General features: G+C 40.7%; 4 protein-coding genes across 7 annotated transcripts; 2 read left to right on the plus strand and 2 right to left on the minus strand.

Annotated features, from left to right (window-relative positions):
• Nucleotides 1-1,561: 1,561 nt before the first annotated feature.
• LOC124880805 (leucine-rich melanocyte differentiation-associated protein) lies at nucleotides 1,562-19,760 on the minus strand. Its single transcript, XM_047386161.1, has 5 exons — nucleotides 19,701-19,760; nucleotides 15,711-15,948; nucleotides 8,057-8,239; nucleotides 7,886-7,963; nucleotides 1,562-1,873 (listed from the first exon to the last, which is right to left on the minus strand). The coding sequence occupies exons 2-5, from the start codon at nucleotides 15,872-15,874 to the stop codon at nucleotides 1,684-1,686; spliced, it is 615 nt and encodes a 204-aa protein (XP_047242117.1). The 5' UTR covers nucleotides 15,875-15,948; nucleotides 19,701-19,760; the 3' UTR covers nucleotides 1,562-1,683.
• A 566-nt stretch (nucleotides 19,761-20,326) lies between these two features.
• Nucleotides 20,327-78,529, minus strand: frem1a (Fras1 related extracellular matrix 1a). Of its 3 annotated transcripts, XM_047386157.1 has the most exons (37): nucleotides 78,440-78,529; nucleotides 64,820-65,254; nucleotides 64,003-64,097; nucleotides 63,570-63,880; nucleotides 56,643-56,839; nucleotides 56,173-56,496; nucleotides 55,980-56,088; nucleotides 53,906-54,037; nucleotides 52,580-52,924; nucleotides 52,355-52,497; nucleotides 50,788-50,984; nucleotides 50,618-50,708; nucleotides 50,361-50,528; nucleotides 50,066-50,274; nucleotides 47,476-47,569; nucleotides 47,111-47,363; nucleotides 44,602-44,805; nucleotides 44,262-44,447; nucleotides 43,981-44,177; nucleotides 43,663-43,873; nucleotides 42,561-42,705; nucleotides 42,330-42,471; nucleotides 38,247-38,442; nucleotides 35,849-36,113; nucleotides 33,989-34,406; nucleotides 33,634-33,835; nucleotides 31,433-31,577; nucleotides 31,207-31,336; nucleotides 31,048-31,120; nucleotides 28,987-29,136; nucleotides 28,695-28,903; nucleotides 28,526-28,573; nucleotides 28,265-28,450; nucleotides 23,424-23,555; nucleotides 22,083-22,198; nucleotides 21,858-21,943; nucleotides 20,327-20,962 (listed from the first exon to the last, which is right to left on the minus strand). In XM_047386157.1, exons 2-37 carry the CDS (start codon nucleotides 65,060-65,062, stop codon nucleotides 20,760-20,762), a joined length of 6,555 nt encoding a protein of 2,184 aa, XP_047242113.1. In that variant the 5' UTR covers nucleotides 65,063-65,254; nucleotides 78,440-78,529; the 3' UTR covers nucleotides 20,327-20,759. The 3 variants fall into 3 exon arrangements, with proteins under 3 accessions (XP_047242113.1, XP_047242114.1, XP_047242115.1); XM_047386158.1 differs by lacking the exons at nucleotides 55,980-56,088; nucleotides 56,173-56,496; nucleotides 56,643-56,839; ... (2 more) ...; nucleotides 64,820-65,254; nucleotides 78,440-78,529 and having other exon boundaries at nucleotides 53,913-55,894; XM_047386159.1 differs by lacking the exons at nucleotides 20,327-20,962; nucleotides 21,858-21,943; nucleotides 22,083-22,198; ... (23 more) ...; nucleotides 50,788-50,984; nucleotides 52,355-52,497 and having other exon boundaries at nucleotides 52,775-52,924; nucleotides 53,913-54,037.
• Nucleotides 78,530-82,033: 3,504 nt separating this feature from the next.
• LOC124881280 lies at nucleotides 82,034-83,900 on the plus strand. Its single transcript, XM_047386820.1, has 2 exons — nucleotides 82,034-82,360; nucleotides 82,549-83,900. The coding sequence occupies exons 1-2, from the start codon at nucleotides 82,075-82,077 to the stop codon at nucleotides 82,962-82,964; spliced, it is 702 nt and encodes a 233-aa protein (XP_047242776.1). The 5' UTR covers nucleotides 82,034-82,074; the 3' UTR covers nucleotides 82,965-83,900.
• Nucleotides 83,901-88,715: 4,815 nt separating this feature from the next.
• tspan5a (tetraspanin 5a) lies at nucleotides 88,716-109,696 on the plus strand. 2 transcript variants are annotated; one of them, XM_047385916.1, is made up of 11 exons: nucleotides 88,716-89,107; nucleotides 94,620-94,670; nucleotides 95,151-95,297; nucleotides 95,399-95,569; nucleotides 96,666-96,791; nucleotides 96,891-96,938; nucleotides 97,110-97,226; nucleotides 97,317-97,378; nucleotides 102,896-102,986; nucleotides 105,527-105,564; nucleotides 105,649-109,696. In XM_047385916.1, the coding sequence occupies exons 1-9, from the start codon at nucleotides 89,027-89,029 to the stop codon at nucleotides 102,966-102,968; spliced, it is 876 nt and encodes a 291-aa protein (XP_047241872.1). In that variant the 5' UTR covers nucleotides 88,716-89,026; the 3' UTR covers nucleotides 102,969-102,986; nucleotides 105,527-105,564; nucleotides 105,649-109,696. The 2 variants fall into 2 exon arrangements, with proteins under 2 accessions (XP_047241872.1, XP_047241873.1); XM_047385917.1 differs by lacking the exon at nucleotides 102,896-102,986 and having other exon boundaries at nucleotides 88,717-89,107.
• Nucleotides 109,697-111,488: the final 1,792 nt, after the last annotated feature.

The raw sequence follows: 111,488 nt of genomic DNA on the forward strand, positions 1-111,488 counted from the left end.
GTTTTATTTGGCCCCCTTCTTGGCGGGGCCCTACCTTAATTTGTCACTATTCCTTTCACGGTGGAATAAAACCATCCCAATGCAGCGTCCTTACCGGCGACGCACTACCAACGACTTTTAAGTACTTTTCTTCTTTTATTTATATAGCGCTTACTCTATTCCCTCTCAGGAGAATAATCCTCAGTCGTTTTCTTTAATCCCCTTCACGGCGGAATTGTACCAAATTTGTCACTATTCCTTTCACGGTGGAATAAAACCATTCGAATGCAGCGTCCTTACCGGCGACGCACTACCAACGACTGTTAAGTACTTTTCCTATGAACTGTATTTTAAAACTGTCTCACCTCGGAGTTGACTTCTTGGTGACTCTTTGGACCCTGTGAGAGTCACCCCGCGCAGAGGAAGGCAATAACCCACTGGCCAGGTGTGAATTCACACACACCGGGACTTTCAGCCACTCCGGCTAAAGGAGGCTGTGCAGCGGTGCTTCGCTCGACGTCAGGCTTCCCCCACGGATCCCAGAGTCACTGTTAAAGCAAAGAGAAATAAGGTTATTGAATTAATCCGGCTCGAAGGACCAATAAATGTTAGGTATTATTTAGTCAACTCAGAGGTAAGAACGATACAGTCATAGTTACTTGCAGCAAGGGTAGCCCACTTTGCAGTGAAACTACAAAGTTTTGACACCCTATCTCTTTATTTATATACACAGTTCAACAGACAGTTCAGACAGGGTGTGTGTGTGTGAGACGGAAAGGAGGCTGGTTCACACAGAGATAACAATGATCTCACACACACAGGGAGGAAGGCATAGTGCAGGTGCCTTCCAACCCAAGGTTTTTACATGAGTGATAACAAGTTTTTGCACCCATCCAACAATGTCTTATACTCTCATGATTTTCCTGTTTATGTTCTCTAGGTGTTGTGGTACTATTTAATTCCTTTGTGTTTAGTTTCTGACTTATTCTTGTGTTTTGTTCTTTGTACATTTGGAAGTAGTTTTGTTATACATGTGTTAGCATTGTTCCTCTTTTAATAGTTTCTTTGTATCTGAGACGAGAGCTTCATTGGTGTTTATTAGTCTCCATCCCTCAGCTTCCCTGCATTAATTTTGCCACAGCTGCTCCACATCTCCTCTAGTTAGCTCATTTTGGTTTCTTTGTCATCTTCCACCACTGCCGCAGTGTTTAAGCTTCTGATTTCCATTCTTCACCGCTGGATTCTTCCGTTTGGCTTTTTTCACCAGGCCTGTTTTTCTGACCATGCTCCATGATCTGTTCTCCCTGTGTAAGACCAGCCTGTAAGTTTTTCTGTTTCAATATAAAATAACTATTTTGACAGTTCAGTCTCTACACTTTACCAAACCAAAAACATGACAATGTGTTATAAATAAGCAGGAAGGAGAGGGAAAAAAGATGGTAAAACCCTGTTAACCACAGATCTTCTACAGAAATCAGTAACAGTATCTTAGATATACTGTAGTAGTATCTTTGTGACCTCTGCTTGGCACTTGTTAACCAGTCAGTTAGTTAAAGACAAATAAGCAGAAATGATACACATCTGAACAAGAAAGGTTTCTTGTTTTAATATGAAGGTGCTGCATCATTTAATATATTTATAAATGTTGGCAGAATCAGTATAGACCAAAATTAATTGAATATCAATATTGTGAAAGGGACGATTTTATTGTCTTATAATGGTATCGGCCTTCCTCTGCATGTGTGTGTTTTTCCTGGACAACTCGTCCTTCTTCCTTCTGCTGAGATTGTCCTGATGCAGTGTGTAGGTTTTCCTGGCTTGGACTCTCTCCTTCTCCAGAACCTCTGTGTCATCCAGAATCTCAAGGTCTGGGATCTGACTGATCACATAATGTCTGCGGAAAAGGCCACATGAAAACAACAATTCAGTCAACCTGGACAAGACGTTCAGTTGCTAAGATGATGTCATCTTTAGTTGTAGTCCAAAACAGCCCAAAGGAAACTGACTTTCTGGTGTCACAAGGCAAATGTGTTTCTTTCAAATATTTCAGTTGTTTTCTAAATTATTAGATCTGTTTAACAGAGGAAAAAAATGTCTGGGTGTATCTGTTCACGCATCGCGTGTACTTATTGGATAGGAATACTGGAGAATAGAAAGAACGAGAGAATACTGGCTCTAAGACAGGAGGGATGGGGTATTTGAATATATTACATATTTTTAAAATATCAAAACTGGAGCATTTAAAATTGTTTGATAAGGAAGAATAAAAATGAACTGTAGACACAAACAGGTAGACTTCTGTCAGATTTAACAAGCCATTCTACAGTAACCTTGTGCTGTGGCTGTTTTGGGCCACAAGGGGGTGCATTATATATTATATATATATATAATATATATAATATATATACATATATATATATATATATATTATATATATATTATATATATATAATATATATATATATATATATATATATATTATATATATATATTATTATATATATATATATATATATATATTATATATATATTATATATATAATATAGAAATCTGATTATGTGTTTTTTCATACAGTGCAGGTAAATAGCTGGTTTCAACTAACTGTTAAAAATGTGTGTATGAAATAACATTTCTAACTAGCTGCTATATATTGTTGCTAACATAACAGTTACACCTACAATAGGAATAATAAAGGAACTATAATTCAGGAACAAACTTTAATATTTTGTCTAAACACATCTTTAAGGTGCAGTGTGTTGTAAACTCAGATAGCAAAGAACAAATTAATACATTGGCAGTGATTGCAATAATCCAAATTACTGTGATGTTCTTTGGGACTGACCAGTAACATTATAACAGTAACTATATATATATATATATATATATATATATATATATATATATATACAGGTCCTTCTCAAAATATTAGCATATTGTGATAAAGTTCATTATTTTCCATAATGTCATGATGAAAATTTAACATTCATATATTTTAGATTCATTGCACACTAACTGAAATATTTCAGGTCTTTTATTGTCTTAATACAGATGATTGTGGCATACAGCTCATGAAAACCCAAAATTCCTATCTCACAAAATTAGCATATTTCATCCGACCAATAAAAGAAAAGTGTTTTTAATACAAAAAACGTCAACCTTCAAATAATCATGTACAGTTATGCACTCAATACTTGGTCGGGAATCCTTTTGCAGAAATGACTGCTTCAATGCGGCGTGGCATGGAGGCAATCAGCCTGTGGCACTGCTGAGGTCTTATGGAGGCCCAGGATGCTTCGATAGCGGCCTTTAGCTCATCCAGAGTGTTGGGACTTGAGTCTCTCAACGTTCTCTTCACAATATCCCACAGATTCTCTATGGGGTTCAGGTCAGGAGAGTTGGCAGGCCAATTGAGCACAGTGATACCATGGTCAGTAAACCATTTACCAGTGGTTTTGGCACTGTGAGCAGGTGCCAGGTCGTGCTGAAAAACGAAATCTTCATCTCCATAAAGCTTTTCAGCAGATGGAAGCATGAAGTGCTCCAAAATCTCCTGATAGCTAGCTGCATTGACCCTGCCCTTGATAAAACACAGTGGACCAACACCAGCAGCTGACACGGCACCCCAGACCATCACTGACTGTGGGTACTTGACACTGGACTTCTGGCATTTTGGCATTTCCTTCTCCCCAGTCTTCCTCCAGACTCTGGCACCTTGATTTCCGAATGACATGCAGAATTAGCTTTCATCCAAAAAAAATACTTTGGACCACTGAGCAACAGTCCAGTGCTGCTTCTCTGTAGCCCAGGTCAGGCGCTTCTGCCGCTGTTTCTGGTTCAAAAGTGACTTGAACTGGGGAATGCGGCACCTGTAGCCCATTTCCTGCACACGCCTGTGCACGGTGGCTCTGGATGTTTCTAGTCCAGACTCAGTCCACTGCTTCTGCAGGTCCCCCAAGGTCTGGAATCGGCCCTTCTCCACAATGTTTCTCAGGGTTCGGTCACCTCTTCTCGTTGTGCAGCGTTTTCTGCCACACTTTTTCCTTCCCACAGACTTCCCACTGAGGTGCCTTGATACAACACTCTGGGAACAGCCTATTCGTTCAGAAATGTCTTTCTGTGTCTTACCCTCTTGCTTGAGGGTGTCAATAGTGGCCTTCTGGACAGCAGTCAGGTCGGCAGTCTTACCCATGATTGGGGTTTTGAGTGATGAACCAGGCTGGGAGTTTTAAAGGCCTCAGGAATCTTTTGCAGGTGTTTAGAGTTAACTCGTTGATTCAGATGATTAGGTTCATAGCTCGTTTAGAGACCCTTTTAATGATATGTTAATTTTGTGAGATAGGAATTTTGGGTTTTCATGAGCTGTATGCCAAAATTATCTGTATTAAGACAATAAAAGACCTGAAATATTTCAGTTAGTGTGCAATGAATCTAAAATATATGAATGTTCAATTTTTGAGAAGGACCTGTATATATATATATATATATATATATATATGTATAGTTACTGTTATAATGTTACTGGTCAGTCCCAAAGAACATCACAGTAATTTGGATTATTGCAATCACTGCCAATGTATTAATTTGTTCTTTGCTATCTGAGTTTACAACACACTGCACCTTAAAGATGTGTTTAGACAAAATATTAAAGTTTGTTCCTGAATTATAGTTCCTTTATTATTCCTATTGTAGGTGTAACTGTTATGTTAGCAACAATATATAGCAGCTAGTTAGAAATTTTATTTCATACACACATTTTTAACAGTTAGTTGAAACCAGCTATTTACGTGCACTGTATGAAAAAACACATAATCAGATTTCTTACTGTCTGACATTACACCAGACTAAATGTTTCCTGTAAGGTTACCAAAATGATGTCTATTTGCTAAATGCCAGTATAATAAGAGATTTTTAAATTACATTCTTCTAAGTCAGAAGTTTACATACACTAAGTTATTACTACTAGTACTAGTTATTGTTTGGGCACAGATATTGATGTCATGTTTTTGTAAACTTCAGGTTAATTCACAAAATTTGAATTCAGTGCAAGCACACTGTGTTATGCTTCTGGCACGTCTCCCTCTACCCTGTCTCCCTGGCTGCAATCAGCAGATTAGATCCAATTTCTAGATGCTTGAAGGTTCCATGTTCATCTGTTCAAACAATTATATGCAAGAATAAACAGCCTGGAGACGTCCAGCTATCATACTCTTCAGAAAGACGACGTGTTCTGTATCCTAGAGATGAACATGTTCTGGTATGAAATGTGTGAATCAACCCAAGAACAAAAGCTTATGAAGATGCTGCTGAAATGTGAGTGTCATTATCCACAGTGAAATGAGTCCAGTACCAGCATGAGGTGAAAGGTCCCTCGAAGAAGAAGATGCCAATAATCCAAACACAACATCAAAAGCCAGATTACAGTTTGCAGATGTACAAATACCTTGAATTTAGAGACATGTCCTGTGGTCTGATGAAAGTAAAATTGAAATGTTTGGTGATAATGGCCATTGTTACATTTGGTGGAAAAAGAAGGAAGCTTGAAGCCTGACAACACTGACCCTACTGTTATGTACGGGGTGGCAGCATGGGGGAGGGGTGTTTTAACGCAGGAGGGGCTTTAAAATATATATATGGTATCTTGAGAAAAGAACATTATGTGGAAACAGTGAAGCAACATCTGTAGAAATCTGTCAGGAAGTTGAACCTTGGACACAAACGGGTCTTCCAAATGGACAATGACTTTGATCAAACCACCAAATTAGTTTCAAATTACAGGTCCTTCTCAAAATATTAGCATATTGTGATAAAGTTCATTATTTTCCATAATGTAATGATGAAAATTTAACATTCATATATTTTAGATTCATTGTACACTAACTGAAATATTTCAGGTCTTTTATTGTCTTAATGCAGATGATTTTGGCATACAGCTCATGAAAACCCAAAATTCCTATCTCACAAAATTAGCATATTTCATCCGACCAATTAAAGAAAAGTGTTTTTAATACAAAAAACGTCAACCTTCAAATAATCATGTACAGTTATGCACTCAATACGTGGTTGGGAATCCTTTTGCAGAAATGACTGCTTCAATGTGGCGTGGCATGGAGGCAATCAGCCTGTGGCACTGCTGAGGTCTTATGGAGGCCCAGGATGCTTCGATAGCGGCCTTTAGCTCATCCAGAGTGTTGGGTCTTGAGTCTCTCAACATTCTCTTCACAATATCCCACAGATTCTCTATGGGGTTCAGGTCAGGAGAGTTGGCAGGCCAATTGAGCACAGTGATACCATGGTCAGTAAACCATTTACCAGTGGTTTTGGCACTGTGAGCAGGTGCCAGGTCGTGCTGAAAAATGAAATCTTCATCTCCATAAAGCTTTTCAGCAGATGGAAGCATGAAGTGCTCCAAAATCTCCTGATAGCTAGCTGCATTGACCCAGCCCTTGATAAAACACAGTGGACCAACACCAGCAGCTGACACGGCACCCCAGACCATCACTGACTGTGGGTACTTGACACTGGACTTCTGGCATTTTGGCATTTCCTTCTCCCCAGTCTTCCTCCAGACTCTGGCACCTTGATTTCCGAATGACATGCAGAATTTGCTTTCATTCGAAAAAAGTACTTTGGACCACTGAGCAACAGTCCAGTGCTGCTTCTCTGTAGCCCAGGTCTGGGGAATGCGGCACCTGTAGCCCATTTCCTGCACACGCCTGTGCACGGTGGCTCTGGATGTTTCTACTCCAGACTCAGTCCACTGCTTCCGCAGGTCCCCCAAGGTCTGGAATCGGCCCTTCTCCACAATCTTCCTTAGGGTCCGGTCACCTCTTCTCGTTGTGCAGCGTTTTCTGCAGCACTTTTTCCTTCACACAGACTTCCCACTGAGGTGTCTTGATACAGCACTCTGGGAACAGCCTATTCGTTCAGAAATTTCTTTCTGTGTCTTACCCTCTTGCTTGAGGGTGTCAATAGTGGCCTTCTGGACAGCAGTCAGGTCGGCAGTCTTACCCATGATTGGGGTTTTGAGTGATGAACCAGGCTGGGAGTTTTAAAGGCCTCAGGAATCTTTTGCAGGTGTTTAGAGTTAACTCGTTGATTCAGTGATTAGGTTCATAGCTCGTTTAGAGACCCTTTTAATGATATGCTAATTTTGTGAGATAGGAATTATGGGTTTTCATGAGCTGTATGCCAAAATCATCCGTAATAAGACAATAAAAGACCTGAAATATTTCAGTTAGTGTGCAATGAATCTAAAATATATGAATGTTAAATTTTCATCATTATATTATGGAAAATAATGAACTTTATCACAATATGCTAATATTTTGAGAAGGACCTGTAGTTGCTGAAGGACAGCAAAGCCAAAGGTCTGGATTGGCCACCACAAAGCCCTGATCTCAGTCTCATAGAAAATTTGTGAGAAGAGTTGAAAAAGTGTGTGGGAGCAGAGCCCTACAAACCCAAACCCAGTTCTACCAGTTTTATTAAAAGTAATGAGACAAAATTCCTGAAAACTATTGTGAGAAGCTTGTGGAAAGAAATCCAAAGTATGAGTTTGCTAGTTCCACAGTTTAAAGGGCTGTCTATTAAATAATATGGAAATGGAAGTAAACTAATACATTTTAAACAACTTGGAGAATGCTTAAAGCAATTCTCTCATTATTTTGGTATTTAGCAAATAATAATTTTGGTAATCCAAACTTACCTAGAAAAGGGAAAATATAGTCTGATTTAATGTAAGACAGTAAAAAAAAGGTTATGTGTCTTTTTATACAGGAAATCTAAACATCTGGTTTAATCTATAGATCTTTTAATGCAGATGTTTATTGAAAATAATATCTAAAGCAACATATTATTTATCAAGATACCTGTGTTTTGGAAGAGAAATGAAAGTCAAAAGCTCACCTGTAGTCTTTATATTGGGACAGACTTCCTCCATTGAAGTAGCTAGGTGCGGCCTCATTGTTCATCATACTCAGGATCCTACAGTTCGAAAGGAACAGAGACATGCATCAGATAGAGGACAGAAGGATGCACTACCATCAGCTGCCTGCAGAACTGGAAATAATAGCTGACTTGATATTGGGGAACTTTTGCCTGATCTCCTCCACAAACACTGGCAGGTTGTGAATCTTGTTCTTGTTGATGCAAACTGCGGTAATGCTCGGCATGTAGGGAAACTTGACATGAGATGTGTAGTTGTTGGAGTCCAGAATCAGAGTGCTGAGCTTCTCGAGCCGCCCCAACAGAGCCGGGTTCCAGTAAAAACAGAATCAAGGAGATCACACTAAAAACACGGATGGCCTGTTCACTGAATGTAGAACTGCTGGCAAAACTTTCCATCCATCCATCCATCCATCCATCCATCCATCCATCCATCCATCCATCCATCCATCCATCCATCCATCCATCCATCCATCCATCCATCTCAGGACACAAAGATCTAAGATCCGAGTGGAACCTGCTCCACTTAAAGCAAATACTGGTTTTCCCAGTGCAGCAATATTCAAACAGCTGTTTCCAAGGAGTCATACATGTAATCAAATAGCAGGTAATAAGACCACTGAGATGTTGTTCGATGTATCTACAAAGCGTCATCTGCATCTGATGATTTTTACTTACGGTTTTAAATAGAATATTGGTCACTTCACTAACTGCCTGACAAACACACAGTTCAGCTTGTGATGCCATCACTTCTTAGGCCTAGATGTGCCAGTTTCTGGAAATTCTAATCATTTACATATCAATTCACGATCTTATTTACCAGATGGTTTTGTTAACATATACCCACAAAAATAACATCACATTCTGCAATGAAAGCTTTTTGACCCACTTGGTTGCTTTAAAGCCTATCTTCTTTGAGGCAGAAGCTTCACTGTAAAAGCTGCATAAAAAACAATGTTTCTTACCAGTTAGGTGTTGTATCTGGTCTTTTAATTACATATGAGCTATCCAGGAATTTATACACAGGACACTTTGAAAGCAGACAATTTGTAAGATGTTAGAATTATTTTTCTTCAGGACATGTATAAAAGGTGTTTTATTTAGAGTTGTCAGAGGACTCGTCTGTTCCTGTCAAGCATCTCAGAGAGTATCTTACCAGTCTCATAAGCTGTGGATGTATCTTTCTTGGCCACATGGATTTCTCATTCAAGTTCATTGCAGCTTTAAAACATGGTAACTTGGTGAGCATAGTTATTCCGTTTTTTTTTTTACTATAAATGGATTTCCTGACAAATGGATCTTTAAGTATTGCCTCAACCCAGTAACCAGTAAAGCTGGGTTGCAGATATAGGTAACAGTATATAAGTTATTTATAGCTGCAGGGAGTAATTATTTCAGCTCGGGACATTAGACTACATTGAAAACTGGATGACTTAAAGAGGATTTTTTAAATCTTGTTTAACCAATGAACACTTTATGCCCTCACCAGCTACACAAGCTCTGATTAGGGGGCTGTTTCACCCAGCAGCTGAGGGGGCTGAACAAGAGGCAGCTGCAAGCTCCAGATCACCATGTATGGATGTTAAGTAAGACACCACTGGTATAGTGAAGGATTTACTCATAAAGTTAACACTGAATTTAAACAGATTAAGAAAACACACTATTAAAAATATGACTGCCATATAAAGCAGACCACATTAATTATCAAAGCTTTGCTGAGACATTTGCAATTTCCTGAGACAGTATGTCTGCAATGAACATCTTTGTACCAGTTCAACAAAATATAAAGGCTTGATTTCCCCCCAAACTTCAGTATTTATTTATATGAACAACAACTTATTTGTATGTGTTATATTTACTTATCTGATTCTTAGACTTTTGTTCTCTGTTTTCATACAACAGTGCTGCTTTTTTCTGAACCAGGAGTAGAATGAGGAGTGGATTCTCAGGTTTTCACAATACATTTTCAATTGGACTGGGATCAAGATTACTAGACATGTCACTGAACTCGTGTGTGTTACTGCAAAGAAAACAAACTCTTTTTGCCTTGTATCAAGATGGTTTCATTCTATCATAAGTTTATTATGATTTAGTGTATTTTTTCATTGATCTCCACCTGTGTGTTTCTGGTGAAATTAATGACAGTCATGATCCATACTTGTTTGTGTTTCTGTTAATTAAATTCACCTGATTGCCGTTTCATCTCATTTGTATTTGAATGCAAAACACCATGAACATCCTTTGGAAATCCTGGGTTGTATTCATCGATATCTTGACTATAACTGCAGCAAAGTTGGATTGAATAAGTTGAAGCATGTTTGTTCCACAAAGGTTTTAGTCGGGCAATGTGCCAGACGGAGCTGGGATTTCGGCACAATGTAGCCAAATGTGTCAAAATTGTGCTGCATGTGTTTTTTTCTTTCATAAATGGGAATCTGGTCAAATAAAAGTGTTGATTTCCACTGTAGGACTCATGAGACAGCCTTTGGTCATGACATTTACCCTGTATGTCATCAAAATGTACAATTGTGTACAGCATAAAATCAATATAATGAGAAGAAATCAAACTAAATTGTATCCTTTTATCTCCAACTGGAGGAATGTTATTGAAAAAAAAAAAGAATTAGCACTGATAAACTATATAAACAAGTGTGCAAGAACAATTAGCAATAAAAACTAAATGAACAAACTTGTTGACCACAGGAATTTCTTGCCAGTTGAAATTCGCATTCGAATTGGTAATATTGTTTATGTTCTGGATGGTGCTTACAGTAAAAACAGCTTGAACAGGGTCAGCGGTGACCATGATTTTATGATGTCAAGTCAAGGTCCTGGAGGATGCCTCTGGCTAAATGTAGGAGCTTGTGCCTCAATGTCAGGCTCACCTGGAGAGTGCCACTTGTCCTCATTGTCATCACCAGGTCTAGAGTTAGCCTGACTTGCCTGCCTTGAAAGTTGTTTACCTCTCTTTGTTGACTTGGATGAGCTGCTCCTTTTTGTTGGGACAGAAGCTACCTTGAGTTTCATGGGCATTGAGGCACTATGTAGGTGACGGGCAGGTGCCTCATACTCCTCATCTTCTTAGGAACACAATAGTAATACTGTAACGATACATCATGTTTATTTTGTAACCATAATAGTTTGCCTTGAAGAAGAAGATAAAGCCTCAACCCAAGTAGTGGAAGGCCGGGTTCTTTCACTGCCATGTAGTCCTGCCTCCTTCTGGCTGTAAAAAATGCAGGCCTTTTGTTCTAAAAGCGGGGGTTGTTTTATTACAAAGTTTTCTGATTACAAGATCATATATTTCCTACTGTACACAGAAAATAATAAAATGACACATAAAGGCAATAATGTATTGCTGTAACAGTAAATTGGTATTGGTAAAGTGTCAATGATATAACAGCTACAGGGGTTGGACAATGAAACTGAAACACCTGGTATTAGATCACAATAATTTATTAGTATGGTGTAGGGCCTCCTTTTGCGGCCAATACGGCGTCAATTCGTCTTGGGAATGACATATACAAGTCCTGCACAGTGGTCAGAGGGATTTTAACCCCTAACCCATTGTAGCTCTGTCTAGAAGGTGAACCTGCACCCCAGTTTCCGGTGTCTGCAGCCTCTAACAGGTTTCTTCAAGGATTGTCCTGTATTTAGCTCCATCCATCTTCCCATCAACTCTGACCAGCTGTCCCTGCTGAAGAAAAGCATTCCCACAACATAGTACTGCCACCATTATGTGTCACTGTGGGAATTGAATGTTAAAGATGATTTGCTTGCCTCCACTTCTATCATTTTACACGTAGGAAACTTAAACAAGACTTGGCTTTCTTCTTGGAGCCCTTCCTTAAAAGGCCAAATTTGTGGAGCACAAGAAAAGTAGTTGTCCTGTCAACAGATTCTCAAACCTGAGCTGTGAGCTGATTAATGATTTCTTTGCCCAGCCTGTCAGTTTAGGTGGTCGTCTATGTCTTGGTAGGTCTGCAGTTGGTCCATCCTCTTTCCATGTTCAAATGATGGACTGAACAGAACTCTATGAGACCTTCAAAGCAAAGTGATGTTTCAGAACCTAACCGTGCTTTAAACTTCTCTAAATCTTCCTCTCTGAACTGTCTGCTGTGTTCCTTGGTCTCCATGATGCTGTTTGTTCTCTAATGTTCTCTAACTGACCTCTGAGGCCAGAAACAGAACAGCAGCATTTTTACTAAGATTAATTTACACACAGATGGACTCTTTTTACTAATAAGGTGTCTTCTGAAGGTAATTGATTTCTTTAGATTTTATTTTTTTTATATTTATTTGAACTGCCACCTTAACGTGGTGGAGGTGTTTGAGTGCTCGATTGATCCTAGAGGCTATGTCGTATGGGGCTCAAATGTCCCTTGTAGGGTCTCCCATGGCAAACAGGCTCTGGGTGACAGGCCAGACAAAGACCGATTTAAGACGCCTTCATAAGGACCAAACAATCGAAGCACATGACATCGCATGGTACGGCAAAGCTGGAGTCCCACCCTGGAGCCAGGCCTGTGGTCGGGACTTGTCAGAGAGTGCCTGGTGGCCGGATTGCTCCTCGCGGGACCCGGCCGGGCCAAGCCCGAATGAGAGATGCGAGGCCATCCCCCAGTGGGCTCACCACTTGCAGGGGGAATCATGAGGGACCAGTGCAAAGACGATCGGACAGCGGATGAAGGTGGAGACCTTGACGGCCCGATCTCCGGATGCCTATGCTGGCTCTAGGGACATGGAATGTAACCTCACTGGAGGGGAAGGAACCTGAGCTTGTGCAGGAGGTCGAGAGAAACCGACTAGAAATAATCTGGCTCACCTCCACGCACAGCATGGGCTCTGGAGCCCAGCTCCTCGAGAGAGGTTGTACTCTTTTCTACTATGGAGTGGCCCGCGGGGAGAGGCGGCGAGCTAGGGTGGGTTTGCTTGTTGCTCCCCAGCTCAGCCATCTCGTGTTGGGGTTTACCCCAGTGGATGAGAGGGTTGCATAACTGCCCCTTCGGGTCAGGGACAGCTCTCTGACTGTTGTTTCAGCGGTAGTGCGGAGAACCGGCTGGTGGCGTCCCTGTCTGGGGTGCTACATAATGCCTTTCTCAGGGACTTCGTTATTCTGCTGGGGGACTTCAACGCCCACGTGGAAAATGACAGTGACACCTGGAAAGGCGTGATTGGGAGGAATGGCCTCCCCGATCCGAGTGGTGTTTCATTATTGGACTTCTGTACCAGTCACGGATTGTTCATAATGAACACCATGTTCAAACATAAGGGCGTTCATCTGTGCACTTGGCAACAGGACACCCTAGGCAGGAGGTCAATGATCGGCTTTGTTGTCATGTCTCCAGACCTTCGGCCGCATGTTTTGCGGCTCAGGTGAAGAGAGGGGCTGAGCTGTCCACTGATCACCACCTGGTGGTGAGTTGGATCCACTGAAAGAGGAGAAAGCGGGACAGACTTGGCGGGCCCAAGCGCATAGTGAGGGTCTGCTGGGAACGTCTGACGGAGCCCACGACCAGGGATGTATTCAACTCCCACCCCCGGGAGAGCTGTGACCAGATTCCGGGGGAGGTTGGAGACAGAGTCCGAGTGGACCATGTTCTCTGCGTCTATTGTCCATGCCGCTTGCCGTAGCTCTGTGTTGCCTGTCGTGGCAGCAATCCCCGAACCCGGTGGTGGACACCGGCAGTAAGGGATGCTCTCAAGCTGAAGAAGGAGTCCTTTCAGCTGTGGTTGGCTTGTGGGACTCCTGAGGTGGCTGAAATGGAGTGTGAGGCCAAGCGTGCCACAGCAAGCAAAAACTCTGGCCTGGGAGGAGTTCGGTGAGGCTATGGAGAAGGCCTACCGGTTGGCTTCGAAGCGTTTCTGGCAAACCATCCGGCGCCTCAGGAGGGAGAAGCAGTACTTCACCAACACTGTTTACAGTGGGGGTGGGTAGCTGCTGACCTTGAATGAGGACATTATTGGGCATTAGAAGGAGTACTTCGAGGATCTCCTCAATCCTACCATCACGCATTCCCTGGTGGAAGCAGATGCTGGGGACATGGGGTTGGACTCTTTCATCACCCAGGCTGAAGTCACTGAGGTCGTTAAAAAGCTCTGCGGTGGCAGGGCTTGGGGGGTGGATGAGATCCGGCCTGAGTACCTCAAGTCTCTGGATGTTGTGGGGCTGTCATGGTCAACACGCCTCTTCAACATTGCGTGGCGGTCGGGGTCAGAGCCTCTGGACTGGCAGACCGGGGTGGTGGTCCCCCTTCATAAGAAGGAGGGTGTGTTCCAAGTATAGGGAGATTACACTCCTCAGCCTACTTGAAAAGGCCTACGCCAGGGTATTGGAGAGGAGAGTCCGGCCGATAGTCAAACCTTGGCTTCTGGTGGAGCAGTGTGGTTTTCGTCCCGGACATGGAACACTAGACCAGCTCTACACCCTCTGCAGGGTACTTGAGGGTTCATGGGAATTTGCCCAACCGGTCCACATGTGTTTTGTGGACCCGGAAAAGGCATACGACTGTGTCCCACCTGGTGCCCTGTGGGAGGTGCTCCAAGAGTACGGAATCAGGGGCCCTTTATTAGGGGCCATCCGTTCTCTGTACAAGCGGAGCAGGAGTTTGGTCCATATTGCCTGCACTAAGTTGGACCTCTTCCCGGTGCATGTTGGACTCTGGCAGGGCTGCCTTTTGTCACCGGTCCTGTTCATAACTTTTATGGGCAGGATTTCTAGATGCAGCCAATAGCCAGAGGGGTCTGGTTTGGGGACCAGTGGATTTTGTCTCTTCTTTTTGCAGATGACATGGTCCTGCTGGCCCCCTCTAGCCAAGACCCACAGCATGCACTGGGGCAGCCGAGTGTGAAGTGGCTGGGATGAAGATCAGCTCCTCCAGGTCTGTAAAATCCGGAAAAGGGTGGCTTGTCCTCTTCAGGTTGGAGGGAAGTTCCTGCCTCAAGTGGAGGAGTTCAAATATCTTGGGGTCTTGTTCATGAGTGAGGGGAGAATGGGGACGCTGTGCCACACCGTTGTGGTGAAGAGAGAGGTGAGCCAAAATGTGAAGCTCTCAATTTACCGGTCGTTCGACGTTCCTACCCTCACCTACAGCCATGGATTTTGGGTCATGATCGAAAGAATGAGATCCCGGATACAAGCGGCTGAAATGAGCTTCCTCCGTAGGGTGGCCGGGGATTCCCTTAGAGATAGGGTGAAGAGCTTGGCCATCCTGGAGGAGCTCGGGGTAGAGTCGCTACTCCTCCACATCAAGAGGAGCCAGTTGAGGTGGCTCTTGAGGTATTCCAGGCAAGTCCCACCGGGAAGTGGTCCAGGGGACGGCACAGGACACACTGGAGGAACTATGCCTCTCGGCTGGCCTTGCAACGCCATGGGCTCCCCCGAGAGGAGAGAGGGACGTCTGGGTGTCTCTACTGAGTCTGCTGCTCCAACGACCCGGTCCCGGATGAAGCGGAAGACGACGAGTACGAGATTTTTATTTAGGGGTATTAGACAAAAGGGGACTGAAAATAAATGCACGGCACACTTTTCAGATTTGTATTTGTTAAAGAAAGCATCACATCCTGGCTTAGCTGGTGAGCAAGCTGTGTAGGGTACAGTATCAGATAAGCAATAAGAAAATGGTAGGTTATTTTCCTTTGACGGGGGCATTTCATCACTACTCAAATGCAAGGCAAGTTATAGAGTTTTGGGGTAATACTTTTTATTTAGCTCAAAGAACCAGAATTGCATGCCATATATACACCCCCTGGTGACTCGGTTTTCAGTCTGATAAAAAAAGGATACTCATCCAGGATATTGTAACTCAGGTCCAAGACCTCCAGCGTGTCTGTCTGCATTAGTATGGTGTCATATGGGATCTCTGTCAGGCCCTGATAAGCAAAGGAAAGCCAGTGGAAACCTGAGGCTTGATTGGCCAGCCTGTGCTCTGCTGAGGTCTGAAGATCCATGACAAAAAAACAACTCTAACTTCTGCTTCTTCTCCCCACTTGGAAGGATGAAGTATGATCACACCATGAGCAGCCTGAACAAGAAACAAAACTGGTAATTGTTCATATGCATCACTGAGCATCCTGAATGACATTCAAACCTACACTGTACTTTACTGATGTAGGTTTTAGTATTTTACCAACTCTAATATTGCAGACTATTTTTGTATGAAGACTGTGGAAAGTACTTTGGTAGAGTAACACACTATGAGACAGAAGGATATGATGCAAATCATAGTCAATGACTGAACTATATGTTTATCCATATATAAAACCAGAAGCCATGGTTGTCAATTCAGTCATGAAAAAAAACAAGATAAGCCATGATTTAACTGATTAACTTTAGGTCTAGACTTTCAGTGGGGCATTGCAACACCTTGTGTTTTTTAGTTGTCAGTCATTGGGTTGGAGATATGATGCTGTGTTTGAGATCACCGTCCTGTTGACCCAGTGAGGAACAAGTGTTAACTGCCAAACACATGGCCTCACAACTGACTGAAGAATACTTTGGTATACGTAGGAGTTCTTCATCAAGTCATTGACTTCAGATGCCCAAGTACTCTGGCTGCAAAACAAGCCTACATCATCAAACCTGCACCACCATACTTGACAGTTTAGTTTTCTCCAAACATGTCTCTGTGCACGATGGCCAAACACGTCTCTTTTCATTAATAATTAGACTATGAATGTGATAGAACCAATGAGGTTTTTGACAGATGTTTCCTAAAATTAATCAGTGCCGACTGTGTATTGTAGGGGACTTATTAATTCATATATTTAGGCCTGAGCAGCAAAAGCGCTGAGAAGGCCTCTTGTAATGACAAGATTTCTTAATATTATTCTTTTGACCCTTTAAGTGGCTTTTTGGAGGCATAAACATATGAAAACTCACCCAACCTTGCACAGAATTGTCCCCCTGAGTAAAATGTTCTGGATATCAATGGAATTCTAAAGGGGCGTGGCCAAATGGCTTTGCAGCTCCCACTAAACTGAGATAGGCCAACCGGTTTAACTTAGAGAACAAAAACGTCTCTTCAAGGTATGGTTTGAACTCCGAAGGAAGTTAGCCATTTTGGATTAAAGTCGCCATTTTTTCTCCTTCACACATGTGTATCTGAGCAAACTCCTCTTACAGCTTTTTACTTAAAGACTTCAAAATGACTGTATAGTCTTAATGCATTGGGGATCAAAAGTTATCAAAAGCTTTTTGCTGTATGAAAGTATGTGGCTTTGGCAAAGCCTCAAAATCTTACTTCTTGCTATAAAAGGTTTAATAACCTCCAGTACCCAATACATTCACCTTCTTATTTGCTGACATCAAGATTGCCCTACCCACTAAGAATATGAAGTCACATGTTCCTCTAATAGATGTCCTTCTTTTACATTATCACTCATGCAAGTTTCAAGCAGTCAAGGAGTCTGATAACACAGAACAAGGTGAAGTTGAATCCTACAGGGAACAGTGACTGTTAGCTGGACCGTGTTGGCATGGCAGACCTGCAAATTTTGATATCTTGCATACAGTTGGTTCTAAAACACACATGCATGATCCAACTTGCTCCAAACTGGATATGAATGATCTTTGTCAACCACCAAATAGCTCAGCTGGATTACATTGGAATTTGACTGAACTGTGCCCCCAGAATATTTCAAACGACAATATCTCCCTTATGATTATTGGATCCGCACCAAATTTTATCATCACTTTAGCCCTGCCCACTGAGAACTAGGTAAAAGGTTTCTGTGGTGAATGACCCTCCTTGACAGTCTGTACAAGTTTTAAACTTTGTCTCAGAACAGATAATAATTCTAGATTCAGGTGATCATTATTGATCCTTCATCAGCAAACAGGAAGTGACCACAGCTTCCTTTGGGAAGGTCGGATTTTGGCCAAAATTTGAGAACTCACCAGAGCAGAACTTAGCCTGAAGTTCAAGTTTAGGCTTGCTCACAATACTGCCTAGTGGTGACATGGGTAATGGAGCGCTGGGTTGCAGGCAGCGAGGCAGGCAGCACTATGCTGCGAGGGTGGCCCAACGCTGCTTGGAGCTTTAATGAAGAATAGTGATTAAATGTTGAATGGTATTCCCACATTGTCATGATAGTCAGTTGTGGAAGGACCCAAGTGCAGACATAAACAGAAATATGATTAAATTCATTCAATAAAATAACAACTTACAACAGATGTGTCTCACACAAAACAGGAAGCAAAGCCCTGGCAAAGAACCAGGCAAAGAGATGGGGAGCATGGCAGGATCATGGAAGAATTTGGCAGTGAACAAGGAAAAATAAGTAGCTTAAATACTGAGGTAGAGAAGCAAGATGACAAGGAAACCAGATGAGCAAATCAGAGAAAATGAGTTGCAGCTGAGGCAGAGTGAGAAGCAGAGAAACTGAGAGGAGATTTATTAACTCAGGGGAGGTAAACAGAAGCAAAGAATCGGAGAGGAAAATTGATATCTTACAGAAATAGTTCTAACAGAACAAGGAACACAAGAACAAACTAAGAAACTAATACAGAGGAATACATAAATAACAGAAAAATGAGAAAGACATATACATACAAGAAACCCAAAACTCAAAAATCTAAGGATCATAGCACACATGTTCTCAATTAATTTGATCAATTCAAATCTTGGAATCCTGGAATAGGGCAGGTGCAGGCCTTGGCTTCAGCCCATTTCTTTTTGGTAAATTATCAGTTTACAGAATATAATATCATATTGTTACTTACAGTAAGACAAATACGTTTGGCCACAACTGATATCTGCAACTTCCCAGATCAACATTTATCCAAAGATTAGTGGGAGTGTATGTTTATATATTTGAGCTTACATGGACAGTTTTGAACTGAATTTGAACTAACCTAAATTACCTGGATGTCAATTGTTTTGCTTTGTAATGTTTAGGATGACATTAGTTGTGAATTGAGGCTGTATAAATAAACTATGCAGAATTAATGTGAATTATAGTCTTCCTAGAGCAACTTCTTTACACAGTCCAAGAATAATTTGGTCAGCATTTGTCAACATGATGAAGGACCATGTAACAAAGTAAACATTATATGAAAGTTGTTTAAAGATATCATGAACATTTTGAAACTGTGGTCAAGAATTTCCCCAGATCTTAACTTCCACTGAGAACCTGTGGTCAGTTCTCAAAATGCAGGTGGAAACACAGAAGCCAACACACTGATAACTCTAAGCACAAAGAAGAGAAGAATGGATCACCATCAGTCAGACCTTGGCCCAGAAGCTCATGTACTACATGTCAGGGTTATGAAGTTATGAAGAAGGAGTATTGACTCTTCTCAAGAGCAAAAATAAAAAACACGTTTCAGCATTTAAGAAAATCATGGAAGAAATGTCAAGGCTGCAAAACACATGGATCACTTCTCAACATTTACATGAATGTAGCTTTAGGGGCATCCTGTATTATTCAAGATAAAAACAAGACATTCTATGGATTAAATGCAGATGTACTGGTGTTAATGTTAACGTTAGTAAAATATCAGTTTTTAACACAAAATGCCATTTAAAAAATATTTATCTGTCAGATTTTCTGTCTTATTTATGACACATGGCAGAATTAGCTGAAAAACACTTGTTCTTAAATAAATCGGCTCAAAAACAATAGTAGTTACCTAAATACTTAAAATCTTACCAAGAACATTTTTGAAATCAGTTGAATGAAAACATGAATATTCAGGATTCTCTGCTGCATTGGTCCAGCATACAACTGGATACATGTTCTTCAAGCATATTTGGTCAATTTCAGCTGAACTCACCGAACTGAGGAGGACATCCTGGATCTCTTCACTGCAAGCAAATGTCTGCAAACTATTCCCAGCTTATAAAAGGGCCTCTTTCATGCCCCGCTAGGAGATCACATGATGGAGATAATCACATTGCTGCTTAACCCTGTGGTTCAAACCCACTGGTCCTGATCTAAATAATGCAGCCTGGGATTCTTAGAAAAGGGAATCTACAATCAATTCAATGACATGAACACGTTTAAATGTAACAATTTCTCTTCAGTTTGAGAGGGATTTCTGCAAGTTATTGAAACAAGATTCTGGAGTTCTAAAGAAAATATTGATTGGATTTAGTTTTTGTTTTTAATTAGATTATGTTTGGGGAATTATAAACTGTAAATGCAAAATAAACTCATGAAACATGTTTCCTAAAATCACATTTAGAGTTTTTATCATCATCTTATTATCTCTAGTTTGATGACGTGATTTTATGTATCATAAAAAGTTGAATCAAAACTAAATTTTGTTGATGGGAAGCCATGGAATTGTTAATAATTTCTATAGTGTGGTGAAGAAGCCCGCATTACTCATCTTTTGACAAAATACACCTCTTCGGTCCAAATTCTGCTCATATGTACAGGCAAAATGACAATCTGTGATAATTTTACTTGGACACTTTAATGAAGAAAACAAAGAATTTGACCATTAATGTACAGTTTCTGAAACATGAATGAACTCAGATTAATTCATGAATATTTATACATTTATATTGTAAGCAAAATATAAATAAGGAGAATGTTTACAGAGAAACATGTTGTCTTCTGTACATTCGGTTCGTCAAAGTTCTGGACAGATGATCCAACTGTTTTTACTTCAACAGAAATTAACCAAAAGCCATTAAATACTTCTTTAGTAATACTTTCAGTGGTTAAATAGAGCGGAGTTTACTAAAATACCTTTGTTACTGTGTGGTATTTTCACAATAACTCGTAAATGTAGGTCATGAAAAAGATCCCAGTGGTCCTCAGTGTTGTATCTTGAGCATCAGTCCTTTGTTCTGCAACTCTGCAGTAAAATCTCTCTAAGTTGTTCTTAAAGTTTCACTGAGCACACAAAGCGATGACCTCTGCTACTCTTGCAGTCTCTGATATGCCACTTGGCTCTTCTCCATACCAGCACACACGTCCTGTTTCCCTTCATTTTGGAGTAAGGAGGTGTCTTTTTCCAGTTTGTGTAGCTGAAAGGCTCGCCGTCCACCCACTCCCACCGTCCTCGATCCTCCCTGTTGTTCAGACCTTAAATTATAAAAAAAATATATATTTTTTTATCACAACAGTTGGTCAAGGTGCTGTACAACATCATAAAGAAAAAGCATCCGTTTACCTAGGTTGAAAATGAAAATGATATTTTGACATTGTTTAAACGTCTCTAAGATTTGAGATCTGCAGTTGACTGATCTGTGACAAAATTCCAATGTAAAAAAACTATTGCAATAGTCCTGGCAGGATGAAATGAAAGCATTGATGAGCTTTTAAAGATTACTCTAAACTGATAAAAACTAGTTTTAAGGAAGCATCCATCTGTTTGTTAAAGTTTAAACAGTTGTCCAGAATCCCCCCAGGCTAATGACAGAGGGTCTCATATAATTGCTCAAAGTGCCAAAATCTTTGAAATCATAAGTTCCAAAATATTCTCTTCATATACTTTAGGATTTAGTGCCATCAACCCCTTGACATCTTCTAAACACAATATCCTTTATGGATCCTTTAAAGGAGAACTGGCACCAGACTGTAGTGGTATGTAAACATGTGTGTCATCCACATAACAACAAGGAACTGTGATTCCCATTACACATAACATGGCACATGGAGTTGATCTTTTTCCACTTTTGTTCCGCATTTTGTGTCAACAGAATCTCCTACATGAGCCTTGATCTCTACTGCTCCTCCAGAGTTACCATGGGTCTCTTGGCTTCTTCTCCAATCAGTGCTATTCTTAGGTGTACCGCCTTCTCTCGGTATGTTTGTAGCTGGATTTTGTTTATTGGTATTAGAGTAAAGGGAGCTAAATACCAATGCACGGCACACCTTTCAATTTTTTATTTGTAGAAAAATCGTGTAATGTATATTTTGAGGGTAAAATACTTTAATCTAAATTTTATCTCAACCATCTTTACCGCAGAGCACTGACCTATCCAGAAAGGTTTTCTTCCACTGAAGTCCCACAACCAGTCCATGTCAGCTTTAGATAGAACACTTGCAAGACTTCCCTTAAACCTGACATTGAAAACAAAATAAAAACAATATTAAACTTTTTAAAGTGTCCATGTTCATGGATCCCATCACACATTATCCAATGAAATCTGTTGATCCTGTGTGTAATCTGTGAGAACGGGATAACAATGTTTAATGATACCTTTCTCTGCAGGCCCTGTTGGCTGCATTCCATGTGAGCTTGTGCTCAGTACTGAGGATGTAACACCGTCCTCCTTGAAAAGTCCAGCCCTGAGGACACATCTGAGCACCCACTATCTGTAAAAATGTTGAGATATAAGCATCCATTGTTAAACTTTTAGTCTAACCAAGCCTGTTCATGATTATTTCTGCCTCCTCAGTTCCTTGATAACCGTAACTAAAATACAACTATGGACCAGTTCCCCCAAATAGGTCACAAGATAACAAAAAATCCTTGTTATTGAATGTCACCAATGATACAGAGTTATCTCAATAACATTTTTACTGAACAATACACAGTTCTTGTCAGGGATTTACATACACTAAATGATTGTCTTAATAGGTCATTTAATGATGCATTTGAACTGGTTTAATTAATTTTCCTTAAACAAGGAGCAGAGAAACCATATGCTTCTCATAGCAATCAAAAACCTCAGGCATAATTCTGTCTGGATATGTGACTGTTCTTCTTACCAGAAATGATAGAGCTCCTTTGAAATAGTAGATTTTCTGATACCTACCTGACTCTTTGGCATCATTTTCTAACCAATCAAATGCAGTTTTAAAGTTTGGAGTTAGTCCTCCTTCTTTAACATTCCACCCATATTTGACAGTTATTACAGTGTTCTGATGTCTACCATGAAACATTCTTCTCGTCATTGTGGCCTAGCAGCCAATGTTTGATCCCAAGACCACTGGTGTTCCAGCATCTTCCAGCTAGGATTATGTCTTGGTTGTTCCTTTGATTTTCCTAAACATCCTGATCAATTTCCTTTCATCTGAGATGGACAGTTTGATACCTTTGTGTATTGCAACTAAACAATGATCCCAGGCTAACAATGTGGAATGCTCCTGATCTCAACCTCACTGAAAATTTGCAGACCACATTTGAACACCGGGTCATTCAACCAGTTTAAAATAACTCTCCATTTTTCTGCCAAGACAGTGGACAAATATCCAGCCAGATAGGCCAGGACATCTGTGATAGTTTCAAAAGGCATCAGCTTTCTCAGCACCTTACTATAGCAACATTTATCCAAACAATAGTGGGGGTGTGTTTATATATATTTGAGCTTTTAAATCTGTGTTATTAAGTTGAAACAGCATTAATTTAAAACTTGCTCATCTAATTCTTATTTTTAAATTAATTTAAGTTATTCGTTGTTTGATCAATCTAAATTAGAAGAAGACTGGTTCAAATCTGTCATTAAAAGTCCAGAATTAAAGTGACATCCATGCTGATGATCAATGCATGCTGGGATTTTAGTGCAATTTAATCCAGAAAGAGTTGATAAGTTTATACCTGGTCAGTTGGTGCCCAGGGTTTCCAGGAGACACCATTGCAGTAAAGGAGCTGATTGGTGGACTGGTTGAAATGTAGGAGTCCCATCAGCTCTGGCACACATGCCCTGGGTACAGAGGTATCGGCTGTGGCCTATGGGTCACAAAGCAAATATGGTAATTACTTATACTTAAATTAGAAGCCAACAATTAGATAGAAACACAGAGCAGAGAGAAAAACAGATATATATATATATATATATATATATGATAGAGCAAGTTAATACTTGAAATTTTCAGCAGCTGAAGCAGCAAATGACCTTATATTGACGTGTCCAAAAACTGGAACAATTAGACTCTCCTACAGAGGTCTGATGTGTCTTCCCCTTCCCGGTTTTCTCTAAATCAAGCTGTAATCAATCTAACTTCTGAACATGACCACTGTCAGTGCAAAGTGAAAAAAATGAAAGACTATGAAAAAAGTCCTGGTAGGGTATTGCACTTTTAGTTGCAAGGGTTAACCCTAACTGCGACAATAAACCACATGCTGGTTCACCTTAACAAATCTTCACTAAATACATCTGTAATCAGCAGCACACAGCGTCTAAAGAGATTCAAGCAAATTCTATTAATTGTAACAACAGCTTATCATAAGTCACAGATATATGCCTATCTGGATTAGTACCTACTCAGCACGGCTTGGCTCGGTGCTACTCAGTTACTAGATCTTTCCATTAGGAACGGTTACTTAGTACCAGGTTCATTTTTAGCACCTACTTGGCTGCGGATCCAAGTGAGCGGAGTTGAGCTGAAAATGTGACGTCAGTCACTGATTGGCAAGGGGTGGCGTCACTGGTAGCATCGCTGGTTGCATCACTAGAGTGACTCTGCTTTGGTGTTCACTGGTACCCATGAACAGCCAGTAACAATGTTGTGCTTAAAACTCTGTGAGGCAGTTACTGGACTACTGGATCAAGGACCAGAACGGCAAGTGGTTCGAACCGAAAAAAATTGGAAGTGGTTCAACCAAATGAACGGCATCAACCAATGACCAATCCAACCATCTAAATGTAAAAAATATTTTTGAAAGACATATTCATGGTACTGGCAAAAATAACACCCCACCACTAGGAGGTCCGGGCAACTAGTGGCATTGGGCTCCATACCAGTTTCAAATCCTTGCACTAATTGTAAATGCAACCCGTTACTCTGGACCGAAACCAGTTTTGTGCTTGATAATTTTCTTCCTGTGCTACAACTGAAGGGAAGAATCACACTGCATGCCAGGTGGTGGCAGTAATGCCCCAGTTATTTGCCAACCCTCAAAAAAACTCACCACAAAAGAAGAAGCAGAAAAAGAAAAGAAAAAGTGGTAGTAGTAGGGGTGGTCAAAATGTCTGTAGTTTGAAAATATTTAAAGATTAACGCAGACAATATTAAAAAAGCAGACTGTCTGCTGTGCACAGCTAAGCTGTCGAGAGGAGAGGTGAACAATACCTCTTTCAACACAAGTAATTTGATAAAGCATTTGAATATGCAACATGAAGCAGAATTCAAAGAGTTTGCTGCCCGTAGCAGCACAACACAACCAGCCTTGCAGAAAGTACTCCAGAAACATGAAAAAATAGCTACTGATAAAACCAGGTGCAGTAGGGGTAACTGAAGCTCTTACCCAGTTCATTGCTCTTGATGACCTGCAGTTTTCAGTGGTATGCATACGTCATGTTGTGTTTTTTATCTGTTAATACAGTCAGAGGGACTCGGGGCCTTTAAGGAAGCCAATTTCCTCTTCTTTTTTTATTTGTTCCACTCGGAAGAGGTGAGTTTCATAATCCACTCCAATTCTTTTATTTCTATTGCTCAAATGTTTATTTTTCTTCTCTGTATTAATGATAAGTTTTCAAATACCTGTACTTGAGTCATTAATACGCCATTTTGACTCGTGATATGCTAATTGCTTTATTTTGTTACAACCCTAATTCCAATGAAGTCGGGATATGTATAAAAGGTAAAACAAAATGCAATGATTTGCAAAGTGTGTTTAACCTATATGGAATTGAATACACTACAAAGACAAGATATTTAGTGTTCAAACTGAAAAACTTTGTTTTTGCAAATATTCACTTGTTTTGAATTTGATGCTTGCAACACATTCCAAAAAAAGCTGGCAAATTTGAGGAATGCTCAAAAAACTCCTCTTTGGAACATTCCACAGGTAAACAGGTTAATTGGAGTGTCATGATTGGGTTTGAAAGGAGTGTCCCTTATAAGGCTCAGTCTTTCACAAGCAAGGATGGGGTGAGGTTCACCACTTGGTGAACAACTGCATGGGCAAATAGTCCAACAGTTTAAGAATAACGTTTCTTAATGTACAACTACAAGAAATTTAGGGGTTCCATCTTCTACAGTTTATAATATCAAAAGATTCAGAGAATCTGGAGAAATCTCTGCATGTAAGGAGCAAGGCTAAAAAATAACATTAAATGCCCGTGACCTTCGACCCCTTAGGAGGCACTGCATTAAAAACCAACATCATTCTACAACTGATATCACCATGTGGGCTCAGGAAGACTTGAGAAAACCATCATCAGTTAACACAGTTCATCTACAAATTAAAACTACCATGTAAAGCCAAAGGCAGATATCAACAACACCTAGAAACACCGCTGGCTTCCTTGGGCCAGAGCTCATCTGAGATGGACTGATGCAAAGTGGAAATGTGTTCTGTGGTCTGATGACTCCACATTTGTTTTTAGAAATCATGGAGGTCGTGTCCTCTGAGCCAAAGAGGAGGAGGACTATCTGGAATATTATCAGCACAAAGGTCAAAAGTCAGCCTCTGTGATGGTATGGCAGTTTGTTAGTGCCCATGGCATGGGTAACTGTACATCTGTGAAGATGCTGCCTTGGAGCAACAGTCTTTTTCTGGGACGTCTCTGCTTATTTCAGCAAGACAATACCAAAATACATTCTGCACGTGTTCCAACAGCGTGGCTTTGTAGTAAAAGAGTGCTGGTACTAGACTGGCCTGCCTACAGTCCCTACCTGTCTCCTATTGAAAATGTGTGGTGCATCAAAATATGACAACAGAGAACCCGGACTGTTGGCAACTGGTAGATGCCTGACATTGTACATCAAGCAAGACTAGGAAAGAATTCCACCTACAAAGCTCAAACAATTAGTGTCCACAGTTCCAAAACTCTTGAGTGTTGTTAAAAGGAAACATGATATAACACAGTGGTAAACATGCCCATGTTGTGATGTTTACCCTTTTTATTTGCCCCACTGGGAGGTGATTGGGCTGGAGACCTGTAGCACATGCTACGTGCTAATATGAATATTTTTCAGTTGTCAGGTTGAATGAATGGAGAGCGCCTCCTAATGCGTTCCTGATTTATCCTGGGTATCCTTAGTGTCTAACAACACCATTATGCAGAACTCCAACCGGTCACACGTGTAAAAGAAAACTTTTCTAAGTTCTGCTGCAGTTCATCACAGCACATTGAATAACAAACAATATTTGACTTACCAAATTGGTTTGTGTTAGGTGCCAGAGTTAGATTTAAGTTTAGGGCATGAGGGCACAAAATATGAACCAGTGAAGCACTATGAGTGGTAAGACCTGAGAATTTTGCAACCTAAGAATGACACCTGCAGCTGGATTCTTGTCCTAAGAGCACCCGGATTACATTTTCTGGTGTGTGTATATATGTAGTTAGGAGGAATTGGGAGGGCCCCCGAGTTCACTTGGGCACTTGGGGGCCATGCAACATGGGCCATGCAACATGGGTGGGTGTTGGCTCAGGTTTTGAACCAAACTTTGGCACTAAGATGCAGTTTTTCAAGGAATCTGATATCTGTTTTCTTTCATTGCATAGTGTCATTCTACTCCATTAGTGCTCAGCTGAAGGACAGCCTGCAGCTGAATGGTCACCTTGACCTATTGAACCATTTCCAGACACCTGCCTGTCTGTTCACTTTCTTGAAGTCTCTAAAGTGAGTATCTATACCTTTTATATACAAAGTTTACAAAGAGTATCCATATTTGGATTCTTAGTGAATTAAATGTTGGTGTGTTCATGACTCAAAGTATGACTGGGAAAATAAATAATAAGGGCTGAAATGTACAGTTATATTTATGAATTTAAATGTTCAAATATAAAAACCTTATGCCCCTTATTAAGCTCCATAGACAGACTGGTCAAATCTGGACTGATAAACTAATAATTGGTTCTTTCAAACACAAGTTGTGAAACATGTGAAAACAAACCAGCAAATACTACAAAAAAGGAGCATTTTAATTTTTTATTCTTATCTCATTCTTATTCTCTCTTGTGTGTATTTTATATATAAATAAGGAGCAGAAAGACGAACTTGGACAGGACAGCGTTCATGCAAGAACTGCTGCTGCTTAGAAGGATCACTCAGTTGTTGATCACTCAGCATGGTTGTTTGTCCTGTATGTCTCTGCGATGGATTGGCGACCTGTCCAGGGTCCACCCCGCCCGTAGACTGCTGGAGATAGGCACTAGCCCCCCTGTGACCCACTATGGAAATAGGTAGTATAGAAGATGAACGAGTACCTTTGAAGTTGTTTTGTGAACTATTTTAAGTTCAGTCATGAATCTATAATATTTTGCACTGTGAACCATTGTGGCTGTAGCACCTAAAACAAGACATTTCCAGACTGATGTGAACCACTGATTAGCAAAGGAATGACAAAACTAACAGTTAATAAGATGCAAAGCTGAGAGGGTCAAAAAGAATGAAAAGAAAAGCTCAGAGAGGCTTGGAACACATCAAAGAAAGATTTTATTCACTCACAGTCAAGCAGATCTACTAAACAGCACCATTTTTACTCACATGTCCTCGAGATCGTGCCTTCTTAAGTGGATTCATTTTCTCTCTTGGAGTGGTGGACTTTGCTTCAGTAATAAGTCCAGGTAGCTGGTGCTGTGGCCCCCTGCTAACCACCCTGATGTTTGCCTTCTGGCTCTTTCTAGATGAGGATGTGTCATTCTCTACTTGCATTTGCATGATTCCATGGTACTAAAATGGAAAAAAAACTATAACATTAGATGTGACTTTAACCTTCTGTGATATGAAGATGCTTCAGCTACTTACTGTGTAAATTATATCTGTCCCATTGTGGAACACAGATGAAGGGGCAATCTGAAAATTAAAACACAAACTTATTTTTACAGGAAGCTGATGAAGCAAAGTTACCTCAGATAGGAACAACAAATAGGGTCAAGGATAAGATGAACTCAAAAGGTGATGCTGAAAGGCTTACAGATTTGGGATTTTTCAAAACTCTGAGATTCTTCTTTGGGAGATGTTCTCCTGGGACATAGATGCTGTCTCCTCTGCCCCATATGACAGATTCTGTACCAAGGGGAAGTTTCTCCAAATGGATGGATCCATGCTGGGGATAACTGTCAGATCGAATCTCCTGTCCTCCTAGTAGAGGAGCTTGTTGATCCTGCTTTGGCCTGCACTGTCCTGAGTTAGTAAAGATTTAACAAATTAGTCAGATTTTTTTCCAAGAAAAAATGTTGGTTGTTAAAAGGCACAACATGTTTTACCTTTTCCTGAGTCTCTGATTATAAGTTCAGCCTTGCTGTTGCCACCTATCACTGTGGCTTCAGGAGAAACCAGCAGCACCTCAAACTGTTCATCTGCCTCCTCAATGTGGTCTTCAACTATCTCGGTTTGCCAACTTCGCTTTGCCACTCCTAGAGAGATAGAAAAGATCGAGTTGTTTAAGAACTCAAACCACCAGTGATTATCTAGAAGTTTAAAGCAGGGTTATGTTCTAGAACAATATCCCAAGCATTGAACATCTCACAGAGCTCTGTTTAATCCATCATCTGAACATAAAAGGGAAGGACCAACTGTAGACCTACCAAAACATGAAGGGGACATTCAACTACGCTGAAAGGCTGGGCAAGGACAACATTTATCAGAGAAGCAGCCAAGCGGCCCATGATAACTGTGGAGGAGCTGCAGAGATCCACAGCTCTGGTATATAAGGGCAGTTAACAGGACAACTATAAGTTTAAAGAATAAAGCTATTGTTGAAAGACACCAATATGCAGTTTCCACAAGTTATGTAGGAGACACAACAAATATGTGGAAGAAGGGCCTCTGCACAGAAATCAAAACTGAACTTTTTGTCCAACATGCAAACCAATATATGTATGAAGGAAAACTGTTTTTGGATATCTCTCTAAGTTCTCTATACCCAGGAAAAACATGGTGGTGGCAGCATCATGCTGTGGGGATCCTTTTCTTCCGCAGGGACAAGGAAGTTGGCCAGAGTCGATAGGAATATGAAGGGAGCTAAATCCAGGAGAGTCCTGGAAGAAAACCTGTTAGAGGCTGCAGAAGACTTGAGACTGAGATGGAGGACAACCACTCAAAACATACAGCCAGATCTACAATGGGATGGTTTAGACCAATGCATAATTATGTGTTAGACTGACCTAGTCAAAGTCCAGACCAAAAACCAACTAAGAGTCTGTGGCAAGACATGAACACTGATGTTCACTGATACTCTCCATCTGAGTTTGAGTTCTTTGAAAAAGAACAATGAGCAAAGTATTTTAGTCTGTAAATGATCAGAGCTGGGGAGACAAACCCTAAAATATAACAAAAGATGGTCCTAGAGTTTCAGATTGTAAAAACATTGGACAAAGACGTGTCTTTTTTTCTTCCACTTCACAATTATGTGATAGATTGAAATTTGTAGTTGGAACGTAACAAAATGTACAAAATTAGATGTAAAGATGTAAAGTGCTGTGAAACACACTTTTTTTCTGTTTTTACATTTTTGTCCAACTTCTTTGTGCCCCACACAGCTTTGTAACGTCCTCCTCTGCCATCATGCAGCGCATACAGTAAGAAGGGGTTTGGAAGCACTGTGCTGGGCCCACTGCTTTCTTTGTGCTTGAGGTCTGACTCTCTTCATCAATTACTGACAGCAAATGCAACGTAGCTGTGAAATCCTGCTTTACAATTTGTAAAGATTTTCTGACTAGTTTCTCTCCTGTCAGGATCAAAAAACAATGAACAGCATAGTAACAAAGTGCTTCACTTTATTGTAAACGTCTTATAGTTGACTAGGATTCTTCATGGCAGTTCAGCCAGGATGAGGCTGGAAATGTTAATGTGCTTTGGATCCTTGTCTTGTTTCATAATTTTGTTTGATCTAAACTTTAGCTGTTGGACACATTCTTGAACATTTATCTTCATAAAACGTCAGTTTACAGAGACGTTTGCAGCATATTTAATCAATAAAATGTGCCCAGGTCCTGAGGCTGCAAAACAAGCCATTCATTAGTCCCTCACCACCATGCCTGACAGTTGTTATGAGCTGTTTTGCAGAGATGTTTACTTGTGAAATTTACCAAATAGGTTATATAGAACATTATTTTGTCAAGTTACTGCTGCTTGCTTTTAGAGACTATTAAAACATTGTTAAAATTTCTAGTACGGTTTAGCATTCTGATGCTGTCATTACATTATTGTATGCACTATTCCTTTACCTGACACCACAACTGCATACTTTAATGCAAGCACAAACAAGGATTGATAAACACTTCATTTGTATTTTAAAAGTATAATGCGAGCTCCTGGGGAAATACCTGGGTCAAACTGAATCAGGGTGGAAGGGTTTGTACGGAAATCTTTTCCTGCAGTTGCAGTCCCCTCAATCACCTGCAAAAGAAAAGAAAGAACAAGACAAGAAAAAGTTACCACTGCTGCCATGCCCACACCTAGGAGCTGAGTTTTACGGTTTAGACCTTGACATTGACATATGATGACTCTGCTAAGTTTCCCATTCGAATGATGTCCAGTGAGATTTGTCCCCGCTCCTCACATGATGAGGACTGAGGCCGAGAAAACTCCACCCTGCTCCATCTAAATTCAAGTCTGCAAAGACAAGGTACACGCTTGAAGAACATCAAACAGCTAATTCGGTATATCAGCTAAAATAATAGATTAAAAGTGAAATGGAACATGTCTTACATGTGAGAGGACCCCATGTTGCCTAAAGGATCAGACACTTTGAACTCCAGGCTGTCTGAGAGAAACTCTCCATCTGGATTGATAATATAGGCAATGGTTCTTTTGTGAAGCTCAATCTGAGAGAAGCGCTGTGACACAAACCTGCCTGCAAAGAACAATGAAAAGCTTTTCATTTTGTTAAGCCACAATTCTACACAGACCACTAGTGACATGAATCACAAATTCATAGTTAATTATTAGGTATCATAACGATTCCTAACTTATTCTGAGGCATTACTATGTATTCTCAAATCAATCAGGGATTCGTGAAGCATTGCCTTGACCACTCAGGGCCATTGTGCCCTCTAAAACTGCCCAAATCTGAATTCAGTTCAATTCAATTCAATAGTGGCATTACCTGAATTTCTCAAGTGCATTTAATACAATTCAACCTGATGTGCTTTGTCAGAAACTCCAAAAGACTCAGGTGGAGGCCTCAACAATCCTGGATCAAAGACTACCTGACAAACAGACCACAGTTTGTGAGACTGAAGGGTTGTTAGTCTAACCAGGTAGTCAGCAGCACAGGAGCACCACAGGGGACTGTACTCTCAACATTCCTTTTCACTCTGTACACCTCAGACTTCCAGTACAAGACAGACTCCTGTCATCTGCAGAAATACTTAGATGATTCTGCAGTTGTGGGGTGGATCAGAGATGAACAAGAAGCTGAGTACAGGAAGGTGGTGGACCACTTTGTGGCATGGTGTGGAAACAATCATCTCATTTTGAACGGGACTAAAACAAAAGAGATGATTGTAGATTTTAAGAGAAACAGGAATAAGTCAAAAACTATTTCTATCATGGGAGAAGAAGTGGAGGTGGTGGAGGACTATAAATACCTCGGTGTTCACCTGGGCAACAGACTAGAGTGGAGATGCAACTGTGAAGCCATCTACAAGAAGGGACAGAGCAGACTGTACTTCTTGAGGAAGCTTAGGTCCTTTGGTGTTTGCAGCAAGATGCTGCATATCTTCTATAAGTCTGTTGTGGAGAGTGTGATCTCTTCTGCCATCATCTCCTGGGGAAGCAGCATCAGAGTCAGGGACTTAAAAATCTCAACAAGCTGATAAAGAAGCTGGCTCTGTTCTGGGGACTCCTCTGGAACCTCTGGAGATCATTGTGGAAAGACGGATTCTTCATAAAATGAAGAACATTATGGAGAACCCTGAGCATCCTCTTCATGAGACTGTCCTACAGCAACAGAGGGTCTTCAGTCAGAGGCTTCTTCAGATCTGCTGTAAGACGGAACACTACAGGAGATCCTTCCTGCCCACAGCCATCAGCATCTACAACGGCTCTTTGAGGAAACCTTCATAATATGAGCTACAACAACATTTAATTTCCCTTTGGGATTAATAAAGTATTTTTGAATTGAATTGAATTGAATAAAGCTTCAGGGCTGAAGATCAATTTGTCCCTTCAATTTGCCCCACATTTCATTAACCTGCTTTATGTACACTTGTACTTAAACTTCTGTGAATTAGTTTCGCTCTGAAGATCTCATATAACACCCAGTTTCCATTGATTGTGGTTCTGATCCCAGTTTGGACCAGCCGACTCCTGGTCAAACCAAGATAGCTCTGTGTGACGTGCTGTTGATAGATATTAATTAGTCACATGAACACTGTTGGAAGAACCGAATAGAAAAAAAGTCAGAGCTCTACAATTCCTGGATTCTGTCTGATTTTTAGTCACATGAACACATTTCCTAACAGCAGACTTTGAATAAATTGTAGAAAATTAATTTAAATAATCAGTTTTGCATAGCAGGTACTACTTTATGCATAGCTGGTTTGAAATGTCCCGAGACAGAACCACTATCTGGTACCCTAGGTCTGGGGAAGTGATGGCCTGGTGGTTAGAGAGCAGGGCATTTGCATCATGGAGAGGCCACAAGTACCCTGGTTGGAATCCCAGAGCCTGCCACTCTGGGCCCCTGAGCAAGACCCTTAGCCTCTGAATGGTCCCCGCACAATGGCAGCCCACTGCTCCCGAAGGGATGAGTTAAATGCAACGGATAATTTCTCCATTGTGAGATCAATAAAGTCTAAAGTATTTATTATGTAAGATAAAATCCAAACTGAAAATGTACAAAATGGCAGAAAAGTGCACTGACCAGTATTCACATACAGTGTAGGTGAAAACACAATTATCCTAACCTGTGGTAATGTTTTCAAGGTAGCCAAAATAAGGTGGACGGACAATGCAAAATATCAGCTCCTCATCGCTGCTATCAATATCCTGAGCCTTCAGCTCTCGAGAAGTCAGGAAAATCCCATATCTGCCATCAGGTAAAAGCTCTGCTTTCCGAAGTGGGAATAGCTTCACAACTTCTGGTGAAGACTTATCCAAAGGCTTGATCTGAAAATGGAACCAAAAGATGTTTTACCTACATTTAGTTTGATTATTTGAGTCCTTCGTTATGAAGCTTTTGGAGCTCCACATTGCTAACAGAGAGCAGAGAAACAATACTAAAAACACTTTAACTCACAAACCGGGTCCATTATCTCCCACCTGAATGGTGAAAAACACTGGCTCTGTTTGCAGCTCTCCATCTAGCAGAAAGCCTCGGTTGGAGGTGTCGGAGGCTGCGAAAGCAAATCGGTCAATCTGCGATGGTCCCCCGTCATGTCTGTATATAACCTCCAGTTCCTTTATGTGTTCCTGTGTGAAGTTTGAGCCCGCAGTTAGTGTGACACCAGCTAAAAGCAACTTCCCATACTGCGGAGGCTGTCGCAGAAAAAAAGTCAGGGCCCTGGGTGGAGTGTCAGGGTCAGATAAGAGGAGGCAGTCTGGACCAAGGATCATGGCAGAACCTTGTGGGACCTGGAGGCCTTTGTTGGACATCAGAGATGGCAGAACACGATCCACCATTTCCACTTGCAGTTCAAAGCTTCCATTTCGACTAGTCTTACCATTGCTTAAAACAAACCTGTTAAAACATGGGACAGATTTGTTGTTAGCTTACATGATCTGGCCAAACACTTAATTATCAATGCGGTCCAGTTGAAGTTTTATTTGACCAAAAATTAGCTGGTCCCGACCAAAGCAGATTCTTGGCATCTTCAAACAACCTCAAATGTAATGACCATTTAGTTCCAAATACTTTCTCACTCTGTGTCTGGGAAAAGCAATATTTAATTAAACTTAACTTACATGCATGACTCTTATAACCTGAACATTCAACCACTTCAATAATGCAATGTGGTTGAGAGCTGGCTAAAAAGCTCAGACTTCATCATGTGTTAATGTATGAGCCAATAAAGCTAAATTTCAGTACTTCAAATAATAACTGTATGCCAAGTGTCAGTAGTAGGGAAGTCATTATAAATCCAGCTCATGTGAGGAGATGACACACATAATGTAATAAGTTCACCACAGCAAGACAAAATTTTAGCAACATTTTGGGGGGAACTAAGATGCTTTTTAATACTTGTTTTTTAAAACAAAATTAAAGTTTGAAAAATCACAAACAGTGTTTGAAAAAATCTGTAACTGGTTTCCAAAATAGAGCCCGGAGTGTAAAAGAAACTACAATCGACCTATTCTGTAGTTATCCAGACATAATACTCACAGTACTGACAAACAGTTCCTATATTATCTGCCACTCTGGTAATGTTTCTTTTTTCTTTAGAGTTGTCTATTGTTCCCTCTTAGGTCTCTCCATATTAGTTAATTCCTCTCTGTTGACTTTTGTCTATTTTGGCTTTAGACTCTTAACTATTAACCTTTAGTTCTTGGTTACTAAGATCCTTCTTGCATCCTGGTAAGTCCTCACTGTGTTTTTTTTATGCTTTCTCGCCCCCTGCTCTCAGTTCCTTGTTTAGATTCTTCCTCAGCTGTTCTGGGTTCCGCTGATTAGTGTCACCTGGTTTCACTGTCCCTAATCACACAGTATTTAAGCTTCCTGATTCTTGCCGTTCTCTGCTGGATTCTTCCATTGTGTTTACGCTTGTTCAATGTCCTGTTTTCAAGTTGACAGAAACACGTAGGGGAATTACTCCTCGTGTTTGACCTCGACTGGGTTTGCAAGATTTCCCGTCTGACATCTGAATGTTCGTGAGTAAAATCTGTTTGTGTGTGGTGTGTTGTGCTTGTTGTGTGGTTGTACACAACACACTGTGGGACCAAACCTGTTGCATCTACCATTCTTAATCATCATATGTGGGGTCCTTCAGGTTTTGAAAACCAACCGCCAATTTTAAAATCTTGCCCTGTCAACCAGGCATTAAACTTGAGCATACAAAGTCACACACTGAGAGCAACTGAATAGAGCTTTACGAGACAAACTACAATTTGCTGAGAACGTTGTGCCCTTTTTATATTGAGGGATCTTATGGTATGTGAAAAAAGATTATAGGTATTCAGACTCACTGAAAATGTTCTATTGCTTTGCTGGCTCGATTGTCATGGACGTAAGCAACAAGGTTTGCTGCTATGTCCATTTGGCTGAAGGTGGAGATGATCACTCCTGGATGTTTGATGTACTCTATGTGTCCGTGGGCAGGTGGGTTGGTGATAACATATAGAAGCTCCTCTGGCTTGTCTGTGCCATCTGTGGCTAGCAGCACATCAGTGGTGAGAACAACACGATCACCTCTGCTGACATTCACTGGCTTCACAAAGATGGCTATGTTTCCTGAAATCAAAAGTGATAGGAATTATTAGTAATAATTAGATATCTGTATAAAAAAAGTATCAAAACTAACTTATGCTACATTGTGTTGGTCATATTCTTCCTACCTATTGTGGTTGCTATGGCATTTTACTACAACTGATGTGTCCTGGAGTATCTGACACCTAAATCTTTGCAGATGAGTTTTAAGTTTTAAGGGGTTGAAGCTAGAAACTGAAGAGTTTCAACATGTAGAAGTTCAAAACTGTGCCAGATTGGTTTTGCAAATCTGATGCCCCCATCAGGTCAAGGTGCTTATTTAATAGTTAAATTACTAATTATTTTTATTGATTAAGAAATGAAATATTAATTAATGTTACAGTATTAGTACTATTATTTTCATTAACATATTTGCCAGAAAATTAAAAATAAAAGAAATACATTCACTAAATTGTATATTTACTTAGCCTCTGTTTAGCATCTGTGGTGAGGAAAACAACCTCAACACCTGAGGGCAGCAAAGGGCAGGAAGCTTTGACTCCTGAAGGAGCAGCCCCCCTGGCAAACATACACCATTTACCCCCACAGGAGATGCCCGACAGAGGAGCATTATCATCCAGGTCAAAGAGGCACAGGGAGCTTTGCAAGGCACCAACCCCATCACATCAGCCACGTCCTACAGTGTAGGTCAAGCTCAGCGGGTAGGGTGACCGGACTGGGCACGACCTTGTATTGAGGAGGGGAAGCCTCCCCTGAGCCCTCAACCCACTGGGCAGGCAAAACTCCACCATGGTGTCCGGAACTCAGAAGGACCAAGGGAGGGAGGTCAGAGTGCAATCACGCCTGGTAAAATAGCCCCAGGGAAGTCAAGAGAAAAGAATCCCAACCAGAGCCCAGCCCAGCCCCTACAGCTCACAGCCAGCCCAACACATCCCTTGACCATAAGTCACCAGCCAGGAACCCACCATGCTGCGACATGGCCCATGCCCCCACAAACCACACCACACCAATTGGAATGGTAAAATAGAACCTTGCCATGTGTCCTGCACCCAGTTCCCACATCCTTGTTTTTGTTTTGTTTTTTCATTTCTGTCTGTGCTTATGTGAAAATGTTTTAATGAATGAAGTTGTGCATGTATAAAGTGCATTAAAATTGGATTGCAATTGAGGTGTTGGAGCCCCAACCTTGCCAATTGGATAGGGGCCAAGCTAAGCAGGGAGGCCCACCATCCCACACCCCAAGAACCTACAGCTGTTTAGTGTTGCCTGTGTTGGGAAGAAGGGTATCGTTGCCAAGTTGTTGGCCCTATCCTTCCCTACCCACACCACCACAGCCTGCACCTAGGAACTCCCTAGAGATACCAGCCACTGCCAGAGAAAAGGCTTCAGCTGGGTGACCTCCCCCAAGGTATGAGCAGTTGCAGAGAACTCAGACCAGCAGCACTAAGTGACTACCCAGCCAACACCCAGGACCCAGGGATCCCCCAGACCAACCAGGAGCCCAGGTCCAAACCCTACATATACTCTCTCCCATGCACCCACTCTAATGTGAGATCGACACTACAAAGTGTCTACACACTACTAAGGAATAGTTCACTGTTCTCAGAACAGTGAACTATTCCTTAGTAATAGTTCACTGTTCTGAGAAGTCTTTGGCATTGGTATTGGGTGGAGTTTGGTTGCACACCATTTGTTTTCTGAAAACCTCATTGGTTTGGCCATATTATTGTCATGTTGCTGGTGTAAACACTGCAGCTGCATCAAACTCTGCACAACTCTGCCTTTTTTATTTTTATCCTGCTTTGTGCTTTGAAAGGTTTTGAAGATTTTTTTGCTAAAGATCTGACACATGTGCCAGGATGGAGGTTTTACTTCTTCACAGAATTCTTCCAATCCATTCATCTATTGAACATTTGACAAAAGTCAGTGTGACTCAGTTCTGCACATCTCTTCTACTCGCCCTGTTGAACAGAGGGGCTGACTTTTTACCATCAAATATATTCTATGCATCATCATAATGTTATTTCCTTCTACAAGGATCGGTCTTCATAAACATCTGTAACTGTGTTACTCATGTATACTGGCAGCCAGAGCATTATCAATAGAAGAGAATTTTATCTCATGTCTAATGAAGAATTTAAGACTAAATTCCAGTACCTTTCTCCAGATCTTTGACAGAAATCTGGAAGTGCTGTGGTGGGGATTGATTCTTTCCATCCATCAGGTGGAAAACAAAGAAGTCCTGGGTTTTAGTAGCATGATGGCCAGTATGTACATAACGCAGAAAGTTCATGTCCACCATGTCCTGCGTACATCTCCTCCCAGCTGTAAGTGTCACCCACTTCAGGTCTTTCTGAAACACATATACATAGAATCATTAACAACCCAAGTAAACTGTTAATAGTAGTGCTTAGGACATGAACAGAATTTAGAAACTACAATGTACCAATTGTTGCTTAGAAAAACACTAAAACATTGAACCAGACAGTAAAGGTATATGTCATAAAATGTAATTTCTGGGGTAGGACCCAAGGGTACACAAGTATGTGGAAGCAACAAGGTGAATTGAAGGTTTATTTTAAAAAATAAGCAAACTTACACAAGGCAACACAAGGAGAACATGGCACAGAGCACAGGAAGAACAACAAGCAGGACATGGGAGCAAGAAGGAAACAGGCACATGGAAGGTCTCGGAGCACATTAAAGTCAAACTGAAGAATCCAGCGGTGAACAATGAGAACCAGAGAGTTTATATACTGAGGGAGGAGTGAAGAATGACATTGGATGCCAGTGAGTTAATCATGCGATAATATGGAGCAGCTGAGGCAGAAGGTAAGCAGGGAAGCTGAGGGAGGGAGGTTAATAAACATTAATGTAGCAGAACAGAGATATAAAGAAACTACAAACCACAGTGGAAAGATAAACTGATCTGAGAGAAATTAACTAGAATACACAGGGAACAGGACACAGAAATAAAGTAAGAAACTAAACATTAAGAAATTACACTCATAAGGCAACACATTTCAAGAGCGAGCAAGACCTTAAAAACATAAGAAAAGGATCAAAACTCAAATACAAAAGAAAACCAAAACCCAAACACTAGTGGACCGTCACAGTAACTCAAACAGGATCCATTTTAAACAAGTTTATTTACCAGGGTAGGAACACAGGAAGTCAGCGAGTCATTCAGACTTTTCCAGCTCATTGAACAAAGGCAGGCACCCCCAAAACACAAGACACAATAAATAATGCAGGCCAATGTTAGGTTCTGGACATTTAACAGTCACTGTAATGCTTGGATATCTGGGTAGATTAGGCAGCACAACTGAACAGCTTTAACCTTTTTTGTTGTGGTAATCCTGTACAGAGCTCTCACACCTTGTTGGTTTAAGATGCTACAACTTGGTGAGGCTGTGGTACTAATATGCACACCCTGTATTGCTTTTCATGTATGAAAATGCATAATAGGTTTATGCTTTCTCCAGTTGATGTTTGTGTATTTTTGAAAATAAAGTGGATGTATTGGATCCACTATAACTTCAAGCTAAGATGCCAATCACCTGCTGCTACCTCTCTATCCATGCATCGCCGCATCATCACATCTAAAGATCATCCACTTGCCATAAGAACACAAACCTGCTCAGGGCAGAAACCCAGCAACAAAGTACAGAGGACATGGAGGTAATGAGGAACACAGGTCTCCAATTAAGCTGCAGAAGCACTGGATGGAGACAATGTGGCCCAGATCAGGGAGCTCATGTTGAAAATATAAAATGCACATTATAAGATAATTTGTATCGGGGGCTGAATACAAATGCATGCCACACAAACTGAAGTTTGTGAATGTAGTGTGAAAAACTGGAGACAATTCTGTAAGAAACTAAGTATGCAAGGTTCTGGTGGTCCAAATAACCTGTAACATATACAGTTCCATGTATGCATAATTCCCCGTTTCCACTGGCCAGATTTAGGCCGACTCCACTCCACTCCTCTTTCCATTACTGTTTTTTCCATACCAGTACCTACTTTCTTGGTCCCTGCTCTTGAGCAGGTACTAACGAGGCTGAGTAGGGACTACTTGTAACGAGAACAGACTGCAGTTCACTGATTGGCCATGGGACCAGAAGAAATAAGAAGGTCTTTACTGAGGTAGTGCAGGGAAAAGTTATTAAAACTCAAGAGTGAATACTAGGGTGACTAGATATCAAAAAACCGAATGCGGGACAACAAGGATGCTTATGGGAAATCATGGGACACATTACCAACACTATGATGACATCATAAATTTTAATTCAACAAAGATCTCACATTACATTCATGAATCTCTGCTTTGTCTGTTAGTGTAAAACAATGAATTAGCACAGTTTAAGAAAAAAACTTTAAAGGCTTTTAAAGTTTAACCCTGGTAATCTCGGCTGCTGTTAGCTACCTTGTCTGTCTGGCAGTCAGCTCTGGGCTTTAGTAAAAATGAGTCCATAGGTCAGCAGGCTGCTTTCTCAGCTGTGTGTTTCTTGTGCAACTCACTTTTAGTGTCGCTTCACATCCTGGTCCCCTCCGTGTGAAACTGAAAAAATTACTTTGGCAAACTTCACAAAAACTCCTCAGAGGTCACCTTTAACTGGCCTCATCCTGTTAAAAGCCATTTCCCAGTCTTTGTTTTGGGTGCATTTTCTTTTCCATAACATACTTTCCATTATATTCTGTAAAGTCTACTGATGTCAGCTATACAAGAAAATCCTTTTCATTTGTTTTGTTTTGTTTTACTAGCATCGTGGCGCGCAGGTTGGTCATGACGTGGGACGCTGCTGCATATTTTGATTGACAGCTGATGCAGCTCTGTGATGATGACTGGAGCACTGATTCTTTACATTTCAGAAAAGCTCCAGTTGAATAGCTTTTTGACTTGTAATATGAATCAGTCAAATGTGGGACATTGTTTTTATTGGAGGGTCACCGGGACAGGAGTGAAAAATGCGGCACCGTCCCGCACAAATAGGGACATCTGGTCACCCTAGTGACTATGATAATATTAAGGACCATAATGGTGTGGAGCGGTTCGATTCTAAATATATTTTATGATTTACAAATCATAAAACATGCCTCAAGGCTGAAAGAAAAGGACAAACCAGGTTTCTGAATTACACACATGTAGCGAGCTGTATTTAATAACATCCTAAACCAGCTGATCACACATAAAATCAGCTGTTTAGATCCATATACATTTCCCCCAAAACACACAAAACAATTCCACCATGAAACAGAAATTTTGGTTCAGAAATTTTTTGATGGTCCTTAAGCGAACCAGCGTCTGCAGGAGGAGAGAGCAGACGGCGAGGAACTGCCTGTAATCAGACTGCCCGCATTGGGTCAAACAGGAGGAAGACCCTGCCGAATATCGAATATCCAACCTAAAACTAACTTCTCACGGTCAAAAGTTTGCAGTTTTGCACCTTAAACGTCTTGTCCTTGTTATTGGCTGAGCCAACACTTCCTCATAAAGCCCAAAATTGTAACTTCTACGGGCAAACTTTGGAGCTTGACCAGTCCAGACAGCAGCGTCTCTGCCACCCCCTCACATCAGAACCCCAGCTCCTCCGCAACCCAGAATGGAAGAAGTGGGTATGGAAAATGGATGGATGGATGGTGTCACACAATAACATTAATAGCAGAACAGCGCACTATGCTGACGACTGGAGGTGGGGCTTGTGGGGCGAAACCAAGTGGAGCAGAGCCATGCCGCTGAAGTAGAGCCAGTGAAAAGGGGGCATATGTGTGAATTTGAAAGTTTGGACATTTTCTTGAAAGTATCCAAAATCATAGTTTTTAGAAAATGCTCACAAATCCAGCATCAATTTAAATAAATAAATAATTGTTAAATGTCCTCAGAGAAATGTGAGAAGTTGTAAAAAATCCAGGTGTTTTGAAATCTGATTGGCATCATACTATGAAATTATTTAAGAAGTCTGGGGATATCTCAGTACAGGGAAAAGGCCAATGCTGGAGAGCACTTAGAATGGAAACCTTCAAGTAACCGTTTTCTGCAATGGGGAAGCCATATCAGCTCAGACCTAAAATGCCCTTGAGCTCTCTCAGTTGTGCAATGTGTAATTATGGGAACCTTCACTAATTTGGTTGAAATGTAGTTATTCTTCTAAAATGGTAGCACCTTCATATCTGAAGATCTGTACTACATGCTACCACACATTGGAAATCTTTGAAATGTTCGGTCACTGAACTAACCAGAAGCTGAAGTAATCCTTGGGTTGGAACACTCTCAAAAATGTACATGATCTCTGTAGAGGGGGTATCTTTGTCCTCTGCAAACAATGTAACGCTGGATATAACCCTGGCTTCTCCTGGTTCCACCTCCAGTCCATTGTTCCTGAAGACCACAGACGGACACTAGGGTCACTCAAAAATCACATGACAGCTGATTTTCGACAAAAACTCCTAACAAGATGTTTATCAAACCTGATGACATGAGGCTCCTCGTCGTTCACTGGCACCACTTCAACCATCACCTCTCTCTGGAGCTTGTGTCTGCCATCAGTCAACTGGATGATAAAACTGTCCTTCATCTTTTCACTGTCATCATGCAGATACACCAGATCCAAACCTGGCATAAGGTGAAAATTTAATGAATATCCGAAATTATGGGCAGACAATCTGGCTGAGCTAACGTCTAGTCGGAGCGGGCCCAATCCAATGGGGATATTTACCATCTCCAAACAACTCCAGTTTTAAAATTGCCACAGTGCTTCGTGGTAACTCTATAAACCTTTACACTGCTGTCACATTTGCTTTTGAACATTAATTGCATAGAAGTTTATGGTCATTTGCAATTAAATAGTCTTGTGGCATGGCGTAATGGTAGAGCTCATGACCCATATATTACGGTCTCAGTCCTCAATGCAGCCGTTCTGAGACTTGTGCTGCATGTCTTCCCCCATCTCCACACCCCATTTGGTGTGTGCTTACTTTGAAAAGCTAACAAAAATAAAGGCCCTAGTGCTGCAAAAGTGGTGGTCTCCTGTCTGTATCAACAACTTTCCATTTGAAACAGATACATGCTGCCAAATGGGCTAAATAGAACATGTTAGGCCTATTTAGTCAGAAACAGGTAAATGATGATTTTTAGCAGGTATTAGTTGAACAGACAGTTGAATGAAACTGTAACGTATGTCTTTTTTTCACATATAAAAATAGAAAATAGCTGATAAATTTCAGACTGTGCCTTTTTTTATAGAGAAGACCAGAGCTGCTTAAATGCTTTTTAGCAGGACAAACAATGATAATTGCTAATATAAAATGCTAAAACCTATTTAAAACATGCAACGCGACTTCGTCTCTGCTCCAGATATAATTAATTATTGACTGCTCACAGCAGAATAATATTATATTATATTATATTACAACAACTTGAGATGGTGATGGCCGTAAATCGGTGCATCTCTATTTATATCAGCAACAGATCAGAATTTTTCCAATGCTGTTGACTAAATACAAAAAATTCATCCTGTTTGGAACAGTAACAGTGTGTTTCATTTGTCTCACTGAGGTAAGTAAAATGTACCCTTTTTAATATCTGCCATTGTAAAGTCATCCACAGGAGACCATAGATTGGGTCCCTGTCTCTTGGTGATTGGGTTTCCGTTCCTGTGACGGACGATGCTGCCATGCTGAGGAGGTCTGACCACAGAGAAAAGCAGGGGATTCTTGGGCACATCCAGGTCCATCACATGGAACACAGATGAGTCCAAGTACTTCATTTCTCCCTCTTGTACCTTTAGGACACAAGGAACCAGCCAGTCAAATTTATTTTCCCATATTATGTGAACAAAGACTAAGGGATGATGTGTGGGGATGAGACAGAAAACTCAGTGAAACTTACTGTGATGTTGCGTGCTATAAATTCTGGCATTTCATCATTTGTTGGGTTAATTATGACGTAGAAAGGAATGTTAGCAGAGTTGTGCTTGCCATCTGAGACACAAAGCATGAACTGATCAGCTGTGGGTTCCATCCTTTGGTGTCTGGACTGCACATAGTTTATGTGACCCTCAGTGATGTCCTTGTATAGAAAAGAAGCTATGGAAAAGGAGGTAACACCAAACACATGAATCTACGTATTTCACCTGTATTCTAATAAACACTGTGCATCCTAATGCTTACCAATGCTTATGCCTGTGTTGCTTTTCTCAAAGCCAGGGCTGGGGAGGACATTTTCTATGTAGCCAAACTGGGGAGGAGAAAACAGACTGACCACAAGCTTGTCTAGGACTGTGTCCATGTCAGAGGCCTTCAAATGAGCACCAGCTATTACTGCAGTCCCACCTTCATCCACTGTAAAGATGTCACCTGGGAACACAAAACAAACTTAATGTCATATCTCCTCCAATTAAGAAACATGTAGCTTACAAATGTACTTTTTCCCACATTAGCTCAAATGCAAATCATACACAAGCCCCATAAAAAAGCCCTCAATCCCAGAAACATTTGGTCTTCAGCCCACCTGTTGCCAGTGAAGGTGGCTGACTGTCAACGGGATAAACTGTGATGTGGAGGTCGTAGACAGGCAGGCTGTCCCATAGCCGAGCAGTGCCTCTGCTCCTGGTTGGAATTCCCCCATTGCAGCATGAAGCTGATGTTTCAGTTTGTCCATCAGAAATGACAAACGTGATGGTGTCATGGCGAGGAGTTAGTCCAATCTCCAGTCCTGAAACAATCCAAGAAACCACTTTAAGACTAAACCTCTGATATGCCGTATAGCACTGTACAAAGTATGAATACCATTTCAACAATTCCACAATTTGCCACAGCAACCTCAAACCTCAATGCATTTCATTAGTGTTTTATGTGACAGAACGACACAAAGTACTGTAAGATTTTGTGGTGGATGGAAAATGATGCATGGTTTTATTTTTGTAACAAATAAATATCTGAAGAGTGTGCCCCACCTTTGTATTCAGTACACTTTACTCTGATACCCATAAATAAGATTCAGCTTAACCAAGTGCTGTCACGACCTGTAGGTGTTTGAGTTTTGAATTCCTTTTGTGGGTATTTTTACTATTTATTTACTGTTTACTTTGTTCTTTAGGTTTTGCTTTCTTTAGTTCTTTTCCTCATGCTTGTTATGTGTTTTCCTTATTGGCTTATTATTTGGTGGTCTTCTAAACCATCTACAGTAGAGTTAATTTCCTGTTAGATGTCTGTTACTCACCTGGATATCTCTGTATCCCTGCTCATCTACGTTTATTAGCCTCCCTCATTTAGTTGCTCTGCATTCTCCCTGCCACAGCTGCTCCACATTTCATCTGATTAGCTCTACTGATTCATTGCTCATTCCTCTACCCTGCCTTCGTATTTAAACTATCTGGTTTCATTATTCACTACTGGATTCTACTGTTTGCCTGCCTGTTCCATGCCCATCTCAACATCTTTGCTGTCTTTATCTGGTTTTTCCATGTAAGTTACCTGTTCAGTTATCCATGAACATTTCTACTCAACATGTGGCTCCCGAGCTCCTGTAAGCATTTTTGTTCCTGGAGGCACCACCATTTTATGACAACTGCCTTCAGAAGTCACCTAATTATTTAGTAGAATCCAGCTGTGTGTAATAAATCTAACGGCAGCTGTTTTGTTTCTGGCCTTAGAGGTTTGTTAGAGAAGTTAGAAAGTAAACAGCATCATGGAGACCAAGGAACACAGCAGAAAGTTCAGGAAGGAAGTCGTGGAGAAGTTTAAAGCAGGGTGAGGTTCTAAAACAATATCCCAAGCTTTCAACATCTCACAGAGTTCTGTTCAATCTTTCATCTGAACATGGAAAGAGGATGAACCAACTGCAGACCTACAAAGACATAGACATCCACCTGTGCTGATGGCCTGGGCAAGGAAAAGCATTCATCAGAGAAGTATTCAAGTGGCTGGAGAGATCCACAGCTCAGGTTTGAGAATCTGTCCTCAGGACAACCAGTAGTCAGATGGCTAATACTGATGAGTGGCAGTAAGAATGCTATTGTTGAAAATAAGCCATAGGAAGTCTTATTTGCCACAAGTCAAGGAGTGTAAGAGCTCAGATTAGAGGAGACAACAATCTAACGTTTTGGCCCAAATGCCAAAAGTGGATGGAGCTAAATCCAGCACAATCCTGGAAGATAACCTGTTAGAGACTGCAGAAGACTTGAGGCTAGGGTGGAGCTTCACCTTCCAGCAGGACAACCACCCTAAACATAGAGCCAGAGCTACAATAGAATGGTTTAGATCAAAGCATATTCATGTCAAAGTCCAAAAAAATAAGATTAGATTGGAATTGTTTAAAACAGGGCTCTCATACTCCAGTTCTCGGGGACTAGTGTCAAGTAACTCTAAGACGTTTCCAATTGGCTCCTCATCATGTGGTCAAGTTCTATAAAGTCCTACAAATGAAGCAGATATACATCTAAATGTTGTGGGACACCAGTCCTCAAGGAGTGAAGTTTAAGACCACTGGTTAGAATCCAAGCATTTGTCAGAATGACCCAGTCAAAGTTCAGACCTAACTCCAAATGAGAATCAGAGACATGACTTAAAAAGTGATGTTTACGAAAGCACTCCATCTAAACTGATTGAGTCTGAGCTGCATTTCAAAGAAGGATGTAAATGTTCAAATCTAGAAAAGAAATATGCAAAAAAACTTTCAGTTGTTACTGCAAAGTAGTGAACTGCACATTTCCTGTGTTTAGTTTGAAAGATGTTTCATTTATTTATTGGGCTGCACGGTGGCGCAGTTGGTAGCACTGTTGCCTTGCAGCAAGAAGGTTCTGGGTTTGATTCCTGGCTGGGGGTCTTTCTGCATGGAGATGGAGTTTGCATGTTCTCCCTGTGCATGCGTGGGTTCTCACCGGGTACTGATTGTGTTGAAGTGCTTCATAAATAACGTTGAAATAGATTGGAATAGATTTGTATTTATTACAAAATGAAACATTTTTGTTTAGATATGAAATAAATCCACTAAGCTTGGTGTGTTGTCAGGTGTTTACCCGTGTGTCTATAAGCGATGATGCCTGCAGTGACGTCTGCTTGAATGAAGCGATCTACAACAACACTATTTCTCAGAACCACCCCATGGTAAGGCTGCCGTGCAATCAGGAAAACGAGGCTTTTGTTGTCGCTGTCAGTATCAGTGGCATAGATGTACTCTGAAGTGATGACTATTTCTTCTCCTTCTGGACACCTCAGAACAGGTTTCAAACCAGTAACCATTACTGGGAGCTCATCATTGATGGGTGTTACCTATAAACAGCAATGAATGCACTTTATCAGATGATCATACCCTAATAATGATAACAGGTACGTTTGCATATTTATCACACATTTTTTGTTCTGGTGTGTCCACTGATGTTACCTTTACATGCAGAGTAAAACTGACTGAATTAGTGCCATCTGTAGCAATAAACTCAATGGTGTCTTCCGTAGTTTCTGAGCCGTCATGATTGTACCTGCAAGAGCAAATAACCAAAGCAATGGTTTAAACACATTAAGGCAAAGTTTTTCTTGGATCTTTTTGGCGAAACCATTGTGGTGAAAATCTAAATGTTTATTAAAAATAATAGAACCATCAACCCTTCCTTAACCTTACAGACTACACACTGTGAAAAAGTTTACGGATTTCTTCTGGTTTTAGTTTTTTGTCAAACTAAAACATTTAAGATCATTAAACAAATGTTAATATCAGACAGGGATAAACTGAGTAAATACCAAAAGCAGTTTTCAAAAGATAATTTTATTTATTAAAGGTAAAGTAATTCAAACCACCCTGTTCCTATCAGAATCAGCTTTATTGGCCCGGATTGTATGCAAAACAAGGAATTCGACTTTCGAGTTTTAAGCGCTCGCAGCATACAGACAGTTGATAACACTGTTGCCTTGCAGCAAGAAGGTCCTGGGTTCGACTCCTGGCCAGGGGTCTTTCTGCATGGAGTTTGCATGTTCTCCCCATGCATGCGTGGGTTCTCTCTGGGTACTCCGGCTTCCTCCCACAGTCCAAAGACATGACTGTTAGGTTATTTGGTTTCTCTAAATTGCCCTTAGGTGTGAATGAGTGTGTACATGGTTGTTTGTCCTGTATGTCTCTGTGTTGCCCTGCGATGGACTGGTGACCTGTCCAGGGTGTACCCTGCCTCTCGCCCATAGACTGCTGGAGATAGGCACCAGCTCCCTTGCGACCCACTATGGAAGAAGCGGTAGAAAATGACTGACTGACTGACTGATGACTATATACAGGGGTTGGACAATAAAACTGAAACACCTGGTTTTAGACCACAATAATTTATTAGTATGGTGTAGGGCCTCCTTTTGCAGCCAATACAGCGTCAATTCGTCTTGGGAATGACATATACAAGTCCTGCACAGTGGTCAGAGGGATTTTAAGCCATTCTTCTTGCAGGATAGTGGCCAGGTCACTACGTGATACTGGTGGAGGAAAACGTTTCATGACTCGCTCCTCCAAAACACCCCAAAGTGGCTCAATAATATTTAGATCTGGTGACTGTGCAGGCCATGGGAGATGTTCGACTTCACTTTCATTAATTAAATCATCTTTATTGGTCATTGCACATGTACATTACAATGAAATTTGTCCTCTGCATTTAACCCATCCCTTATAGGGAGCAGTGGGCTGCCATTGTGCGGCGCCTGGGGAGCATTCTGGGGCTAAGGGTCTTGCTCAGGGACCGAGAGTGGCAAGCTGTGGGATACGAACCAGGCCCCTTGTGTCCCTCCGGATTGCAAACCTCCTGTTCTAACCACTAGACTACCACTCCCCCCCCTTGATGTCCATCAAACCAATCTTTCACCAGTCTTGCTGTGTGTATTGGTGCATTGTCATCCTGATACACGGCACCGCCTTCAGGATACAATGTTTGAACCATTGGATGCACATGGTCCTCTAGAATGGTTCGGTAGTCCGTGGCAGTGACGCGCCCATCTAGCACAAGTATTGGGCCAAGGGAATGCCATGATATGGCAGCCCAAACCATCACTGATCCACCCCCATGCTTCACTCTGGGCATGCAACAGTCCGGGTGGTACGCTTCTTTGGGACTTCTCCACACCGTAACTCTCCAGGATGTGGGGAAAACAGTAAAGGTGGACTCATCAGAGAACAATACATGTTTCACATTGTCCACAGCCCACGATTTGCACTCCTTGCACCATTGAAACCGACGTTTGGCATTGGCATGAGTGACCAAAGGTTTGACTATAGCAGCCCGGCCGTGTATATTGACCCTGTGGAGCTCCTCATGGACGGTTCTGGTGGAAACAGAAGAGTTGAGGTGCACATTTAATTCTGCCGTGATTTGGGCAGCCGTGGTTTTATGTTTTTTGGATACAATCCAGGTTAGCACCCGAACATCCCTTTCAGACAGCTTCCTCTTGCGTCCACAGTTAATCCTGTTGGATGTGGTTCGTCCTTCTTGGTGGTATGCTGACATTACCCTGGATACCGTGGCTCTTGATACATCATAAAGACTTGCTGTCTTGGTCACAGATGCGCCAGCAAGACGTGCACCAACAATTTGTCCTCTTTTGAACTCTGGTATGTCACCCATAATGTCGTGTGCATTTCAATATTTTGAGCAAAACTGTGCTCTTACCCTGCTAATTGTACCTTCACACTCTGCTCTGACTGGTGCAATGTGCAATCGATGAATACTGGCTACCAGGCTGGTCCAATTTAGCCATGAAACCTCCCACACTAAAATGACAGGTGTTTCAGTTTCATTGTCCAACCCCTGTAGCTATGCTATGTTATGCAAAGAGACCTTTATTTTATATAACAAAGTCATGTATAATTATGGCGTACCCTGTATATGCAAAAATAACACAGCCTTAAAGAGTACTTTTCACAAAAATTGTTGCCAAGTTAGATTTTTCTGGTTTGCCTCCTACAAGTTTACATTAATTTAATATTGTAATAAAACAGAATGTCTGACCTAACTTTATGGTTTATCAGGTCCTGCAGTGTAAAGTTCTGGCCTGGTGTAAATGGATGGCCATCAAGGTGCAGAACACCATGTTGTGGTTCCCTTCGAAGCTCCACGTGCAAGGCTTCTAGTATAGAGTCAACATCTGACAGTTGCAACTGTTCTGGGTCCAGGAAGTGCTCCCCTCCCTCATCTACAGTCAGAGCGTTGGTGATGACCTGAAACAGAAGGTATTCACATCATTTCTTTAAATTCACATTTCTACCTAGTACTGAGACAGGGAAGAGACAGCTGTTGATTCCACCTGTGGTGGTTGATTGTCCACTGGCATTAGAGTGATATTAAAGCAGATCCCAGTTATTGTTTTGCCCAGATGGTTGGTCACAGATAGGATAAACTGGATATACTGAGGGTAAGGGCCAATATCCATAATTGGAGGCATGTAGGCTACTTTCATGAAGTTCACTGCATGCTAAAAATAGTATAAAAGAAAAAGAGAGTTTTTATAGTAAAGCAGATAACACATATACTGATGAAATTGCTAAGAAGAAAATTATTTACCTGTGTGAAGAGTCTGAGGACTGGTGCGTTGGAGTCTTTGGTAAATTTGGGTACACTGTCGACCAGGAATAACCTCCCTGCATCTGGACCACTGTTAATTACGAGAACAACTCATACTTCACATAAGGAGCTTTCTAAAAATATACTGGTGAATGTGAACATATACTAACCTGTAATGACCAGTGTAGAAAGGTGGAGTTGTAACTGTGTATGTGAGCTCACTGTCTGGAGACTCTTGGTCTACAAAGTGAAGCTGTTGCCGGGTTATATGGGCCACTTGTGTTTCTTTGATCACAAGACACCGAGTGGAACCAGAAACCTCCTTTGGTGGTTGGTCTGGAACTGCTTCAATGTGCACAACTATCACCTGAATAAGTCATCAGACTGTCAGCTAAAAACTATAAATTCATATTCACATTGCTTAAAATAGATACATTCTAAAGAAAGTTATATTTCACAACTGGCTAGGCTCTGATTGAGCCAAAACCCCGTCCAGTTTCTTTGTACTGATTCAATCATACACATCATGTTAGCAACACTATCATATGAATATTATCTTCAATACTTTAACATCTAGTGTATCTAAAGGGCTGTCCATTTCATTGTGTATGACTTGTCAGTGATAGGGCCATGGGACAACAGTTTTTGCTGGGAGCCCACACACCACGCTTACCTCAGCCACCTCCTCAAGCTCATCTAAAAGGACAGTGAGGCATTTCTTAAACAATAGGACCTCTTCAGTGAGTCCTGGGACTGCCCCAATGGCTCATTTTAGTGGGACAAGCTCCTAACTCATCTCTGTAAGGGTGTCAATTTCAACTGGTCCTTAGGATGATGATGAGAACCCATTCTAGCCTGGGGTCCTTCAGAATAGCCCTATCTCTATAAGGCTTAGTCCAAGCACCCTGTGGAGAAAGCTCATTTCAACCAGTTGCCTTTTCCACTCTCAGTCTTTTGGTCTTTGCACAACTGATGACTAGGCGAGGGTTGGAACCTAAATCAATTTAGATAAGAGCTTCACATTTAGACCAGCTCTGTCTTCCCCATGAGACGCTTCTCTCCCGATGCTGCTTATCACTCTTCTGGTCCATTTTACCCTAATGTTAAAAAACCCTTTGAAACTTTTTAAACTTGAACAGAAATATTTATGTGGGCCTCATAACACCTTTTCCTTTTCAACTACAATTTCATATTTTTGAGACACAAGGCAATATTTTCTTCCTTAGCCTTCTCCGTGGCAAAGATGTCACCCTTGTTGCCTTTCAGCAAGAAGGTCCTGGTTTAAAATATAGCCTGGACTCTTTCTGCATGGAGTTTGCATGTTTTACCTCCACATTCCAAAAACTCCAAAAACCCTTTTAGTTTAATCGATAACTGTAAACTGCCTTTAGTTCTGCGTGTGTGCTTGCACGGCTGTCTGGTGTCTGTGTTGCCCTCAAATGGACTGGCAACCTGTCCAGGGTGTACCCCACTTCCTATCTCCAGCAGTCCAGTGACTGTTAGAAATAGACCCTGAGCCACCTACAGATAAGCTGATATGGTATGGATTGATAGAATAGGGTAATCCTTTATTTTTCTTTCAATGTGGAAATTCTGTAAAAACTATATGTTTCCATGAACTGGAAAACGGAGAACCTACACAGTTATATGGAACTCATTCATCGCTTATCTAGAAACCTTTTTTTATTTAGATATCGTTCAGCACAAGTGCTTAAAAGACACCTTACTGTTACTCACTTGAGGTTCTGAAAAGTTAGGGGGATCATGGAAATCAGACAGCACGACTTCAAATGAGTCATCAAACACCTCGTTCCCAAGGTGTCGGTAGTACACAATGGACTGTGAAAGGTCCTTCTGGAGGAAGTGACTGACAGGGTAACCTGAATAAAAATCAAAACAAACATGACATTAACAATACTGGATATTATAAAAACAGAGAAGAAAATGGTCAGTTTTCCAGACCTGTCAGCCCTGGTCCTGGGATTTTCATAACCTCTCCTGCCTGTGGGAGGCGAGTAATATTAAAGAGGATATAGTCATCACTGGAGTCCATGTCTGAAGCCTTGAGGGTGGAACCTCTGAGCAGAGTCGTCTGACCTTCTAAGACCTCCACCAGCATGTTAGTTATGAGGAAAGGAGGGCTGTCATCTTTGGGGAGGATCTTAATGGGGAACTTATGTCGGGTCTGATGGTGGCCATCAGAAATGCGAAAAATAATGAAGTCCTTTGTGGAGTCACTGTCGTCATGGTGATAAAAGACAAGACCTGCTCTTAAGTCATTGACGGTGAACATTAAGCCTTTTCCACCTGGAGTTTATGTCAGACAAACAAATAAAATAGTGATTATGTTCTAACAGAGTACACAACTACATAGATTAATTAAAAGCTTTCATTTAATTTACATATCTCTAATCTAGTTAAGTAATTCAAAGTGAAATTTGTTTTTATTTCAGAAATAAACCTTGCTTTACAAATCTTGCTAAGAAAAACTTGGTTGTGGCCACCTTTCTGACCTTAATTGATTATAGAGATTTTATCCCGCTAAAGAGACTGAGATCCTTTGGACTGCAGTGGTGCTCCTCCAGAGCTTTTTTGACTTAGTAGTGGCATCAACCATTTTCTATGGAGCTGTCTACAATAATCTACAAAATGTTCTTAAAATCAAAACCACATCCATTAATGATTTTAGAAGTATCATAAAAATGCAGTGAAAGAGAAACAACCATTGTTTTTTTTCTTGTCACTCTGTTTGAATGTCAGTCAGTCATTTTCTACCGCTTATTCCATAGTGGGTCACGGGGGAGCTGGTGCCTATCTCCAGTAGTCTATGGGCGAGAGGCGGGGTTCACCCTGGACAGGCCGCCAGTCCATCGCAGGGCAACACACAAACAACCTTCAGGACCTTCTTGCTGCAAGGCAACAGTGCTACCAACTGCACCACCGTGCAGCCCACCGTGTTTGAATGTCTTTGCCATTTTGTTTTATTTGTTTATGTATTCTTTCAATGTTTTCTACAGTTCTGATTTGTATGGCTACTGTCTTGGCCTGGTTTCCCTTGTAAGAGAGATATCTGATTTAGGTGGGACTTCCTGGTTAAATAAAGGTAAAATACATATTAAAAAATTATTTAATAGAAAACTTTCAACAATCATTTAAGCAATTGAGCATTCTAAATCATTGCTGCGGTTTCCCAAAGTTCAAATGTGTCTTCAATATAATTTCAGTAACAGGTATTAAAATGTTAGCTGGTGAAATCTAATTTTGTCTGTGTCTTTGCTGTGTTAGTACCTCTTACAGTTAGCTGCCCGTGCAGGAGGCCATCCACAGTGATGACTCGAACAACATTCAGGTTGTCATTATCCACGATTTGGAATTGATCCCACGTTATTGGACGAGACTGACCTTCCAGTAGACTAAGACCTGCTCAGAAGAAAATGATTATTAAAATTAAACTGGTAACAGGGCTATGAGTCCTCGATGCAGCTGTCTGGGGTATGATTCCCGACCCTGGGAACTCTGTTCAATGTTTTCCCCCCTTATCTCTCTGTCTGTATTCTGTTAAATAAAGGCCACTAGTGACACAAATTTAAAAAAAATTTAAAACTTAAAATGGTAACAATTTATGTGTATATTGTACACTTTGCTTACAGGGGCTATTTTGTTTCTTTTTATTCTGAGTAGCACTTTGGTCCTCTGGGTGTTTAAAGTTTTCAATAAATAAAGCTGGTATGGTATGGTAAGTAATAGCTTATTGATATTTGGTATGAAATAGTAATGTTTGAATGGTGAGGTCTCCATTTTCAAACACTAGGTCACATTCCTTTAGGGGGGTTCTAATATATAGGTCATTTATTTAGTAGAATCCTTTGCTTTATTTTCCCACTTAGGCTACATTCACTCTGCAGGTCTTAATGATCAATTCAGATTTTTTGCTGAAATCCGATTTTAGTCATTGAAACTACTAATTAAATATGACAGCCATCAGACTTCAGTCTGAACAGTTCACAACCCTAAAGTGACCCGCATGCGCAGATGGAGAACATAGACGCCACACAGCACCACACTGCTTACGGAAGTAATAATAGATGTATGCGTTTCTGTGTTATAATTGGTGAGCAATGGGAGAGAACAATATTATGACAGCTTACAAGATAAAGGTAAGGAAAAAGAAAAAAAAAGAGAGCTCAACTATTAACAATGGCCTGTTGTGGAGCAGTGACTGCTACTTCTGTAAATTAGCCTGTGTGGATGTGTACAATGACGTAAAAGCCAGATGAAATGCTACATTCAGACTGCGAACGGTTTGAAAACTATTGGATATGTCTCAGATTTAGTGCCACAAATGAAAGTGACACAATTCAGATCTTTTTTTAGGTCAAAAGATGCAGGAAATGGGCCATTCTGACTGCCATGGAAAAATCGGGTATAGGCCACAAATTGGCAAAAAGAAGTTGCATTTGCATAGGCTACATTCACACTGAAATATGGCCCAAATCTGACGTTTTGCTCATATCCAGTTTTTTTATATTTTGAACCAGATATTTTTTAGCTTATCTTTTGAAAAAAATTAATTTAATTACAGGTAAACACCACAATCGTGTTTAAATTTTTTTTTTTTTTTTTACTAATTTTACAAAATGTATCAACAAAAATTTTATTTTACTGAGGAAAAAGTGAGGAAACGATCCCCCCTAATATCTAGTGTCATCTTTTTCCCTCTAACATGGCTCCACTGCCACCCTGTGATGGCTGTGCTTCAGCAGGGGTCCACTTACAGCTGCCTTGGTTTTTAGGGCACATGGCCCAGATTGGTGGGGTCTGGCTCTAGTTTTTTCGATGTGTTGCTGCCCCAGATGTCACTGGGTAGGGTTGTGGTCCGTGGCTCCATTCCATTACCCTCCTTCTTGTACAACAAATTTGCCCTGACTAGGTACAGGCAGCCAGACTCACTATACTGTCTAAGCTATTAAGATAGGACATGTAACAACACACACACAAACACACACACAGGATGTCGTAACGTATCCTATTTTATCACATGAGTCATGGAGCTCAGTGTGGGATTTCTTTGTTGAAGCTTTAAAAGCTTAAATCAAACCATCAGTCTTTTTATTTCGTTTTTCTCTGTACCTGCTACTTCCATATGTCATGACCTGGAGAATTTTCCAGCAGTCAATGCACAAGAGAGGGGAAACCTTTTGAACGGGCCACCAATCCTTCCCAGGGTAAGACAAATGACCCGTTACACATGCGCTTAAAACCATGTATAGTTTCTAGATTTAGCAGTGAGGCAATGCTGCTACATGTCAAATCAAAGCAATCAAAACTGAATTCTACCAGCAATCAGAACACGATACCATACCCATGTTCCAGGACACTCTTGGTGCATTTGTGTCTGCATTCCTTACAGATGTGTGCATAGTTATTGATGGGCTCTTCTCAAAGAAGAAATCATGAACCTCCACTTCAACCTGTTACGAAAAGATGTTTCTAGTGACACAACAAAACAGAATGTTTAATATAATACAAAGAATTACAATATTATTTTGTTCTACCTCATAATTCCTTCGTTGGGAATGTGAAGAATTCGGGGGTTGATAAGCTATAAGCATGTCATTCAGATCAAGCCATGTAAAGGAGGAGACTGGACGGGTGTGATCAGATAGATGGGTGATAAAGCCTTCCTCAGGGTGTTTAGTGATGTTAAAAACCAGAAGCTGTTTTGGAGTTTCCTCATCTTCAGCATCCAGTGTCGCAGTGGAGAGGGGAGTAAGAATGAACTGGTCTACTTCCAAGATAAACATGGACATGAAAGATGGTTTGGGAGGCTGGTTGGGCATTGCACCAGCTATCCGGACTGGAACCCATGCCTGCTCAGACTACAGAAACAGAAAATGTTACAAGTTAAAGAAAGGTTAACATAAAAAAGCTAATGATAATATTAATCAAGTTTAAAATGTTTACACAGAATATTAGAGTAACTTTAAATTATTTTGCACACTGTCAAACTAAGCTCCCAGATTACTTGATATATGCTGCCACTCCTGGTGTCCTTGAGGTCCAGTCGGATTGCAATATAGTCTACATCTGGAGAAGGTGGATCTATGTGTTGGTACTTGATTCCTATCAGGAGGAAGTCCTCACATGGAACTTTGGTGAATGTCACTAGCTTCAGACCCTTGAGGCAATCTTCAGATTTACACAGTGCCCTGGCTTTATTATCTGAGCATACAGAGAGAAAACAATGAGGCTAACTCAAAGGGAGATAAACTGTTTTAACTTTACTGAAATTCTTATTGTACATATTGATACTCAGAGTTCTCTACAGGTTTTTGCGCTGGAACTGCAAATTATTTAAAAAAAATGTTCTGTCATTTTATGTGATAGACTAACTCAAGGAAGTACATAGGGGAAGTACATTGCAGAATGGAAGGATAGAAGGAAAATGTTCTCACATTTATGGAGTTTGCATGTTCTCCCCGTGCATGCGTGGGTTCTCTCCGGGTACTCCGGCTTCCTCCCACAGTCCAAAAACATGACTGATGGGTTAATTAGTCTCTATACATTGCCGTTAGGCATGAATGAGTGTGTGTGTGTGTGTGTGTGTGTGTGTGTGTGTGTGTGTGTGTATGTGCTTGTGTGTGTGTGTGGTTGTTTGTCCTGTGTGTCTCTGTGTTGCCCTGCTATGGACTGGCGACCTGTCCAGGGTGTAACCCGCCTCCCGCCCATAGACTGCTGGAGATAGGCACCAGCTTCCCCGCGACCCACAATGGAAGAAGCAGTAGAAAATGACTGTTTTCACATTTATTTTCTGAAAAGTTTAAAGGGTGTTTGTATTGATCCGCCCTGAGTCACCTTTTGCTGTGGCTGCAGCTGCTAGAACTTTGGGGTATATTTTTACCAGCTTCACAAATCTTGAGATTGAAATGTTTCTGCTGTCTTGTTTGCAAAATAGTTCAGATTGGATGGAGAGCATCTCAGAGGCTTAACAGTTAAGTTTTATTACAGTTGATTTTGGCTTTGAGCTTAAACTGGACAAATCTAACAATCATGCTTTAAATAAAACCATTCAATTCTAGTTCTGGCCGTAGCTTTAGGATCATTGTTGTTCTGGAAGGTAAATTGCTCTAAAAGTCCAATGGGAGGCATATCCCTTAGTTATCAGGCTCCTCTCCTGTGGAACCAGCTCCTGGCTTCAGGCCGTGAGGCTGATGCCCTGACTACTTTTAAGATTAGGCTTAAAACTTCTCCTGCAAAAAAGTCAAACCTTTATGCACATAAAAATAAACTATTCTCCAATGATTTTACTAAATTCGTTTTATTTGTTTTGCCAATATTTTAATGATATAGGTGTTTGATTATTTGAATTGTTTTTGCTGTCACAAAATCATTTTTAACTGCATAAACATAACCCTCACATGGCACATGTTCACATTTAAACTACATAATAAAACTGATCCAGCTCCGATTGCTCTGCAATGACATAACGTTACTGTCAATAATGCAATGTGTTTTGTTTAATGACAAGGTTAAAGCATACACTGTCTTTGTCACCACATGGAAAAGCTGCTTTAAAATTGTGGTTTTTCACCTGCTAAGAAGTGATTTTAGCATCCAGTTTGCAAATGAAGGTTTTAATCTGCCTTACAATGTCTTTAGTTTGTTCCTATTAATTATATTATCAACATCAAAGCACAGTGGGTCTTTTGCCTGATGTGCAATTACAGGTGCGCGTTTGATCAGTTGTGAGCGCATTTTGCCATGATCAGGTGCGCGCATAGTAGATGATCACTGACAGCGATGTTATACTGGAATGATGTTGAATGAAGTGTTGCAAGGAGTTTTACCATGGGAGAAATATCATGGCTTCTTTTTGTGATTGGCTCCAAATCAGAGCTCCGATAATCCTACATAGAATCCTCTAACTCATCTATTTTTAATATTTTTATATTTGACAACCCAAATCTGTTGGCAAATGTACAAAATATTATCTCTCCCTGTCATCTGTCATTCTATCTATGCCTCCTTTTGGCCAAAATGACCACAGACATTTTTGAGTCCCAGTTAGTACCTGCATTTCACACGTGCTAAACCCACACGCAAAAATTGCGCCTGCAAACCATTTCAGGCTTTGAAAATCGCATTGCAGGTGGTAAGGGATGACATTTGCATAACCTCCTCCCATGAATTTGCGATTTGGGGTTATTAGCATATGTTTTGCATATTCATGAAGACACGCTAAAAAGTTTGCGCCCGCAATTTTGCGCCCGATTAACCTACCACCTCGTTTGTAGATCAGCTTTGATCCCTTACCACCCACAATGCAATTTTCAAAGCCTGCTTTTTTTTATGTATATAAATGTTCAATTTAACTTTTTTGCAGGACAGTTATGTGACGCTCTGTTTTAAATTTAACAAAGCCATATCATACAGATTGCCAACTCCTAAAACAATCTATGTTTAAGTTGATAATATTAGTTCAGGCTTAAATATTGTGGCATATTATCATAAACTCCGAACTCTTAAAAAAAAACCAACAGAACCCGGTGAGTTACAGAAAATAATTAAAAGATCGAGGGAGACAAATTAATCCACAGACCTATTTGTCTTTTTTATTGTTAATATTGATTGTCCAATTTGTTGTGAGTTAAATCAAACAAGATAAGAGAAATAATCTTGTCGGGGCAGATGACAAACCTGCTGTGAGTACCACAACAAAAGCTAACTAACTGTAACAGTCTAGAAAGCAAGGGCTGAACAGAACAGAAGGAAAAAATTAACAACTGGATCATTTATAATAATGCAGCATTACAATCCCTTCATATTTCTAGCAACACAGCAGAGGATCTGTTTGCTTTTCCTCTAGTTCCAGCCAGTACCACACGCAACTTCCTCATTTAAATAGGGCAGTCTGTACCTGTTTTGCACCTTTTGTTCATTGCACATGCAATCTTTGAAGATTGCATGCAACAAGCCTACTCTTTGCACGTGAAATTTATTTATAGTACACGCAAATTAGCACCTGCTATTTGGGATCTTTGAAGATCAGGCCCTTTCTGTTTAATAAAGCAAGTACTCTGGAGGACTGCTTCTTTGTTGCTGTTGCGGTCTGCTCTCTCCTCTCAAACCCTTAGCCAGTCACAGTGGACTGCTGGCTCAGTTTATGACATGTTTGCTTTGCTCTTTCAGCTCACCCATGCAATAGTGCAACATAGCAAAGACAAAATTCTAAACTTTGGCAAAACTAATTTTGAGGTTAAAATCATATGTTGACTTTGTACGAAATGCAAGCCCATGCTGCAGTTCGTGGGAAAGGTTTAAAGGTACAGATAATAAATGAGGTGGAGAGGCATTAAAGGGGGGCTACATATTAGACTAAATGCTTGGGCTACATGTCCAACACTATTCATCTTGCTTCTAGAGAATGTACACTCCCTGCATAATAAGATGACCAACCTGAGGGTCAGAATGATACAGTGGGAGATATGGGCAATGTTTCCTTTGATATCTGTGATAACAACTAATGTTGTGTGAACATGCTGGTGATAGAAGAAATTTGTTCAACGAACACTGAACTCTTAATGGTGGAACGCAGACAGAACTGCTCCACTGATGACGCTGTCAGTGCTGCAGTCCAAATAGCCTTAACTCACTATGAGGGCAAGGACATTTATGTCAGAATGCTATTTATTGACTACAGCTCAGGATTCAATGGGGTCATTCCTCACAAACGTTCTACAAAGCACCTGTTCTCAGCAGCTTGGTACAGTACATCCTGTCAGAAAGGATCCAGTCTGTCAGAGTCAGAAAGGCAGACCTCAAACATCTGGTTTGCGAGCACAGGGACTCTGCAGTGCTGTGTGCTGAGGATGATTCTATACATTCTCTTCCCATATGACTGAGTGTCCTCTGAGATGATATCACAGTCATTGGGTTCATCCCCACTGTAGAGAAGTGAGGAAATACACAAAGGAGGTGGCAGTACTGGTGGCTTGGTGCCAAGTCCATGATCTCTTCTTGAATGTGGAGAAAAACAAAATAAATTGTTATTGCCTCTAGGAGGAGGAAGGTGCAGCAGACACCTCTATAAATGAGTGGGAGAGGGATGGAGAAGTACCTTCAAACATAATTTAGCGGGGACCTCATCCAGTCTCACAATACCCAGAAACTCCTCAAGAAGGCAAAGCAGTAACTTTACTTTTTGAGATGACTGAGGAAACTTGGTATGTCACAGTGAAGAGTATTATCACCAGTTCCATCACAGTATGGAATGGGAACTGTGCTGTTCATGATAGGAAGACTCCCAAACATTTAATTAAATGGCCCAGAACACTACAGGAGCAGCCTTCCCCAGTTACAGGACATTTAGTCCACCAGGGACATCAGGAGGGCCCCAAACACAACTGCAACACAGCCCCTTCACTCTTCTTCTGTCAGGTCGATGCTAAAGGTGTGTAAAAGCTAGGACAGCTAGTGACTTACTAACAACTTCTATTCACAGACCATCAAACTCCTGAATGATACACCCTCAATATCTGCATCTTCCAAGTCCTCCTACTGACTGCTGAGATATTTAATTCTGTAGAAGTTTATTTCTTTTGGTATTTTATTCTAAACATTTTTAGTAGTAGTATTTTAATATTACTACCCTTCTAGAACCGCCACCTTGATGTGGTGGAGGGGTTTGAGTGCTCGAATGATTCTAGAGGCTATGTTGTCTGGGGCTTAAATGCCCCTGGTAGGGTCTCCCATGGCAAACAGGCTCTGGGTGACGGGCCAGACAAAGAGCGGTTCAAGACACCTTCATGAGGACCACACAATCAAGGATTGCAATCAACATTGCGTGATGGTCAGGGTGGCTCTGGACTGGCAGACCGAAGTGGTGGTCCCTCTTCATAAGAAGGGTGACTGGAGGGTGTGTTCCAACTATAGGGGGATCACACTCCTCAGCCTCCCTGGTAATGCCTATGCCAGGGTATTGGAGAGGAGAGTCTGGCCGATAGTTGAACCTCGGCTTCAGGAGGAGCAGTGTGGTTTTCATTCCAGCCGTGGAACACTGGACTGGATCTACCCCATCTGCAGGGTACTCGAGGGTTCATGGGAGTTTGCCCATCCGGTTCACATGTGTTTTGTGGACCTGGAGAAGGCATTTGACTGTGTCCCTCATGGTGCCCTGTTGGGGTTTCTCCAGGAGTACGGAGTCGGGTGCCCATTGTTAGGGGCCATCCGATCTCTGTACAAGCGGAGGAAGGGTTTGGTCTGCATTGCCGGCACTAAGTTGGATCTGTTCCCAGTGCATGTTGGACGCCAGCAGGGCTGCCCTTTGTCACAGGATTTCTAGGTGCAGCAAAGGGCTAGAGGGGGTTTGGTTTGGGGACCAGTGGATTTCGTATTCTTTTTTTTGCATATGACGTGGTCCTGCTGGCCCCCTCTAGCCAAGACCTACACCATGCGCTGTGGCGGTTCGCAGCCAAGTGTGAAGCGGCTGGGATGAAAATCAGCTCCTCCAAGTCCGAGGCCATGGTTCTCGACCGGAAAAGGGAGCCTTGTCCTCTTCAGGTTGGAGGGGAGTTCCTGCCTCAAGTGGAGGAGTTCAAGTATCTTGGGGTCTGGTTCATGAGTAAGGGGACAGTGAAGCGGGAGATCGACAGAGCGGGAGATCGACAGACGGATCGGTGCGGACTCCAGCAGTAATGGTGAAGCTGTGCCGGTCCGTTGTGGTGAAGAGAGAGCTGAGCCGAAAAGCAAACCTCTCAATTTACCAGTTGGTCTATGTTCCTACCTTCCCCTATGGCCATGAACGTTGGGTCATGACCGAAAGAACAAGATCCCGGATACAAGCAGCTGAAATGAGCTTCCTCATGCCCAGGCACTCCCTTAAAAATAGGGTGAGGAGCTCGGCCATCAGGGAGGGGGTCAGAGCTGCTCCTCCACATCGAGAGGAGCCAGTTGAGGTGGCTCAGGCAGCCCAGGATACGCTGGAGGGACTGTGTCTCTCAACTGGGATGGAAATGCCTTGGGCTCCCCACGGAGGAGATGAAGGAGGTGCCTGGGGAGAAGAACGTCTGGGTGTCTCTACTGAGTCTGCTGCCCCCGCGACCCGGTCCCAGATGAAGTGAAAGAGGTACGAGTATTTAATTTTTAGTAGGGGATGTTTTGTTCAAGAAACCCACTTTGTGTTGGTATATCACATAAAATCCTGATAAAATACATTGCAATTTGTGGAAGTAATATCCCAAAATCTAAAACACTTCTAGGAATAGGACAATATTTGCAAGAGACTCTGTATGTTGACTCCCAGCAGTCACATATTTGGCCATTGTGGCCTTGAAGAGCTAAAAATAAAAAGGGAGAGGTTTGAGATTCAGTCATCACAGGGCAACACAGAAGAGATGCAACCATGCACACCTAAGGGCAATTTAGAGAGACCAATTAACCTAACAGTCATGTTTAGACTGTGGGAGGAAGCCAGAGTACCTGGAGAGAACCCACACATGCACAGGGAGAACATGCAAATGCCATGCAGAAAGACCCCCGGCCGGGAATCAACCCCAGGACCTTTGGCCTGCCAGGCAACAGTGCTACCTACTGGTCCACCGTGCAGTCCCTGTTGAAAAACGCTCACTCTTTCTCCTCCGTAGTTGCATGAGAAACCTTAATGTTCCCTTACAGCAGAGCTTAGTGACAGCTGGAAATCCTCTCTGTTTTGTTTAGGTATTGCTTTTTAAATTCCGCTTCAGAACCTAACATTGTACCCTGAGTTCCTTACTTTAACACTCTGGATGTGTTCAAGTAGGAAACAACATAGTATTCTTTCAGTACAAGTGCATACCAAACCCATAGGACTGTACCAGATATTTATGGTACAAATACGTGTACTGTTACACTTCTAGTTGTTTTGCATTAGTGCTTTTCTTAGAGTTTTAGATTAAAAATGGCTTTCAAAGTTCACCTAGCTGCTGGCGTAGGTAGATAAAACTTTCTGGCTCGTCGCCTCTCTTGGTGGCTCTCTCTGGGTCTCCAGTGACAAGTTGGCCATGGGCAGGAAGGTGGGATTCCTGGTGACTAAGGTGTATGGTACATTCCAGATTAGATTTCTTTTCATAGTGGAAGGACACCATGTTGCCATCAATAGCATCAGAGAGGCCATAGAACTCAGAGACATGGAGGGATTTGGGACCCATCTTAATGATGTTGCATTCAGGCGCTACAATGTCCACATGGAGAGTAAACACCTCCATGTATGTCTCTGTCTCTGTGAACCTGGTCAGGAATAATAAAGTATGAAAGAAACAGAAGATTGAGAAAACACATTCCACTTGAAGTTTGTCTCCTAAACAATATGTTTCCATGTTATGTTAATCACTTTAAGTTGAATCTTGTACCTGTAAAGGCGAAGCTTGATGGTATCTTCCTTTAACAATGGACAGCCATTGTGGACATACTTTACTTCATCAGAAAGATAATGACAGTCAAACACCTACAGTAATCAAAAGGAACTTTCTGTTGAATATATAATTAACACAAAAGTAAGAAACTTGACTATTTCTTTGTTGTAAAAATGTTTCTTGGCAATAAACATCACCCTGTTGAAAACTCAGATGATTTCCCTTTAGATTGTGCAACATTTGTAGACAAAACACATTTATGGGCTGAGCAGCAGATTTGAGTATGTGGGTTCCAACTCTGAAAAACTTGTCAAATCCTCTCTGCCAAAGCCAAACAGGTTGTTCTGCTATTGACTCTTGTTTCCCACTCACATTATATTAAGTTTCTCTTCCTTACGCATGTGGACATAATATTAAGTGGCTCAGAGAGGAGCATCATAAAAGCTGGTCTTATTCACATCTATTTTCACAGTTAAATCGGGGCGTGTCAAAATAGAAGTCTGGTATTCTCTCATGTAGACTGAATTCCACATTAATTGAGATTTATGGAGAAAATGTGCTTGAATCCATGCTTAAATCTGGATGTTTTTTATGTATATAGGCCATGTTTTTGTAGAAATGTCAACATAAGTCTTTGGTGTGTTTTGCAGGACAAAATTTTTCTCTAACAGAAAAGTGAAACATACACGAGATGGTTGGCCCAGCCCTAAGGCCTTGTTGTGTTACATCAACTTTTGGACAGAGAAACATGTTGTTGGTGTTGTTCTACTCATGTATTAGCATGGTTTCATATTGCACATGAGGGTTCCATTACCTGAGGCACAAGTTTTCCCACTCGTTGAGTTATGGGCTCATTTAACACTACTTCCACCTTGCACGCATCCTTCTGAACAGGAATATGGAACTGCAGATCACCTTCCTGAAGGAAGGCCGACTGACCTCGTTTCACCTTTAAACCTTTATTGACCTTCACAAGGGAACAATGAGACGAGCAGGTCAGTAGAAGTAGATGCACAACAAGCAAGGTCAAGGCCAGTGTGTGACCTCGAGAACCCATCGCTGTGAGCCACTGGGCACTCTGTAGGACATCCAGCAGCCTCTAGATGAAAGCTGGGTCTCTTCCACAAACACACTTCAATCAGAACCTTGACTGAATCAAAAGATGCAGTTCTTCTGGAGGTAGCCAAACGTTACATCTGATAGCATGACGAGCTGGGAGCTTTTAACTGGTCACATGGTCAGTCAGGAGCTGTAAAGAACATGACAACATTTCAGGCTAAAGCATTTCATAGATAAAAAAAATTACTCAACACATCAACAAAACTCATTTGTTCTGGGTCAGTTCAACATTTCAACTCTACCCACGTGTACTTCATATCTGTAAATAAAATATTTAATACTCATGTACTTAAACTATGGCTTACTGTTACGGTTTGTGTAGCGAAGGACCCCGGAATGCAGACAAGCAGGCAGCATGACAGTAGGTGAAAAGATTTATTCATGACAAAACAAAAACTCACTCAAAGAGGAGGCAGGATCAAAACAGTAACAGGCAGGCGAGACAGGCATGGCATGATCCGAAAAACAAGGTGACATGATCTGAAAATGTTTCCGTGACGAGTAACAGAACAGGTGTGTATTTATGGAGCGTGAACCAGGTGAAGTAAGAAGACAGATTAGCTAGGTGCAGGTGAATCGAATAAAGTTGATTGACTGGAGAAAACAAAACGTTGCCAGAACCGAACGGAAATCCAAGGATACAAACTAATAGAAATATAACTAGAAAAACATGAAACTAAAGCATAACCAAATCTAAATAACCTAACTTGACAAAATATAAACAAGAAGACAAAAACTAAAGCATGACCAGAAGCATGATTCAAAATATATCAATAATAATAATAATAATAATAATAATAATAAACCAAAAACACCCACAAATCATGACACTTACAAGTTTGTTGTTTTTTATTTTAGTTGAATATGTTAATAAATGTTCACGAAAACGCTCAAATCTCATGTATTTATAAATTGAATTATTTTCTGAACACTATTTCTGAGTATCAACAGCAGTTTGTGTTTTGGTTCTAACTTGTGTTTGCATTTAGATCATCTTAGTGTAATTGTCATTAGGATCTTTCCACATTAGTTCTTTTGTTGAATTTCTTAGTTGTTTCTTGTGTCCTGTTCTGTTTATTTAGTCTCTCATGTTGGTTTTGGTCCTAAGCTTTTGGTTTGTTAGAGCCTCTGTGTTTCCATTCAGCATCTCCTGTGCCTATTATTATTATATATGTTCCTCTGTTCACTGTTACACCCTGTTTACAATCATTTTGGTTCTAATCACACACGATTAGAAACAAAATGGCCCCATTCTAGATTTAATAAATCTATCCTTAGTAAATGGATATGTACCACAGGCTTTTAAGGTAGCTGTAATTAAAACTTTACTTAAAAAACCCTCGCTTGATCAAGATGATTTAATAAATTACAGACCTATATCCAATCTTCTGTTCTCATCTAAAATTCTTGGGAAAATAGCTGGCAATCATATGTGTGAGCATTTACACAGCAATGACCTGTTTGAATAGTTTCAGTCAAGTTTCAGGTCTCATCATAGCACTGAAACAGCTCTGCTGAAAGTCACTAATGACATTCTCCTAGCCTCAGATAATGGACTTGTGTCTATATTTGTCCTGTTAGATCTCAGTGCTGCATTTGATACAGTCGATCACAATATTCTCTTAGAAAGGCTGGAATATGCTGTAGGGATCAGGGGAACAGCGCTAGGCTGGTTTAAATCTTATTTGTCTGACAGATTCCAGTTTGTTCATGTAAATGATAAATCATCTTCAAACTCCAGGGTTAATTGTGGAGTACCACAGGGTTCAGTACTTGGGCCAATTCTCTTTACTATATATATGCTTCCAATAGGTAAAATTATCAGGTAGCATAGGATACATTTCCATTGTTACACTGATGATACTCAGCTTTACTTATCTAGAAATCCTGATGAGCCCAACCAGTTAGATAGACTACAAGCATGTCTTGAAGACATAAACATTGGATGACTTTAAATTTTCTGCTTCTAAATTCAGACAAGACAGAAGTTGTCGTCTTTGGACCAGAATGTTTGAAATAGAAACTGCTTAGTCAATCACTTAACCTGGATGGCATTAAATTGACCTCCCATAATAAAGAAAAACCTTGGTGTTATTTTTGACCAGGACATGTCATTTAAATCCTATATTAAACAGGTTTCTAGGATTTTCTTCTTTCACCTCTGGAGCATTGCCAAAATGAGAAATATCCTATACAGGAGTGACGCTGAAAAATGAGTCCATGCATGTCCACAAAATGCTGTTAAAAGCCTTCAGCTGATCCAAAATGCTGCAGCAAGAGTTCTGATGAAAATTAAGAAGAGAGATCATATTTCTCCTATTTTAGCTTCCCTTCATTGGCTCCCTGTTAAATCCAGAATAAAATTTTAAATTTTTTTTTTCACGTATAAAGCCTTTAATGATCAAGCTCGATCATACTTCAGAGATCTGATTATTCTATATATTCCTAACAGAACGTTATTTGCTTTTATTTCAAGTTTTAACTCTATTCTCTCTCTATTTTTTTCTCTAGAAGCTACATCTGACCTGGCTCTGTGTTTAGCTGTGGCAGCTTTCTGGAGGGTGACATCGGCTGAGCTGCTGCTGCCAACAACTTAATGCTCACCTTATCCATATGATACACTTGGCCCTGTCTTTCAGTGTTCAACCCTCTCTCTCCTAGACATAGCTACTGGCTGAGCATCTACTGTGACTAACTGTACAGGTCCTTCTCAAACAATTAGCATATTGTGATAAAGTTAATTATTTTCCATAATGTCATGATGAAAATTTAACATTCATATATTTTAGATTCATTGCACACTAACTGAAATATTTCAGGTCTTTTATTGTCTTAATACGGATGATTTTGGCATACAGCTCATGAAAACCCAAAATTCCTATCTCACAAAATTAGCATATTATTAAAAGGGTCTCTAAACGAGCTATGAACCTAATCATCTGAATCAACGAGTTAACTCTAAACACCTGCAAAAGATTTCTGAGGCCTTTAAAACTCCCAGCCTGGTTCATCACTCAAAACCCCAATCATGGGTAAGACTGCCGACCTGACTGCTGTCCAGAAGGCCACTATTGACACCCTCAAGCAAGAGGGTAAGACACAAAAAGAAATTTCTGAACAAATAGGCTGTTCCCAGAGTGCTGTATCAAGGCACCTCAGTGGGAAGTCTGTGGGAAGGAAAAAGTGTGGCAGAAAACGCTGCACAACGAGAAGAGGTGACCGGACCCTGAGGAAGATTGTGGAGAAGGGCCGATTCCAGACCTTGGGGGACCTGCAGAAGCAGTGGACTGAGTCTGGAGTAGAAACATCCAGAGCCACCGTGCACAGGCGTGTTATTTATTTATTTATTTATTCAACTTGGATAAAAGGTTTTCTATCTATGGAAATCCAGCAGATTGCATCCAGTCAGTGACTTGCAGCATTCACTCCTCCTGGATGACCATGTAGAGGCAGTGGACAGTCACTGGCGTTGACTTTGCAGCAATCCCTCATACTGAGCATGCATGTAGCGACAGTGGAGAGGAAAAACTCCCTTTTAACAGGAAGAAACCTTCAGCAGAACCAGGCTCAGTGTGAGTGGCCATCTGCCACGACCGACTGGGGGTTTGAGAGAACAGAGCAGAGACACAAAGAAGCACTGATCCAGGAGTACTTTCTATGGGAAGGAAAAGTAAATGTTAATGGATGTAGCTCCTTTAGTCGTTTCACCTAGAAAGAAAGATAAACTCTGAGCCAGTTTTCAAGGTTAGAGTCTGAAAGAGAGCACATATAATTAGTTACAGTAAAAGCTCAGTCAATTACCATGTCTAGGAGAGAGAAAGGGTTAAACACTGAAAGACAGGGCCATGTGGATCATCGGTAGAGGGTAAGCATTAAGTTGTTGCCAGCAGAAGCTTGGACAATGCCCCCCTCCAGAAAGGTGTCACAGGTAGACATAGAGTCAGGCCAGGTGTAGCTTCTAGGAAGAGAAAAAAGGGAGAACAAAGTTAAGTGGTCATTATGTCCTCCGGCAGCCTAAGCCTATAGCAGCATAACTACAGAGATAGCTCAGAATAATCTAAGCCACTCTAACTATAAGCTTTATCAAAATGGAAAGTTTTAAACCTAGCTTTAAAATTAGACTGTTTGTTCATCTAGAGCCCACTGATGGTCATTGTTATACTAAAAACCACAACGATTGGGATACCTTTCTCTGTCGGATTGATTATAACCATTGGAAACCAGAAGGGGTCATACAGGTAGCAGAAATGGAGGGTGTGTTTGCACCTCAACCATAACTGAGCCAGTTTAGGCTAAACCTGACTCCCCCTTACTCCATCCTACAAGGAGGGAAGAAGACGGAGGTAAAAATAAGGAAGATAGCTCAGGATAACCTAAGCCACTCTGACTATAAGCTTTATCAAAAAGGAAAGTTTTAAGCCTAGCCTTAAAAGTAAACCTGCAGTCTGAGAACGAAGTGCTCTGTTAGGAACGTATGGAACAATCAGATCTCTGATGTATGATGGAGCTAGATCATATATGTGAGGAGGAGAATTTTAAATTCTATTCTGGATTTAACAGTGAGCCAATGAAGGGAAGCTAAAATAGGAGAAATATGATCTCTCTTTTTAATTTTCATCAGAACTTTTGCTGCAGCATTTTAACTGCATTTTGTGGACATCCTGATAGTAAAGAATTACAATAGTCCAGCCTTGAAGTAACAAATGCATGGACTAGTTTTTCAGCGTCACTCCTGGACAGGATATTTCTAATTTTGGCAATGTTCCAGAGATGAAAGAAGGAAATCCTAGAAATCTGTTTAATATGGGATTTAAATGACATGTCCTGGTCAAAAATAACACCAAGGTTTTTTACTTTATTACGGGAGGTCAATTTAATGCCATCCAGGTTAAGTGATTGACTAAGCAGTTTCTTTCTTAAAGACTCCGGTCCAAAGACAACAACTTCTGTCTTGTCTGAATTTAGAAGCAGAAAATTTAAAGTCATCCAAGTTTTTATGTCTTCAAGACATGCTTGTAGTCTATCTAACTGGTTGGGCTCATCAGGATTTCTAGATAAGTAAAGCTGAGTATCATCAGCGTAACAGTAAAAATGTATCCCATGCTACCTGACAATTTTACCTATTGGAAGCATATATATAGTAAAGAGAATTGGCCCAAGTACTGAACCCTGTGGTACTCCATAATTAACCCTGGAGTTTGAAGATGATTTATCATTTACAATGCGTTCTTTGATGAAAAACTTCCATTCCTAATAAAACATGCTGTAAAGCAGCAGTTTGCACAAAATACTTGATTAGAGCACTGTCGCTACATGTTGAATCATTATTAACCATCGATATAAATATACCTTCTTCTAACATCATAAGTAAGACTGGTACAAGATGAGGGGAAAAGGAAATATAGCACCTTGTTTTCCCAATTATAAGTCAGGGAAAATCCATTTTAAGTGAGCTTTGAGGCATGTTCTACATCTCTATTAGAAGACTGTGCTTCCTGCTCATCGTGGCAGGAAATACGTTCATGAGCAAGAGCTGGCCTCACCCTGAGGCTAAGTACTCATCCATGTAATGACATGATGTTTGTTGGTGACCTCTGACATTCACACAGTCAGTAGGGGGTAAATGTCCAATAAAAACATTAATAATGGAGGATTTAAAATGACCTTATGGTGCTTTACATGGAAATTATTTTAATGTAAGCTGTTTTAATGCAATTATCCTCTCATCTTCTGGTAAAATTATTATGTTAGTCATTCTATTTTCTGTCTCATACCAACTTGCTAGTGGTATAAAAAAGGTATAAAAACGGTGCCGGTATGTCAGGTTTATACTGAGGAAGTGTACTGTAGCTGTTTAGCTCAAACAGGCTTCAGATGTCATCCTGTCACATTCTTTTAATACTTTAGTAGGACACCTTCCCCAGACCTCCCACAGAAAGCACCTTATAATCAGCCTCAGAGCTGAGGAACATGTTGTAGCCTGTTCCCTCGAACAATGCTTGTGTTTAGGGAGTTGAAAAGATCTTGTTTGAGAAAACTGAGAGCCAAGATGGGGTTTCAGAAAGTGCCAAGCTGCTGTCTACATCTGACTCTAACTCAGTATAATATCAGAACTACCTAATTATTTTATTCTGGGAATTTTCAACTTATTTCCAATTTCTTCGCAGCTCTTCTGTTTTCAGTTGGAAGGTCCTTTCCTGAAACTGCTATGAAATTTGTTCTGATCTGACAAAACAACATATTTTAAAATAATATGGTTAAAGTAAAGCTGCTTGATTTTGCAGGTTTGATCAAAGAGTGATCCAATCCACAGTGTATTGTGCCTTAAAAAATATGCATACTCATCAGACGTTTTCACATTTTGTCACTCTACAACCACAGACATCACTGACAGACCAACACAGAGGAAAGAATGGGTAAATGGTTTTTAATACTTTTTACAAACATAAATCTGCAAAGTATGGCATGCAATTGTACTCAGCCCTGTTTATGCTAGTAGCCCTTCCCCTCTTAGGCTCAAAGGGGTTTTGTGAAATTTGAGCTCAAAATAACATGCGCAAATCTAACCAAATTTTTCTGGGAACTGACATACTCTATCTAAACAATCATTATGTTAATAATTATGTTTTTTCAAATGGGAGTGATAATCCTGGACTTCCTTTGTTGTTGGATGAGTAAAACCTGGGTGGATTGTGACAAAATGTATCTTTTGGAATTTGTGAGCTCTCTGCTTACAGCAGACATGCTGGTTGCGTGTGTAGAAGCTGAGAGCAGGTTTTGCGGTTACATTATTTTGTGGAGTTTGTTTATTTTTTGAGTCAACTGCCTTTAGTTTTAACTGTTTTTGGTGTTTGTAGAAGTGGTTTATATCAGCTTTTAGCCAGGATTCTACTATTTCTGTGGATACCAAATATGTTTATGTTTAACATTAGTTACTGCAGTAAAGAAAGTAAAAGAAAACAAAAGTTAAATTCTGCCCCCAGAACTGGGGGTTAAGCTGAAGTCCAGTGAAATCAAACGGCTTAAGGTATCAACTAATTAGTAACTTTAGCCCACATGTTTATTATTTAATCTCAGTATAAATGCTGTGAATGCCTCAGAGGTTTGTTACAGAACATAAGAGAACAAACAGCATCGTGAAGACCAAGGAACACAGCAGACAGGTCAGGGAGAAGGTTCTGGAGAAGTTTAAACCAGGGTTCGGTTCTAAAACAATATCCCAAGCTTTGAACATCTCACAGAGCTCTGATCATCATCTGAACATCAAAAGAAGATGGAATAACTATGGATCTGCCAAGACATGGGCATCCACCTAAACTGACAGTAAGGAGAGGATTAGTAACTATTGCATTGTTTATTAGAGCACAGGGTTACTCAGCTCCCTGTTTTGGGTGTTCTATTAAAAAGTACACCAGATTGCACTTCTGGGATATTAATACAAAGCCCATGCATTAAAAAACAAAGCTAAAAGAACAAAATATCACACAGTAGCAAATTGTAAAGACAACCCCTAGTTACTTCCAAAAGATGGCCCAATTCGATCAAGGACATCATTAAACAAACACCAAAGAAAAACATACATAAAAACAAATACACTTCATCTTTCTTTAGTATTTAGAGTTAAGCATGATTCCTCCAGCCATGCTGACATTTCTGCAAACCAGAAATAAGCTTTTCTGCAACAAGAAACTGTGTATTCTGACAGTCAATATGTGGAACATAAACCTAGAGGATCATTGACATATAAACTGAAAATGATGGGTTGTAAATTAGTTCCTTGCAGAATTCCTAGTTCTATGTTCTAAGAAGGATTAATGTAATTTCTTATAATGCACTGTTTACAGCCCTTCAGATATACCTCAGACCACAGTCAGAGTTGATGGGAAGATGGATGGAGCTAAACCCAGGACAATCCTAGCAAAGGATTGTCTCCAGAAGACATCAGATAGGGGTGGAGGCTCCCCTTCCAGCAAGATGACTCTAAACATCCAGCCAGAACTAAATACAATTTTCAGTCTCTAGATGTGTAAATCTGGTAGAGACGAACCCCAAAATAATTTCACGGAAAGATGTTTCTTCAGGGGGGACAAAATACAAACACTTCTTAGATTTCTATTTGTAAAGAAAAAATAGAAAAAGGTTGTGTCCTTTTTTTCCCACTTCACAAATATGCAGTACTTTGTGTTGCTCTATCACATAAAATCCCCTTATTATAAATACAAGTTTGTGGTTACAAGGAAAATGTGTAAAATAGTTGTCTATTTAGATCTAAAGCGGATCCCCTGCTGGCAGTGGACATTTTTACTGCGTTTGAAGCCCGTTGAGAGAGATCAGAAACATTTTTTTGTATACAGGAGACCAAGGTTTTTGGAGTCATAAAACTGAAACAACTTTGAAAAACATTTTATAAGGCTGAAAATTATCACCTGTTTCTTTTTGGTGCGGACAAAAGTTTCTTTGCATGAAATTACAAATAAACCCAATGTTAATTATCTTTATTAAGTGTCTTTTTCCCTATTTGTGAAGAGAAGATTAGTTCCCAGATGACAATGCAGCAAAGTCAGCTCCATAAAGAGATCTTCTGTGATCTGCTGATAAACAACATGACTAGCCAGAACATAGCCCTGACTCCCAGCAACAGCCAACACCTTTTGAGAAGAATTGCCAGAGGTTATCAGTGAACATCAGTGCTTTCTGTGAGATATGCCATGAAATGAAAACCAGCACCATGTCAGGACAAACAGTAGTCACATCTGAGCAGATAGCCCAATCATTCCTGCACTGCTACATGAAATGACTGTGGATTGTTGATATCCACTCACTGTGGAAAAATGCAAAGAGCTCTTTTATCTCAATAAGGATCTGCATAGCCCAGTGACTGATGAGAATCCCAATGGGGAGGCCTCAGATGGATGTAGGAGTGCTGGGAAAGGTCCTAATGTTAAGCTGCCTGCAGCTCTCTGTCCCTGTTAGCAGCTGTTCCTTTTCCTGTTTGGCTAAAGCTTCAAGTTACAGTTGCTAAACAATACATTAACAAGACACATCCACTTAAGGCAGTCTACTTCCTGTCAAGTTTGACAATGAGGCTTTACGTCCCAAAGTAAAGACAAGTCAGGCCACATCGTCATCTTAAAGGGTTGGGCAGTTTTTGTCCACTGGCCTGTCAATATGTTGATTTTCAGTATCTGTTGAGTGTCAGCTTAGCCTAACAGCAGTCTACTATTTAAAGCCACAGTAGAACAATGTGAACTCCCTTATCCAAACCCAAACTAAACACGTTTCCTTAAAGATATGGGGCAACACTCTTTCCAGTTGATCCGAAGGCTCATTACAAAGGCTCTTATAATTCTTATTCACACCAGTGTAAATGTAATGGTGTGTACTATTTGTACTGGGAATCTAGATATACCTAGCTCCAAGTCAGAACCATATACCCCTGAATGTCTTCTAACCATGTACTTGGATGGTCCTTTATTTCACACAAATCCTTACCTCGAAATCCAAAATGGCTTCCATGCATATGGAAGGAAGTTAAAGTTGTGGTTTGTGTGTCATTTAATCAGCACTACAATACATTTGGTGTCTTATTTTTAGATGGTTGATATGGCTCACCTCCCAGGAAGCCTGGCCATCACAGGGATGCAAGATGTATTGGTTATTCATATGCCCAGTCAATCCAGAGTTGTGTAAGTACTGTGAGAGGATATGGCTTTATACCCCAGCTAGCTAATGCTACAGTAGTATCTGATTTGCACACTCCTACTCAGTGCTACATTAAAACACTGTTAGACTTTTTAACACAAATCTGGACTGTATTTGATCTTCTCTTTTCGAAATATGAAATACTCAGACTGTACAAACCTGAACTGGATTCTAAACTGAACAGATGTTAAAACACAATTTGAGATTTATAAAATCCATATATTTTTAGAAAAATTGAAAGCTGGGGATTCATATTTTCCTGAAAACAGCCCAAGGACATATTCAACCTAAAACCACCACTGCTATTATTATTATTATATTGAGTTATTTGAATGCATAACATAAAGAGAATTACATTAACAACTTGTATTGCTGTACTACCTAGGCTGGTCATTCAGCTCAACAATTTTGTTAATAGTAATAAAAACAATCATGTCATTGTGTGTTTCTTTTTTTTTTTTTCGTGTCCTGTCCGGCAGAGTAGCGCTCAGAATTGTTGTCTGAATGCCAAGAAATTGCCCAACAGATTTACTTTCACAGCTAATGTTTTAAAGCTCTGCTTAATATTTATAAAATAAACTTTATTATAAACTTCTTTGGGAATATTTCAATTGTTACGGACACGGAGACTGACATGAAAAGGAAAAAAGAAGCTCGAAAAAGAGAGAGATGGGGCAAAAAGGAAAAAGGGGAGAAAGGGAGGAAAGAGTGGAAGAGAGAAAGAAGGATGAAGAGAATACAAGATTACACCCTGCTTTATACACCTGCAGATGTTTTTTTTTTTTTTACACAATAGTAAACAGCACTTCTGAATGTAAAATGTACTTAGTTTGAGGTGCAGCCCAATATAGAACATCTGTGTATCTGTCAACACCTGAAGCTTAACACCTGTGAGTATGAGTGTGGACGCGCTTTTGTACACAAGGTTTCTCCACAAAAATATGCAATAGCGAGTGTGAGAACCCACAGACCTGCCCCATGGTCCCTGGACGGACACTGAGGAGATCTGAGCCATGCATACACTCCCCATGCATACTGTGTACTCCCAGTCCAGGCATCGGTACCCCCTATGGGCAACCAGCCCCCGGACACAGCCCCCGGACACAAGAGGTGGTCCCCTTCCCTCCTGGGGCAGAAACAGGCAGACAGCATTGGCACAGCCCAGACCCGAGTGACCCCGGCCCGGCCCCTGCCCCCCCACCCCGAACCCAGGCCCCAACAACCCCCATCCACCTCCGGAGAAGGGGCTATGTACAAAAGAGTGGTCCACATGGCTCAAACCAGGCCGCCAACTGGAGCCGCCCCGGGATGGAGCAGTCCCGACCCCCCAATGAGCTCCAATCCCAACCCCATGAGTCTCCCACCCCCAGTGAACCACAACATGAACCTCCCCACAGGGCCACCCCCAACAAGGACATCGATATCGAATACATTCCCCCGAACCCAAACGGCACGAATCTCCTCCCCAACAGGGGCACACCCCACTCCATAGCCGAGAAGCCGATGAAGCCACACCCACACAGCACAAGCTCCACACACAGCCCCGCTTTAAGCACCCCTGCCGCAGCCTGCTCCCCCACCACACAGCGCGCCGCAACGGCACGGCAAGGGCCCTGCACAACGCCACAGCCCTTGTGTGTTTCAAAGAGCTGATTTAATGCCATTTAGTGATCATTGACATTTTTAAAATAAAATGACTGTAATTAGAATACTATTAGAGAGTAAAAACAGACACACTGAAGCGTTTTAGTAGTATTAAAGAAGATTTAGCAAATCACAAATAAACAAATGATACGATAGGCAGTGAAAAATAAATGGTTAACTTTGTGTAAAAGCTCTGGAAATTTGCTGGCAGTTGCACATTTTGTTGCTGGTTGGTTAGTATAAGGTTACAATTGCAGCAAGCATTCCAGCTTTTATTTTCCTGTTAAACTAGTCAAACAAATAGTGCTACTCAACATCAATTCTGCATCCATTTGTGAAATTTTCCTTAAATTAGAATGTACAAAAGCTGAGAAATACATTGTTAGGGACTTGTATTGGTAACAGTTAGCTTGGTCAACTGAAACATGGTTAAATTGGGTGCTACATCAGGAATGCAGCGTAATATGGAAAACTTTAAATCGCATTACGATATTAAGTTAAAAATGGCTGCCTGTTTCACTGAAACTATGATATGTGCAAAAATGAAGAAAAATCTGCGAACTTGATCATGAACTTGATTATAGTGTTTTATTGACAGCATGTCAGTTTACTTTGGATCATTGTCAGCTCAACTATTTGACAACAAAAATAGAAAAACAAAAACAAACACACGTTTAAACTGTACTTTGGAAAAGTATTCAACCCTTCTTGGATTTCTTGTTTTTGCCTTTTTGTCCTACTTAAACGATTCAGTTTATTATACCCGTTGTAATACAAAAAGGTGTTTCAAATGACGATTTTATTTATTAAGGGAACATAGCTACCCAAACTAACCTGGTCCTATGTGAGAAGGTAATCCTTTTTACCTCCTGTTAAATCATAAATTAACCTTGAAAACCCACATTTTACATTCAATTCCACTATCCACACCCAGGCCTGATTACTACTAGACCTGTAGAATCAAGAAACAGCACCTGTCTGACAACATGAAGTAGGCTAAAAGTTTTCAAAAAGCAGCACATCATGCCCCGATCAAAATAAATTTACAAGGGATTGGAGAGAAAGTCATTGACATCTATCTGTCTGGAAAGGGTTACAAAACCATTTCTAAGGCTTTGACTCCTGAGAACCACAATCAGAACTATTATTCACAAGTGGAGAAAATACAGAACAGTGGAGAGTCTTTCCAGGACTCGCCAACCTACCAAATATACTCCAGGAACTCATCAGCTGCTCATCCAGGAGATCACAGTAGAACGTAGAACAGCATCTAAAGCTCTGCAGACCTCATAGCAAAGTATATATTGTATATTTTAATTAGTATCTATACTGCTACTCAGTATACAGTAACCTCAAACAGTCATTTCTGAGAGAATGTGATGTGTCATGTAACAAACTGCTCTGCTCCACAGCTTGGTATGCATCTAGCCACCGCATCTTTTAATTTCAGTAATGACAGGGTCTTTAGAGCTCTGCACATTTAAAAGAAAAACAGCCGGCGGGGAGAAAGAACGCATTCTGCTGAGAACACAAGCTAACATTTGGCTGCTGTCCACCAGCACAGAGCCTAGTGTGCAACAAAGAAACTGAAAAGGCTGTCAGATACTTCCAGAATATACAACCAGAGCTAAGTGGCTCCCAGATGGGTCAAAGTGCAGAACTGTAGTGTGAGTGAATGATGAAGTTATTTAGAAAGTTTTAAAATGCTTACTTCTTTAAATGCACCACAAGTAGTGAAAATGAGTGTCCTACAATTAAACACAAGATGAGTGTTAATGTGCATCTGAACAGTGGACATTTTTGTCATCCTTTCACAGGAACCCAAGAATACAATGAATATTTTTGAAGAAATAATAGATTTATTGTTGAAGAAGTGTTAGCATTTAGTCTCAGAAACCCAAGTAACTCAAAATGCATCCAATGCAATGTTCTGAAAGAAGCAAAGATCTCTGCAAAGGCATGTTCTTACCTGAAGTGCTGATCCTTTGTCCACCTCTTCTTCACTACCTGCTTCCTCTTGTGTGTTTTAAACTGCAACTGCTTCAATGACAGAATCTGGCTCACTTCTCAGCAACTAACTCCACCTCTGAGAGAGTAAGATGGCTAAAGAGGGAGGGACAGGAAGAGCAAACTGAGGATAACTTATCTGTCCTGCTGCTTCAGTCATCGCAGAGGAAAAACTCAAAAACAAGCAACAGACTCTGAGATCAAAGTCTTGTCTAAACCGTCTGCTGCTTTGTCATTATTGAGCACAAGTGGATACAGATAAAAGGCTTAGTACCAATGAAAGGTAACACTTGAACAGAAACAATAACATATTGAAAACATTGCATGCTTTCTATTTTGTTGTTGTAAAGAGAATAGTCTGGAACTTTTACAAAGGTATTCACAGCTTGTTTCCACGGTTTGTCCCGTTCCAAACACAATGTTCAGTTTATTTCAGAGTACTGTGCAAATGTTTTAGGCATTTGTGAAAAAATGCTGTGAACAAAGAATGCTTTCAGAAATATAAATTATGATTTATTTTTATCAATTTACAAAATGCTAAGTAAGTGAACCCAAACATACAGCCAAAGTCATTAAGAACTATCTTCAGCATAAAGAAAAACAAGACTTACTGGAAGTGATGGTGTGACTACCACAGAGCCCTGATCTCAACATCATGGAGTGTGTCTGGGATTACATGAAGAGACAGAAGGATGTGAGAACACCTACATCCACAGAAGATCTGTGGTTAGTTCTCCAAGATGTTTGGAACAAAATACCAGCTGAGTTCCTTTAAAAACTGTATGCAAGTGTACCTAGAAGAATTGATGCTGTTTTGAACGCAAAAGGGTGGTCAGACCAAATATTGATTTTATTTCGATTTTTCTTTTGTTCATTCACCGCATTTTGTTGATTGATGAAAATAGATCATTAAGACTTCCATTTTTGAAATAATTCTTTGTTTACAGCATTTTTTTCATACCTGCCTAAAACTTTTGCACAGCACTGTATGTCATAAACCAACATAAAATAACAGAATTGCTTGGAGAATTAAATGGGTTTCTAAAAATAATCTACAGTGTTGTTTTTGCATTACGATCCTTTTACTCAAGTTCCTCTAAATAAAATCCAGTGCAGCCAGTTGTCTTCTGAAGTCACAGAATTAGTAAATAACTGAATCTAAATCAGCTGTTCTCCAGAGGCCTCAGGGGTTTATTAGAGAACATTAGTGACTTATGTTCTAGGAGAACAAAATGTAACTTTGTAGCCGTCATACAAAACCCTTTGTGTTATTGAAAACTAACAATACATATCCCCACAGTTAAATATGGTAGTGGCAGCATCATGCTGTGGGTAACCTTTTGTTTAGCAGGGACAGGGAAGCTGGTCAGAGTTGATGGGAAGATGGATGGAGCTTAATCCAGGACAATCCTGGAAGAAAACCTGTTAGAGGCTGCAGAAGACTTGAGACTGAGGTGGAGGTTCACCTTCCAGGAGGACAACCACCTTAAACATACAGCCAGGGCTATCAATGGGATGGTTTAGACCAAAGCATATTTATGTGATAGAATGGTCTAGTTGAAGTCTGGATCTAACCACTTGAGAATTTGTGACAATACTTAAAAACTGCCTTTAATGGACCCTTTAATTTCAATCTGACTGAGATGTTCTCTCATAGAGCAGTTGAAGCTTTAAACATTTTTAAAAAGGTTCACAAAACATACTTTTTCTTGCTGCCTATAATTACATAATATTTCTATTGTAGCTGAATTTTATTTTGGTATTTTATGTTTTTACTTTTATCATCTCTGCTATATTTCCCATGTTTGTCTACTATTCCTGTTAATCTATTTAGCCTTTTGTGTTCTGATTTGATCCGATTTTTTTTTTCTCAGGGGAACTGATTCATATTTTTATTTGCAAAACAAGTTCGAATATCATTTATCACTTTATTCAGCTTCACAGTTATGTCCTATTTTGTGTTCCACTACTGGGGGTAAAAAAAAAAGGTCAAATGTGAAAAAATCCTTCATAGGCTCATTTTGAGTTGCACATATGCACACAGAGTTTTAGGTTTAATAAGCGTATCACAGAAAATATTTGTAAAATACATCAGAAGGAAAAGAAATCCTTGCAGTACAGTCATGTTTTAAATTAAGTGTTTAAAACTTAGTAGTATCTCAGGTGCCTTTAGGGTCCAGGAGAACATTCATGATGCTGGGTGGTTTGGTAACATGTTCATGTTAGAGCAAAGTTTAGAGGTGTCTGAGGAGGTCTGAAAGAACATAATAAATGTGCATGTAAAAGGTACAGAGTATAAGACCATCACCAAAATGCTCCTGTTCCTGTGACCACAGCTCCAAATATTATTCAAAAGTATACAGTTAATGACACCGCAGTCACCTCACAGGGGGTGGACACTGGAGGATATGCAGCCCCAGACTGAAAAAGTACAATGAGCAGATGGTAGAAAATGAATCATGGAAACCATTCAAACCATTCAAACTGAACTCCAAGGTGAAGGTTGGTCATATTCTCATCACACCACCTGTCCTATTTTAAACCATAAAGAAGAAGACCAAAAACAACTCCAGTACTGACAGAAAAAGACAAAAACACAGGACTTTGGCTGTCTTCCAGAAGGATTTATATAGAACGTTCCAATTTGTCACATTTTAACCACAATTTAATGTAAGAGACCAACACCTCAAAGTAGTGTCCAGCAGCCAAGCTGAATCTGAGGTTGACATGCTCAGAAATGGTGCAGTCTATATTTAGCTTAGACATTGGACCACAGATCCCAGAACTTCATAGTGTTTCATTAGCAAAATGGAAAACCAACGGGCTTAATTGGCAATAGATGGTGATATCAATGTATTTCTCTGTATTTTAAGGGTAAACACAAAAGGATTGTTGACACATAGATGGTGTACAGTATGTGTCCTACTGATTTAATGGCATAAACCATAAGAAGTGCAAATGAACTTTTTATTGCCTCATTCATTCGAACATCAAACATCAGGGGATGTTCACAACATCACTTCCAACATCTCAGTATAAATGAAACCCAGGAAATCGTCTGACTTTCCAAACTGGAACTCAGAACTCAGAGGTTCTGACATTCCTGAGACCTTCTTTCAGTAATCAATTAATTAATTGGATTTGTGTATGTATGGGTTTACTCTGGTTAACTGTTCATTTTTTTTGCTTAATTTTGCACTGTGTGAGTGAAATGTGCTGAACAGGAACATCGGTGAAACATTTCCAAATATCTCAGGTGTGTTACCATTCCACTCTGATCCAGCCACCACCACCCAAAACCCGAAAAGAAAAACATGTTGATGCTATGGCAGTGATGGTACATAATACTTGTGTGGGTCAGATGTGTTGAGCCCTTGGGCTCAGCACATTGCACAGGAACACAGGGAGTGTTTGTCAAGGAGGAGTAACATTCCTCAGCTTCAGCAGTGGACTGATGCAGAAAGGTCTGACAGCCCCTGTGGTTCCTGCCCCGGCTCAGACCTGTATACTGGTCTGCAGGGTAGAGGCTAGCAGAAGTCCAACTCCAGCTCAGACACTCTAGCGTACCAGACGGGGTTGAAATCTTTTCAACACACAATGGTTGGGGGAGTTTATTTTGTGATTTTTTATGTAACCCTGGTCTTCCTTCTGACAGGCTCTGTGAGAGGCTTGTTCCTGAAGGAGCAAAGCAGAAATGCAGACGTGAACCAAGGGCTCAGCAAAGCTATCTTAGAAATGCTACACATCACGAAAGTGTCGACGATTCATCAGGCCATCCCGCATCCTTACATGAAGAGGATCTATCAGCATCTGGAGTCACTGGAAGCTCAAGACTTTGGAAGATCAGATGGAATCCTGGTGCAGAGTTTTCGAAGTGTTGATGGTAAGAAAGAAATTTTTGCAAAGAAAGCTTTTTTAACACTTTTATCATGTAAAAATGGACTAAACTACTTATGAACTGTACCACCACAAATAGTAATGTCGGTATTGCTGTTTGATACAAGAACTTTATAGAATAAAATGCTTGGCACAAGGCAAATTATGATGTATGTTACTGTTTGGATAATCCAGGGCCACATCATGCTCCCCAAGGATGGATCTGGTTCAACATCAGCAGCCTGAACCCGTCCATGCTGGGTGCAGAGTTGGTTCTGTACAGAAAGACCCTCCATTCACGCCCTCTCAGTGTGACTGTGACCCTGCACAGCATCATCACATCACAGGACAATCTAAATGAAATTCCTGCCCTCGAGGAGAGGCAGCTGACGCTGGACCAGCGACCCTCTTCTGGGTACGATGTGTTCGATGTGTCAGCTGTTTTGGCTGTGAAGCCACTGGAAGTGGTTGGCTTCCAGCTCAGGTATACAGACGAGAGTGGGAGTTTGGTCCTTCATGAGGCACTAACACAGAGTCTTTATAGTCTGAACAGAGGCTCTCTGCAGGAACCCTTACTGGTGCTTCACGAAGCAAGTTCTCTTCAGCTTTAACTCCATCACCATGACCTCTGCTGGGATGACAACTGAAACCTCTAATACTAAACTCACTTACATTTCCAAAGATGATCCATGGAAAAAAGCTATTGGTTTAACTACTCTAGTAACTGATGGTCTGCATTTGTAATCAGGATATTATGTTTCTAGTGAGTCACTGAAGTGATTCTGAAACCATGTGGCTATTATTCTGCAGATTTTGTCTGATAAGCGCAACATCAATCAGATTAATTGATAACTCAATAATTCAAACAGTCAGCTGACAATAATGAGAATTTCTGAAGGTTATAAACAGTTAATTTCTTACCTAAAGAAGGAAACGGTCTTCGTTTAGCATAAATCCAGACTGGTTAGTGTTGGTGGCTGAAGCTGAAAGGGACCATTGACCGAAGCGGACTTCTGTCTTAATACATTCTTGTCTCAAAAACATCTTAGCGGTTAATGTAAATGCTATTTTATCTACCTTTAAACCATTGTCACATTTACACAGAAATCCCTGGTAAATGTCCACTCGTTTGATTGTGTTCTTCCTACATGTAACTGTATTTACTTTCCCTTCATGTGTTTGTTTAATTGACACCATATATAAAGCAAAGATGTTCCTCTTAAGGCAGAAGCCTTCATTTGCCACCATCAGTGCGGCCTTTCTTTCTTTCTTTCTTTCTTTCTTTTTTTCTTTCTTTTTTTCTTTCTTTCTTTCGTTCTTTCTTTCTTTCTTTCTTTCTTTCTTTCTTTCTTTCTTTCGAGAATAATATGATGAGACCTGCAAAGGGATGTTAAAAGTCTTTCAAGAAGAGTGCTTGATGATGTCACCATTCAGCTAATATCTTTACCGGAGCTTCAATAAATGTTTCTGTTTTCAGCAAAATGAGAAAAAAAGGTTAATTTGACAAATATAAAATATTCGTAATTAATTAGGAATGACTATTGAGTTGAAACCTTTTAAAATATTATTATTGATCTTTTAAAAATATTCCTTAAGTAAATAATGATTTATTACTTATTTATTCCTTTATTACTTATATTATCTTTTCACTTCTGTTACCAGTGAAGCATGATTGTCCACTAATAAATAAAATACCTTTGCTCCCTTCATAAGACTATTTGCATATATTTTTGTTTCAACTGACGAAAAATAATAGATGATGAGCAGCTTCAGAGTTATGCAGTTTTTTAATTCTTTCCATTATTCCTTACGTTTGCAGTGGATTATAAACAGGAAAAGTTTAAATTAATATTTCACATTTGATTTTTTTTACATAAGAGTGAAAAAATCAAATGTAAAATAACTTTAATTATCATCAGGTAAAGTCATTTCCCTTATCTACAGTACAAACAGAGACAAAAAAAATTATTTATTAGAACAAAAAAAACAGCCGGGAAGTACAGGGAATTGATACATTGACTGTCTAATCATAAGCAAATATTTTCATAAAGTAAATGTGCAGACAGTGTAGTAGAAAACAGAAAGACATGAGGATGAAGAGGAACTCTGGTCTCTCCTCCTGCAGAGCTGTCTGCATAAAATCATGAAAAATGGAAAATAATAGGAGTTCACACTCCACTAAATTGACTTTACATGTAAAGCCAATCTTAGGCAAATGCATGTGTATGTATATATTTTTTTTCTTTACAATGGGAAGTGAAAATGCTCTGTTTTGATCATTAAGAGGTACTCAATTAAAATATACTGTATATATATACATAAACACACATATATATATATATATATATATATATATATATATATATATATATATATATATATATATATATGTGTGTATATATAAACTGTGTACTATATATATGTATGTGTAAACTGATAGAGACTGAAATTCTTGCCCATTCTTCCTTGCAAAACAGCTTGAGCTCAGTGAGGTTGGATGGAGAGCATTTGTGAACAGTAGTCTTCAGTTCTTTCCACAGATTCTCGATTGGATTCAGGTCTGGACTTTGACTTGGCCATTCCAACACCTGGATACATTTATTTGTGAACCATTCCATTGTAGATTTGGCTTTATGTTTTGGATCATTGTCTTGTTGGAAGATTAATCTCCATCCCAGTCTCAGGTCTCTTACAGACTCCAACAGGTTTTCTTCCAGAATGCTCCTGTATTTGGCCCCATCCATCTTCCCATCAATTGTGACCATCTTCCCTGTCCCTGCTGACGAAAAGCAGGCCCAAACCATGATGCTGCCACCACCATGTTTGACAGTGAGGATGGTGTTTTCAGGGTGATGAGCTGTGTTGCTTTTATGCCAAAGATATCGTTTTGCATTGTGGCCAAACAGTTTGATTTTGGTTTCATCTGACCAGAACACCTTCTTCCACATGTTTGGTGTGTCTTCCAGGTGGCTTGTGGCAAACTTTAAACGAGAATTTATATGCATATCTTTGAGAAATGGCTTTCTTCTTGCCACTCTTCCATAAAGGCCAGATTTGTGCAGTGTACGACTGATTGTTGTCCTATGGACAGACTCTCCCACCTCAGCTGTAGATCTCTGCAGTTCATCCAGAGTGATCATGGGCCTCTTGGCTGCATCTCTGATCAGTCTTCTCCTTGTTCGAGATGAAAGTTTAGAGGGACGGCCGGGTCTTGGTAGATTTGCAGTGGTCTGATACTCCTTCCATTTCAATATGATTGCTTGCACAGTGCTCCTTGGGATGTTTAAAGCTTGGGAAATCTTTTTGTATCCAAATCCGGCTTTAAACTTCTCCACAACAGTATCTCAGACCTTCCTGGTGTGTTCCTTGGTCTTCGTGATGCTCTCTGCACTTTGAACAGAACCCTGAGACTATCACAGAGCAGGTGCATTTATACGGAGACTTGATTACACACAGGTGGATTCTATTTATCATCATCAGTCATTTGGGACAACATTGGATCATTCAGAGATCCTCACTGAACGTCTGGAGTGAGTTTGCTGCACTGAAAGTAAAGGGGCTGAATAATATTGCACACCCCACTTATCAGTTTTTTATTTGTTAAAAACATTTGACACATCCAATAAATTTCATTCCACTTCACAATTGTGTCCCACTTGTTGTTGATTCTTCACAAAAAATTTGAATTTTATATCTTTATGTTTGAAGCCTGAAATGTGGCAAAAGGTTGAAAAGTTTAAGGGGGCCGAATACTTTCGCAAGGCACTGTATATATATATATATATATATATATACACACACTACTCAAAGAAATAAAGGGAACACTCAAATAACACATCCTAGATCTGAATGAATAAAATATTCTCATTGAATACTTTGTTCTGTACAAAGTTGAATGTGCTGACAACAAAATCACACAAAAATCATCAATGGAAATCAAATTTATTAACCAATGGAGGCCTGGATTTGGAGTCACACACAAAATTAAAGTGGAAAAACACACTACAGGCTGATCCAACTTTGATGTAACGTCCTTAAAACAAGTCAAAATGAGGCTCAGTATTGTGTGTGGCCTCCACGTGTCTGTATGACCTCCCTACAACGCCTGGGCATGCTCCTGATGAGACGGAGGATGGTCTCCTGAAGGATCTCCTCCCAGACCTGGACCAAAGCATCTGCCAACTCCTGGACAGTCTGTGGTGCAACGTGACGTTGGTGGATGGAGCGAGACATGATGTCCCAGATGTGCTCAATCAGATTCAGGTCTGGGGAACGGGCGGGCCAGTCCATAGCTTCAATGTCTTCATCTTACAGGAACTGCTGACACACTCCAGCCACATGAGGTCTAGCATTGTCCTGCATTAGGAGGAACCCAGGGCCAACCGCACCAGCATATGGTCTCACACGGGGTCTGAGGTTCTCATCTCGGTACCTAATGGCAGTCAGGTTACCTCTGGTGAGCACATGGAGGGCCATGCGACCCTCCAAAGAAATGCCACCCCACACCATTACTGACCCACTGCCAAACCAGTCATGCTGAAGGATGATGCAGGCAGCAGATCTCTCTCCACGGTGTCTCCAGACTCTGTCACATCTGTCACATGTGCTCAGTGTGAACCTGTTTTCATCTGTGAAGAGCACAGGGCACCAGTGGCGAATTTGTCAATCCTGGTGTTCTCTGGCAAATACCAAGAGTCCTGCACGTTGTTGGGCTGTGAGCACAACCCCCATTTGTGGACGTCGGGCCCTCATACCATCCTCATGGAGTCGGTTTCTAACCGTTTGTGCAGACACATGCACATTTGTGGCCTGCTGGAGATCATTTTGCAGGGCTCTGGCAGTGCTCCTCCTGTTCCTCCTTGCACAAAGACAGAGGTAGTGGCCCTGCTGCTGCGTTGTTGCCCTCCTACAGCCTCCTCCAAGTCTCCTGGTGTACTGGCCTGTCTCCTGGTAGCGCCTCCAGGCTACCAGGAGCTGAAAGACACAGCAAACCTTCTTGCCACAGCTTGCATTGATGTACCATCCTGGATGAGCTGCACTACCTGAGCCACTTGTGTGGGTTGTAGAGTCCGTCTCATGCTACCACGAGAGTGAAAGCACCACCAACATTCAAAAGTGACCAAAACATCAGCCAGAAAGCATCGGTACTGAGAAGTGGTCTGTGGTCCCCACCTGCAGAACCACTCCTTTATTGAGTGTGTCTTGCTAATCGTCAAAGATTTCCCTTTGTTGTCTATTTCATTTGAACAACAGGATGTGAAACTGATTGTCAATCAGTGTTGCTTCCTAAATGGACAGTTTGATTTCACAGAAGTTTGATTTACTTGGAGTTATATTTTGTTGTTTAAGTGTTCCCTTTATTTCTTTTGAGCAGTGTATATATATGTATATATATATATATATGTATATATATATATATGTATATATATATATATATATATATATATATATATACAGTGTTTGTGTATATTTAATGAACCTTTTTATTTTACCTCTTCCAACGTCTCGTGACTGCTCTCTAGTGGGCACAGTTGATGGCTACAACATTTGAATCTTGTGTTAACGGTCTAAATCAGTAGTCTGAAACGCAAGTTCTCGAGGGTTGGTGTCCTGTAGTTTTTAGTTGTGTGTCTGCTTCAACACAACTTTCATCAAAGGATTAGATCAGTAGCAGGACTCTGAAGAATTTAACTGCGTGCTCAGAAAGGTAAATCTGCCATTTCATTCAGCTGTGATGGACATGTAAGTGCACTGAGAACTGACCTTGACACCTCTGATCTAAATAGATTGATAAAGGGTTCGCGTTTTCCATCCATCCATTGGATGGAACCCACTCATCCTACACTATATCTAACAGTCAATGGGAAAGAGGTGGTGACCATGGGAAGGTCACCATTCCATCAGAGACACACAACCCTCAATGCAATTTAGGGAGGCCAATTAACCTAACTCGGGATTTTGGACTGTGGGAGGAAGTCAGGATACCTGGAGCTGGAGAATATGCAAATTCCATTCAGAAAGACCCCAGGATGGGATCCGAACCCCCGATCTCCTTGCTGTGGTTCAGAAGTGATAACAACTGTAAAAATTGCGCAGAAATGGCATTGTATAGTAATGTAAATTGGATATTAGCTTTTTGTTCTACTGACAATGCAGTGTTCTGATAACCTTAGAAAAGGAGTTCAGCATTATGTCTGCTTCCGGAAAACCAGTCTGTAAAATATGCGGCTTCAAGAATTTAATTATCTAGATCAAAAATACTTTTTATTTTCACTATTATTTCTGATTCAAACAGGAAGTGCTTCAGCAATCCTCTGATGTGATTGGCTTGTGCCGCTGTTCTCAAAGTATTTTTCCCGCCAATCACTGACCACCTTCCCCAGCAACGTCACCGCCCACTGTAGGCGCAATTTAGCCTGAATAGCGGAGAAACGCTTTGAACATTGTTACAGTTCTGCGCCAACTCCGGTCGGTAGGTTCTCGTTTCGTTCGGTGTCAGTGAAGCGGTCAGTCTGCGGTCTGGCATGTCTCCTTAGCGGGTCTGAGCGGACACTGGAAGCGGACAAAGAGGAATGCATCCCCGGAGCGCTGAACCTGTTCCCTCCCGTCCAGCACAAAGCCTGTGAAGCAGGCCGTGTTTCTCCTCATAGCGACAGGCAGATGATGCTCAAACATGTCGGGGAATCATTTCAAAGGCCACGAAGTCAGCTGCTGCATCAAATACTTTATTTTCGGCTTCAACATCCTGTTCTGGGTAAGAGCCCCTCACTGTCATTCTTATCTTTTCTATCAGCTGTCTTCAGCACAGTGGGGTTATTGTGTCCGTTAGAGAGGGAGGGAGGCCCGGATCACCTGCGCTTTATGCCTCTTTATCTCAGTTTCTACTCAGATCGGTACGTAGTTATTGTTGTGTTCGTGTTCTGACTTCCGGACAGAAGCAGCTGTTCCTGCACACGAAGCTAATCGGCTTTTTGTGATCATGAGAGCTGAGCGGTGACACAGAGAACCCAGCTGAACCCGCAGCACTGTTACCGTCCGACCTGCACACCGTTGTGGACCGGACCTCAGCAGCTTTCAGCGCAACGCAGAGGCGCTGCTAGGGTCCTGAAAGCCCCCCATGTACTTGTTTTTTCGCACAACAGTGGCATCATATGACGATAAGATAATACAGAACATGTTGTACCAGCAGTCTGTTAGGGTGGATTGTGAATGATTGTAGGTAAAAAATAATGATTTTACATGAAATGTTAATAAAATATCTTTTAAAATGGAACAATAGCATGCAGACTCACTGGCCTCTTTATTAGGTATACCAGTTTATTTTTTTAACACAAATGAGCCAATCACATGGCAGTAACTCAGTGGATTAAGGCATCTAGGCAAGGTGAAGACAACTTGCTGAAGTTCAAAGCAAGCATCAGAATAACAAAATAATGAGATTTAAGCTAGTTGTTGGTGCCAGATAGGCTGGTCCGTGTATTTCAGAACCTGCTGATCTTGTGGGATTTTCACACACAACCATCTTTAGTATCCAGTGAGCAGCAGATGTGTTAATAATGCCTTGTTAGGCTCAGAGGAGAATGGGATGGCTGGTGCCAGATAGTAAAAAAGCAACAGTAGCTCAAATCACCACTGTTTCCAACCAAGGTATGCAGAGAACCATCTTTAAGTGTTCAACATGTGGAACTTTGAAGCAGATGGGCCACAGCCACAGAACACCACACCAGGTGACCCTCTTGTCAGCTAAGTACATGTAGCTGATGCTACAGTTCACACAGTCATCAAAAGCAGACAATAACAGATTGGAGAAATGTACGCTGCTCTGATGAGTCTCAATTTCATCTTTGACATTTAGGTAGTTGGCTCGGAATTTGTTCTAAACAGCATGAAGGCATGGATCCATTGGTACAAGTCAAGATGGATGATCTATCCGGGAAAAGCTGATGGCTGCTAATCGTGTTCCTTTGCTTTTCCTGTTTTTCTGCAGCATAGTGAAAATACCTAAGGAAAACAATTCTACGATTGCCCTTGTCTTCGCCTTTTTGACTAAAGAGGGTCGAAAAAAGCTCTTCTACAGATGTTCTTTCCATTTTATCTGAGTTTGGAACTTTTATCAAAAGCTCCCTGTGTTGATTCTCAGCTGCTGAAAAGATGGGGATTGTTTTCCTGTAGTGCTGCTGTGGGCAAACATGGGAAGATGAAAATGGCTCGGCTAGTATCAGTTTTGACGTACATGATAATTCCTTTTTTTAGTATAAAATATTTTGGCAAGCCTAAGCAGAACACCTTTGAGAGGTGGTAGAAGGGGAGATTCCCATCATGGATGTGCAGCACTGTATAACACTGTCTGTTCAATTTGGACCAAATCTTCTGAGGAATGTTTCTGACATCTTGTTGAATATATGCACAAAGAATTAAGGCAGTTTTGAAATTAAAAGGGGGTCCAACCAGCATTAACAACATGTATCTAACAAAGAAACCAATGAGTGCACCTAGGTTAAAAATTAAGACCTCCACAGCACTGTAAAAGCTGCAGTTCAGAGCTTATTTTTGTCCCTCATTTTACATTGAAACACCGATCTTAAATCACAAACATTTCTTAATTACATTTTTATATCTTAAGCAACATTTAATACAGTCTCTGATGAATGGTGTTCTGTTCTCAGTGGTCAGAATAAATGTTGGGTAATTGATTTGTAACAGTCCTTAATTCAGCCCAAAGGTAACATGTGTTTCTGTAGAAGGACATTAAAACAGTGGCAGAGAATATTCTGCCCTGAAACTAAAACATATCCAGCATGATTTATATTAAAAGTGAATATGTATGTCAAATCCTGAAACTGGTTTATAAATAATTTCAAGTTTTTGATGGAATCTGGACCTTACACAGGTTATTAAGCATATGCTCAGGTATCAAGTCAGTGAATTTTAAGTGTATGGAGGCTTGAAAGCGTTAACTTAGAGACTACTTGTCAAACTAAAACTTCAGTCATAAGACCCAGTGTTGTCAACTGGAATAAAAACAGCTCCCATAATATTCTGGGTGTTTATGTTAAACACACAGCCAGAAGCACCCATTACAAATCACTTTGTTCTTTCACATCATATAAGTCAGACTGCTTATATCCTTGGCCTTGTGCGCTTTCAGATAGTTGCCTGTGTGTGCAGAACCAAAGGGGCTTGGTTTTACATCTTCCAGTATTCCCCTGTGTTAGACGTGGGGTTTTTCCTGGGGAGAACCCCACACACAGCGTGGTTCAGATGCATTCAGTGCTTCACATACAAGCGACGATGTTTTGCACCATACTCAACATGTTATCTGTATCTCATTCTGCTCATCAGCATATTTTTCAGATCAGGTGAACACTGGAGGATGATATGATGTCTCTGTTCTGTTCAGACTGCAGGCTGGGGTGCTGGTTCTGCAGCGGTCTTTGTTTAGTTTCACATCCAATTTTATCCCTTACAGTTCAGAATCCTCCGGAGGTGAATCAGGGATGTGATGTTAGCGGGTCAACCTATTCTGGGCCCCATTCTGTCTTGAGACTTTTCAGTTGTTTGCAAGTAGTAAAGAACACATGAAGATTGTGGAATTAAATGATAATCCGATATAATATCAGATATAATTATCGGTCTGTATGTGATCTTCCTTGTATGATAACTGTGAGTTATACCCCCTCCCTACCTGAAAAACGAATAAATAAACATGGATGCTATCTACTCACTTTCTGAATGAAGAGACCTGGCAACCCTTTTTAAAGTTTGATGTAAGTCAAAACTTCCCTAAGCCTGCTATGATGTGAAGTGGGTTAGGCATGTTTCCATTTAGATAAAATGAGAAAACTAGCTAAGAGGGTTGTAAAGGCAAGTATGCAACACTTTATCGATGAAAGGTTAGATCATTTAAGTGGGTTGGGCACCAAACAGAACCGGGCAGGGGTCAGGGCTGGGTTCTACATTCAGCATCGTAGCTAGTGTGTGAAATACTTGGCTCCAAAAGTTAAAGAGGTTTGGACAGGACCAAAACATGTGAGTGTGTTGGCTGGAAAGCGTTGACATCTGTTACAACTGCTGCTGATGGTTGGATACATTTTCGCCTGCTGAGTGTCTGTGGAGTGCACTAAAAAGAACCTTACATTGCAATAAACAGTGTCTAGCACATATGGAGGATGTGTGAACCAACTCAAAAAAACTGTTTTGTAAATTATAACAGAAACTGCGTGTTGCAAAAAAGATCTTATAAAGGTAAAATCGAAATGTAGTAAAACTATATTGAAATATTTCCTATTAGAGAAACCTGTATATTTGTTTTGGTTTTTGGTTTTTTTGCTGCAACTCTTCAAAACAAATTAGAGAAACATATAAAACATAACTCAAAGTAAACTCTAGGAAAATCAGTGTATCCAGAGTATTCTCATCTATGTTCAGATAAAGGGGGAAAAGCTGAACATTCTCTGTATTTATTATTTCTCGCATAGATTTGTTGTTTAGTGATGTTTGGCGCCCCCACCTGGTCTCAGCTGCTTGGACTGCGGGTTATAAGAAATAAATGTAGGACCTATTATATATTAATTTTAATGAACAGAATATTAGAGCATCATATCTCGTTTTATTCGCTCTGTTAACGTCACACAAAAACTGGGAGTTTATGATCTGCATTTTGGCAGCAGTGCTTCAAGTGACTTTTTTATTTTGTTCCAGCAGTTTGAAAACTTCCCCTGATCTGATTACACACCTCTAAGGTTATTAAACACTCTTGTTGTTCAGAGCAGCAGCTAGCAGGTACTGTGCAGGTTAGCATCACACAGTGGATAGTACTCCCCTTCTTGGAACAGTGTCTGTAATCAAAAATATGGAATTCTAATGAATTTTAAGGCTTTAATTAGGTTTTTATTAGGATTTCTTCCTTCATGAGAATCAGGACTATTAAAAAGTCCTGGGCTGCAGCCTGGCAAGTCAAGGTCTTATCAATATCTAGGCTCAACATTATGTGTCAGAGCAATGACATCATCCGTTATCTCTAGCTTGTACAGGGGTTGGACAATGAAACTGAAACACCTGGTTTTAGACCACAATCATTTATTAGTATGGTGTAGGGCCTCCTTTTGCGGCCAATACAATTTGTCTTGGGAATGACATATACAAGTCCTGCACAGTGGTCAGAGTGATTTTAAGCCATTCTTCTTGCAGGATAGTGGCCAGGTCACTACGTGATACTGGTGGAGGAAAACGTTTCCTGACTCGCTCCTCCAAAATAATAAATAATTGTATTCCTACAAATATTACAAATATATGTCAGCAACAGGGGAATGTAATCATGATTACAGGCAAATATAAATGATTATAGGAAAAATATAAGAAAAAAATCATGCATGTGCTTTTGGAAACATAGGTTGGTGAATTTCTCCCCCTAAAATGCAGAATACAGTTAAACAAATATATGAAGCTGGAGGAAGGCCTAAGCCTAATGGTGGAATCCATCTGTACCACAACCTTCAATGGATTTATTAAGGTTTTTATGTTATAGACCAACACAAAGTAGTGCATTACTGTGATGTGAAAGGAAAATCAAACATTTTAACAAATGCCAATCTGAAAATGGAACCAATTGGCATATGTAGAAAGTACTACGTGTAGAGGAGACCTAACACCATCCTGATCATGCTATTGGCACATTGAAACATGGTTTTGGCAGCATCATGCTGTAGGGATGCTTTTCTTCAACAGGGACAGGGAAGCTGGTTGTAATGATGGGAATATGGATGGAGCTAAATCCAGAACAATCCTGGAGGAAAACCTATTAGAGGCTGCAGAAGACTGGAGACTGGGGTGGAGGTTCACCTTCCAGCAGGACAGACACCCTAAACACACAGCCTGAGATGCAATGGGATGGTTTAGACCAAAGCATAGTCATATGTGATGGTATTGTCAAAGTACAGACCTAAATCCACTTCAGAATTTGTTTTAAAATAAGCATATATTAAAAACCATTTATGATTCTTCTTCCCACTCCAGAGTTCTGCACTATTGTGAGGTTGCAATGTGATGAAATGTGAAAAAGGTTTAGGGGGGGATCCTTCTGTATGTTGCCTTCGAGACCACATCTTTCACTGTGGATAATTACAATGTTTAAGCAGATGCAGCCGGGTGCAGACTGAGGCTGTCACGGGGAGAGTATTTCAGTATTTTTCCTGAACAACACTGACATTGTGTCATACTGCATCTGTATGTTCTCCCAGTAATAAGATGTGACTGGTGTTTTGCAGCTGCTGGGCATGGCCTTAGTTGGGATTGGACTGTGGGCATGGAGTGAGAAGGTGAGCACACTGCCTCTTATTTTTAAATGACACTGGAAAGAAAGTCATTTTAGAGTGGAGGTTTTCTACCTCATTGTTCTGATTATTGTACTTTGTTATTAGCATAACAGGACTCTGAAGCCTCCAATGCTAACAGGCTTTGTTCATAATAAATCCAATGAATCCCAGAGTTATTTGATGACTGCTGAATGGCTCTGATGCATCTGTTTGCTTTATTTGCATGATGAAAATCTAGCGTTAAACTCTGTTGCTTTCATTTATGAAAACCTCAACTGAAAGGATCCAACTACATGAATTTATTTGCCTTAATGTTGGTTTTATAAATTGGTGGACATGTAGTTTGACAAACTGAAACCAGTTTTTCTTCCAGCCAGTACCATCATTCCTGGATATTTTCTGTCACTTTGACCTAACATGACATGACCTGAAGGAGGCACAGCTGCCTGACTCACACCAAGTGTGTTGTTCCCACCTCTCCAGGGGGTCCTGTCCAATATCTCATCCATTACTGACCTGGGGGGTCTGGACCCTGTGTGGCTCTTCATGGTGGTTGGAGGGGTTATGTTCATTCTGGGCTTTGCTGGCTGCATTGGAGCGCTTCGGGAAAATACATTTTTGCTGAAGTTTGTATGTTCCTCTCTGCGAGCACCATGAATAAACACTGAAAAAAGGTTGTTCACAATCGGTTTCTGATTTTTCTGCTTTTCCTGATTCTCCCCCTGTTCTAGTTCTCCGTGTTTCTGGGAATCATCTTTTTCCTGGAGCTAACAACAGGAGTTCTGGCCTTTGTTTTTAAGGACTGGATTAAGGACCAGCTTAACCTGTTCATCAACAACAACATCCGGGCATATAGGGACGACATCGACCTACAGAACCTCATTGATTTCACTCAGGAATATGTGAGTCATGGGATTCCTAATAAATGTGATCAGTCATGGCTGGGAGCATACATCTATTTTAATGTTCTTAACCCATAATATAATATACTCCAGATTTTCCAGCTATCTCTACATCTTAGTGTTCTTCAGTTTCTGATGAACAAAAAGTAAAAGGGTTATAGCCTTTAAAAAATATCTCAATGCATTGGGAGCCAAACTGTTTGTTACTGTGTTTTACTGTTTTTGATTCCAACTGCACTGTAATACAACATATGAAACAACTGGAGATGTTGACAAAGGACAATTTTCAGCTTGGTCAGCCCTGACCAATGACCGTCAGATCGCAAACTTAAAAACTGAATCTTTTGTTTATCAGTCAGTGAATCATACTTACAATTCCAGGTCAAGCTGAAACAGCACACTTCGGTGTGCCAGTTGTCACTTTGGGAAGGAGATTCATGTTCCCCTTTCACACGACACGTCAAGGTCAGAATGTATGCCCTTGACTTGCAAAGCTAGGTAGTTGCAGTAAGATGGGTGAGAGGCACCTTAACCCCTCCTTGAAGTGTTTTGTGAATGTTGCTGGTCAAATAATTAATACCTGAATATATCAGAACGTAGGTGAGGCTGCCTCTTAGATTGTTACTTTAAGCAGCCGAACACATAGAGCTGGGTGAAGTTTTAATGGGTGCAGACTGAGGGTCTGCATAGTGTAGCATGAGATTTAGTGATGTTATTATCAGGTCATTACTGCCAAATTTAGGCAGCACTTGGATCGATTTCCTAGCTTTGAGGTACTTACTGCTTTGCTACACTCATTCAGCAGAATCTTTTTGACATGTCTAAAAAAGCCTGGCTTAGCTGGAGATCAGGTTATAAATGCCACAGTGACGGATGCTTAGGAAGGTGATGATGAAGTATGTTTTGTTTAAGGGAGCATATCTTTCTGTGAAGCCCAAGGCAGATAAGCAATAATGGGATTGGGTGTAAGCAAAGGATTTGATCTCAGTTGTGAGATTCTGGATTTCCATTTCAGAAAATGCATAGTGACATAAGCAAGACTTGCAGCCACCTGTCATCAGTATGTCAGAAGTTTCTCTTCTGGGTCTGTCTGCAGTGGGAGTGCTGTGGCGCGTTTGGAGCAGACGACTGGAACCTGAACATCTACTTTAACTGCACTGATGGGAACCCCAGTCGGGAAAAGTGTGGCGTTCCCTTCTCCTGCTGCACCAAGGACCCAGCGGTACCTTTAGCGTCTTTCTGTCGATGCCACTGTGCACCAGACCTGCCTCAGACCTGATGGCTTTCATAACTTTTTAAGATAATTTCTTTTTGTCTCTAGGAGGATGTGATAAACACTCAGTGTGGCTATGACATCAGAGCAAAACCAGTGAGTTAGATGCTTCCACTGAAGTTTAGACTTCAGCGGAAGTGTTACCCTTGTCCCCAGTGGAATGTTTAATGTCTGCAGTCCATTTTTTAGCACAGTGACTGATGAGTGATTAACAGATACAGTGATGTGTGGGGAGAGAAAACCTGACTTGTAGTTGTGCCCACACAGGACTCTGAGCAGAAGGATTACATCAACGTGAAAGGCTGCGTGCCTCAGTTTGAGAAGTGGTTCCAGGACAACCTCACCTTGGTGGCTGGGATCTTCATCGGAGTGGCATTATTGCAGGTCAGTTCTATTTATATTTTATAAGGGAAAACTTTGAAAACAAAGTATTTCTCCTTTCATGGAATGTGTATGGTTTTTGTTTCTTCACAGATTTTTGGGATTTGTTTGGCCCAGAACTTGGTGAGTGACATCGAGGCAGTGAGGGCGAGCTGGTAAGATTCCATCACCCTTTCATCTGCGTTTACTTCTCTTGCGTTCTCATAATCATTCCTAACCTTACATTGCGATCTACATTGCAGGTCAGACGTTTACGTCCACTCATCATGGTCATGGATGTCATTCATTTTAATGATGCATTTGAAGCATGGATTTTTTTGTAGCTGACTGATCATACAGCATACAGACATGAATGGGATGCACAAGTTTGAATTATGGATTTTTTTATAATCTAAACTGATTTAAATTTAAAGCTACAGGCTCAAAAATATGCATATACCCTTACTAATATCAGGATGAAAGTTCTGCTTTTAGCATGTTGCACATTGATCGAATACTTTGTGTAACCATTATTAAGCGTGTGTTAATTTCAGCTGAAAACAGGACCTCTCTTCCTGGCAGAACTGGTAGCATTGTTTGAATTAACTGGTCAACATTCTAGCTGTTTATTTGAGGTGGGCTTAAAGAAATGGGAGATTATTTCACCTACTTGGTGCATTGCACCAGTGCCACTGGCTTTAAAACAGCCCAACAGCATGAGTCAGTTCAATTCAGCTTGTTTATATAGTGCCGATTCGCAACAAATGTTGTCCCAAGGCATTTTACAAAAGCATACAATACAATCATCCAATTTATACCCAGAAATACATAATCAGCTCTATTCGATCATAGAAACAGCTTCCAACTCAATTAGATGCATTCCACTGTCATCCTAGTTATATGCAGTCAAGTTCAGGTTATTATTCCAACTGGTAGAGGTTTTCTATGTGTGGCAACCCAGTCGACTGCAGTGAATCACTGACTTGGAGCATTCACTTCTCCTGAATATCCATAATCTGGAGAACATCTCTCATCATACATATTCCTAAATCTAGAAAGCCCAGGGAATTACAGTAGGTGGCTTCAGACCAGTTGCACTTCCATCTCTGGTTATGAAGGTTTCTGAGAAACGTACCTGAAACTATACCTGTATAGATGGCAAACTGGGCCCTTTACAGTTTGCTTAACAATCTGGTAAAGGTGTTGTATATGCGAAGCTTGTCATGGACAGATTGTACGAACCCTTGGAGCACCCAAAGTTGCATGCAAGGATTGCATTGCTAATTTTTCTTCTGCTTTTAACGAAAAGCAGCCGCATATTAATTGATTATTGCTGCTTTTAAATGTTCTTGCAAACAGAGTTGAGCGGGTTCATCCTTATTGTCTTGACTTTCAAGTTCAGGGTCACCACAAGGTTGTGTTCTGTATACTTTGCCTTTTATAATGTACTCAGAAAGCTGCAGAACGTCTCAGGAGCATCGATGTTATGTTTTTTGATGTCAAAGACCTCCTGTCCGTTCTTCAGGGTACAGTTTCAGGTCATGGTGAGGTCTTATCTGTCTTTGTTAAATGGTGGGACGATAACTTCCTGGATCTTGGATCTGTCAGCGTGGCAAAGAATTCTTTTTAAAATCTTTCTCTTGGCTATTAAATGCCTTCAAGGTCTTGCTCCTCCATACCTCTCTGACCTGTTTCACCATGAGTCCTCAGATCAGCTGACCAGGTTCTATTGGTTGGAGATCGGGCCTTTTCAGTCATTGCTCCAAAATGATCAAAGACGTTACCATTAAATATTAGACAGGCTTCTGCTGGTGCTGTTGCTGTTTTTTAGTCTCTCTTAAAAACACTTATTGTCGGTTGCAGTTGTCATATTATGAGTTGGTGTGTTGTTTCTGTTTATTGAAATGCATTCTTTGTCGTACATTTTATTCTGCTTTTATTGCTTTTTGTTATATTTTATTATTATTATTATTTGTATTAGTTTGACCTGTTTTAGTACCATACAGCACTTTGGTTAAACAAATTGACTCATTAAGATCCAAATCCATTTAATATATAAAGCATATTTTACAAACTAAGGAGCTTCTCAATGATTATTAGACAGACTCGGAGAGTACTGGAAGCCAGCAGCATTCACAATGAGAAGGTTAAGATTGCGGACTCCCATAAGTATCCCTGCTCTGTGTTTGATTGTCAGTAGAGTTGGACATAGCCACAGATCTGATTGTCAAGAGCGGCCAACAGAAGATTTATTTTCTGCTGAGGCTTCACTCTTTTCATGTTTATAATACTATTATAAATTATTTTTATAAATCTTGCATTGTGAAAGTCTTTTAATACTTATATAGTGTTTTTGTTCAATTAATTAATGATTTTGGTTAGTGGATGCATGTCAGAGGTGAATGTATAGACTGGTATGCTTCAAATGAATTGCCCATTGGAATTTATGAAGTTCTTTAAATCTGAAGATTAAATTGAAAGCTAAAAACATGGTTGATAAAGATAAGTAAATGTTTCATTCTAAGAAGATATTAATCTTTCCTCCCATCAAAGAAACTTGTACCCTAACAATTTTTTAAATGTGTGTCTGTATCAAACATCTGAACAGGCAACCACATTTATGCCATTCTTGAATTGGGATTGAGAGCCACACAAAATCATTCCGGCGGCTGCAAATTGTGCTTTGTTTCAGAAGATTCAGAAAGCTCAACATAATCAGAACAGTCCAAACATAGATCAGGTTCTACAGGTACCTCCAATGCTGCTCCATTAAAAATGGAGCACATTTTTTCAAAATTGTTGCAACATTGTCATAAAGATCTCCTATAATGAAGTTTTCTCAAAGGGTCAGAATACTTGGTTAGATTCAATTTAAAATTGGTCAAACAGGATAGGATTATGAGAAAATGCTGTTATTTGTTTACACTCAATCCCATATGTCAGCACAAGGTCCAGAGTATGAATACCGGATCGAGTACAGTACAGACCAAAGTTTGGACACACCTTCTCATTCAAAGAGTTTTCTTTATTTTCATAACTATGAATATTGTAGCTTCACAATGAATGCATCAAAACTATGAATTAACACATGTGGAATTATATACTGAACAAAAAAGTGTTAAACAATTGAAAATATGTCTTATATTCTAGGTTCTTCAAAGTAGCCACCTTTTGCTTTGATTACTGCTCCGCACACTCTTGGTATTCTGTTGATGAGCTTCAAGAGGTAGTCACTTGAAATGGTTTTCCAACAGTCTTGAAGGAGTTCCCAGAGATGCTTAGTACTTGTTGGCCCTTTTGCCTTCACTCTGCGGTCCAGCTCACCCCAAACTCGATTGGGTTCAGGTCCGGTGACTGTGGAGGCCAGGTCATCTGGCGCAGCACCTCATCACTCTCCTTCTTGGTCAAATAGCCCTTACACAGCCTGGAGGTGTGTTTGGGGTCATTGTCCTGTTGAAAAATAAATGATGGTCCAACTAAATGCAAACCGGATGGAATAGCATGCCGTTGCAAGATGCTGTTGTAGCCATGCTGGTTCAGTATGCATTCAATTTTGAATAAATCCCCAACAGTGTCACCAGCAAAGCACCCCCACACCATCAAACCTCCTCCTCCATGCTTCACGGTGGGAACCAAGCATGTAAAGTCCATCCGTTCACCTCTTCTGTGCCGCACAAAGACACAGTAGTTGGAACCAAAGATCTCAAACTTGGACTCATCAGACCAAAGAACAGATTTCCACTGGTCTAATGTCCATTCCTTGTGTTCTTTGCCCAAACAAGTCTCTTCTGCTTGTTGCCTGTCCTCAGCAGTGGTTTCTTAGCAGCTATTTTACCATGAAGGCCTGATTCACACAGTCTCCTCTTAACAGTTGTTCTAGAGATGTGTCTGCTGCTAGAACTCTGTGTGGCATTGAGCTGTTCTCTAATCTGAGCTGCTGTTAACCTGCGATTTCTGAGGCTGGTGACTCGGATGAACTTATCGTCTGCAGCAGAAGTGAATCTTGGTCTTCCTTTCCTGCGTCGGTCCTCATGTGAGCCAGTTTCTTTGTAGCGCTTGATGGTTTTTGCGACTGCACTTGGGGACACTTTCATAGTTTCCCCAATTGTTCGGACTGACTGACCTTCATTTCTTAAAGTAAAGATGGCCACTCGTTTTTCTTTACTTAGCTGCTTTTTTCTTGCCATAATACAAATTCTAACAGTCTGTTCAGTAGGACTATCAGCTGTGTACTGTATCCACCTCCTGCACAATACAACTGATGGTTCCAACCCCATTTATAAGGCTTGAAATCCAACTTATTAAACCTCACAGGGCACACCTCAAAAGTGAAAACCATTTCAGGTGACTACCTCTTGAAGCTCATCAACAGAATACCAAGAGTGTGCGGAGCAGTAATCAAAGCAAAAGGTGGCTACTTTGAAGAACCTAGAATATAAGACATATTTTCAGTTGTTTCACACTTTTTTGTTCAGTATATAATTCCACATGTGTTAATTCATAGTTTTGATGGCTTCATTGTGAAGCTACAATATTCATAGTCATGAAAATAAAGAAAACCCTTTGAATGAGAAGGTGTGTCCAAACTTTTGGTCTGTACTGTATGTCTGCAGATACTTTGAGCAAAGCCAATTAATTTGCTACCACCATGCTTTACAGTTGGAACTGTGTTCTCAAGTTTGAATCTCATCTCCTCCAAACAAACTTATTGTCATTGTGTCCAAATAGCTTCATCTTTCTTTCTTCTTACCACAAAACATTACCAGAAGGCATCTGCCTTGACCATGTGAAGCATCTTTAAATTTAATTGGAGAGATGGTGAGGAATATTTGTATCCAGCTACATAATAGCAGCGATACTGGTGTTCCAGCAATTTTCCTTTCACGTGAGAGGAGGGTTTGGGTCCGATGGTCGGAATGTGGACTCATCTGGGTGTTTCAACAGAACAATGATCTCAAGCACATCAAAACTGTTTTGGAATAAATAAAGCAGAATAGCTTTTGAAAAGCCATAGCCTCAACTATAACAAAGATTGTGCTAGGAGTTCTAAAAATTCAGTTCAACAAGAAATCGGTCCAGTATTCAGCCACAATTATGCTAGAAGCCAGAAAAGTGTGCAGTTGAGGTACAGCTTGCTACAGGACATTTAACTAAATATTAGTGGATGGTTATGTTTATTTTTAAGCCTGCTCGTAAAATTAGTAGATTAGAGAAAATCAGAATAAAATTCAAACTTGTTCATCCAGTTCTTGTTGTTTGTTGTATTATCACTCCATCCTGAAAATAAGAACAGTTTACATGCTTTATTAGAAGCCTGACCTATCTGCCAATGATGAATGCATGTAAACTTCTGGCCAGGGCTGTCCATTGGCGTATTGCATGCTGAACCTAATAACTTCGAGTCATAGTTGATTATAATTCAATCTGAGAGGATCACTTGTTCCCTTTATGGACTGAAGCGGAATGTCTGAAAGTTGTAGCTTGTAGGAACTCTTGTACAAATTTGTATCCTCCTGGTCAGAAGCAGAGACCTGAAGCAGAAAAAATAGTTTTAATTTTACAAGGTGGTAATTCTTTCAGCGGTTACTGCCTTGTTTAGAGTGAGGACCAAAGATAGAAGGTTATTTGAACTTTTTTAATTCAATGCCAAAACTCATTTCATCCATCATTTTTCCTCCTCCATGCTTCATCAGGGTGCCCCCCCCTCTGTCCATGCGTCGACCCCCACCATACACCTGCAAGAAATCATCGGCTTACTACTCATGAGACAGGCACGCACAGAATGTATGTGGGTTTAATGAGTCCATGGTAGTTAGCGGAGCACTGATCTGTGTATAATCTCTGTTTGGTGTTGTGTTGTGTCCTGCATATGTCTACATCTGGGAACCCTGACCTTCTGGGGTGTTAGTCTACCCACAAAGTAAAGCGCCACCAATCAGGTCTTTGTGGCAGATTTCTGAGCTCCAGGTTTGGTAAAGCTTTGAACTGCTGATATCAATTTTCTAGCTGATTTCTCTTAAACTTTAATTAAAAGCATTCAATATATTTTTTTCTAGCCTTTCTGCTATGAGCACTCAATTATACATACACTACCATTCAAAGGTCTGGACATCCCTTCTCATTCAACTTCAGGTTTGTCTTTAGTTTTATTCCTACCTCTGGGAACTCCTGCAAGACTGTTGGAAAACCATTTCAGGTGAATAGCTCATGAAGCACGCAGAGAGAATGCCAAGAGTGTACTAAGCAGTAATCAAAGTGGTGGCTAGTTTGAAGAATCTAAAATTTTTAATATGTTTTGAGTTATTTCACAGTTTTTTGTTTACTACATCACTGCATATACCGTTGCTTCATAGTTTTGATGAATTCTCTATATATCTACAATGTAGAAAGTCATAAAATAAGGACAAGCCATTGAATGACAAGGTTTTGACTGGTAGTGTGTATTAGGAGCAGAGGTTAAATCACTCTGAATGTGAAAGAGCAGGTACTGTAAACCAGGGTGTAATATCGTAAAAAGAAGACAAATTGATTATGGAGTTGACTTTAGTATCTTATATTAGTGATTAGCAGAATTTGTAGGGTTAGCATTAATACCTGTAAACAACAGTCTATGGGACTGTAACTGTAAGATTTCCAAAACACTTCCAGCCTTCCCAAATCCAACATGTTCCATAACAGAGATTGAATGCTCAAAAGGGAAAAAAACAGACCAACATATTGTGACACGTTCAGCCTTCCTGTTATCTGCTGAAAAGATCAGATAGACTGCACTCTTTAAGTTTTTAGTCTGATTAAGCAGGCTACATGCTTCTATAGAAAATAGTTTCCTTCATTAATGTCTCCAGCTTTGTGCTTCCTCTCATTTTACACACACCACTGATACTGAGGATGGCTGGAGTCTTCTTCCTGCACTAACAACTTCCATAGTCAAGAGTGTTGTTTTTATCACAACCTAATGGTGCTTAGGTATGGTGCTTTCACTGATCAGAAAAAGATCGGACCTTTAGGTTTTTGACCAGATGGTCACTGTACAGTCACTCAAGTTGACAGTTGGCCGATTCTGGTCACCAGCCCATTTCCTGAGGCATCTCTACCTCAGGGCACTGTGTGAAACAGAACCGGGCCAGTTTTTAGACACAAGGATAACAACGCCCAGCAACATAAACAACTAACAAGTGATCACTTCTTAAATGGAGTTTACTACATTGAAACGACAGAGTTAGAACCTGATGTACTGACTCTCCCAGCAGCATTTCTTCTTCTTTTATTCTGTTGTCTGTGCTAGCTGCTGTAGCTGATTATAGTTTGTTAGCACTTGGCTAGAAACTAAAGATGTTTACTGTAATTTTAGACAAGTTTGTTTTAAATTTATGGTCTTGTGATTCACATCATAGCATAGCCATGGGAAAATGTATAGAGAGTCAATATCCAAAAAACGGTGATCACTGGAAAACTGACCCGCCAGCAATCAAGTTTTAAAGCATTGCAATTGCAATTTGTTTGCAATAGCTGTAAGTGGAAAAGTTATTAAATGAAGAGGAAAAATATATTTAGAAATGTTTGTGATATTTAAACAGTGATTGTAAATGAAAGGAACACCTCTGGTAGAAATCTGATGGACTTGTCCCCAACGCCCACATCGTCAAATTCCCACTTTAAAAAGAAATTAGATGATAAAAACAATGTATAATTTATACAAAAATATTAATTAATGCAACAATAATTTAGACATGCATAAATAACTGAGCTCTAGAGTCCAGTGAGTAAGATGGCAGCTGGACATACATACCTTCCCAGACTAAAAGAAAGAAATTGCTCTACTTGGTGCAGTTGTTGAACACAGCTGTAATCCAGCAGTAAACATTTGTGGTTTTTTTCTATTGGAAAAGGCTATTTTGCAATATTTGGGCAAAATACACAAAACCTAATTTGGTAATTGCTTTTTGAATCCATGCTGCTGGTGATGCTGAATAACGAGGCTTATAGGATCGGTCCAATCAGAACCATGGGTGAACTTTACGAGATGATTGAGTGTCTGCTGCTGATCCTCCTACATGCTCCCTCTGAGTTGCAGAGTTTGTGCAGCTTGCACTGAAAATCCTGAAGTCGTGACTTCTGCAGTTCTCTGTTTGTTTGTGGTCCATTGTTCCTCAGCCCACTGAATCCATCCAGCACTCTCTCTCTGTGAACGTCCCAAAGTTCAAGTTTAACCTCATCATCTCCTTTTCTTTAGTGCATTTCTGAAATAGTTGAACACAGGAGTGATGGAGGTAAGGTTTTTATTTGTTTCATTACTAATCAACTCCTCTTTTCTTCTCTTCCAGTTTCTTCACCTAATGCTGACGGAGCTTCTCTCTAACGGGTAATCTTATATTTGCTGAATTTTTACTTCAGGAATAAAACTGGGTCTAACAGACTCGCCTGATGTTTTGTCTTTTTGGATCAGCTTTAGTTCGGAACGTGCCCCCCTCAGTACTGTCAGCGAGCACCGTCGGAGAACGTCAACGATCACCTCCCCGTTTCCTACCCTGAACCAGCACTTTTTTAAAGGCACTAAATATGTGAGGTTTTGTATATACCCACTGTGTGACTACTGAACAAAGAAGGTGGACAAGGACAAGATGAAGATAGCTGCAGTGTTCCACTTTTAATAGCTGCACTTAGCGGGCTTCAATGCATCCTTTTAAAACAAGCTCAGTATTTTTCACTGCGGAAGCTTTGGCCCACATAGAGAAGACCATTTGTTTAAGCTTCCACCATATGTGCTGAATAGAGCTGCTGCAGAGAAGAGCAGCTGTTCTTACCATTGTTCCTGGCCCTAACATTGTTCACTGAGAGGGTCAAACAGGGTGGAAATAATTTAGATTTGTTCTCAAACAGAAGTAACATGAAGTTGTTGCTCTACTAATGCAGTAAAGAGATGCTGATAAAATACAATTACTGACCAAAACAAGGTAAGCATCAAGTTAAATCCCCATGAGGAATGTAATTTTGTTCACATGCAGACCAGTGATAGTTTTACAAGGAGGTGGCATGTTTAGAACATGGTGGCGACACCATGAGTTGAGCAGCAGTATTACAGGCAGTTGCTGGAGCTTTCGACACCTTTACAAGAGGCTGACAGTTTAATGCAGGTTCCCTATTCTAGTCTGCAAAGAATCTGGGAGAATGTACTCACCATGGTGGAGCCAGTAGTGTTTTCTTTACCACTTTCAGATCCTTTCTGCTCAGGGGCTTGTCTGTTGCACAAATATGTCATCATGCCAACTGTCAGTCTCCAAATCCCATTGGACCTAGAGGCCATGAAGGGCAGAGAGACCATCCATCTTGTCTGATGGTTTCTTCTTTTGTTGACACCAAAGCTGGCTGGTGGATGTGGGTGACTTCTCTGTACCGTGTAATCAAATCCAGTTAAAGGTTAGGTGGCATTATAAAAAGAAAAGAATAGAAATATCCTTTATTGTCCTGGAGTGGGGACATTCAGGTGTGTCAGCAGCAAAGTGAAAGCGTGTAGGTGCTCACAAATGTAACAATCTATAAAGAAATTTTTTTTAAAGTAGACCGCAGAAAGGGGAAAAAACAATACGAAAAATAAATACTCTACAGTTATTAAAAATGACAAATTTTTACAAAATGTACAATTGTAAATGTGAATAAGAAAATAAGAAAAAAGTGCAAATAACAGCAGGGGTGTAAACACTTTCTAACAGCTGCTGGGAGGAAGGGTCTGTGATAACGCTCCTGTGTGCACCTAGGATGCAGCAGTCTTTCATTAAAGGAGCTCTTCAGTTCTGCAACAGCTTCATGCATGGGATGGGAGATGTTGTCCAACAGTCATGTTATCTTTACAGTCCTTTTTGTCTTCCACCACCTGCACTGTGTCCTGGGGTCATCCTAGGACAGAGCTAGCCTTCCATCTAAATGTGAAATGTGTGACATTTTGTTCTAGCCAAACTAACAAACAGATCATTTTTGATCTTCTTCCAAGTTGATCATTTACAAATAATCTGCCATTTCATATGTAATGGCATACATTATATTAGTAAAACAGTCTTTGTTCAGATGTGGCAGAAGAGCAGTGCATTTAGGGGGTGCCGTTGGCATTAAGGTCCTGGTCAGCTCTCAGTCTCGTCTTAACGGAAGGATGTTGGCGGTCAGCATCTCAAGTATATCCACTTTATTTCAGTGATGTTGCCATGGAAACAGCCACAACAACAACACAACAGAGTCTGACTGCCGTGTGGGTACTTGTTGCTGTAAATGATCCATCTTGTCATCCAGAGCAGAAGGACTAGCAGGAGAACCTTGTCATTATATATTGTTTGCTGCAGGGCCTCACTGAACCATCCTCAGCCTCCATCACCAAGCACACCACATTGCGAGCATCCTTTTACTTGGTCAGTTTGTTTATGTGGGGGCCTCTCCAACAGGTAGCCTTTCCTTTACTACAAGCTGTTACAACATTAAATATATCCTCAACTCCCATTAAAAATTGGAGGGGGAAAAGCCTCCATTGTTTCACATGGAGGCCAACATAAATGTACTTTTCCAGCCTTACAAGATCTTGTTGGTTGTAACTGCAGAGGAAGCAGGGTAGATATTTAGAAGAAGTCAGGTTATCTTTGTTGATCTTAAGGAAATGTTCCTTAGAAGTGGAAAGACTCTGGCCCTTTAAACACAGGGGTACCTGGTATATCAGCAAGGCAATGTATCGATCATTGGTCTGCATGTGCCCCTAATGACATCCCAACCAGACCGGGGTCCTCGTGTATAAGTGCCAGACGCCATAGAATGTGAGCATTTGGCCTCTCTAGTCGGCTATGACAAGACGATCTTGGAGTTGAAGATGCTGGATATTGAAGTCCTGGGCTGGTGTGGTTTTACACGTGGTCTGTGGTTGTGAGGCCGGTTGGATGTACTGCCAAATTCTCTGAAACACCTGTAGAGACGGCTTATGGTAGAGAAATGAGCATTCAATTCACGGGCAACAGTTCTGGTGGACATTCCTGCAGACAGCATGCCAACTGTACGCTCCCTCTAAACTTGCGACATCTGTGGCATTGTGCTGTGTAACAAACCCACACATTTTAGAGTGGCCTTTTATTGTGGCAGCCTAAGGTACACTAGTGAAATAATCATGCTGCTGAATCAGCATCTTGATATGCCACACCTGTGAAGTGGCTGGATTATCTCAGCAAAGAAGAAATGCTCACTTTCACAGATTTAGACAGATTTGTGAAGAATAGTTGAAACAGACGTTTGTTAGCGTAGAAACAGTCTTAGATCTTTGGGTTCAGCTCATGGGTTATGGGAGCAACAACAAGTGTTCTGTTCATATTTTTATCCAGTGTATATGACATCAGTCTACAATGACGATGACCAGGACTAGATGTGATTTACTGCACCGCAGCACAATGTTGGTGAAAAGCAACATTGTGGAACAGTGTGTTGCAACATGCCTCATTTAGGAACATCTTCAAGTCACATAAACAAAAACTTCACTTGTGCAGACATGATTTCAGATTGTAGGTCCATGCAGGGCTTATTTACATCTATTTATGGTCTGATACTCCCTCCTTTGTGCTTTTTTCCACAGTTATGGGGATGTACAAAAGAAAAGGGCACCCCTGGTTTCATGCTTTAGTTGGAAATCCCAGGAAGTCTTTGTACATAAGCCCCCAGTTCCTTTTGGGGCTGAAGTGCTTTTATTGATGACATAAACTGTTAGGTGTTATCATGTTCTGTTTGGGTTACAGCTCTTCAGCATCTTGACTGACAGTACATCCAGGGGCTGGTCCAGAAGGTTTGGAGAGCCTTTTATTCCCCATCTTTTTAAAATGTAAATAAAGTCATCACACAGAATGTATGTAAGTGTACAGCCCATCCTGATCTTTGCTAATGTTTTTACTGAACAGCTTCAGTGAAGCAGAGAACGTGGGTCAACAGAAGAGTTGTTTTTATAAATTGAGGAAATTCAAATTTTTCTGACCATGTTCAGTGTTTCACATGACAGCGTTTGTGCACTCCAGTAAAATATTGTGGCACTTTTTCCCCGTGATGGTCGTTATGTATTCAGAAGCAGATCTCATCACTGTACGTGAGACGGAGTGAAATCAACTGAAAGGTGTTTCTGTGGAGATTTTCTAGGTGTTTAAGGTGGATTTATGCTCTAAGCATGCATTTGTAGCAAACTGTAGAGTATTTTTTCAAGCAGTGGTCTTTGTTGTAAAATGATATATCCTGGGTAAGTGTGACGCTACTGATAAAGGAACGGATACTGTTTTTGATACAAAATATTTATTGTACATTGAACGTGATTTTCTAACTCTAAAACATTTAGTACCACTGAAAGGGAACCTGTCACTCTTGTGTAAAAGTACTTGTCACCATATGGATCACCTGCACTATACATCCCACCTACATTTGTTGTGTAACTACCTCCTCGTGTCCCGTTAACATTTTATCATCTAGTAAAATGACCTGACTGAGAAATATCCTGACTGTTGTCTTTGTTCACATTTGAAGTGGAGGCAATATGAGTTAACAAATGTGTGGATGCATTTCACTTCCCACACATGGTCTGCCACTGCTCTTGCAGAAACAGCGCTGCAGTCTGTTAAATCCAGACAGCTTCAGTCCGAACGTCTGATAGGGGCACAATAGCTTGGCTGTGACCAATCAGAATATTCCTCCTCGCTGCAGTCTCCTCCTGCCTCAAGCAGAGGAGTTGAAGTAGCTTGGTGATGGGACAGGGGTCTCATCTGCAGTACTTCAGGTGCTGCTCTGGTCTGTCATAATGAAGAAAAAGCTGAGCCTGATTATTCTCTCAAGATGGCTTGAGACTGGAAGAAGATACAAGCTGTATACTTGCTGCAAGGACTATACAGAGTTATGGAAAGGTATATTTAGTGTATTATTTATAAAGAGAACAAAGCTATGTACAGGTCCTTCTCAAAAAATTAGCATATTGTGATAAAGTTCATTATTTTCCATAATGTCATGATGAAAATGTAACATTCATATATTTTAGATTCATTGCACACTAACTGAAATATTTCAGGTCTTTTATTGTCTTAATACAGATGATTTTGGCATACAGCTCATGAAAACCCAAAATTCCTATCTCACAAAATTAGCATATCATTAAAAGGGTCTCTAAACGAGCTATGAACCTAATCATCTGAATCAACGAGTTAACTCTAAACACCTGCAAAAGATTCCTGAGGCCTTTAAAACTCCCAGCCTGGTTCATCACTCAAAACCCCAATCATGGGTAAGACTGCCGACCTGACTGCTGTCCAGAAGGCCACTATTGACACCCTCAAGCAAGAGGGTAAGACACAGAAAGACATTTCTGAACAAATAGGCTGTTCCCAGAGTGCTGTATCAAGGCACCTCAGTGGGAAGTCTGTAGGAAGGAAAAAGTGTGGCAGAAAACGCTGCACAACGAGAAGAGGTGACCGGACCCTGAGGAAGATTGTGGAGAAGGGCCGATTCCAGACCTTGGGGGACCTGCGGAAGCAGTGGACTGAGTCTGGAGTAGAAACATCCAGAGCCACCGTGTACAGGCTGTGTGCAGGAAATGGGCTACAGGTGCCGCATTCCCCAGGTCAAGTCACTTTTGAACCAGAAACAGCGGCAGAAGCGCCTGACCTGGGCTACAGAGAAGCAGCACTGGACTGTTGCTCAGTGGTCCAAAGTACTTTTTTCGGATGAAAGCAAATTCTGCATGTCATTCAGAAATCAAGGTGCCAGAGTCTGGAGGAAGACTGGGGAGAAGGAAATGCCCAAATGCCAGAGGTCCAGTGTCAAGTACCCACAGTCAGTGATGGTCTGGGGTGCCGTGTCAGCTGCTGGTGTTGGTCCACTGTGTTTTATCAAGGGCAGGGTCAATGCAGCTAGCTATCAGGAGATTTTGGAGCACTTCATGCTTCCATCTGCTGAAAAGCTTTATGGAGATGAACATTTCATTTTTCAGCACGACCTGGCACCTGCTCACAGTGCCAAAACCACTGGTAAATGGTTTACTGACCATGGTATCACTGTGCTCAATTGGCTTGCCAACTCTCCTGACCTGAACCCCATAGAGAATCTGTGGGATATTGTGAAGAGAACGTTGAGAGACTCAAGACCCAACACTCTGGATGAGCTAAAGGCCGCTATCTAAGCATCCTGGGCCTCCATAAGACCTCAGCAGTGCCACAGGCTGATTGCCTCCATGCCACGCCGCATTGAAGCAGTCATTTCTGCAAAAGGATTCCCGACCAAGTATTGAGTGCATAACTG

This window comes from Girardinichthys multiradiatus, chromosome 14 (genome assembly GCF_021462225.1).
Source record: "Girardinichthys multiradiatus isolate DD_20200921_A chromosome 14, DD_fGirMul_XY1, whole genome shotgun sequence".
NCBI lineage: Eukaryota > Metazoa > Chordata > Actinopteri > Cyprinodontiformes > Goodeidae > Girardinichthys > Girardinichthys multiradiatus.

What these genes read in the sequence shown, in the direction of transcription:
- LOC124880805 (XM_047386161.1), bottom strand. Translation starts at nt 15,874, where the DNA reads ATGGATCTTCAGACCTCAGCAGAGCACAGGCTGGCCAATCAAGCCTCA. An exon ending in AGTTACAATATCCTGGATGA is followed by an intron (nt 8,240 to 15,710) that starts GTATCCTTTTTT and finishes CTGTTTTTACTG; the next exon opens with GAACCCGGCTCTGTTGGGGC. An exon ending in TCCCAATATAAAGACTACAG is followed by an intron (nt 1,874 to 7,885) that starts GTGAGCTTTTGA and finishes CCTTTTCCGCAG; the next exon opens with ACATTATGTGATCAGTCAGA.
- frem1a (XM_047386157.1), bottom strand. Translation starts at nt 65,062, where the DNA reads ATGGGTTCTCGAGGTCACACACTGGCCTTGACCTTGCTTGTTGTGCAT. An exon ending in ATCAAGCTTCGCCTTTACAG is followed by an intron (nt 63,881 to 64,002) that starts GTACAAGATTCA and finishes ATTCCTGACCAG; the next exon opens with GTTCACAGAGACAGAGACAT. An exon ending in AACATGGGGTCCTCTCACAT is followed by an intron (nt 31,337 to 31,432) that starts GTAAGACATGTT and finishes TTGTCTTTGCAG; the next exon opens with ACTTGAATTTAGATGGAGCA.
- LOC124881280 (XM_047386820.1), top strand. Translation starts at nt 82,075, where the DNA reads ATGGTTGGGGGAGTTTATTTTGTGATTTTTTATGTAACCCTGGTCTTC. An exon ending in GAGTTTTCGAAGTGTTGATG is followed by an intron (nt 82,361 to 82,548) that starts GTAAGAAAGAAA and finishes TGGATAATCCAG; the next exon opens with GGCCACATCATGCTCCCCAA.
- tspan5a (XM_047385916.1), top strand. Translation starts at nt 89,027, where the DNA reads ATGTCGGGGAATCATTTCAAAGGCCACGAAGTCAGCTGCTGCATCAAA. An exon ending in GCTTCAACATCCTGTTCTGG is followed by an intron (nt 89,108 to 94,619) that starts GTAAGAGCCCCT and finishes GGTGTTTTGCAG; the next exon opens with CTGCTGGGCATGGCCTTAGT. An exon ending in ATGACATCAGAGCAAAACCA is followed by an intron (nt 96,939 to 97,109) that starts GTGAGTTAGATG and finishes GTGCCCACACAG; the next exon opens with GACTCTGAGCAGAAGGATTA.